This window comes from Phascolarctos cinereus, unplaced genomic scaffold (assembly GCF_003287225.1).
Source record: "Phascolarctos cinereus isolate Bilbo 61053 unplaced genomic scaffold, phaCin_HiC Scaffold_5;HRSCAF=322, whole genome shotgun sequence".
Classification (NCBI taxonomy): Eukaryota; Metazoa; Chordata; class Mammalia; order Diprotodontia; family Phascolarctidae; genus Phascolarctos; species Phascolarctos cinereus.
In genome coordinates, this window is record NW_027555958.1 from 282,833,441 (window position 1) to 282,977,619 (window position 144,179).

General features: G+C 39.5%; 1 long non-coding RNA gene and 1 pseudogene across 1 annotated transcript; both read right to left on the minus strand.

The window, feature by feature from the left end:
* Positions 1–29,398: 29,398 nt before the first annotated feature.
* LOC110219311 (uncharacterized) lies at positions 29,399–86,874 on the minus strand. The gene is made up of 5 exons (XR_002327572.2): positions 86,636–86,874; positions 86,437–86,546; positions 44,520–44,579; positions 40,368–40,539; positions 29,399–32,035 (listed from the first exon to the last, which is right to left on the minus strand). It is a non-coding gene; the product is annotated as an uncharacterized LOC110219311 (long non-coding RNA).
* A 4,315-nt stretch (positions 86,875–91,189) lies between these two features.
* LOC110219310 (large ribosomal subunit protein eL32 pseudogene) lies at positions 91,190–91,686 on the minus strand (annotated as a pseudogene).
* Between the last annotated feature and the right edge of the window lie 52,493 nt (positions 91,687–144,179).

A 144,179-nucleotide genomic window follows, 5' to 3' on the forward strand; every position in this document is an offset into this window, starting at 1 on the left:
CTTTTTCTCAGTCCTCATCATCTTGACCTCTCTGCAGCCTTTGACACTGTTGATCACTCTCTCCTCCTTAATATTCTCTTTCCTCTAGGTTTTCAAGACATAGCTCTCTCCTGGTTCTCCTGCTACCTATCTGACCACTCCTTCTCTGTCTCCTTTGCTGGATCCTCCTCCACATCACACCCTCTGACCACTGATATCCCTCAGGGTTCTGTCTTGGACTTTATTCTCTTCTCCCTTTATACTACGTCACTTGGTTTCTTCATTTGCTTCCACAGATTTAATTACCATCTTTATGCTGATGATTCTCAGATCTACTTTTTCTGCCCCAGTCTCTCTGCTGACCTCCAATCTTATATCTCCAACTAACATCTTAAAGTAGATGTCCCACAGACATTTTAAACTCATATGTCCAAAACAGATCTCATCTTTTCCCCAAAATATCCCCCTGCTCCTACCTTCCTGAATTACCTAGAGGGTGATACTATCCTTCCAGCCCCTCAGATTCACAATCTAGGAGTCATTCCAGATTCCTCACTATCTCTCGCTCTCCATTTCCAATCTGTAGACAAGACCTGTCCATTTCACCTTTGAAACATTTCTCCAAAATGTTTTCTCCTCTCCTCTGACACTACCACTACCACTCTAGTGCAAGCCCTCATCACGTCATGCCTTGATCATTACAATAGCCTGCTGGCGGGTTTACCTGCTTCAAGTCTCTACCTTCTCCAATCCATCCTCCATTCAGTCACTAAAGTGATTTTCCTAAAATGCAGGTCTGATTATGTCAGACACACTGCCTCCCACCACCACCCCGCCCCCAATAAACTCCAGTGGTTTCCCAGTGCCTCAAGGAACAAGTACAAAAAATCCTCCATTTGGCATTCAAAGCCTTTCATAACCCAGCCTTCTCCTACCTTTCCAGTGTTCTTACACCTTGTTCTCCGACACAAATTTTTTGAACTATTAACACTGGCCTCTTGGCTGGTCCACAAACAAGACACTCTATCTCTCTGCTCAGGTAATTTTCTCTGGCTGTTGTGATGGGTGAAAGATGAAATGACTGAGGAAACAAAGGTTCGATCTTACAAGTACACAGTGCCTCACATGCCTGGAATGCTCTTCCTCCTCTACTCTGACAAATGACTTCCCTGGCTTCCTTTAGTTCCCAACAAAAATCCCATCTTCTACAAGAAGTCTCCCCCAATCTCTCTTAATTGTAGTGCTTTCTCTCTGTTAATTCTTATTTATCCTGTGTATAGCTCATTTTGTATATATTCATCTGTGTGTTGTCTTTTCTGTTAGACTATAGGCTCCTTGACAGCAGGGACTCTCTTTTTTGTATCCCCATCTCTTAGCACACTTCCTGGCATGTAGTAGGTGCTTAATAAATGCTTATTGGTTGATTGAAATAAAGGACTTCCAAGCATTTCTGATGAAAAGACTAGAGCTACACAGAAGCTTTGAAGTGCAAATACAACAATCAAAAAAAATGCCAAAAAAGGTAATCATGAAAGAACAATCATAAGGACTAAAAGATAAAATGTTTAAATTCTAATAGAGAGAGAGAAGATACATGATTCCTCTCAAAATCTTATCTTTGTCTGATGTCAGAAGCAGTCTAATTAGATAGAGGACCTGGGAGTGGTTCTCTTATACTTTGATGATCTTTAAAAAAAAAAAAAGATGGAAAGGAAAGGATAGATGATTATACTTGGAGAGAAGGAGGGAAGGGGAGGAAAGATGGGGGGAAATATCTCACATAATGAGACTGTACAAGTAGAAGTCTATACAAACAAAGAGGATGTGGTGTGGAAAGCAGCTAACACTAGAAAGTCAATCAAATCTGAAATCTCCTCAAAGGAGGAGAAAGTGTATGCTGGGTATAGAAATACATTTCTCTCAACAGGTAAAGAGGAAGGAAGAGGAGAAAGGAAAGGAGGAACTAAGAGGGAAGGTAGATTAAGGGAGGAATTAATCCTAAGCAAAACAAATTCTATGTATACATGAAAATATCTATAGCAACTGTGGCCTATTACCATTAGAAAATGAGAAGGTTGTCTACCCAATGGGGAATGATGAACAAATTATGGAACAGAAATGTGATGAAATGCTATTGTGTTATAATAAATGATGAAGGGGATAGTTTTCCTGGAAAGACTTCTAGTAACTGATGCAGAGTAAAGTGAGCAGCATCAGAAGGATGATTTATACAATGACAACAATATTGTAAAAAACAAACAACTTTGAATGACTTATGAAATCTGATCAATGTAATGACCAACCATAGTCCCAGAGGATTCATGCAACCCACCTCCTGAAATGGAGGTGATGGACTAAGGGTGCATACTGAGAGGGATTTTTTTGAACATGACAAATGCAAAATTTTGTTTTACTTTTAACAGGGGTTTCTTTCTTAATTGTGGGAAACGGATGAGGTGGGAAATAAAAAAAGGTGGATTGTTATCGATAGAAAAAATAAATTCTAATTTAAAAAAGTAAATAATATTTCAACTTTTGGCTATAAAAATAGCTAAAGTCAGTAACTTTATTTCTTGAAAACTCTATTTCCTCATCTGTAAAATCGTGATCTTGTCTTAGCTCTTTAATACCCTTCCAGCATTAACATATGTAATTCTATGGTCAGATTCCATATTGCCTGAGTTCAGGCTCCACCTTTCCCCCCTTTTCACTGTTAGGAAACCGTGACCATCTGCCTGTACTATCCCTATCTAACTGGTATCACAGAACACATTGCACTACCAAAACCACAAGATCCACATTCTCATGGGAAGCTAATACAAACCAATTAGTATCATAAGATTATCAATTTTTGAGCTATCAGGGACCTGAGAATTTTTTCATTCATCTGTCTTCATTTATGGAAGAGGAATATGAACCCTGTGGAGGCCAAGAGTTTTGCCCAAGGTCACACAAGAAAGTCACACATCTGGGAGAGCCAGATGCTTAACCCAGGTCCTCTGATTCCAAATCCTGCACTCTTTTCATTGTAACAGAATCTATTGCATTTATTTTAAACTCATTTTCCATTAGCCCTTCTGTCTGACTTCTCTGAGGCCTTAGAAATGTGTAGCACCCTGTTCTGTTCCCATATACCCCACCCTTTAATTATACCAGCAGAATAAGTTGCCAGAGGGTGGCCAGCTACTACTCCCACAGTTTTAGGGGTGAATAAGAGGTTGTAGCCTTGAATAGTGTATCTTATGAGTCCCCACCACTGTGCTCCCAGAAATCAACTGAACTTCATTAGCTTTTTTTAAAAAAAGGGTTTTGCTAAGGAGAAAAGAACCTACATGTGCAAAACTACTTATAGCAGCTCTTTTCATGGTGGCAAAATATTGGAAATTAAGGGGATGCCCATCATTTGGGAAATGGCTGAACAAGTTGTGGAATATAAATGTAATGGAATATTATTGAGCAATAAGAAAGGATGAACAGGCAGATTTCAGAAAAAACCTGGAAAGACTTGTACAAACTGATGCAAAGTGAAATGAGCAGAACCAGAGTGAAATGAGCAGAACCAGGAAAACATTGTACACAGTATCAACACATCATGTGGTGATCAACTATGAATGACTCAGCTCTTCTCAACAGCACAATAATCCAAGACAAGTACAAAAGACTCATGAAGGAATATGCTATCAATATCCAGATAAAGAACTGATGGACTCAGAATGCAGATCAAAGCATATTTTTTTCACTTACTTTATTCTTTCTCATGGATGTATTTCCTTTTGATCTCTTTCTTCTTCCACAACTCTGACAAATACAGAAATATGTTTTACGTGATAGCTCATGCATAAACTATATCTAACTGCCTATCATTTTCAGAAGGGGGGATAGGAGGGGAGGGGAGATAAGGAGAAAAATTTGGAACTCAAAATCTTGTAAAAATGAATGCTCAAAATTTTTCTTTACATGTAATTGGAAGAAAATATTATTCAAATTTAAAAAACATAAATCTGGTATAAACTATTAAAAAATAATAAACTGAAACTGATCACACCACCCCCCACAAAACAGGGAGGATTTACTGAGAAGGTATATTAAGAATAGTAGTTATAAAAGCCTTTTCTCCAGCACCCAGGGATGTTCTTTCTCCTTGAACATCCAAAGTCCCTAAGGAAAGTGGACTGTAGTTTAAACTACAATGACAGTTGAGGCTCATATGTAGGAAATATATGTGGTAAAGAGGTACCTCACAAATCCATGCACTGGGAGTCTTTCCCTCCTTCTGGGGAAAAGTCATGAAGTTCCCCTTAGGTATAACTCTCTTCTGGGATCCAAAAATCTAAAGCCTTTCTAGAGTACATAGCAGGCAATTCTCTCTGTCACAGGGGATCAAAATCCCTGGAGCTACCACTGTACTCAGATTGAGTGACTTTCCACATCCACCTCTAAATATCTCATCTGTTGTCAGCAACTACCATTCCAATAGTCATTGCTACTGGTTCCAATTTCCAATTGTACTTAAATGAGTATTCAGGATATCCCAACTTACATGATCACCTGGGTACTCCTTTCTCAGAATACTCACTCACCTACTACAAGAAAAAATAAATACAAAAGAAAGTTACTATATATTCACAGACACATAACAGCAAGGTGTGAGACAGGGCACCTGCCCTCTCTCATCACACACAGTTGGGCTTATAGAAGTCCTTGCTTCACTTGAAGCCTGAAAGGGAAAAAAACCTGAGAGATCTACCAGCAGAATTTTCACCAAGTTCCACCTTAGCACCCCCTGAACCATTAGGTTTTCTAGATCCACATTAGAAGACTTATCATCAACACACAGTACCGACTTCTCAGTCATAAGCTGATGGAAGCTAGTTTACCAAATTCTACAGGTTCAAATGTAACCAGGAAGGGAACATCTGTGCTGCTCTGTACAACCCACACAAAAAAGCAAATCTGAGAGTTTGCTAAGAACTGAGGCTTAGCTACTACATTAGAATAGTGTTGATTTTCATGGATGCTGCCAATTCTCTCTTTAGAGATCACGAATGTATTAGTGACCTTCTGCCATATTCCATCTCCTTATCAAGATTAAGGACAGGAGGAGATAGACAAATATAATCAAGTAAGCCAAGACTGATAGCCTTTCATGTATATTATATCCTACCATGCTTGCAAACTGCCATGGTAGAATTGGCAAGAGAAGGAGTGGAAAGGGACATAAAAAGAGAAAGCAAACCAGCCTATTGAAAATGATACTCCTTGCTCTATCATTTCCTATAGGATTCCTCTGTCACAGTCTTTAGAATGGGCTATACTTTTCTACTTCCATCATTTACTTCCCCGAGGTGTCACTGTGTGAAAGGAAGAATCCGCCTGCCTCTTGTTTTCCCTAATCTTCCCTTGTCAAGTAACATATGCATCACTCCCTCTCCCTCTGCACTGTTTTGGCAGGTACTTCAAACATCTGTTGCCTGAAGCCAGCTGCAAATAAGCTTCCCCTCATCAAATGACAGGACCAGTAGGCGATATTCTTCCCTTCCTTCCTTTCTGTCAGCTCTCAGTTTGGGGTCCTAGGGACCGGTCACTTGGATCCTGACAAGTACTGAATAAGCCAAGGGCAGAAGCATCCATCCCAGTAAGTGCATCGCTTTGCTAGAGACACCCCCTTCCCCTTTCTTCCCTAAAATTACACCCAAGTGACCTCCTCCAAAACATTAGTAATTTGTCTTGGAGAACTGCCATACCTACAGCAAACACAGGAAGAATTAGGACACAACATATGCTGCAAAAGCAGCACAAACATGCTCAAGTCTTTACTGAACCTAAAATTATTAAGGGGGAACTGAGGGAAGGAGGAAAATAAAGGCAAGGAGAGGAAAAGTGGAGAGGAGAGAAGAGGGGAGAGGTTCTGATTAGAACAAAAACATAAGAGCTACTCTCTATCCCCAAACTCTTCTTACTCTTGGAATATGAGGAAGAGGGGAAGGAAGAAAAGGGGAGAGAGAAAAAAGAGAGAGAGAAGAAGAGAAGAAGGAGAAAAAGAAAGAGGGAAAGAAAGAAAGAAAGAAAGAAAGAAAGAAAGAAAGAAAGAAAGAGAGAGAGAGAGAGAGAGAGAGAGAGAGAGAGAGAGAGAGAGAGAAAGAAAGAAAGAAAGAAAGAAAGAAAGAAAGAAAGAAAGAAAGAAAGGAAGGAAGGAAGGAAGGAAGGAAGGAAGGAAGGAAGGAAGGAAGGAAGGAAGGAAGGAAGGAAGGAAGGAAGGAAGGAAGGGAAAGAAAGAATAAAGGAATTGTGTGGATAGGGGAATTATTTATTTATCCAAAGCTAAAAGGAAGTGGGTGCCTCAGAACAATGGTCTTAAGGTTCATCAGTGGTGGGTGGGTGTACTTTTTTCAATCAACTTCATGAAACAGAATAAGAAATGTTTTAAAATATTAAAGAATAAAAACAAACATACAAAAACAACTCTTCATCTCCAAGCTCTTACTGCCTTGGAATCTTAGGTAAGTGGGAAGAAATAAAGTATAAGATAGAGAAAGGCAAGAAAAGAAAGGAAGGAAAAAGAAAAAAGATTCTAACCCTGGGTCAATACTAGAGAGATCGCTCAGCCTCCTTCCCTCTTCCCCACCCCTTCCTTCCCCAAGAGATCTGGCTAAGGCTATAGAGGTATATACTGAAATCTGCACTCAGAGCTAGAAGTTACACGTCAAATGTCCTCCCTGTGCCTTAATTTCCTCCTTCATAAATCCATAAGAGCTCTCATCATTCCATGATAGGTAAGAATGGTTTTGGTTTTTGACCAGACGTGAATTTGTCAGTGTAGGAACCTTCCAATGAGGAAACTTCCCCTACCAGTGCAAATAACCACCTACTCTGTAACTTAACAGGCTGTCTGAGGAAATGAGGAGTTAAATCACTTGCAGAGGGTCACAAGTCAGGATGTATCAGAAGCAGAATTTGAACCCAAGTCTTTCTGATTCCCACACCAGCCCTTTAACACTTTGCTAAACTGCGTCTCATGATTGGAAATGCATAACTTCTGCATAAAACTAGGAAATGCTAGACCAAAGATTGAGTGGAAACATCCTCCACTGATTCACATTTTCAGTTATTAGGAAATAACTTAGAGTCTGAGAGAGTTGCCTGGAGATATTAAGAGGTTAATTCATTTACCCCTGGTCTCACAGCCAGTATGTGTTAGAGGCAGAACTTGAGTCCAGACCTATCTACACTGCTTATTTTAACAACCTGAGGCATTTCTAGTGGCTATTAGTATATGAGAATAAATTTTTTTATTCCTAAATATGTTCGAATTTTACAAGTCTGGCATTTTACACGCAGAGTCATGATCAACACTGCCATCTGCTACCATATCTAATGAGGACAAAAGGCTTTAAGTAAGCAATTGGTTTTGAGAAGGAAAGTGTGAAGAGAAGCACAGTGAGTGGTTTTGCTAATTCTTCCTTGCTAGGGCCTCTCATCTTTGGATTTTAGTCATATCATGGAGCTTGGCACACAGTAGGCATTTAATAGGCATTCACTGACTGTTTCCTAATAAAAACAAACACCAGAAATACCAACTAGTACTTACTTTCATATCTTTCCATAGGAAGAGGTACAAACCTGCTCTTTCTCAACTATTTCAACTGCAGGCCTACAAATGAATCCAAAAATTCCAAAATCCTTAAGGCTTTTGATTCCAGCTCCTCAAGCAGTGGCTTTCCACGTGCCAGGCTGGATTGAGGCCTTACCATTGTGGCATTTTCTTAATGTTTTTCTTCTTTGGCCTCTCTTTAGCCTTTGACAATGTCATGAGGAGAAGAGGCTATTTCTCTTTTTTTCCCTTCTCTCTAGGTTTTCACTACATGACTCTCTCCTGACTCTCATTCTACCTGTCTTATCATGCTTAAGGCCCCTTTGCTGGATCTGCATCCAAGTTGCACCCCCCACTAACCATGGGTGGGTAGAGAACCTGCAGCCCTGAGGCCACATATGGCCCTCTAGGTTCTTAAGTGCGGTCCTTTGACTGAATCCAAACTTCGCAGAAGGAAGCCCCTTAATAAAAGGATTGTTCTGTGAAACTTGGACTCAGTCAAAAGGCTACACCCAAGGACCTAGAAGGCCACATGTGACCTTGAGGCTCCGTGTTTTCCACTCCTGCTCTGGACTTTTTCACTTGGTGATCTCATCAACTCCCACGAATTCCACTATCATCTCTATGCTGAAGAGTATCAGACCTATTTACCTAACCCTAACTTATCCTCTGACCTCTAGTCTTACATCTCCAAGTACCTTTTGAAAATATCAAACTGGATATCCCATAGACAACTTACATTCAATAGGAAATGGTCCAAAACTGAACTAATTGTTTTTTACCCACAAGTACTCCCTTTTCCCTAACTTCCTATTATTCTCAAAGGTACCACAATCCTCCCAGTCGACTAGTTTCACAACGTAGGTATTATCCTCAGTTGTTCACTCTCTATTACCTTCCACTACCCCCACCACCAATATCCAATCTGTCACCGAGTCCTATGAACTCTTATCTTGACAACATTTTGTGTATGTTCTCTTCTCTGCTCTGACACTGAGATGAGCCTGTTACAGGCCCTCATCATATTACGCCAGAGTTACTGAAATAGCCAGTTGATAGCTCTCTTTGCCTAAAGTCTCTCCTCATTGTAGTCCAGGGGTGGGAAACCTGCTCTAGTCCATTCTTCACTCAGCTGACAAATTGATCTTGGGTTCCTAAAGCACAGGCCTGACCACATATCATCCCCCTATTCTACAATCTCCAGTGTTTCTCTGTCACCTCTAGTATCAAATTTAAAATCCTCTGTTTGGCTTTTAAGACCCTTCATAAGTCTGGAGCCTTCCTATCTTCCCAGTCTTCTTAAACCTCATTCCCCTCCACATCCTGGCTGTCTCTTTTCACTGACTGTCCCCCAGCCCTGAAAATCCGCCCCTTCTTCATCCCCATCTCTCGGCTCCCCTGGATTTCTTCAGGAGCCAACTAAAATCTCAACCTTCTACAAGAAACCTTTTTCAATCTTTCTTAATGTCAGTGCTTTCCCTATGTGATTATCTCCAACTAATTTTTTGTTTGTTTGTTTGTTTGCATGTAGTTGTTTGCATGTTGTCTCCTCCACTGGACTGTGAGCTCCCTGAGGGCAGGGGCTAGTTTTGCTTTTTTTGTATTCTCAGCACTTAACACAGTGTCTGGCACACAGTAAGTGCTTAATACACTGCCTGTTGACTTGACCAGTGGGAAAGGGAACACACCAGCCTAACTCATTCCAGGACCAGGTCACTCGAACAAGAAGCTCTGTCCACCAACAACTGTTCACAGCTGTGGGAAGAAGAGTTTTAGGCCCCAAGGAAGGAAGAGTACTGTTCTGTGTGGGAGGAGAGGATCAGTACACCCCAGGCGCCTCCAAGTCAGGGGAGCTCCCTAAGGGGAGGAAGTCAGTGTATTTCTACAGCAAAGGCTCAGTATCCCTGCTGGGCTCACCCCAGAGTAACTTCTCCTGGACAGTGCTTTGCTCCAAAATCTCTGACCCCAGGCACAGCTCTTTGAAAAATTGTTAGAGAAAAACTTCTCTTTTCTCTCTTTTTTTTAAAGCCAAATTAACAAGCATTTACAGACTTAATGAAACTGAATTTGGGTTTTATTCAAAGAGGGAAGAGTGTCTATTAGGTAAAGCAACAATCTTACAGTATGTTAGATTATATTCCTGGGATTTTTCTTTGGAATTTTAGGAAAATAAGAGGTAGTATGGTACTACGGAGTGCGAGCTGGGAAACTGGGGGTCTCTTTCTTCTTTTTTTAAATTTTAATTCTATTTTTTTTAAATATAAATTTGTTTTTAGTTTTCAATATCTACTTCCACAAGATTTTGAGTTCCAAATATTCACCCCATCTCACCCCTCCCCCACCTCAAGATGGCATGCATTCTGAATATCCCTTCCCCTAGTCTGTCCTCTCTTCTATCTCTCCCCCCCCTTCTCTTATCCCCTTCCCCTTCTATTTTCCTGTAGGGCAGGATAGACTTCTGTACCCCATTTCCTGTATTTCTTATTTCTGGGGGTCTCTTTCAAGCTCTATCATTCACTGAGTCATTTTCAGTTATGTCCGACTCTTCATGACCCCATTTGGGGGTTTCTTACCAAAAATATTGGAATGGTTTGCCATTTCCTTCTCCAGCTCATTTTCAGATGAGGAGACTGAGGCAAACAGGGTTAAGTGACTTACCCAGGGCCACACAGCTAGTAAACATCTGAAGCCAAATTTGAATGAAAGATGATGAGTCTTCCTGCCTCCAGGCCCAGCACTCTATCCACTGTGTCAGCTACCCACCTTTATCATTAACTAGCTGCATGATTTTAGGCAAGTCATTGACCCTCTCTGGGTCTCATTTTCCACATTTGTGAAATGAGAGAATTGAACTACATTATTTCAAAGGTCCTTTCTACCTTGGAGATTATATTATTTGTGTGAAATTCATCTTCCTTCTCAATTTCTCTCCTTAAGAATAGCATTTCCTTTTGTGGATAGATTGCTGGACTTGAAGTCAAGAACACCTAAATTCAAATTGTTTCAGACACTTAGCAGCTGTGTGGCTCTGGTGAGTCATCCTGTCAGCCTCAGTTTTCTCACCTATAAAATGGGAATAACAATAACATCTACCATACAGGATTATTGAGAGAATTAAATGAGATAATAGTTATAAAGCATTTTGTAAACCTTGAAGTGCTATATAAATGTTAGCTGCTATTATTGTTGCTCCTATTATTTACCCTGTAGCCCAGGGGGCCCAAAAAAGAGGATTTGGGAATATATAAAGAAAGTTTCATGAAATGGGGGAGGAGGATGTCCTGATACCAAAAAAAGGGTAATATCTCTCTTTCAATCTCTCTCTCTCTCTCTCTCTCTCTCTCTCTCTCTCTCTCTCTCTCTCCTCCCTCCCTCCCTCTCTCTTTCTTTCCACTCTCAGAATAACTACAGGGAAATCTCTAAAAGAGATTTGAGGTATAGAGTATCTATGTTCTCCTCAAAATGTGGACATCAGTATGGTCTTAAGAAAACATTCTCAGCATATGTTATAGATGTAAGGTACAGGATAACTGTTCATTTCACTTTCACATGAAATACTCAAGTTGCTAAAGATTCACAGACATCTGTAAAAAGTACAAAAAAATGACATATTAAATAATGCATTGCATGTCTTATAACTATGCCCCTAAAGGTAAAGGATGGTGAACAGATATTTCCCATTTACTTCAGACCTGCACTATGTGAGCAATTACAATTACCTCATTACGTGAAGGAAGGAAAGAAGGAAGGAAAGAAAGAAGGAAAGAAAATAGGAAGGAAGGAATTAATGAAGGAAAGAAATAAATTTGTGTTTAAAATGCAATGAGGCACTTGTAAACCATAAAGTGCAATAAAGATAACTTTACTGGTGACAAAGGATGAAAAGGGTATGATCAGAGGTAGTATTGGCAAAAGTTTAATAATTAGTTTTCCAGGGGAAAAAATATACTCGAGATACACTTTTAAGTTTATTATGCACTATCAACATTTTCTCCATAATTTTCATAAGTCTAGCCATTTGAGCAAACAAAAAATCAAATTTGTAGCACTTGCACATTTCTGAGGTACAAATGCTCACACTGAACATTTAACAATCAGCTCTCCCAAGCCAGTTTGAACAGCTTCCAGTACAGCCCTTTATACAATTCCTAAGTTAAGAAAAGGACAACAATTTATATAAAATGCCTGCATCCCTCCCTTCCTACTCTACTTTTACGCCACAGCTGACCACAATAACCTGGAAAGTCAAGCCCTTGGTGCAATGGGCTTCTATTAAAACCTCAGACACCAAGTCCCCATAGATTATTCCTTTTATACCTCAGGAGCAAGGATACTAAACAGCCCTTATTCTTACCCTTACCAAATCCCACTAGGGGAAGCTCCTAAAATTTTTCTAGGAAACCTCCTACCACTAAAACATGCTTTTTAAAAGCTCCAAGATCATAAGAAGCACTGAGAGAGTAGCTAAATAAAATAATAAAAAGATAAAAATAATGCATAAGCCACATAGTGCAGGTGATTTCAGGGACAGCTCAGAGTAGCTTTCCTGATGTAAAAACAAGCATGATGCCTACGTCCACATCAGATCCACAGCAAAGTACTATACCTCCAATGCCATCACCAGTGTCCATCACAGGGCTGGGTCATCTTGGTCAAAGTAGCTAAGTGGTCATAGGCTTTTCCATGCAACCTGTCCAGGGGCCTAAATTGATACCAGGACTAACCTTGTACCATCAACTACTCAGTTTTCCCTGGCCCATCAGTCAAAATCTGTCTGTTCCTGGGAGGATAATATCAAACTTTGATTTCTTTAGAATGCTCTATTAAGGGTCAACTCCATTTCTTCTATGGAGGTTAGATATTGACCTTCATCTTCATCCTAGGATTCAACATTACTACTGAATCAGTTAAAGGACCCCCTTTCCTCCAGGTAAATTCTTGTTCACTAATTATTATAAAAAGATCATTTCACTTCCCCCATATCATTAAAAAGCAAAGTCCTCACTTTAGGAAGAAGTTATCTGAAATATCTCAGGGGAAGTGAGACCTGTCAATTGAGAGGGTCTCTTCCCTTATTGCCCTGGTGTTAGGATGGTTTAACACGTTTTCCAGTAAAACCCTTTGGGTCAGAGATAATGCTATGACAACTACAATTTATTGACACTCATTCCCATGAGCATTGTCTTTTTCACCTATGTGCTGTTATCATAAGCTGCTCCTCTAATTTCAAAGCATGGTCCTAATTGTTCAATACACAAGGACAATTTCTCTTTATTTTTCTTACATCATCAAGCCACCTTTTCTAAGGTGGTTAATAAGAGTCAAAGGATACTTAATTTTACTGTATTTCTACTTTCCCTGGAAAGTTCCTTAATCAACCATCAAGCTAACTCTAAAGATAAATGGGAGCTTCTTCATTATCCCTTAACTATGCTGTTGCCACAGGACACCAGGATCCTGCATCAGGCCAATAAATGACATTAGCCTCCCTTTCTTTTGCAGCTACCTTCTCCCACTTCAACAATATACAGTCCCATGAAAATATCTTGAATGCCAAAACTCATATTGAATTGAAGCTAATGAAGGAACCTAAGACAACAGAAAGGGTTATTGTTATTGTTGTTGTTGTTTTAATCTATATTTGGAGAAAAAAGGCAAATCAAACAAGGGATAGGACCTATGTTTGGAGTAGTTAGGATAATGATAACAACAGAGAGAAGGCAGAATTACTCAATTCTTATATTGTTTCTGTTTTCTCTGGAAAAGAGAATGGCTTTTATAACTGGAAATGACACCAAAAATAACTAATGGGGAGTTAATTACCAAGATAAGTAAGAAAAGGGTAAAAGGGTACCTAGGTGCACTTAAGGAATTCAAGTCATCTGGACCAGATGAAATAAATTCTTGGGTCTTGGAGTGGAGGGAGAGAAAAAAAATCCAAAGGTTAGAGATGTGAATGCTGAGCTACTCAGGAATATTTGGGAAAATTGCTTAAGCTAAGAGAGGTACCACAAAACTGGAGAAGGGTAAATCTCTCAAAGAGCCACCTTGCATCCTTAAAGAAGCCTAGTCCCCATAAAACAGATGTTACTCCAACCCCACAATGTCCTGGAGTCCTAGATTGCCACGTGATATTTGTGTAACCATGAGTCACTTCACCATGTAACCTCCTGGGGTCTCACCTCTCACCTATACAAGATGAAGGGATTGGATTAGAAGATCACCAACGTCCCTTCCAGCTCCAAGCATATGACCTTATTCTGCTAGACCATTCAGGGCAACTCAGCAGCATGAAGAACTATCGTCATGGGGGCAAAAGTGAAGGAGAAGCCTTCCTCTTTGCCCCTTCCCCCTTACTTGGGCCATTCCAGAATCTACCCAGATGGCCAAGGAATGAGAAGACTCACCACATAGGTGGCATCCTATAGGAGTGCCTATAGATATATAGGAGGCATCCTCCCTTCTTACCTTGGCCCTTTGCCCAGGCTGCCTGACTGCTCATAGATGGAGTAGGAGTCAACAACTCCATTCTTTCTTGTGAAATGGAGAACAACCAGGCCTTATCATCTGTCCTGCTACCACCTTCTAAGGATCTCAGGCCAGATTTGAACTCAGGAAGATGAGTCTTCCTGACTCCAGACCTAGTGCTCTATCCACCATGCTACCTAGCTGCCCTTAGATTATATGTGCCAAAGGTAGGACTTGAACCCATATCTTCCTGGCTCTGAGGTCAGCTCTCTACCCACTAAGCTTCAGAACTTATACCCATTTTGAAACAAATTATAAATAATAAAGCATGCAATTTTATGTGTACTTATTTGTTTGTGTATTTCAATGTTTACTGTGCTGTCTAATTTAAAGTTTAAAATAAAAATATAAATCTTATTTTTAAATGTGGTTTCCCAAAATTGGATCCAAAGAAGAAAATCTATGATTCTAAGTACTAAGGACATGTAAAGGTGTGACATACTAAACAGTAGGATATTAGAACAGGAAAGGGCCTCCTGAGAGATCATTAAGTCCACCCTTGCTCCTTTTTTTTTTTTACAGATGAGAAAACTAAGTGCTTTTAAGTGAAGTGACTTAGCCACACTCATACAAGAAACAAAGCCAAGATTTGAACCCAGACCCTTTGATTTCAGCTCTATGGCTCTTTCTACTGTACTATGTATGGTATGAATTTGAGGGTTTGAAAATCTAAGAAAGAAAATATTGTCAACCTACAATTTAATTTGTTTCCTGAACATAAATGCTAGACAGAAATAATAGTGACTGGTCATCACACTCAAGCCCAAAGCTAAACATATTACAGGCAGCGTAATACAGTGGAAAGGTTGCTAGATTGGGAGTCAATATATCTTGATTCAATGCCCAACCTGCCACTTGCTATTTGTGCAACCTTGGGCAAGTGACTTAACCTCTTGGGGCCTCAGTTTCCTTTTCTGTAATATTAGGAATTTGATGAAATGTCTTCTATACATACATACACACATATTCACGTACATAGATATTCATATATATATGTATATCTATGTATGTATGTATATATGTGTATACATACATATATGCATTATATACATGTATATAAACTCCTTTAATAATCTGAAATAAAGCAATTTCTCCAAGACTTCCCCTGATGTCAACACTTCTGAGGTTTGAGTCAGAAAGGGAAAGCATATGCATAAATACCCTCCACCCACATCCAACTCAGCCAGGAGCCTTGCCCTAGCTGAGTCACCCACCAGTAGCTATGCTGATGGTCCAAGAGGGTATGGAGTCATGTCATTCCAAATACATACCTCATAGAGAGCCCTGCCAACTGCCCCTACCTTGTTGGTCATCAAAATCACATAATTTCAGTCTCTCCAGCGAGTCATAGAGGCAAAGTTTAGGGAAAGGTAGCCAAGTAGCCAGGGTATACTTGAATTATAGTCAATCTGTTTTATTAAATTTAAGAAATATTTATGAGACACCTACTATGTGCAAAGCACTCTCTTAAGTCCTGAGGATTATGCAAAACTGAATGAGACAGTATTTTGGCCACAGTTAGCTCTTGAAACATGGCTGCCGAAAGAATGAATCATAGGAATTCTATTCTCCAACAATTTATAGTCCATTAAGGAATACAAGTCCCATATAAGTGACTGTGTGGGAAAGAGATGCTATGATTTGGTCTGCAGTTTGGAGGCCAACTCTGTAATCTTCTACCTGCATGACACTGGATAAACCACTTACCCTCTCTGGGGCTCAGTTTCCTTCCCTGTAAAATGAAGGGTTTGGCCTCTATGTTTCCTTTTAGCTCTAATTCTATGGCCCTATCATCCAAAATATTATGACAAAAAGACCTAAAACAGTTTTAGTTCTATGGTGAGATAAATTACTTTCAGGTGAGGAGAGGACTAAAGGAAAGGGTCAAGAAAGGCTTCATGGAGGCAGTGTTATTTGAGTTGAGCATTAAAGAATGGAGAGGGAAGATTCTGAGAGGCAGAAGTACAAGGGAGTGCATGTCAGGAATAAGGAATGGCATGAGTTGTGTACAAAGGCAGGAAAGCACGGAATGTCTTTGGGATTGAAAAAAAGTTCACTTTGACTGGAACATAGACTTAGTGAAGAGGTATGGTATGAATTAAGTCTGAGAAGAGAGATTAGCCCTAGGCTGGAAGGGTCACAAATGCCAAGCTAAGGAGGATAGACTTTACTTAATTGGTGATGAGAAAATTAAAAAGTTTTCAGCCATGCATGGTGGCTGAATATATACCTGAAATCCCTGACCCTAAGGAGATTCAGACTGGTGGATTGCTTGAGTTCAGGATTTCTGAATTGCAGTAGGGCTAGAACCAATCTAGTGTCCACATAGGAAGAGTGAGCTAACTAGCTCAGGCTGGGGGGGGAGGGGGGAAGGCAGATTAAAGCTTCTGTGCTGATCAGTAGTGGGATTTTGCCTATTCTACATCTCCAGGCTAAGTAAGATAGGGAAACTCACTATCAAAAAATAAACACATAAAAAGTTTTCAGCATGGGAGTGACATGAATGAAGTTGGAAATTAGGAAGATTATTCTGGTAGCAATGTAAAGGATATATTTGGGGAGAGGAGATGGTAGTTAGGAGGTGTTTGTTAGGAGATTATTATAATATTCTAGGGAAAAGGTAAAAAGGGAATGAACATGGGTAGTAGCAGTTGAGGGTGGAAAGAAAGGGACTGGATGTTAAAGTTGTTGTAAGTAGACGGAATGAAATGAAATATTTCTGGAGAACTAAAAATATCCCTATTTGCTTTGAGCTGATAGGCAATGGGAAAAAATGTTTTGTTGAGTCAGTAGACCTGAATTCCAATTCCACTTTTTCCATTTACAAACCATGTGACCTTGGTCAAGTCACTTAAATGTTTTTGGCCTCCTGTGATCCTAAACCATACAATTTCTGATTCCTACAGTCAAAACCACACGCAAACTACCCCATATCTTCTTTCTCTCTCTCCAGGCACTAGAAGCAGCAGTCAGCTAGTAGGAAGAGGGGAAGTGACTACAGAAGAACCAAATATTATTTCTTCCCACCATTCATTCCAAAGACAGCAAAAAAAAAGGAAAGTGAAATAAAATAATAGTTAACACACAGACCTTGGAAACAGTACTTTCAGAGTTACTACAAGTCCTTGAAGGCAAGGAATATATTTTATATTTCTATTTCCCCCCCGCCCCAAGTAGGTTATGGTAGACATTCTTTAAATACTCAGAACAATTGGAATGTCAGAGAGGTAAGTATGACTTGTCTGAGGTCACATGGCTGGTTCTGTGGAAGACCTGGTAATAATAGCTACCATTTATACAGTACCTACTGTATGCCAGCTACTAGGTTAAGCACCTTACAAATACCATCTTACTGTATCGTCACAACAACCTTGAGAGGTAGACGTTGTTATTATCCCCATTATATAGATGAGGAAACCGAAACAAACAGAGGTTAAATGACTTGCTCAGGGTCACACAGCTAATGAGTGTCTGAGGCTGAATTTGAACTCGGGTCTTCCTGACTCCTCCAGGCTCAACACTCTAGCTGCCCTGATCTTCTGACACCTGGGCAAGCTCTTTCTATTACACCACATTGCCTTGTAAACACAATTAACTAAATTTAATTATAGTTTCAAATGGTCCCTCCAATGCCACAGTTCTTCCCGATTTTCCATGTTCTTGCTCTGTTACCTTAGAGTCCAATCCTCTCATTTAAATACGAGGAAACTGGGGCCCCCAGAATAAAAGTGACATGCCGAGGATTATACAGGTCACGAGTAACTAAGTGCTGGATTTTAACCCAGATCTTGCATCTCTAAATCCAGTGTTCTTTCTGCTACACTAAGCTGAAAACAAGAAAAGATTTGCAGAAATCCTAAGCATATTTACCAGCTACTAGAAGTATATAGCAAGTGTGGAGTGATTGGAGCTTTGCCAGGGTGCTGAATGTAGAGGATGCTGATAGTATTTGCAGGCCCTCGGCAACATAAAAACAATAGGCTTTAGCATGTTGCAACAATTATTAATTTAAATTAGATGCTACCAGATGGTGAGTCAGGTGATTTTTTCCCCTCTACCCCCTGCTATTGATCTAGGGGCAAGGGTGGACCAGAACCATAGACTCAATACCAGAGCCCAGAACTGATCTTGGGACTCAGATCCTTGCCCAGACCAGCAGTGAGTAGTTTCCCAGAGGGCCAGGGAGCAAGAATTCAGTGCCCAGAACCTTAAGTGTGGGATCTCTCAGAGTAGATTATGGACATAGTCTCCTGCCCAGAAAAGCGGTGTAGGGAGGCACATGATTTAATTTCTCTGAGCTTCAGTTTCCCCATTTATAAAATAATAATAATAGTAATATGTACCTTTCAGGGCTATTGTTAGGCTCAAAAGAGATAACATATGTAAAGCACTTTGCACTTAAAGTACTATTGACAAAAAAAAACCACTAACTAATAGGCCAAGAGTGCCTAGATACAACCCCAGAAAAGGAAAATAACTACAAAACACCTACAAGCAAAGCCTTGAAGAAAAACACCACTTGGACATATGATCAATTAGAACGCCTGAATAAATGATGCAAGAATTTTAAAAATGATATTGTAAATGAAATGAGAGTAAAAGAAGAATCAGAAATAATAGTTATAGAGGAGAGACTAGGAAAAAGGAATCAACAACTTAAGACAAGAGTCATAAAACCTTCCCCAAGTAACAAACTGAAGTTACTGATTTCATATCAAATACCAAAACAAAGTCAAAGGATTTTAGAAAACCAGGGGAAAAAAATCAACTACCTTCCATCAAAAACAACTGGGCTAGAAAACAGATCAAGGAATTAAAATTAAACAATTATTGGTTGCTTAAAAAAATGCCTGAAAGTCAAAACCAAAAAAAGCAGGAGAGGGAGGCTAGATATATTTTAAGAAATTGGGGGGCGGGGAGGGGATTGCCTAGATCTCTTAGAACCAGAAGGCAAAGCTAAAAAAAAAAAAAAAGAATCCACTGGTTACCTCCTGAAAGAAACCCTAAATGAAAACTCCCAGGAAAATCATAGCCAAAATCTAGATCTTTCAAGTCAAAGAAAAAATATTGCAAGCAGCCAGAAAGAAAGAGTTCAAGTACCAAGGCAACGTAGGCAGAATCATTCAAAATTTAGCAGCTTAAACTATAAAGAAGCAGAGATCATGGAATACTATATTCCAAAAGGCAAAAGATATACATTTACAACTAAAACTAATTTACCCAGCAAAACAATACTATACTACGGGGGGAAAATGGATCGTTGATGAAATTCCATGAACATCTAAGCGTTCTTGGTGAAAAGACTGGAGCTGAGTAGAAATTTTAAAACACATAAGTAAAAAGAAACATTATAAGGTAAATACCAGTGAGCAATTAAAAAAAAATTATGAAGCATTTGTCTTCTAATGGGTGGGGACATATGACACTAACCTCCTTTGAAAATTGTAAATGCTAATAGAAGTTTTAGAGGGAATCAAATATGATGGAAGTCCTGGGAATAATTTTTGTGATGTTGTGATGACCTAAAAAGAAGAAAGGAAATGGAGATGGGGGGAGGGGTGGAGACCCTAAGGAAGAAAAGAGGAGGAACAAGAGAGAAAGTAACTTATTTTCTCAGATAATCAATATGTATATGTATACACATTGTATACACAATATATATAAGTAAAGAAGGATTAGAGAAAGCAAGTATCACTTGAATCTTACTTTTTAACTGATGCTAAGTGAAATGAGTAGAACTAGGAGAACAATTTATATTATAACAATAACATTGCTAAAATGGTCTTAAAAACTCTTATCAATGCAATTATCACTTTGATTCTAGAGTTCTAATGATTTAGAATATTATCCACCTCCTGACAGACAGAGAGGTGATGGACTAAATAAGCAGAGTAAGACACACATTTTTTGACATAGTCAATGTAAATAATTGTTTTGTTTGACTATGCATATTTGTTGAAGGGATGTTCTTTTTTTTTCCCCTGGAAAGGGAAGGAGGGGAGGAGAAAGAGATAAATAAAGAGAAAGTAGATGCTTATTAATTGAAAAAAATTTTTAAAGAAATTTTAAAAACTCAACAGAGATCCAAGTGGCCATAGGGAAAGGTGGAAGGAGTTGAGGAAAGATAATATTGGGAAAGGAAGGGTCACAATGAAAATAAACTTCTTGATCCTGAAGGGGAGATTAAAAGTTTATTTTTAAAAAGTAAAGAACTGGAATCTAAGGAGGTACTCAGCAGTTGGAAAATGGCTGAACCAATTGTAGCATATTAATGTACTAGAATGTCATTGTGCCATAAAAAAGATGAAAAAGAGAATTTCAGAGAACTGACACAAGAGAGAAGTGAATATAATCAGCACAATTTATAATATGACAACAACAATATGAAGACAAACAACTGTGGAAGATTCACAAACTCCTATCAACGTAATGGCCAATCCATGTCTACAGATGATCCATGAAGACACATTACCCACCTCTGAATTTGAGGTTCAGAAAGAAATATGTATTTTTCTGCACCTGGCCATTGCACAATTTTTTTTTTGCTTGACTTGTTTTGTTTATTTATTCCCACAGTGATTTTTCCCCTTTGCTTTTAACTGGTGAAATGCTTTTTTTGGGAGGTGGTATTTTAGTTCAGAATAAAAGAAAAAAAAAACCCAAAGGCCTACTTCTTTCCCTAAATCAATGTCTTATGTACTTTAGGCTGACTGAAACTACCAGGATCCCAACTAATAGTTATTCTAGGTTGGACTAGCCCTAATTAAATTAACAAAGGGCACTAGGAAAAGGGTGAGAAGCTGAGGACTCTGGGAATAAAGAAGCAAGGATTAAGGAGAGAATTCCTGTGTGCCTCCTAATTCTTTATTCTCATTTCATAGCATCTTCTATACGATGTAGCTGCTCAATGAATTCTCAATATCATGCAAATTTTATGCAAACCCACATGTAAATTGGCACCATTATATAGTCAAAAGCTCAGTCACTTTTTTTTTGTAATAGAACTGAAGAACAGCACAATTCAGAAAAACCCCTAATGCTAACTAGCATGGGTACCTGCATTCCCAGGGGAGAACTGAGTCAGACAGGGTAAGCTGCTTGCTAGGGAATCTCACCAAGCTGGCAGAGAAGACAGAGATTAAGGGAAGGGTGAAAAACAGAGACTGAGACTCCTACCTCTCTGTTCCTGCTACTCTCCCCACTCCCATCTTCCAGTCTGTGGACAGAAATAACTTCCCTTTCTTTCATTCCTGGACAGTGACATGATATTGGTCAATTGTCCTGAGTCTTCGAATGACAAGTAAATACACTGATCCTTTGTCCATTAGATATGGCATGCACCTTGCTTACTTACAGCTTTCTATCAAAAGACAGACAGAAAGATGAAGGAGGAAAGAGAAAAACTGGCTACTTAGAATTCTCTAGTTCTACTGCACTCAAGACAGCTCCAATAACTTTTCTTAGGAAAACTTGAATTCAAATCCTAACTCTGACACTTACTAGCTGTGTTACCCTGGTTAAGTCACTTAACTGTTGTCTGACTCTGGGTTCCCATCAGTAAAATGGGGGTAATAATAGCACCTACTTCACAGGGTTATTGTGAAAGTTAACTGAGATAACACATAAAAGGCGCTTTGTTAATCTTAAAGCACTATGTTTGTTGTTGTTGTTACACCTGAAAATTGTCTTCCTCCTACCTAAGTGTACACACATGTACCCTGCATAGATATTCATGCAAATATGTATTCACATGTACAGATACAAATTCAAGAAACACACACACACACACACACACTTTTTTCCTCCACCACCCTAAGTGAAGCATGGAAGGATGTGATCATCATGGTCACTTGGAGCCCAGAAGGTCACACAGTTTCTGATTGGAGTCCTCCACTGTGTTTGTTTTGCATGCCCCAGGGGCCCCCTGACAGGATTTCAGGACAGGGAGATAAGTCAGGGGCTGACCCTTCTGGTGACCCATAGCCTCACCCGCCAACTCCTGATTGCAACCTTCTGGCTATGGTAACAGTCTTTAATACAAACCTCCTGCCTGCCCAGAAGCAGCCACTGCAAGAGATGTTATGTTGGTGGGCAGGGAGCAGTCTCTGATCAGCAAGGTTATCCCCCAACCCATATGCAGAAAACCACCATGTTGGTCAGATGAGGGGCAGGGGAGTATGGAAAGAACAGAAAGGAAGAGTGAAGAGAGACTCAGAGGACATAGCCAGCTGGCCCCTGCAAAGCAGGCTCCCGGTATGACTGATAACATCTTTGTCAGGACAATTCTCTACAAGCATCTCCTCCTCTATCGTACCCCCTCTCCCCAACCCCCAACCACCACACATACACAAATAGCATTCTCTTTCTTAGACTAGCCTTCATTCTGAGCTTTCAGATATTATAATGCAATGGTAAAGCATTTATTAAGTTTTAACTCTATGCATGTTATTCACTGCTCTCAAGGAGCTCACATTCTGATTAGGAGAGGCAGTATATAGTCAATCAACAAGCATTTATTAAGTATTTACTATATTCTAGAGACATATGGAGTCAAAAGCTCACTCACTCAGTCACTATGCCCCTGCCGATAGATAGAAGGAAAGGCAAAAGACATATTCCTTGTATTCAAGGACCACACATTATAATGAAGAAGATTGTACATACAAATTAAATGCAGCGTAAGTGGAAGCTAACTTTAAAGGAAAGACACTAGTTGGGGGAGGCTGGGAAAGGCCTCCTACTGAAGATGGGATCTGAGGCTGAGTCTTGAAGCAGACAGGGTAGCAAGGTGGTGCAATGGATAGAACGCCACCCTGGAGTCCGAAAGATTCATCTTTTAAAGTCCAAATCTGGCCTCAGACACTTACTAGCTGTGTGACCCTGGGCAAGTCACTTAACCTTGCTTGCCTCAGTTTCCTCATCTGTAACATGAAATGAAAAAGGTAAACCACTGCGGTATCTTTGCCAAGAAAACCCCAAATGGGGTCACAGAGTCAGACATGACTGAAAATGACTGAACAACAACAACCTGGAGGAAACTAGTTTATGGCAAGCCACAGGGCCGGATAATACTTAGACAGGAAAGGCAGCAGGAAAGATGGCAAGAGTCAGAGAATTTGGGGGAGTGATAGCAGGCCAGATAGTCACCACGAAGAGAGTGGATTCAAAGGTTAGGGTGGAGCGGTGTGTTGGGTTATCTCCAGCAGTCAGGGATCTGGGATTCAGCACCTCAGTGACAGTGGGTATCCTGCATCTGGTGGTGGCTGGGTGAGGGATTAATCTGTGGCTCTCCTCTCACATGGCAGGGGTTGCTGCTTTATCTTCTGGCTGCCCATTGGTAGTTTGAAATGGGAAGAGGAAAGTCCGTAATTTCTCACCATGGAGGCAGTGGAGGAGACTGGTCCTAGTCATTGGTCCTAGGGTTGACATGGTAGCAGAAAGAACATTGGACTCGTAACTCAACCTATTAGCTGTGTGATATGAGCAAGTCATCTAAGCTTTCTGGTCCTCAGATTGATCATCTGTAGCCTAGATCAAGGGTGGGGAACCTTCGACCTTAAGGCCACATGTGGTCTTCTAGATCGTCAAGTGTGGCCTTTTGACTGAATCTGAATTTTACAGAATGAATCTTCACATGTGACCTTAAGGCTGCAGATTCCCCACACCTGACCTAGATGATCACGAAGGTTCCTTCCAACTCAAAAATCTTACCATCCTAAAAAAGTATAGCTATCGAGGGAAGTATTCATTTCCAAGATACTTTCAACAGCCTTGGCAGTGGTGCTATCAAATTAAATGTGCTGACAAAAGAAAGAGAGGAAAAGGGTCATGGTGGAAGAAGGTGGGAGGAGAAAAAACATGGCTCAGAGGTATGGTCCTGTGAGTGAAGATGTACATAATATAAAAAACAATACACCGGTTCTCTATCATTTTTCAATCTATCGCTAGGGAACATTCAGTGATAGGGTTTTTGCCCAGCTTAGTGGGCTGTTGGTACATTCCAAGACATTGTAGGCTTTTTGATCTGAACAAAAAGTTCCCTGTTCTTCAATATTTGATGCAAACTCACAGAAAAGGATACAGTAAGAGCTTGCCACAAATTCTTTCAGTGACTGTCTTCATTTTGTGCCTTCAATTCCATTTAACTGAACAAGTGAACTGTGTCAGGCCCTGTGGCTTGGGACATTCCAGTCTTGAAGTTGTTTCTGAATGGAACAGATGCTCTTAAACCATGAGGAAATCTTTTGTAAGATTTTCAGGTCTAGATCTTTCTAGTGTTTCACTAGGTCAGTCAAGAGAAGATTAGGCAAAAGGCAAAGCAAATCAACTCACTAAATAACCTATCTGTATCAGGTACTTATTCAACAACACACAGAAACATACCCACATAACCATCACTAAAATACTCACCGTTTACTCACATGATACATGGCATTCACAGCCATAGATAGACATACATACACATAAATGGCATTCACGGCATCCACAAGGAAAATCAAGAATGCGTGACTCCTGAGAAGAGAAGACAATAGATAACTTTCACAGAAGAATCTACTTGTCCCATGGTACTATACAGGAGTGGCACAATCTCTCCAAAGCAGTCAGAGCAAAATTCTCAGGGTACCACAATACTGAGTAGAATTTATTAGGGTACAGGCTACATTTACTCTCATTCTACCCTTAGACCATGCCACCTAGTCCATGAGCTCTAGAAAAATACAAAAAGTTTAAGATGCTGCACAGATTAGCTAGAGTCAAATGTTTATGTTCTCTTGGTCTAATGCCGTAAAGGATAAGGATATATAACACCCACAGTACTATGGAAAGAAGAAGCATCAGCAGATACTATCCTAGAGTTGATCATTTGGTGATGTGTTTTGAATTTGTATTTACTGAACCGAAGAATATTTTGTTTTGTTTTATTTTGTTTTAGATTTCTGAGAGAGAGGAGCTAGAAAGAGGGAAGATGAGAATTTGTTTTCTATCTCAGGACCATGTGGGCAGGATGGGATTGAGGAGAGCATTGAGTCTCCAGGCATCTATTTCCCTCTTCTTTACTTTTGAGACGTTGACAGGCCATCACTATTGTCAGTGCTGCTATTGTGAGTGCTATGCTGAATGGAGCTCAAGAGACCACTGTGAAGTGGGAGCAATGGTTGGTGAGATAATGCCCTCTGAAGCAGTACTCTTTTCCTATTACTCTATGCCAGAGAAGGAAGCCACTCCCATTAAATCCTCCTTCCTCCCAGGAAGCAGAAAGAGTTAAAAACAAAAGAAAACCAAACAAAAAAACCTGATTTCTGCTCATCAGTTAGCAGCACTAGCACGGCCTGCTTCCTATCCAAATGAACTGTTCCTCTCCACACTGTTCTCTGTCCTTTCAGTGCTAACATTTTATTCCCCTTTATATAAAAGGAAATATGCTAATCGGCTAATTCTTGTTAAATGAATAATGTGTGTACACGTAGAGATTTGAGGGAAGGCTTGAATCTAGGTGGAGAGAAAAAAACATTACAATTTCAACCTAAAGTGGGGGGGGAGGCAGAACAGGGGGAGGGAAAGCTGAGAGTGTCTGAATTTGGAAGTCACAACCTCAAAGGAGATGCACTGAGATGTTGCTCCTAAACTGTGTAACTTTCCATAAACAGGAGAGTTTATAAGCGGAAAGAGATTAATACCAGAAGTATAAATTAACACCTAGACATAGTAGAGATAAGTCCTTGAGGCAAAGGCTAGCCAAGACCTGATGGGTGATGGGAAGGGAGCAGGGATAATCTGTGTTAACATGTATAATTTAAACATGGTTCCCCTTTGCCGATATCTAGACCTCTTCTTGTTAAGCCTATTGCTATGGCATCTCTACCCTGATAAAATGCTATACCAGAAGATACTTCTCTTACCTCCCCTTACATTCTCTATATGTGGAAGCCTTTCTCCATGTATTTGTTACAGGTGGCGCTAGCCATGGAAAGACATTACATGGGACTGAACTTTATTTATGGGGACTTCACAGGGAGAAGAAAAAGGAGATAACCAATGTTATCAAGGTCATTGTCAATTTTGTGGGTCAAATAAAATTTCATTTAAGATGGAATTTTAAATGGGGCATCATTATTTTTTTCCACTACAGGAGAACACACTGTGGGGTAGGAGTCAGAAGGTCTGAGTTCTAATACCAGCTCTACCATTAGCTATTTCTTCAGCATATCATCCAGCCTCTCTGTGACTCAGTTTCCTTATCCGCAAAGAGAAGGAGTTGGACTATATGCTTTCTGTTCTAACATTCTATGAGCATTCAATAATGTCTGGAAACTATTATGGCAGCTGACTTAGCCCTATCATCAGACTTCTGCTGTTAAAGTTTCTGATATAGTTTTACTCAACTGGCCAGGGTCTCCCAGATTCTTCTAACCTAAACTCAAACACAGCCTCTCTTTAAGGGAGTTTGCCTTTACACTCTAAGGTCCTGTTAGGCTCAAGGATTTCCAAAGCAAATAATATTTTTTAAAAGATGAAAGTTGGGTAAAGGAAGCCAGTCTTGATAAGAAGCCCTTTACAGAGCTTTAAGCACCCCCTTAGCATCCACTACCAACCCCATCTCCTACACACACACACATACACACACCCCACCCTCTGTCTCTAGAGGAATAAGTAGGATTGACTTTCAAAACCTTTCTGCCAGCTCAGCTCACTTCCAGAGCAGGCCAGGATATCAGCTCCCAATAGAGGAAAATTGGCTGCCTGAAACCCTGCTGCTTACACACATATTAAACACACTCCATCAAGGTGAGACAGGCTTAACATTTGACCTGACTTTCATTTTTCTTTTCTATTTGCTGGGGGTGGCAGGGGGAGAATGTTCAAACAAAGTTTTAGAAGTATTTTGCTGCATTAAAAAGAGGCCAGTGATAACCACAAGTTGCACTCACTACAGCTAACAAGTATGAAGAACAGCACCCAAATATAATAGACTCCTCACTTCATCCCTCAATCCCCCCTTTTTAGCAGTAACTCCACCTTCCGCATACAAGTAGTGCTCCAATAACCATCTGGTCAAAAACCCACACTCACGAGAATTTCCACAATGGCATACTCCATTTTCCATAAGGAAAGTTGTCAAGTCTCAATAGGATTAGGCATCTCTGTTTCCAAGGGGCCAAATTCCATTCTCAATAGTGATTGGGGGTTGGAGAACGAACTAAGGAAAATTACGAAAAGCACTTCGATACAATACTTTTAACTTTTTTGGTCCTGGGAAGCTTAATATAAATCCATCTCTCCAGAGCCCTAGATAAGAGATAGCTGAGCTACTGGAGACTGTGTGTCTAGACACCTTTCCAATTTTTCATTCTTAGAGTTTGGGGTTGTTAACCAATTCTTCATGTCCCTTGTCTATGTCTTATAAATAGAGGATAAAGTAGATGTAACTGTAAAGCAAATCATGTGAAAAAATCTTGGAGGGATTTTAATGACATGGCTAAGACAATACAAGAGAATGGTGTGATTTGTCAACCGGAAAGCCAAAGCAGTGTCAGGATGCATCAATAATCCTACTTGTGCTGCACTTATCATCATCTGTATGGACTGCCTTGCTCAGTTTTGGACCCCAGCTTTTAAGGAGAATCTTGGCAAGCTGAAATGTAGGTGACCATGATGGTGATAGGACTTGAAACATGTCATATGATAAAGAGTTTGAAGGAACCAGGGTTGTTTCATCTGAAGAAAAGGGGCTTTAGGAAGAAAGAATAACACTCTTCAGATAGTTGAGAGGTTCTCAAGAAGAGGGATTACCATTAGTTTTTATTACTCCAGAACATAAAATAAACACCTATGAGTGAAAGGTAAAGGAAGATGGGAAGGAATTTGCTAACAATTAGAACTGTCAAAAACAGCATCTGCCATCTCAGGAGGTAATGAGTTTTCCTATCTTTGAAGGGATTCAAATTAAAACGAAATGAAATTTCTCTGGGATTATTGTAGAAAATTAAGCATTAGATCTTGCTCAATCATGTGAAGTTCCGCTCTTCCTCATCCTCCCCCTGAACTCCTGCCAACCAAGTAGTAAGAGGATCCCATTGTTAATGTTGATTTCTCGTTTTGGTCAATCACGGCTATGGAGGTCAAGTTGTTAAAGACAGAGCTTATCACTGTCCCTAAACCACTACCCAGAAGCCCTCAGTATAGAAAATCAGGCATTAGATCCTATAATCTCTAAGTCTCTTTAATCTCTAGGATTCTAGGGTTCTCTGTTCCTCTTTTTCACTCTCCTGATATACCAGGACAGATGTACCCACCACTCGCTTACAATTTCCAAATAGACCAAAGGTCATTACAAAGTCCCACAATTAACCCAGTAAAACTCCCTGTTGGAGTTAGATGACATGCTTAAAGCTAGTGGTGACATGGTTACAAAGCATCACGAATGAGGCCCTCAGCCTGCATCTAGGGTAACGTTGTTGTTCAGTTGTTTCAGTCGTGTCTGACTCTTTGTGACCCTATTTGAGGTTTTCTCAGCAAAGATACTGGAGTGGTTTGCAATTTCCTTCTCCAGCTCATTTTACAGATGAAGAAACTGAGGTAAACAGGGTTACCCAGGGTCACACAGCTGGTAAGCATCTGAGGCTGGATTTGAACTCAGGTCTTCCTGACTCCAGACCCAGCACTCTATCCACCGCGTATCAACCCTACCTAGGGTCATAGGATTATAGAATTTAGAAGCAGAAAGAACCTAAGAGATCGTTTTACAGTTGAGGGAGCTAAAATCCAACTCCTACATAGTCTCCCAGCTTTACCATTACCACCAAAAAATGAGAATGAAGGAGATTAAAGCATCCTTTGGCCAGCCTCTCTTACTCTGTGTGGAAATCTGCTGGGGTGGTGCAATGTTTTTCAGAAGCCAAGAGCGATCACTTGACTACTGAATCCCCAGGATACCTTCCAGTCACTCCAGCATGACCAGGTGTCTTGCCAGTGTCTCCAGGGAGCCCGGCGTCCAGACAATTGGCCCCTGCCCTGATGGGAAAATAACTTTGTTAAACAACCATTCATTACAGTTTAAAAGATACATGTAAGACAACAGAAGTGGCAGTGTAATTAGTGAAATGATGGAAAAAAATATGTAAGGCACTCAAATGTAATTACAATCTTCTTAGATGCCCATAGGATGTTCCTATATGTCTCTTTATTTACACAGGATATAAAACAACAGTTGGTATTTATATAGGAACTTCTTGCTCCAAATGCTTTACAAACATTCCCTTCCTATTTCTTCCAACAGCCTCAGGAAACAAGTAAGAAGAGTGTTTGTCCAGACTTTATTGTTGGGAAAACTAATGGGTTGTTTAGGGTGCCTAGTTACAGAGCACAGAGAGTGGGCCCTCAGATGAGAGTCTTACAAACGCCTTCTCAGAAGTCACTTATTTGCAGCAATTCTATTTGGTCTACAAAGTTTGCATCCATCCTGCTCAGATTACTCAATCATATATCTCTCCACTTGTAACCAGCTTTACCTTTTCCTTTTGGGCCATGGAACCCAAGCATCTACCTAGAATTGATATCTACTTAAGACTGACCTCCATATTTCAGTATCTTTTAAAAAAATCCTTTATGCTTTTCCTTCTCTCATCAGAATCGTTTGCCACGATGTCTTCCCTTGTCATTAGTTCCCCTTTACAATAAACAAACAAAAAAAATCTGAGTAAAAATCAACTGCAGAAGCTGTTTTAGAGAGAACATTTGTCTTCTCTTTTCCAAGCTAAACATCCTCAATTCTTTTTAAGTAAGTACCTAGGGAAGGGACAACTGAACCATCTAGGTCCACATCCCACGGAAGAGAAACAAACAAAAAGTCACTTGACTTCCCCCTAAAAAATGAGGGACTGGAGATTTCTAGAATAACTCAGCAGATATCATCTAGCTACTCAGACTTCTCATACAGAAAAGACGAATTTAAAAAAGTATTCATTACCACTGCCTGAAGCATCATCAAGCTAAACTTTGCTACCCAAGACCCTAACTATGATCACAGAGAGACAGAATTATATGATACACTCATAAAGAGGGTTATGGAAACCGTCTCTCTGGATACAAACTGGGCAAGATCCTTTCATGTACAGAGGACAATCAAGACGCCACATCCCTGCTGCCTCGATGTAGCACCTCCGAGATACTTTCCACCAATACTCAGCTATGAAAAGTGCAAAAGAAAATTCAAAGGGACCAATAGTGGCAATATATGTACAAAAAGGTTTAAGACTGGAAATTTCTAATCACCTCTGAAATATGTGTGTGGGTTGACAGGTAGAAACCACAGACAGACTCGTTGAGGTCACTACCAGATTGTGCACAATGCCAAGCTAAAACCTCAAGGACAGACAAGACCAAATTTAAAACCTAAGAAATACAAAGACTTGAAAACCCAGCTGGAAAAGGTTGTGGGTAAACCAGGGGTATAAAGATGGATAATAGAGGCCAAGGTGAAGACTGAGGACCCCTTCCCAATTCAGGGTCTCATGGGCAGCATTTCTAACTACTTCAGATGAGTGAAACACTGGAATAACGAATGTCCAAATTGTCCCCTCTTGAGCACAAATGAACCAAGCTCACCAGTATTGGGACAGTAAAAAGAAGTCTAGTGCTTAGACTCAGAGGACCTGGGTTCAAATCCTTCTTCTATACTTACTACTCAGATAATCTTAGGCAGGTTACATAACCTCCCCAGTGCTGTTTCCTCCTGTAAATTGAAGGGGTTGGATTGGCTTCAGAGATTCCTTCCAGTTCTCCTTCCACAAGCCTAAGATCCTACATCTGCTACTTTTGTTTTCTTTTTTACCACACGTGCAGACACAATGTCGATTTCACACTTTGTACCCTGCCCTATTACCTGTGAGCAGTAAACCAGAAGTTTTCCTGCCTATTAATAGGAAAACTTATTGCTTCTTAATGAAAACAAGATCAACACACTCCACTAATCCTAAATCCATTCTGCAAAAGGACAGATTTTCTTCTGTTCCTTTTACAGAGGAAACAATTCAGGCAGTGATCGTCTCCATTGCTCCTGGTGCTTCACCCTGTTTCTCAGCAATTATCAGTTTCTATAAGGCCACTCACCTCTAACCATTCCTTCCTCCCAAGCCCAACTTCCCCATCAACCTTTTAGGTCACGACCTCTTCTGCTGTCTTGGTTGTGCGATCTAATGTACCCCAGATGGAGTCCCACATAACGTCCCTGCTAGACAGACTTACTCTACCACACGAAGTTCCTCCCTTCCTCATCTCCAACCTCCCCCGCCCCCAGCAAAGTAGCAAGTCTTTCTGCTGTTGATCTCTCTTTTTGATCAACCACTGCTACGGGGGTCAGACTGTTTAAGACAGAGCTGAGCTCTATCCCTAAGCCACTGCCCAGAAGCCCTCAGCATCTACTGTAACAAGGGGCACGTTCACAGTTGTTCTTTCTGGTTATGGTGAACCATGTGGGAATTTTTAGGCCTAATTCTGACCATGTGCTGGCTTAGGGCTGGGAGAACTTGTTTCTTTGGTATGAGATGTGGCAAGTTCTGAATCATGCACTGGTTCTTTCCTTGTCTTGTGATATGGCTGGAAGCAAGGGTGCTGTATCTTTGGAGGCCAGATGATGATGATGGTGATGATGATGATGATGATGATGATGATGGTGATGATGATGTCTATCCATGGTGCGTGAGACTTCCAATGAGAGGTGAGGAAACACTAGTCTTTTTGTATCCCAGAATCATGGTGACTATGCCCATATGGCAACTAGTTTGGGGGGAAAGAATCAATTGGGCAAAGTTGTACCTTCATCTTGCCTGCTTTTTCTTTCTTTATGTTTCCTTTCTTAAGTAGCTGACTGAGCAGCAATTTTGAGATGACCATGTCCAGGCTTAAGAATGATCTTGTAGGTTAGAGATACCAAGACATCTGCAAATGTGGAAACAAAAGTATCCATTAGAAGAGTGGTGATGATGTCCACTGTGGGGATAGAGGAGGAGATGGAGAGAAAGCTTCTGCATTAAAGAGAATGACCATCAACAACATGTCTAGCTTACCAGAAAACATATATCAGAGTGGTACAGAGCCATGGTAAACTGTAAAATGCTAAATTAGCAGTCCTACAAACTGAAACATCAGCCTTCTAGTAGGTTATAGTTATAAGTTAATTTATTGGACAATAATAACAGCTGGCATTTATGTAATGCTTTAATATAATGTAATAAAGTCCCTATAACATAATGTAATAGAATAATATAAATATAATATAGAATATATTTAATATAATAATTTAATATGATATAGTCCCTATAAAAGAGTCATTGCTAGTACAAGATATAGCCTTCCCTTGCATCTGTCATCACAACCTTCCCATTGTTTTGGTCAAGAAGGCAAATTGTAAAGATTGGCAGTTTGGTTAAGGCCAAGTAACTAAGTAGTACAACCCACATTTATATGTACCTAACTCTGCCACCATTCTTCAGTCAGCCAATAAACATTTATTAAGCACCTACTCTGTGCCAGTCCCTGAGCAAAGCACTGGGACTGGAAATATATAAAAGAAAGACAGTCCCTGCCTTCAAGGAGCTTATAATCTGTTTGGGTAAGATAGTGCACAAAAGGAAACTGAAAGGCAGGGAGTATGATGGAGAAATCTAAAGGCATGCAGATGGATAGGAAAAGAAGAGATGGATGGCCGAGCCCCATCCTTAAATGGAGGTTCTGGGAGGATCTCCTACCCTCCACATCAGAAGGAGGGTGCCTTTATTCCACCAGCAGCCACATAGACAGCCTCCTGATTCCCCCACAGTGTCTGCATTCGTAGCTAACCACTGTGCTTCATCATCTTGTACATGTTGGCAAGGAAAGAATGCAGAAAATTCCAAAGATTAGTTGGTATGCCCCAACTTGCATCTCTTGCAGAGACCCACAACCTACCCTACATTCAAGCTCCTAATGTGGGCAAAGCTTTAAATGTAAGGCCAGCATCCAGCTCCCTGAAAAAAGGCCTATTCCTTAGCCTATCAATGGACCTCATTCAGATGCCAAAATATGCAGGGTACAAATATATCTTAGTAAGGTATGCTTGTTTTCTAGGTGAGTAGAAGCCTATTCATGTAAGAAAGTCAATTCCTTCACAGTAACAAAGAAGTGGTTAAATCATCTATCCCCATCTGGAGAATTCCAGAATCCCCCTATAGTGACTGAAGAACACATTTCACAGGAAAAATCATTCAACACCAGCCAAGATTCTAAAATGTGAATTGTTTCCATCGCCCTTGCTATCTTCAAAGTGTAGCAGCAGTATGAAGACAGAATGGAATACTTAAAAACAAATTTGCCAAAACGTGTGAAGATACAGGCCTAATCTAAAAAAATACCATTACCCCAGCCCCCTATATCAAGGGCCATGTCCTCAAGAACACGTGGACTTAGCCTTTATGACATCCCAGAAGGCCGGGCCATAAGATTTTTGTCATCTTTGCTATTGGCTGATTTTATTTGGTTCACAGCAACATGATAACATACTGTAGAAAAGAAATGTAAAACAGAAAGGTTTTACATCCCCAGGTCTAGGTAACATTCCGACAGAGCTCAACCAGGAACCTCACCACTATTTAAATATGGGAGATTGGGTGTGTATGAATATCCGCTAGAGAAAACTAGCCTTCAAGTCTAGGTGGAAAGGCCCACATTAGATATTTCTCAAATTAAGCTGACTGGCATCGACTTCTAGATACATGCTTCAAAGTGTTAAAAGAACCATCCTATCAACTGAATGCCATTTAATCTAGTGTACAAGGAGGGGGCCTAGACATAGGCAAGCTCTAAGGACTGCACGGTAGAAAATGGCCTCAGCTAAAGACCTTAAACTCATCCTGAAGAAGAATAACACAGGTCCCAAGAGCCTGGAAGAAGCTGATTTCTGAGGGTCAGCTAAGGTCCTTTTCCATGGGATCATGTAGGTATAAAGAAAAGGCCATGAAAAGTTGAAAATTGCCTGATAAAACAAACCTAATGTCACAGGGACAAGCGTTTTCTTTGAACTATGCATACTGCTTCCACTTGGGAAAGGTCTACCATAGCACTCCAGATGGTATGGTAACCAATTGCAAAAAATTTCCTTTGGTATTTGGAGTTGGTTATCCAATTTGGGAGGCAGTTAGGTCACTCAGTGGATAGAGTGCTGAGCAGAGTCAGGAAGACCAGACTTCAAATACAGCCTCAGACACTCACTACCTGTGTGATCCTGGGCAAGTCATTTAACCTCTGTTTGTCTTAATCCTAGTGGAGAAGGAAATGGTAACCACTCCAGTATCTTTACCAAGAAAACCCTGTGGACAGTTTTGATGTGGACCATATGTCCACAGGGTCTCAAAGACTTGGACACAACTGAATGACTGACCAATAACAACTCAAAATCTTGGGCTGGGCAAAGAGACTTGCTTAAGTACTGACTAATCAGCCTAATCACACTTGTTGCTTATGTAATTCTACTGTAAATAATTTCCTGAGTAAGATGACACATAAACAAGTTTGATGGGATAATAGGCAAAGCTGAGAGATGGTTAATGCTGTTTCTATTCAAACAAGAAGCCAAATGTATCCCTAAAATGGCAATAGGGGGTTGACACAAATTGAGTTATGTCCGAAGAAGGAATTGTGGAAAATATTTTAGGAAAAAAGACATTTTAGAAAAACACTGAAGGTCAATACCTGACTGCATGTCCCCTGTGCCTCCTTATAAGGAAAGTATAATGAATCAGCCAACCCACTCACTGTTCTCTTTTCTCTAGCACCATATGTATTTATCCAATTCAGCAATAAGAGACTCTCTCTATACAGGGAGAGATTTTTCCATGTGTAGAAAAGCAACTGAGTGCTTGATAAATGCCTGGGTTATAATTTCTGACTTAAATACAACCAACAAAATAACTATTTCTGATAAAATGTTCAACATTCCACACCCAAGATCTCCCATCTTTTTAAGGAAAGGAAATTAATTTATTTCCTTTTTTTCTCCAGGGCCAAGATAGCAATTAATCTGAGTTCAGCAATGCTTCAGTGTTCTTTTCATTCACATTACTGTAGTCATTGTGTATATTGTCCTCTTGGTTCCACTTTTTTCTCTCTGCACAATTTTATTTGAATCTTCTCATATTTTATGAATTCCTCATATGTCATTTCTTCCAATGTAACAATACTCTATTATATTTTATACCAAAATTTATTGAGCCTTTTCCTAAATTTTGTTTCCCAGTTTTTCACATCACAAAGAGTGCTACTACCTGAATTTTGCTTCTGTGTCTTCATTTGCCAAATAAAAAAATAAAGACAAAAATTGTTCTCCTTAAAGAGGTTGTAAGAACTACATAACTCATAGTTGAAAGAGACCTTAGAAATCATCTAGTCCAACTCCTTCATTTTACAAAAGAGGAACTTAAGGCTCAAAGAAGGGAAGTAAATCTATCACATCACTGGGGTAAAAGGCTGTGGCATAATTTATTGGGATGTCTTAGATCACTATAAGGTGGGAGCATCATTCTTTTCATAATTATAAATATAATTATGTATTAATTGGTTAGATATGAAAATGACTCAGTCAAAGCTCAAGAATTTTCCTAGAGAAGTGCTGAGACTTTGGGAGACATGACCAACAAGATGATAAGAAACTAGACATCTTCACTGATCCTCATGGTCCTCTTTGAGACTTTGATTTCCTCTTTGACCATCTGATCCTCTCAAAATTCTCCAAAAAGTAACTATGCATACAAGAAATAAAGCCATTTTAGCTATCTTCATGGTCTAGAACACCAAGAACCTTAATGAGATAATAATTCACAGAACATTAATGGAAGAGAAGATAACTTTTTAATTACTACCTAGATCACTCATCACTCCTTCTCCCACTGCCCACTACATGGGCAAGGCTACACAAACTGACCTATAAGATTGCAACAGAACTCACCTTACCAGTCCTTCCTCCCAGTGGTTGTAGAAAATCAAAAGGAAAAAGTATATTCTGACTGGAATAGCAACATGGCAGCATTCTGTGCTATAATAGAACTCTATCAGAAAACTAAGGAACAGAGGGAAGCGAGAGAAGACAGAGCCCAGCATCTACCTAAGGCTAGTTCTACTCACCCAGAAGTCACTTGGAACAGAGACAAAGGCCAGTTAATTGCCCATCATGGGAGGAGGCTGAGACTGCTTGGAGGTCTAACTACAAGGTAAGCTCTATCAAAGGGGAAGGAGTCAAGAAAGGTGCAATCATGGAAAAAATAAGAGGGGAGGGAAAAGACATACATTATCAAGGGTCTCAGGAATAAGAAAACTAATTTAAAGACCTTGAATATGAGCAGATTCACCAAAAGGGAAGACATTAATAACATAAAGGAATATGGACTCCAGATCAGCAAAAAGAATCCAAGTACCTATGAATAAATATCTCAAGACCTAGGAAAATGATTCAATATCTGATGAGGCAGAGGAACCTATGGATTCCAAAGAAAGCATGAAACTATAACAGGATATTCCTTTTTAATAATATTTTTCCAATTACATGTAAAAAGAATTTTTAACATTCTTTTTTAAAAAATGTGAGTTCCAAATTCTCTCCCTCCCTCTCATCACTCACTCCTTCTTAAGATGGCAGACAATTTGATATAGGTTATACATGCATTGTCATGCAAAACATATTTCCATACTAATCATTATGAAGGATGACATGAGCCAAAAAAAGTAAAAAATAGTATGCTTTCATCTGCATTCAGACTCCATCAGTTCTTTACCCGGAAGTAGATAGCATTTCATATCATAAGTCCTTTGGAATTGTCCTAGATCATTGTATTTCTGAGAATAGCTAAGTCATTCACAGTTGATCATCATACAATATTGCTATTACTGTGTACACTATTGTACTGTACATTCATGGTTCTGCTTACTTCACTTTGCATCAGTTCATGTAAGTCTTTCCAGGTTTTGCTGAAAGCATCTTGCTCATCATTCTTATAACACAAAAGTATTCTATCACAATCATATGCCACAATTTGTTCAGCCATTCCCCAATTGATGGGCATCCCTTCAATTTCCAATTATTTGCCACCACAAAAGGAGATGCTATAAGTCTTTTTGTACATATAGGTCCTTTTCCATTTTTAAAAACATCTGTTTGATATACAGACCTTGTAATGCTAATGCTGGGTCAAATGGTATGCACAGTTTTATAGACCTTCCGGCATAGGTCCAAATTGCTCTCCAGAATGGTTGGATCAGTTCACAACTTCACCAGCAGTGTATTAGTGTCCCAATTTTTGTACATGCTCTCTAACACTTGTCATTTTCCTTTTCTGTCAGATTAGCCTATCTGATAGGTATGAGGTAGTAAAAGATATTATTGAATGGTTTAAAAGAGACTTTGTGAGACCTGAACTTAAGAATATTTAACATATGATATATCCATTTGTCATATTAGAAAAGATGGCAAAAATGGATAAAGAAAATTGTATAAAGGACTATTGGTGTGTACATACACTAACACGCTATTAGTGAAATTGTGAAGTGATATGACCATTGTAGAAAGATATTTGGAGGAGCAGTTAGGTGGCTCAGTGGATAGAGCTCCAGCCTTGAAGTCAGGAGGACCTGAGTTCAAATCTAGCCTCAGACAATTGACACTTACTAGCTGTGTGACCCTAGGTAAATCACTTAACCCCACTGCTTAGCCAAAAAAGGCAAAAAAAAAAAAAGATATTTGGAACTAGACATAAACAGTCACTGCTTTACTGTGCATACCCATTCACCACCAGAAGGTATATATGCCAAAAGGATAAATGAAAAAAGTAAAGGACCTATTTGTACAAAAATACTCATATCAGTCCTTTTGTTGTAGCAATGAACTGGAAATTAAGAGGCTATCCATTAAATTAAGAATGACCAAAGAAACGATGGTATGTGAATGTAAAGGAATATTATTGTTCCATAAGAAATTATGAAAATGATGGCTTTAGAAAAACCTGGGGAGACTATAAATTGAGGCAGAACCATGAAAACAAATTGTATAGTAACTACAGTATAATTTTAAAAAATCAACTTTGAAAGACAAAAGCTCTGATCAATATAATGACCAAGTGGAGTATCAAAGATGAAGCATGCTTTACACATCCTGACAGAGGGATGGTGGAATAAAGGTACAGAGAAAGAAAGTTTGAAAGCATGAAAGGAAGGAAGGAAGGAAGGAAGGAAGGAAGGAAGGAAGGAAGGAAGGAAGGAAGGAAGGAAGGAAGGAAGGAAGGAAGGAAGGAAGGAAGGAAGGAAGGAAGAAAAGAAAAGAAAGGGATGGGATCATGGGCACATGTAGGTTGGCATGAGCAAGAATAAAGGCAGTGGTGTGTTATTTAACAACTGGATTTCTGGGAAAAAATATATGCTTGGCATACTTTTAAGTTTAATCTGCATTATTAGTATTTTCTCTATCAGTTTCTTAAGTCTAGACAACCAATAAATCAAATCCTCATTTGTAGCATTTTCAGACATCAGAAGTGTGAATGCTCATACTGAATATGTAATAATCACCTCTCTAAAATAGTTTTGAGCTGGTTCCAGCAGACTGCTAGATAAGGATCATCTCATTATCTGTCACCTAAGAAGAGGAAAGAATGAGGGATAATGCCAAGGAAGGGGTTTTGAGATTAAGAGAAGGGGAGAAGAAAAAGTTCATGTGAATCACTTCAGTTTTCTCATTGAAGTAAGCAATGTGGTTTTCAGCTGAGAGGGTATAGGAAGAGAAGGTTTCAGAATTCAACCTTAGGCTTTTAATAGTACCCTGATCACTGGTAATGAAGTCTCTAATGACAAAGTGTTATTGTTGGAACATATCATGTTCACTAATAGAAGTATTATTGGCACATTATTTTGAGATCTTGATAGGGTTGAAAAATATCATGCAGAACTGGACAGCCTGAGAACTCCAACCTTGTTCTTCTTGTGCAATCTTTCTACAATGGCTTAATCTCTCTGGGCCACACCCAACAGAGAGAAGATTCTTCCAAGAGTCCTTGAGAAGGTTGCCTGACCCTGGAATCTGAGATGCTACAAAAGCAGAAAACGCTATAGTTATAATCTCTCCCACCCGTCATCACTAGAACTAGAAGTTCTAAACATTTGTTATGAATTGAATATTCAGGTCGGGCTCAAAACTTTCAGCACTGAAAATATATGTGTGTGTGTATGTATACATATATGTGTGTATCCATTACTTATAGATGTTATACTGCTAATTAATAGTCTTTTATGGTCATAACTCCTATCTCCACAATAGCCACTCCTTTTTTTAATATCTAGCCTGGATTTTCCTCTGCTGAGTCATACAGCTTTATGAGGACTTGCTCAGCAGGAATCTCCCTGGCCAGTGAGAAGGATATTGTGATAGTCTGGGGAAATTGAAAGTATTTTTTTTAATCCAATAAGCTATCTATGTTCCGCCCTCATTCTGTGCTGCTATCTGGAAGAAGTTATGGTTAGACATTTTCAATCTAGAAACATCCAGTTTCCTAGATAATTGGCATTGCCTAGCTCTAACATCAGAATCAGGGTAAGGAATAGTCACCAATCAGACAGACCTATAAAGGGACCCCACTCCTTCCCATTAAACACTTGGAACTTTTATGTACTAGGTAGTTTTTATATACAAGGTTGAAGTGGACCCAAGAAATCTGAGAGAGATTGGTGTAGCAATGCACCAAGTCCTAGAAGTCACTTCTTATGAGTTCCACCCTCCTTCCCTGTACTGGATCATGACTGAGGCTGTCTGGTGCCATCCCTGCTCATATCCTTTCCCTGCTCTTCCTCAACCATGTTTGAATCTATCAGTCCCAGCCCCAGTGTGGGGAAAGTGGGCAAGTCTAAGGGATGCCCTAAAAATATCACATTGCAGTGGAGCATCAATTGCCCCAGTTACCTTCTCTTAATGCTCCTGTCTTCATGCCTCTTTGGGTATTTCCAGGTAAAACAAATGGATATCCTTTAAACCAGTCAAATGTAAAAGTCTACTGCTTTCAGCATTGTGCTGCCCAGGCTAATCACAACGGAAACTACAAACAAAAAGATGAGATTGGAGGCACCAGCTTGACCTCTTGAACTTTCCTAGAATAGAGACCTTCCATTTAGAAAAAAAAAAGAGTGAAAAGTGAGGGAGAGAGATAGAAGAATACGTTAGAAAATTTTTTTTAGATGAGGTCTTTCATGATCTAGAGTAACTTACCAGTGTGACCACTTATTTTTTTCTTTTGGTGAGGCAATTGGGGTTAAGTGACTTGCCTAGAGTCACACAGCTACGAAGTATCATGTGTCTGAGGCCAGATCTGAACTCAGGTCCTCCTGATTCCAGGGCTGGTGCACTATCCACTGTGCCACCTAGCTGCCACCAACACTTCCTAAAATAATAGGAGACAGTTTAGGTGAGATCTTTTACACACACACACACACACACTTTCATTGCTTTCCTTTCTGGATTTTCTTCCCCCTCCCCTGAGGAATTATTTTGATTGTATTGGGGTAAGGGAGGGAATTTTAAATAACAAAGAAGAAACAGAAACACAGACAGAAGGGGATAGAGATAGCAAAAGAAAGAAAGAGAAAACTAGAGAGACAGATACACAGAAACGAAGGATAAGAGAGAATTACATATGTTAGCCAGGTAAGAAAAGCACAATTGTCTTTGTTTTTTGATCACACTAGTTACATAATTGAAGATTGGACAATTTGCAAAGATCCAGCTCCCACCATAAAGGCTAGCCTCATGTTCTTAGTGAATGAAAAAGACAAAAAATATTAAATGTGTTCAAACTGGGAATCAATATGGGCTTTGTCCCACATCTGTCTGGAGTGAAACGGTGACAAGGCAGGTTATCGGAGAGTGTCAAACATCTCTGAGCCCACTTTCTTCTTCCACCCTCATAGATATCTCTCCTTTTTCCCAGTCATCTCTTGGCAATCTGCCTCTCTTTGCTTCCCTCTATTTTTGACATTCCTTGTTCACTGTTCTTCTTCCACCTACCTATTTCTCCTCCTCTGTAGACTTGCTTTCCTTTCCTTGCTTTTACCCTAAGTTGCCTAATGTTCTAGGACTGGATGATCTCACTCAAAGAGGCTGAAGAGATTTTCTGGGGCCCAGACCACCAGGCAGAGTGTCCTGAGGCTTAGCCCAAGCACACTCCCATTAAAAATATGAAAGTTAAGGTTACATCACTTTCAAACTTCTAGGTCAACAGTTTCTAAACTGTATTCCTATTATCTCAAGTATTTAATAGAATGTGAATAGAACTTCCCTAAGAATATTTCAATCCTAGCAATATTTCCCCCAAAAAAAAATTAACTATGGGGGGAGGTGGGGACAAGATGGCAGAATACAGGCAGCAACTACTTGAACTCTCCTAACATTCCCCTCCAAACAACTTAAAATAACCCCTCAAATAAAATTTTGAAGCTGAAGAGCCAACAAAAGATCAGAGTGAGACATTTTTTCAGCCTGAGACAATATAGCAGGTCAGCAGAAGAGGTCTGTGACATCGGGGTGGGAGCTGGCCAGAGGCATGATAGAAACCCCGTGAGGGAGGGGAGAGCCTTGGAGGTGGCTATAAACAAAATCTCAAAGAAAAATGCTAACTAAACACAAGCCCAACAAAAATTCCTAGAAAAGTTAAAGAGAGAAGAATACTAGTAGAGGAAAACTTGGGAAAAGAGAGTGATGCAAGAAAATTATGAAAAGAGAATAACAACTTGGTGAAAAAGGTACAAAAAAATTTTGGAAGAAAATAACACCTTAAAAAACAGAATTGGAATATGGTAAAAGACGCACAAAAATTCACTGAAGAAAAGAACTCCTTAAAAAACGGAATTGGCCGCATAGTAAAAGAGGTAAAAAATCTCATTGAAGAAAATAATTCCTTTAACATTAGAATTTGGCAACTGGAAGGTAATGACTCCATGAGACATCAAAAAGCGCTAAAACAAAGTCAAAAGAATGAAAAAATAGAAGAAAATGTGAAGCATCTCATTGGAAAAACAAGTGACCTAGAAAATAGATCAAGGAGAGATAATTTTAATATTATTGCACTACATGAAAGCCGTGATTTTTCAAAAGGAGGTTGGATATCATATTTCAAGAAATTATCAAGGAAAGGGGCAGCTAGGTGGCACAGTGGATAAAGCACGGACCTGGACTCAGGAGGACCTGAGTTCAAATCCGGCCTCAGACACACAACACTTACTAGCTGTGTGACCCTGGGCAAGTCACTCAACCCCATTGCCTAGCCCCCCCAAAAAAAGGGGGGATTATTAAGGAAAACTGTGACCAATATCTTAGATCCAGATGGTAAAATAGAAATTGAAAGAATCTACCAATCACCTCCTGAAAGAAAGCCCAAATTGAAAACTTCCAGAAACATTATAGCCAAATTCCAGAACTCCAAGATCAAGGAGAACATATTGCAAGCAGCCAGAAAGAAGCAATTTAAATATCATGGAGCCACAGTCAGGATCACACGAAATTTAGCAGCTACCATATTAAAGAATCAGAGGGTTTGGAACATGATATTCCAGAGGCAAAGGAGCTAGGATTACATCCAAGAATAACCCACCCAGCAAAACTGAGTATAATTCTTCAGGGGGATAAAATAGACATTCAGTGAAATACAGGACTGGTAATGATTCTCATAGGTGAGCAATCAAAGAGGGAGTTGAGTCATGACAATTCTGCAATGTTAATCCAAAACTATATTTTAACATAGAATATCTTTGTTCAAGATTCCCATGAGCGTTACTTTGGAGAGAGTCATGACAAAGGCTTGGGGCAACTATGCTAATGTGTGCATCTCTCTCTCTCTCCCATCTACAAATGGCTTGGATATTAGACTGATGTTAGATTAATTTGTTTCTGGCAGATTTATGGCTAAAATGAAGAGCTCAGTATTAATATTTTCTTCAACACCCCATTGCCATGTGAGTTCTTTCATCTTGAGCCCCCTTTCCCTTGGACTCTGTATGTATTTGTGTGAGAGTATGTACCAGGCTTTGGCAGGAGGGAAGAATGGTTTTTGTACCAACTGTTCTTACTATGATATCTGAGTAAATACTCCTTTCTAAAAGCTAATTAACTCTGGTTACTTAATTGATATAGACTAGATAAGTGATTTGGGGGATCACACTAAATAGGCGTTCCTGAGTATTAGTATTAAGAACCCACAACCTGTTACTAAAGGGAAAAGTTGTAGTCACCATGTGGGAACCAACCTATAAAATGCAAGTGGAAATTTAAAGGTAGCCCAAACCCTGTGCTGTGTATATCAAATCTAATTAAAATAAGCACGGAAGGCAATACTGAGTATAAAACTGAAATACAGAAAGGAAACTTTCCAATCAATTCAACAAGCACTTAATAAACATCTCTTCTAATTGGAAATCGAAGGGATGCCCATCAATTGGGGAATGGCTAAACAAGCTGTGGTATATGATTGTAATGAAATATTATTGTGCTATAAGAAATGACAAACAGTGATTTCAGAAAAAACCTGGAAAGACTTACATGAACTGATGCAAAGTGAAGTGAGCAGAACCAGGAGAATGCTATACACAGCAACAGCAACATTGTTTGGTGAATGACTTAGCTATTCTCAGCAACACAATGATTCAAGACAATCCCAAAGGACTGCCAATGAAATATACTATCTGCTTCCAGAGAAAAAAAAGTGATATTGTTTGAATACAGACTGAAGCATGTTATTTTTTCACTTTTTTCTTTCATTCTTTTTCTTTTATTTGACTCTTCTTGTACAAAATGACTAATATGGCAATGTTTTACATGATTGCACATGTATAACCTTTATCTGATTGCTTACCATCTCAGGGAGGGGAGGAGGGATAGAATTTGGAACACAAAACTTAAAAAAAAAAGTTTAAAAATTATGTTAAAAATATTAAAAATTTTAAAAATTGTTTTAACAAGTAATTGGATGTGTATGTATGTGTATGTGTGCATATATGTGTGTGTATGTGTATATATGTGTATTTGTGTGTGTATTCTTTAAAAATCTCCTCTGTATCAAGTACTCTGCTGCATGCTAGGGAAACACAGACAAAAACAAGACCCTGACTGAAATGAATCCCTGACTCTTCAATGAGTTCACATTCTACTGGGAGCCTGGGGCTTAGGGTTAGGGGGCTGGGGAAAGAGGTGGGAGGGGATAGATGTACAGATATAAGTAAATACAAAATAAAAACAAAGAGATTTTGGAGTTAGCACTAAGAACCAGAGGAATGAGCAAAAGCCTCTTGTAGAAAGGGGCACTTGAGAGATGAAGAAAGCTAGAGTGAGCTTTAGGGATGAATGTATAATCATAAAAAAAGATGTGCTTACCTGGCAACCCACATCAGCTCCTTAGTCATTGTGGTGGCAAAGAGGGGCATCATGGGTTACCTATATAAATATTTGTAAGAGCCTCAGTTCCTTTATATGTTCCCTTCTCCCACCAGTTGCCTTCCTAAATCCAATGTTTGTTGACATTGGAGTAGCTCTCAATTTTCTAAAATATAGGACATGAGAGGATTGCCTTGATATGCTGTAAATGAAAGACAGCTCTCTCCCTGCCCCTTGCCTTCTTGGGAGAGCCTGAACTATTCCTCAATTTAAAACAAAACAAAACAAAACCTGGATTGGAGAGATTCTTGCTCTCAGACTGCTCTGCCAGTTAGGGACCTAAGGCCCTTATGTCTCCTAGAAGAGCTTGACTTCATGCATGATAAGTAACTTCATGGTACAATATATAAAGTTCAGAGCCAGAGGATGTGAATTCAAATCTTGGTTCTGCAACTTTCTACCTATGGCTTTGGCCAAATGACTTACTTGTTTTAAGTTTCCTCATCTGTAAAATTGGGGGGGGGGTGTTAGACTAGACAATATCTAAGGTACCTTCCAGTTCTGATGGTACAATTCCATTAAATGAAAAATGAAGCTTAAAAATAATTTGAAGGCTCAGGTCAGCATTGTCAATAAGTCCCAGGCTGATATCTCATTTCCAAACCAGTGCAAAATATGAATCCTCAAAGTAATGACTGGAACATTTTCTGGGACCTGATAAAGGCCTCTTGAGCCTCTAACTTTAAATTCTGTTATAAACAAAGAGGAACAGATGAATTTTTAAACTTCATCTTTATATCTTTTAAAAATAAAGTTCTATTGATATGTTTTGCTTTTATGTCACCTACATTTACCAATGTATTCCCTTCCTTATCCCTTCCAAAGAGTAATCCCTTCCACAACAAAAAGGGGGATGGGTCAGGGAACAATTCAGTAGAACTAACATGTCAGCCAACTTTGACATTTCACATGGTATTCCAAATTCATAACCCTCTGCACTTCAAAGTAAGGGGGAAGGCACCTTCTCATATCTCTTTTTTGGAGTCACACTTTCATAGCTCTCATTTTTAATTATTTTGCCATTCTTTCCATTTATATTGTTGTAGTCATCGTGTTTATTTCACTTTATACCGTGTCTCCCTATTTTTCTGCACATATTATTCATGGTTTCTTAAAGTGCAACTACATTCTTATAGTTATAATACAATTATATTGTTATTGTTTCTTACTATTACATTAATATACCACAATTTGCTTAGCAATTCCCAGTCAATGGATATCTGCTTTGTTTTTAGTCTTTTGTTACAATGAAAAGTGCTGCTATAAATATTTGGGTGTATAGAGGGCCTTTCTCTTTTTCTCTGACCTCCATGGGGCATATAAAGGCCTGGCAGTAGGACCTCTGGGTCATAAGGTTAAGTTACTTTTTTAGCTTTCCACATGGCTTTCCAGAAAATAGTTGGACCAGCTCAAAGTTCCATCAATAGTATATTAGCATGACTGTCTTTTCACAATCTTTCCAACATTTTTTTCCCATATTTTATCACCTTTGCCAATTTACTGGATATGAGGTAAATGAACTCAGAGTGATTTGGTTTTACATTTCTCCTATTATTAATGAGTTGGAGCAGTCTTTCACATAGTTAATAGTCTGCAATTAATAGTCTGCAATTCTTTTCAAAACTGTTTGTTTACATTTTTTGACCACTTAGCTATTGGGGAATTGCTCTTGTTCTCAAATATTTGTGTTAGTTCCCCATACATCTTGCATGTATCTTAGATAACAGGCCTTTATCAGAGATATTTAAATAAAGATTTTTTCCCAATCAATCACTTTCCTTCTTATCCTAATGGCATTAATTTTGTTCCTACATAAGCTTTTCGATTTCATATAATCAAGAATATATCTTTTTAATCTTTTGTGTTTGTTTCAATCCTTCTTTGGATAAGTATTTTCTCTGGAGCAATAGCTATGAAGGGTTTCTGATCAACAAGATGAAATTTAAGAAAAGAGAAAAAACAGAAATTACCTCAACCACTCAACTTGTCATCTGACCAGTCCTGAAAACTGACAGCACCTTTAGTTACTGTTTACACAACTATCATGGTGAAAACATTTCATTTTGGGATTCCCCAGAGCCAGTATGATCCCCACTGCACTGGATTCCTAGCCCTCAGTCTCCAGATCCTGAAATTCCCTATCCACAAAGTTTCAAGAGCACTCCAGAGTAGTTAAAGAACTAAGCCATAAGTGACCTTCTAAAGGAGGAAATTTTTTTCTAGGCACTTGCTCCTGACAAGGAAACAGCCCAAAGGGAAAAACAAAAGTAAGAGACAATGTCAAGATGAAACTGAGTATACTTTGCATTGAGCAAGCCTCAAAACTGGGGAAGGTCACACAACTCTGATCTTTCCTAGCGGATGGAAAAAGTTAAGGTGGTGGAGAGTATGTCATAGAAGGAGCAAGAAAGGGGTGAAATGACAGAAGACACTGGTCAGGAAGTGGTGGGTATGAGAATTGTTGAGGCCTCCCCTGGAAGGGATCATGGCATTAGTCTAAAAACTTTATTATTGTTAGGAGATACTGCCTATTAGTGGGTGGTTTTGAGCTGGAAATAATCATATCTAGTACTTACATATCTAGTACTTTGCAAAGGATTGCAAAGTTTTTTCCATACATTATATTATTTGATCTCATAACCTTTTGAAGGTATATTACAACTCTCATCATACCCATTTTTCAAATGAGAAAACTAAGAACAAGGCAGACAAATGATTTGTGCATGGTCACAGAGATGAGAAGTCCCAAAGGCAGTATCTAATTTACTTGGGTTGCTCCTGTGGAGATGAAGGGAATAGCCAGGAGCAGCTACGTGCTGCCTGGGTAGACTACATGGAAGCCTCCTGAGAGATACAGACCTGGAGTCTCTTCTCAGACTCATGTTATTTTGGATCCTAAGCTCCCAAAGGGTATGACTGTGACCCTTTAATTTTCTTAGATAAATATTCAAGATTATCTTACAGAAAAACAGACCATTAAATGTTTTCAATGGGGATGGTGTTGATAATTATGCCTTCTATTTCTTTTTATTGTGCCTCAGCACTCAGGGCTTTGATCTATACACAGTAATAATGATCATAACAGCTGACATCTGGAGAGAGCCTTAAGGTATGTGAAGCACTTTATATCCATGATCTTCACAGATCAGTCTTCACAAAAAGCAAATGGAAAGCCATCTCCACTTGGCGGTAGATAGATAGACAGCTTGGGAATCAGGAAAATCTGGCTTCAAATCAAGTCTTGCTCCCAACACATACTGACTGAGAGACCCTGGTTAAGTCACTTAAACTCTCAAGTTACAGATGAGTTTCTGATCTTCACTGGTAGAGGGAGTTCATTCTATGGGAGTTCCCTAGACCAGTGAAATTATATGTACACACACACACACACACACACACACACACACACACACACACACACACACACATACTCTAACAAAAAAAAAAAAGCCTGAGGTCAATTGGCATTATTAACCCTATTTTACAGATAAAGAAACTGAGGCCTGTCTAGGTGTAAATGACAACAGAGTCAGATAATTTAGTAAATAGCAGAGGCAAGATTTAAACCCGGTCTTCCTGACTCTATCCACTATACCATGTTGTATCTAGAGCAGGTATTCACTCCTAAGAACACAGGTAGGTGATTCACTAAATCCTAATTCTTAGTTTCCCCATAATCAGTTTCCCCATTTGAGTAAGGGGAGATAAGACATCATCTTCTTGCTAACCAACTCTATGGACCTAAAAAGATGAATATTCATTGTTGTTCAGTTGTTTGAGTAGTTTTCAACTCCTTGTGATCCCATTTGGGGTTTTCTTGGCAAAGATACTAGAGCGATTTGCCATTTCCTTCTCCAGCTCATTTTACAGATGAGGAAACTGAAGCAGAGTTAAGTGACTTGCCCAGGGTCACACAGCTAGTAAGCATTTGAGGCTGGATTTGAACTCAGGTCTTTCTGACATAGTGCCTAGAACATTCTAGGTACTTAATAAATGCTTATTATCTCCCGGCATCATTTGTATAGTATTTTGGGAAAAAATTTTCACAGGGACTTTTAATACTTTCAGTAACATTGAAGGGGAAAAGAAAGAAAAAACATTGCTGACCAATAGTCCCTTCATTTTTAAGAAAAGAAAACTGAAACACATTCTGTGACATGACTTATTTAAGGTCACCCAGTAAGTTATTGGAAGTTAATGGAATGGGACAAAGGCATTCATTGGGATGGTGCCGTCCAACAAGATATTCTTTTGCTTTTCTAGGGGCAGTGAGTCAAATAATCCAGGACAATATTATGTTTATTCCTGGGATCTAGAATCTCGTCAAGCTTCTAGTTATCTAAATTTGTCTGCGGGAAAGAGTTCCTAGTTAGAAATGTAAGCAGTGGGGTGGGGGAGTCAGCTCAAACAGGTTCCAAGAGAGCTTATTGACAAATTCAGTGGGAATATTTATACCTTGGAAATCAGCAATTGCTACAAATCAGGACTTGATTTATTGTTTTGTTGATTTTCTGGTCTTAAGAAAGTAATGAAGAAAATGTTAATGATACAGATTCAACTTAAAAGTCTGTTCTAGGTGTCCTGCGGCTCGGGGTGGGGAGCCTGTGGCCCTCTAGGTCCTCAAGTGTGGTCTTTTGACTGAATCCAAACTTCACAGAACGAATCCCCTTAATAAAAGGACTTGTTCCGTAAAACAAAAGGCCGCACCTGAGGACCTAGAAGGCCATATGTGGCCTTGAGGCCACAGGCTCCTCACCCCTGCCCTAGATCTGGATCTACATCCATGACAGAGCCCAAAAGTGTACTCTGAGAGCACCACTGAGGCTAGAGATGGAACTGGGCAGGTAGATGTCCTGATGCAACAACACAGACACTTTTTTTTCCTATTAAGCTTCAGCCTAGATTCTACCAGGTAAGGCAAGTAGGTGAATGATAACCTCCAAAGCTATCGTTGCCATGTGGCAGAGACATCTGCCCCCCTGGACCACATTCAGAGCCGTCCTTCTTGGTTCCAGTCTACCATGTTGGAGTCCCGGGGCCTGCTTCCTCCTAAATCTGATTTATCGTTAAGGGATGTACACTGTGAGATGATGAAGAGCTGAGCCACAGCTGCTGATGCCTTGGTGGATGCACAAAAGAAATCTACTGTCTCTTCTTTCCAGTTTCCAACCATGTAGAACTATCTTCAAGTTTCCTCCAGAGAAACAGGTGATCCTGAACATAGGCTAGGGCTGCTACTTTTGTGTTTCCTGAGTAGGTAGCTAAGCAGAAACCCACGAGGAATGGGGAATAATAATAGCAGCAAATAATAGCCAGCATTTACGTACTCTGCACCGGACACTATGCTAAGCTCTTTGTAATTGCTCTTATGGTTATTCTTGTTGATCTCTCATTCTTGAAGAGGACCATGACGTCAGGAAGGTGATGCCATGACTTGCAAGTGAGGGAGGGGTGTGCAAAGCCACCAGCTTCACTTGCTCTTCCAGAGTCATCTGGGCCCAATGGCAAGATATAGATAGATCAGGATGACTGGAGATGACCCCAGTTGCAGTGGGAGATCTTAGCCTTTTTAAGTTAAGGTCTTTCCCAGGTAGCCTTAATCTTTACAATCATTATCCTCTTTAATCTTAACAACAACACTGGGAGGTAGGTTATGTTATTGTCCTCATTTTTCAGATGAGGAAACTGAGGCAAACAGAGGTTATGTGACTTGCCCAGGGTCACACGGCTAGTAAGTGTCTGAGGCCAGATTTGAACTCATCTTTTTCTATCCACTGAACCATCTAGCTGCCCAGGAAGCAGTCTTGTGAGTTATAAAGGTCCAGGGGAGGACAGTGGTGTCAGTATCACTAGAGCAGAGGGTCAGAGGGCTGTGGCAGCAAAAGAAAGAGCTGAGCACAAAGTTCGGAGGAGGTTTGGATTTGGAGTGGAGTGACAGGGCAGAGAGAGGTGAGAGGTAAAATGCTTAACCTGCAATGCCTCAAACTGTTTTGTGTTGTGAAGCTGAATATCATCCCCTCTCCCCAGAAGATTGTACCCACAGTTACCTTAAGTTATTTAATTTCATGTGCTTATGACTTCTTGACGTTTAGCCTGTGTTGTGTGTGTAGGAATAAATTCCCTATCTCATGGCCAATTTATACTGTACATAAAGGACCATTCTTTTAGTCTTTTCTTTTCAGGAGGTATTAGATGTGTCATGGAGGCAGCTAGATGGCAGAGTGGATGGGCCTGAAGTCAAAAAGACCTGAGTTCCAATTCAGTCTCAGTCACTTACTAGCTGTGTGACCCTGGGCAAGTCACTTAACCTCTTTTTTGCCTTAATCCACTGGGGAAGGAAATGGCAAACCAGTCCTGTATCTTTGCCATGAAACTGCCATGGACAGTATTAGTGTATGATGGTCCACAGGGTCCGGAAGAGTCAGACATGACTGAACAACCGAACAATGACAAAAGATCTGTGTTAAGTAGAATCATTCCCTGGGACTTTAGGGTGAGGTCTTAACAAGTCAATGAGTCTGAGAAAAGATGGTTCCCTCTAAAGACAAGTTTCCCAGAACTGAGCCTAGTCCAAACCACATTGCCTGGAGACAGAACAAAGAAGGGTGAATGCCCAGGCCCTGTGGACTTCACTGAGTGGAGCCTCCTGTGTCATTAGAACTATACTAAGGGCATTTGGTATTATATTAGAGATGTAATATGGGTGTTTTAATACACTAGATGATGGAGCTTTATAGTGGGGGGATTGGAGGGAGGAAGAAATAGAAGGTAGAGAAAGAAAAAAGCCCTCTCACATTTGCTTTTTCCACAGCCACCGCTTCTTGAAGGACTCATTATATTCCTTTCCCTCCCCACCTTTTCTTCCATTGCTTTTAAGGCAAGTCTCCTCCTACAGATTTTGCCATTTCCAAAAAAAAGCAAGTTAAGTTGGGCTCTACTCCTATTAAATATGCACTGGCTTTCACAGCTCAGCTGTTTGTTTGTTTGTTTTCTCCTCCCAATTCCCCCTCTCCCTTGCTTATTCCACATTCTAGCTTGAAAAAGCACTACTTGTTTTTGGGCCAGAAGTCCCACTGACAGATCTCACAGGGATATGAGCCATGGTACAGCTACCTGCAGCTGTTCCCCAGCTAACCTCCCCACCCCCACAAGAAGGATTTTTTTTTAAATGTATTTAAAAGTATGGCAACCTCATTTGGTTTGATTTATAGCCACAGTCAAAAGTCTATAACTCTGTCCCACAAGTCATTGTGTCCTTATGTGCCGAGCTAAGGGAACAATCTAATTTTCTCTTTCTCACCACACACACACACACACACACACACACACACACACACACACACACACCCCAGGTCTTTTGCCTTGGGGAAGATATCTGGGTGCCCTACAAAACACCTTTCTCATGTTTTCCCAACGACAGATTTAGAGATGGAAGAGACATTAGAAGGCATTTAGACATAGCTAGATGGTGGATAGAGCTCTGGAACTGAAGTCACAAAGACCTAAATTGAAATCTGGACTACACACTACTTGTGTGACCCTGGATAAGTTATTTAACCTCTATTTGCCTCATTTTCTTCAACTGTAAAATGGGGATGATAATAACACCTACCTCACAAGGTTGCGAAGACCAAGTGAGATATTTGTAAAAGAAAATGTCAGCACAGTGCCTGGTACATACTAGAGGCTACTAGGGCAGCTAGGTGGCACAATGGATAGAGCATTGGACCTGGAGTCAGGAGGACTCAAATCTGGCCTCAGATACTTTCTAGCTGTGTGACCCTGGGCAAGCCACTTAACCCTGCTTGCCTCAGTTTCTTCATTTGCAAAATGAGTTGGAGAAGGAAATGGCAAACCACTCTAATATCTTTGCCAAGAAAACCCCAAATGGGGTCATGAAGAATCAGACATAACTGAAAAAATGACTGAACATATACTTATTCCCTTCCCCTTCCAGACAACCCTCAATCTAACCCTTTCATCTATGGGAGAGAAATTGTGCCTGAGGTCATGGTAGTAAATAGCAGATCCAGGATTTGAACCCCCTTCTTCTGACTCCAAATTCAGTTCTCTTTTACACTGCAAAACACAGTCTTCCATTTCTCACCCCCTCTTTAGCCATCATGGCATTGAACCCACCACTCTATAGGAAGCTCACAGGAGCCAAGAGAAAATACAGGATCATAGATTTACATCTAGAAGAGAACAGGTCATTGAGTCCAACTCTGTCATTTTTATAGGTGAGGGTTAACTAAGGCCCAGAGACAAAAAGTAATTTGCTCAAGATCACATGGCTAAGAAGGGACAGAGCTGAGGTTTGAACCTCGGGACTCTGCTTCTAAATCCTTCGTTTTTTCCTCTGTATCACACTCTTCTGACTCAAAAAAAAAAAAAAGTCTACCTATTCCAATGCCTCAATCACATTGCCTTAACTAAGCACCTTTTCTTTACTTGGGCCAATTGAGGGTTGAGGTCAAAATTCAGATGCTTTTGTGCGACTCCCCAGTATGCAATGCTAGTATTAGTGGGGCTCCCCCTCCCCGACCTCATTCAGTGATAGCCCTTCCTCCACATTTTCCTTCCATTCTTTCCCCTGTTTTGCCCTCACCTGTGCTTTTCAGCTATAATCTTCTTACTGGAGTGAGAATATAGTTCACTAAATGTCAATCTCAGAATCACAACGGCCTCAGCACTCAACCTGCACTTGCAGATAACATATCCCTTCTCTAGCTACAGATGCAAGTTGAACAGATTGAGCCCTGAAGATGCTCTGTCTTCTGTCTGCCTGCCCAGGCTCTTCTTATTGTATGTGTGGGGTTCTATCAGACCCAGATCCTCCGAAAGAGGGAGAGGGAGAGGACAGGCCACCCCAACTTATTTCTGTCCTGGGGCTATCAAGGCCCTTTGCTCCTGGGCAGCCACCAGTAATGCGATATTTTTGAGGAAGCTCCAAATCCCCTCCTCCCACTGGGCACTCAGCCAATCTCAGAGCTCTTCAAGGAAGAAAAATTCCATTCTCTGACCCCTGCAGGTGATCACGTTGAGACTCCTACTGTTTGAAATTTGATTTGATCTTTGATCTCTGCTTACACAGCTGCATGATTACTATTAGCCATAAAATGCTTCGGCTTCCTTTCTGCTCACCTGCCCACCACAGTTAGCCCTTGGGTCAAGGTATTCCTCAAACCATGCCAGCGCTATATTCCTCTCTCTGCCACGTCCTCAGACTAAGGATTTATTTGGCACCCCTGCCTATTTCTCCCTACCTTCCCTTCAACCCCAACTTCCATGTAACCCCCCTCAGTCCCAGGATTTAATCTCCACTTTCAAAACCAAGAATCCTTCTGAATGATCAGCCGAGGTCACCGGAAAAGTCCCACATTTTAAGACAAAGGCATCAAACTCAGACACAAGCGGCCTGCAAAACGTCCTAGAGCAGCAGGAACCAGATTAAAACGAAATTGGGAAATCCATCAATAAACATTAAGTGCCTACTAAGTGCCAGGTACTGTGCTAAGCACTGCAGGATAAAAGGAGCAAAAGACAGTCCCTGCCCTCAAGGAGTTCACAATCTAAAGAGGGAGACAAAATGCAAACAAATATAAAGCAAAGCAAGGATAATTAGGAAATAATTAACAAAGGGAAGGCACTACCATTGAGGTGTTAGAGAAGGCTTCCAGTAAAAGAGAGGACTTTGCAGGGGGACTTAAAGGAAGCCAGGGAGATCAATAGATGCAGTGGAGGAGGGAGGACATTCCAGACATAAGGGACTGTCTGAGAAAATGGCAGGAGCTGAGATGTTTAACAAGATAAATAAAAATAAAACACAACACAGATAATGTTAATTTGTGGTTTTCTAAATGAGTATGCAGCCCATGGGGATATTTGACACCACTATTTTAAGAGACCTAACCCTTGCCGGGTGCCAAGTCCCTCCCCCATTAAGACCCTAATTTTTGCTCCATATCAGTAACTTTGTCTGATCAGTCTCACTAATTCAGTCATTGCTAGTCTCCTTTCTCTCATTCTTGTACAACCACTTACATTTTAGATTGCCAACTATATGCCTTCCCTGAAACTGGACTGTGTTGTCACCAGATGAGCAATGATGCCATCATTATACATGCTATGGTTTAATAAGAAATCTAAATAAGAACTAGCCACACCTTGGCACATAGTAGGTGCTTAATAAATGTTTGTTGATTGATCGAGTTCCATTGCTACATGTAGCAATAGAATTTAGATTCAGAAGGGGTTTGACAGTTCTTTTATTACAGCTTTTTTGGATGAGGAATCTAAGGTCCATGTAAGTTAAGTAATTAGACAAAAGTCGCATCGTTCCTGTGTTTTAGCACAAAACTTTCTACTATTTTTTTAAAATTAAAAACCCCATTTTATTAAAACAGCTAAACAAAATCATAATCAGCATTACTAATGACTATATTTTTAAAAGACACATAATTAATACTATTTAAAGAAATAAAGATACATAGGTAATCTTTTGTTTGTTTTTTGTATTTGCAGCTATGATGTCTTCTATTCAAACCGTGTTCTTCTTACGAAATATATAGATTCATAGACTGGTTGTGGAGAGGGAGGAAACCTTAGAGATAATCTCATCCAACTCTTTCTTTTTAGAGTTGAGAAAATGAAGACCAGAGAAAGGAAATTATTTGCCGAAGGTCATGTAGCTAGTTAGCAACAGGACCAAGATAGATTCAAGTTGATCCGATCCTAGAATATCCCTCTTTATCTCACCTAATGATATTCACCTAGCATCAAAATGCCTTTAATATAGCAACATAACTCTGAGTCTTCTGCTCAGTTTAGCCTCAAAATCCCTTGCAACTGATTATAACTATGATAGGGATTCTTAGTTATTCTTTTCTAGCCTATATGTAATTTCTTTGATGCAGTTTCCAAAAGCTTAAAGTCATTTATTTTTCAGAGCTTCTGTTTTTCCATATGGGAGAAACACGAGCAGAGAGGGAGAGCCCAATTACATGTTAAGTCTCTGTGTAAACAGTTCATTCTGTTTAGTTTATACGGAATTTTCTAACCACAAAGTTCACATATATCCAATAATGATAACTGACATTTAGATAGGGCATCCTAAAAGTCTTAGTTAAGTCTTAAACTAATGAACTTACTTATAAGTCATTATATAAATTAATTTTCAATTATAATTTATAATATAAATTAATGAGTAATTAATTCCTTATAACAAAGAAAAACATTCAGCAAAACTAAGCAACACACTGAAAAAGTAGGACAATATTTATAGTATTCCACACCCATAATACCCCACCTCTGCAAAAAAGAGAGGGAGGGGCAGTCTCATATATCTTCTTTGAGCTCTAATAGAACAGGTTTTTGGGTTTTGTTTTGTTTTTAAGTTCTAACAGAACAATTTTATGCTTTAGTAGCTTAATATTGTACCAAGATTAAAGATTCAGAACTATTCAAGCTATTAAAACTTTAAAGGCTTTGAGGACACTCTGTACGTACATATGACTACTTCATGGGATTTGTTATTTGTACGAATTGAGGCCATAGTAAAGAAGTAGCTCTTTGAGAAGGGGAAGAGGGAAGGATACATTGGGGAAAGTAAGAGAAATTTTTAAAAATCAATATAATTTCAAAAAACAATTAGTGCTGTCTGAAAATAAGAGATTACTCGAAGTAATGAGTTCCTCACCACCAGACAAGATATTCAAACAAAGTCTAGGTTATTATTTGTAAGAGATACTGTAGCGCTAGGGTTGGCTTGGGTTAGGATGATCACTGAAGTTCATTCCAACTGTAAAATTTTAGAATTCTATGATAGAACCCTACAAGTAACTGCAACCATATGCCAACTCTTGCCTCCACTCTCACCACGATCCCACCCCCACTTCCTGGCCACACACAAGTTCTTGCTAATGTTTTCATCGCTGTTATAATTATTTTCTGTGTGATCCTCTCTATGTAGTCACTAATGAATTTATGTGTCTATGAAACTTTGTATTATAAGTATCATTATTATTAATAATGATAATTCACAATTGTCCTAAGTTGGAAAGCTCTTACATCAGTTCTGACCCTTAAGTTTTTCTAATCACAGGATATTCATACAAAATAATAATAATGAAAAGAAGAATGCTATTTGTATAGTCCTTCAAAGATTGAAAAGTGCTTTGCATACCTTATCTCATCTCATTTTAGCCTCACAACTGCCTTATGAAATATTTACTATTAATCCCATTTTACAAATGAGGAAACTGAGGCTGAGAGAGCAATAGTTCAAAGGGGTATTACACAGCACAATGTCTGGCACAAAGTAGGTGCTTAAATATTTGTTCATTTATATTCTAACCTCATTTTACAGATGAGGAAGCTAAGGCCAGGACAAGTTAAGTGATTTACCCAAAGTCACTCAAATGAGTTACAGTGAACAGTATAGTACAATAGAAAGGCTACTTTGTGATCTTGGAGAAGCTACTTTCCCTCAATGGGCCTCAGTTTTCTCATCTGTAAAATTAGATGGTACCTCTAAGACAGTGATTATACTTCTACTTCTAAGCCAAGATTTAAATCTAGGTTCTTCGACTCCAAATTCATCATGGTAGGGGTGTGTGTGTATGCCTGTGTGTTTCCACTGCACCACAGGTAGCTTGAATTGTAAAGCAAGCTTTGTGAGGTACAATGGTAGAGCAGAATGAATATTGGACTTGGAGTCAGAAGATCTAAATTCATGGATGTGCTAGTAAATGTTTAACAACCAGCCCTCCAAAAACACACAACACACTTTGAAGTTTACTCTATATTATTAACATTTTTTTCATCACCATCTTAAGTTTAGGTAATCAACAAAATAATAAATCAAGACATGATTTATAGGATTTGCTGATTTCCAGGGTATATAAATACTCACACTGAAGCATCATCTTCACAATCATCTCATAAGAGGCATAGGAGCAACTCCGGCACAACCCTGCTCAAGTCTTAGTTTTGCCACTAATTAGCTATATGACTTTGGGGACAACACAGAACTTCTTTGGGCTTTAAACACTGATATGTGTAAAATGAGATAACTGAAGCAAATAGTTGAATAAATCAACAATCATTTGCCAAGTGCCTATTATGTGCCAGGCACTGTATTAGGTTCTGAGATACAAGGCCAAATGACGGTCTCAGTTTGTGGTAAGCATAGATTGTATCAACAAATAAGAGAAAAGATGATCCATCCCAGCTCTAACATTATATAATATTACTAGTTTAGCCTGTTTATCTTATGTAGATATTAACAAAGTCTTTTGCATCTTTTTCTCTTTCTTGTGAATGGAGATAATGATAAATTTCAGTTAAATGTTAGTATAAATAAAGATGTAATTTTTTTTTCAACCAAGTTGACAGATGCCCCTAAAATTTATGCGTGGACACTTTGGGTGCATCCATAGATCCCAAGTTAAGAACACCTGCTCTAATCCAACCAAGTATTCTTTTTCTCTTCCTCAACCCTAGAGAGAATCCAGAGGATTATGCTCCAAGGACATGGTTTGATCTCATACTAGCTCTCAAGGGTGAGCTGAGCAGTAGGTCTTCTGCACATTTACTCAGGAAAAGAAACAGGAAAGAACTGTACAGCTACATCCAGCTGAATCAGCAAAAAGGTCAGAGTGAACTTCAAGAGGGCACACTTGGAGTTGACATGTGAGGGAAAAAAATCCCTAAGATTTACCAGGGTCAAAATATAGGGGTGATGAGTAGGAGACATTATCATGTGGGATAATGTGATGATCACTAGAAATATGGCTCTCATCAATCCACCTGCAGGAATAACATAGTTTCCTTCCTCAAAAGGGCTTCAGTCTTGTTACCAGAAGTATGAAAGCTGTATTCTCAACATATGGTAATGAAAGCATAGAGTGCAGCATTTTTATCAGACCCATGATTATTAATAAGAAATTATAATATGAACACAAATTAATAAATCCATAAATGGAAAAAATATAAATAATAAATATTAATTTGTTTCTTATTGCACCTGTGATTTCATCCATGTGGGGAGCTCATGCTTTAGAAACTCAGTCCACTAGTGCCACCCATAATTTGTCCATAACTTACTATCTTAGAAAGTTGCCTAAGGCACTGAGAGGCAATATCACTTGCTCAGAATTATGTAATAGTATGAGAGAAGCAGGATTTGAACCCATGTTTTTCTGCTAGCCAAGATTGGACTTCTAGCCACTCTATCACACTATCATATTATGGAAATATTTAATGTGAGTGTGCAGAAATCTCCATAGCTCTTGCACTTTCCTGTCAAAGAATTCTATGATATGGTAAAAAAAAAAAAGGTGGAAATCAGAGGACCTCACTCTAACACATACTATCCATGTGACCTGGGGTATCTTCTCTGGGCCTTAGTTTTTGCATGAATCGGTCATGGGACTGACCAATGAGGGCCCAGTCATTAGAGCACATGCAATATATTCTGCCTCCATCCACATGGTGGCTTGACGAGCCTGCTTCTGGAAATGCATGATTAGGGAATCATTTCCTCCATTCAGAGCATGTTTCTTAATGGCCTGCTGCACAATAATGAAAGGTCTTTTCCCCACCTTGTGGCCATGTGGCCATAAACACATGGCACTCCTGTTTCTCTGTCTCTGTTATGTTCATTCTTTCCTGATTGTAGGGAGGCAAGTTTTAGGGATAGAAATGACCTACTTTGAAAGGTTAGAAGAGCCTCAAGAGAGATCCATCTAACCGGAATTCATTTCAAGATGGACAAGGAGCCACAGTAGACAAGCCCAGCAGTGGACTGCCCCAGCAGTTCACAGCACTTCATGCTATGAAGAAAGAGAAAGCACCTCCTCTCTCATCTTGTATATGTCCACTCAGTTCTGTCTCATCCACCTATTTCATCATTGCATAGTGAGCCAACAGGAAAGTTAGAGGATACCTGCGCGTGCTCTGAATGAGGAAAAGAGCCCTTTCATCACAAATTTTTAAAAGCAGGTTCACCAAACCTCATGTGGGTCAATACTAGGCAGATTCTTTCATGCATATTTTAAGGACTGGGCCCTCATTGGCCAGTGCCCTATTACAACGAGGTTACCTCTAACATCCCTTCCAACTGGAAGTCTATGAGCCTCTCCATCCTTTCTCTCCAGCCACATAGAGCTTCTTTCTCTCTGTGTCTCTGTGTCTCTCCCAGCTATTTCATTTGGGGCTGGCTTATCTCCAAAAAACTAGAAGTTGGACTGTGCTAAATACCAGTGACTGAAAATCCCTCTTACCCACGTACTCTTGTGTGTTTGGGAAGACATGGTGTCTTCAGTATGAGAGAAGAAGGTTCTTAATTATCTGGACCTTCCAGTTCTCAGAGGGATAAAGCATGAGAGGAAAAGCTGAACCTTGGTCATTTCAAGAGGCTTATTACCTTACAAGGAAGTGAGGAGGGGAGGGGAGGGGAGGCCCATACCACCCAATGAATGTTTGTACAATCCCAATAACCTTAAGTCAGTTCAAGTGGAACTACTTAAATCGTACAATATAAATTTTACTGTAGTCCTCATAGATGTTGACTAAGGAAGTTAAATGCATACAACCCAAGCAATTCATGGAAAAGTATCAAGGCAGATGGCCAGTCTGCTGTGGACAGTGATCCTATACCTCCCTGCTCCCTATCCCACAATCTCCATTTTAAGAGCCATTAAAACTTCTCTGGCTTCCTCCATCTTGCCCTGCTCTCCTTTCCCCTCTTCTTTCTTTCCCTGATGGGTCAAAGAAATTGGTACTGAATCTTAATGGTCAAAGCAAACAAGTTCCTGCAGTAGCATGCCTCCATTGCAGTGGAGATCTAAGTCTGATAGAATTCCAAGTGGATGCTAGACAGGCATTATCAAGTAAAAAGAGCATTGACCATGAAGCCAGAGAACATGGCTCCAAATCACATTGATGGGGGATCTGGACCCCTGAACCTTCCCATATATTTCAGGGTTCATTTCTACAATGAAAGGACAGTTGAAAGGATTATTTGACTGGGAAGGGCCAGATGTCTCAGCAAATGCCAGGGACTGGGTTCCTGCAATGCATGGGGAAGTTCAGGTGTCCAGATCCCCCATTAGCACCCCTGGTGCTTACTACGTATGTGACCTTCAGCAAATCACTTAATCTCCCTGAGCCTCAGTTTCCTCATCTGTAAAATGAGAGAATTGGAATAGGATAGCCTTTGAGGTCCCTTCCTGCTCTATATCTACATCTATTAGCCTAAATCTCTGCTAAGCAGTCTCTTTCAAACTTAAACCAGGGGAATGGAAATAAACTCTCAGAAACACATCTGGTTTTGAGAGGATATGGGAAGCCCAGCCAGCCCCTCACCACCATCACTTGCCAGTATCCATCTTCCTGGACCCGCATCTTCTCACAATTTGGTTGAACCCGGACGCAAGAGCCAAAATACCTATTTTCACTTGGGAAACATGAACTCCTCAGAATTGCCTTCTTCAGTGCAAGGAAACTCCAATGGGTTTTGTGTAAAGACCACAGCCAGGAGTAGAAAACAGTGGGGCTCTGCATATTTGCATGTTATTTGCATATGCTTTTCAAAGGACTTTGGAGCTGCTCTCTTGTCTCAGGTAATTTTCAAGGTAAAACTTGATTGCCAGTCCCCTCACCCTGTTTATCATTGCTGGATGTTTTCCTTTGTCCGTTCCTTTTTCCCAATCCACTTTTATCACTTCAATTTCCCAGATTTCAGAAACATTAGATAGGAAGAAATGACTGATAAGGGCCACCAGAAACTTTAGCTGAGTGGCTAATAGCTCTGAGGTCCCAGCTAGGAGAATATTATTTTGGAGCACAAAGCACTAGACTGGGATGAAAATCGGTCAGGAGACCTTGGTTTCTATCCTAGTTCCACTACTGACAAAAGACTCAACGTGGGGATTTGCATCTTATTTTGCATAAATCTGCAAGTTCATGAGACTCTATCTCCAAGTATGTAAATTTAAATTAACTACCGCAGCTGCCTGGCGTGGTTTCCAAATGGAATGTTCTGAGAAATCATGGGACCTGCAAAGAACTGAATGGATCCTAAAACCAATCAGAGGAATTTTGATGTAGTGAAAAAGGTCCCAGAGCAGAAAGTTAGGATATATAGAGAGCCTAGTCATGGCTCTGCTCCTACAAGCTGTGTGAGATTGAGCAGGTTGCTTCTTTAGATCTCACTTCTTTCTTTTCTAAAGTGAGCAAATTAAGTTTCCTTCCTAATCTACCATTTTATCATTCTATAAATCCTACTATGGGACAGGAGAGCTGGGTAGGCAGCAAGGGATGGGTTTGTATTTAGCCCTGTTATTGATTACACAGGACATACTTTGGCCAATCTTGTTGGATAGTCTGAGCTGGGGACTGCTCTGCCATCCTTAACCACCCTATACCCCTCCTGGCTCCCAAGTGCCCCATTCCTACTACAACCTTTGTCAAGTCTTTCTGAAGTATAGTAATTCCCACCTAGGCTCCTGTGAACCTAGTTTAAAGGAATTATGCGTTCATAAAGACACTCATAGGTAGAAATAACAAAGCTGGAGAAGAGATTTGTACCTGTTATATGGGATGACATATTAGCAGATAAATCAAGAGGACAGTAGTTTAGAACAGATCAGCCTCCTTCTTACAATCCTCCCTCCTCCTGCCCTAACAATCACTGGGAGACAGGCATAGGAAGCTCTATGATACTCTGGTAAGTAAAGCTATGGGGATTTATTCCCCCCACAGTTAATCCAGGCAACTTCATTTGCATGTAGTTTGCATAAATGGCGAGTTGCATTCAAGCATCCCTAACTCCCAACTGCTCAGATCAAGTTAAAGAATTCACCCACCCACCCACCCACCCAACCCCACCCCCCCTGCAATTGTGCACAGCTCACTATTCAGGGCCTGGGCACACCTAAAATGGCTTTCTAAATCCTGATGAAGGAAGAAGGAGCATAATGACTGGGAACAGGAGTAGATTGGAGGAAAGGAAGTGGGCCTCCATTCTGATCCCCCCCCCCATCGTTGAATGGATTTTGGCATAGAGTTAGCTTTGAAACATTCAGGAACCATTCTCTAGAATGAGAAAGACTTCATGGGGAGACCATGGGGAGATATGGGGAGATAGGGGGTGGCGGAAGGCATCGGGAAGATAATCACTGGTCCCACCAGTTCCTGAAGTAGAAGCCAGAGCTATAACTGGGGGAAGGGAAGGAAGTAGGTGTAAGGAAATTCCCAGAAACCAATATTTTAGGGACATAGTTCCTTTCTGCTGTGATCCAGAAGTCACAACCTCTGTACTTTACACTCCTCCAGGAGTCTGAGCCTCTCTGGGGATTGGAGAGAGAGTAGGCTAATGGGTGAAGAAAAGAGGGAGAAGAAGAAGAAGAAGAAGAAGAAGAAGAAGAAGAAGAAGAAGAAGAAGAAGAAGAAGAAGAAGAAGAAGAAGAAGAAGAAGAGAGAGAGAGAGAGAGAGAGAGAGAGAGAGAGAGAGAGTTAGTTCAGGATTGTCAAAGGAGGGAGGGGAAATAGGCCTGTCTTGCTCCTAACACATTTTCACCAATGATAGGACAGGCTGATCCACAGTACTACCCCTACACCAAGTTCAGCCAATAATTAATAGCCCCAGGTCCTGGGATTATTAGTTATAAGTAGGCCTGAAACAAAGCTCAAAGGACCCTGCTTTCTATAGAAGATGCCAGAACCAGACTGAGGAGAGAAAATTCCCACCCCATTGTAGGGAAGGAGGGCCTTGGGACTTTCAAAGTCTGTTATGTATCTAGACCCTTGAAACAGGAAGGAATTGATTAAATGAGATTAGGAGAGGAAGGATTTTATCCTGGAGGTAGGCTAAATTCCCTGGGCACTCTCCTATCTACTCAGTTTATCAGTAATAATAGCTAGCATTTGTACAGTGCCTTAAAGTTCAGAAAGTGGTTTACAAATATTATTTCATTTTATTCTCTCTAGAGCCCTTGGATGTAGGTGCTATTATTATCCCCATTTTACAGATAAGAAAACTGGGACAGACAGAGGTGAGGTTACTTGCCCAGGGTCACACAGCTAGTATCTGGAAAGGGATTTGAACTCAGGCCTTCCTGATTCCAATTCTAGCACCCTATACACTCCACCACCTGGAAGCCCTCGTCAGTCCTAAGTTATCAGCACTTACTGTTTACTATGTGTCATGTTCTGTGCCAAGCTCTAGAATTCAAAGAAATTCATAAACAGTTATAGCAATTATAACTCAGATTTATAACATGACCTGGTCCTTTTCTTTCTTTGACAAATGAAAGCTTAGCCACCATAACTCGATCTGATCATAGGCCCAGGCCATTGTGGTTCTCCCTCCCAAGCTCTTTCTTTCCCCCTATGATTTTGCTTGGAAGAAGGAATCTTACCCCATCTGTCCAACAAAACTCCCCTACCTTAGCTCTGGAGTTATGCCCAGTAAGACTCATGAACCTTAGAGCAGTATAGAAGGTCTTGGGAGAAACAAGGGGGAAGGTTGGCCAAGGACTAGCCAATCCCCTAGGAAGTTAGGCAATGTCTAGGGCAGGGGTCTAGGGGCTCACTCCAAGGCTGCTCCCTTCCTCCTCCCCACCCCTGAATTCCTCAGCACAAAAGTGAAAAACACAATGTTTATCTAGGTGGTATAGAGGATAGAGTAGAGGATTTGAAGTCAGAAAGATCCTAAGTTTGAAACCTTCCTCAGATACTTACTAGTTGTGTGACTCTGGGCAAATCACTTAACCTCTGTGAAGAAACCTCAGTTTCCTCATCTATAAAATGGGGATCATAATAGCATTTTCACAATACTGTGATGATAAAAAAGTTAACATATATAAAGTGCTTTACAAACTTAAAGTGCCATAAATGCTAGTTATTATTAGCTATTATCATTTCACTGGGGCCTGAGTGAAGGATCCATTCTCCTTTGGAAGAATTCTACCCAGGCAACAAACTTCAAACAAGACTTTCCAGATTATATAGAATTCATGGCTTTGCTCCACTATTACATCATGTAATTAATTAAAAATTCCAATAAAATTGGAAGGAATTTCATGAAATTACCTAGTCTATCCCTTTCTTCTGAGAAAGAGGAGAGAAAAGAAAAATCTCCTGACTAACCTATAATGATCTGGAATTTCTCCAAGAATCCAGAGAACCCTACATCATGGTACCCCCTCTTTTGAAATAGTAGATACAGGTAGACAGGAATCATCTATAATGAACCCACAGAGCAAATGCCCAAGGCCCTGTGTAGAGTAAATATGAGCTTAAGCCATTGAAAAAGAAGTAGAGGCTTCTCCTGTCACTTCAGTCACGTGCCACATTAACCAGTAGGGAAGTTCCAATTTGAAATTAAAAGGGAGCAAGCAGGAAGCAATGAATAACAAATTACATCTAGTCTGTGGTGTCTAACAGCCTTTTGAAGGAGGACTAGCGCAGAGTTTTAGTATGGAAAAGACCAGTGAGCAGCTCACCCCTCTCAACTTTAAGATCTGCAAGATGAGCCCAGTCCTCAAAACATCATAGATTTAGGAGGAAGAGACTTATGAGGCTGTCTGGAGGCACAGCAGATAGAGTGCCAGGCCTGGAGTCAGGAAGACTCAAGTTCTGAGTTCAAATCTGACTTCAGACACTAGCTGTGTGATCCTAGGCAAGTTACTTAACCCTGTTTGCCTCAGTTTCCTCATCTGTAAAATAACCTGTAGTAGGAAGCAACAAACCACTACAGTATCTTTGCCAAGAAAACCTCAAATGGGGTCACAGAGAATTGGACATGACTAAAATGACAATAACAATAACAAAATTCTTGACCTATCCCTCCCAACAAAAGAAGTGCCTACAGCAGGATATGAACACAAGTCTTCCTAAATCCAAGGTCAGTGTCCTCATCACTATACCATAACACCTCATCATTACAAAAAGATCCAAGGACCCCATCTTCCGTCATTTTTTTCTCTAAAGGCCATAGAAGGGCATGTATTGGCAGTCAGAGTCAGTTTGGGGATTCCCAATCCTTTCTGATACCCATTCAGCCTCCTGAGTTTTCTGTCACACACGCGCGCGCACGCACACACACACACACACACACACACCACTTCATTTCCCAACTCCATACTGTCCCCCATGCCTGTAATGCTCACCCTCCTCACCTCTCCCACTTAGTTTTCCTGGATTCCTTCAGGACTCAACTCAAATCCCATCTTCTGCAGGAAGGTTTTCCTGATCTTTCCCACTCCCCCACCCTAGTGTCTTTCCTGTTAAGATTTCAGTTATGTTTCAGTCATGTCAGACTCTTCATGACCCCATTTGGGGTTTTCTTGGCAAAGATGCTGGAGCAGTTTGCTATTTCCTTCTCTAGCCCATTTTACAAATGAGGAAACTAAGGCAAACAGGATTAAGTGACTTGTCCATGGGCACACAGCTATTCAGTGTCTGAGGCCATGTTTGAACTCAGGATGATGAGACTTCCTGACTCCAGGCCTGGCCCTCTAAGATTACTTTCTGTCTACTCCGAATATGTCTTATATGTACCTAGTTATTTACCTGTTATTTCCCCCACTTGAAGGTGAGTACCTTGAGACAAGAATAGTGGCTTTGTCCTTCTTCATACCTTCAGTGTTTAGCATAGTGCCTAGCACATAGTGTTACTAAATGATTATTGACTGAGTAACTGGCTGTTAATATTCAATATTTTTTCATTTTTAATAACATTTTATTTTCCCCAATTACTTATTAAAACAATTCTTAATATGTTTATTTGTTTTTTTAAATTTTGAGTTCCAAATTTTATCCCTCCCTTTTTCCCTCCCTTTCCCCTCTCTGAGACAGCAGCAATCTGATATAAGTTATACATTTGTACATTGACAGACAGATCTGTATCTTTCTTCGAAGTTTAAAGCCTCACTTTTGCCTAATGTCAAAACTCAGTCTTGTGTGATGTGGTGAATAGGAAATGAAGATTTACTCTGAAGAACAGGGAGGGGATGGGGGGAAATGAATTTCTTTAGGTTTTAGAGACTCAAATATGACTTTCCTTTTCAAGATATGGAATAGAAAGCACTGTTCCCATAGATGATGATAAAGGAAAGTTAGGTACAGACTTTTTAACCTAATGTTAGCCATTTTAGTAACTTTATTCTGCCTCAACTCTCTCTCTCTGTCTCTCTCTCTTTCTCTCCCTGTCTCTCCCTTTTTAAAATTAGCTTGAGGCCCAAAAGGTGAAACTTTGGAAAAATTCTGACAGTACAACATCTAGTTTCCCTAGGAGGACCTTGAATTCCAGTCCTGAATTGAGTGAAATGCCTGGAGACATCTTCAGCTGCAACCCAAGACCCTTGTATCTCTGTCTATCTACCCTCATAAATACTCAGCAGTATGGAATTTGGCCAAAGCTAGGGAATAAGGGACATGGGGGAAGAGGACCATCTTGTTGCAATCTTCTCTTCCTCCTCCTCAGTCATTAATTGTATCCTGCTGGTAGCATTTCTTTGCAATCTGGGCTGAGCATGTGTCAAACACATTTCCATCTCCCCAGCACTTGCCAAGGGCATATTAACCTTCTATTTCTGAAGTCTCCTTTTCAGGCAAAAGAGAAATACAGGTTGAGAAAGGGAAGACCAGAAGGTTATAATCAATTAGAGTGCTTGGCTCAAGCTGTGGGCTACACCTCTAGGCACTAATTTTCTTCCTAGATAAAGAATTGAGTCCTAAGATAGATCCTCTGACATGATCTACTAGGGATGAAGCAATATGGTGTAGTGGCCAGGAAATTGGTCTTGGAGTCAGGAAGACACAGTTTCAAGTTCCATTTTAGAGACTTTTAGCTCTATGACCCTGCATAAGTCACTTAACTTCTTTGTGCCTCAGTTTCTTCAACTGTAAGAGAAGAGGGTTCTTGGCTCTAAGATCTCTTCCAGCTAAATGTGTAATCCTATAAGGCACAGGCCTACTGTGTGGTCTCAAAGTTAAGAGGATATGGATAATCAAGGGGCTCTTCCATACATAAACCCCGAGCTAGCCCTCCTTCAAAGGGCACCACTAGACAAAGAACTGTCTCAATCACTATTTCTGCCTTTTTTAAAAGTTCATTTTGAGAAGAAATATAGTGGAAATAGAGGCAAAACTGCCTTCAAGATTCAAATTCCACCATGCATTCTCACTAAGTAGTATGTCATATCATTGAAACTCCTAGAATAGCCTTTACTTCTCTATGAGGGACAGAAGCCCCTGTTATTCTGCCAAAGAACTTGGGGGCTTCTTTGGTGGGTTAATTAGAGACTGCTCCTGTCTGCCTGTCTTTACTTACCTCCTGTCCCAAGCTTTTAGTCTATTCCACCTCAACTCCCATATACACGCAAAGATGAGGATACAATAAAGCTCCATGAACACGGAGGCTGGTACTGCTTTAAAGAAAGAAACCGTGAGGATAGATTGCTGCATTGTGAGGGTAAAGTGGACTTTCAAGGTGATTTGGCAAAAAGAATCAGCATGCACAAAGCAGGTACCTTAGATTATTTCCACAGCCATTTCTTAATCATAATCTTAAAAAAAAAAAGCTTGCCTTATAATTTTTTTAAATGTTCCTTTTCATTATTACAAACTTGACAAATATCAACAAACATGAACTTTTCTTTATACTAAAATAAACAATAAAAAAAACAGAAAAGGGAGACTACATATGAAGCAATGTCTCCAATCTGTACAGCTTGGGGGTCTTTTTAATTGGGTGTCCCAAAAGTCTTAGTGCAGTCTTAAGCTTTTATAGCTGAACTAGGACATCCCATATATTTCAAATTTCACATAGTCATTTCAACACTCCCTACTTGTCTCTGATGCCTCCTGAGCTTCTTTCTGCTCACTGAAAAAAAGATATTTATTGAGGCTTTTTTCTTTTTCTTTCTTTCTTTCTTTCTTTCTTTCTTTTTTCTTTTTTCTTTCTTTCTTTCTTTCTTTCTTTCTTTCTTTCTTTCTTTCTTTCTTTCTTTCTTTCTTTTTCTTTCGTATCCCTATCATTACTCTCCCATTCTTCTTCCCCAATTTTACCCTCCCCTCAAACAAACAAAAAGAAAAGTCCTCACTGTAACAAATAAGAACCTTCTACAGAAACATGGAGGAAACCAGCCTCATTGTACATACTAAGGCCTTCCTCCTAAAGAGTGTTTCTCTTCTTGTAAACAGCTTGAAGGTGGGTCTAGCCTTTTACCCCTTCTTAACAGAGGAGAACCTAGGAATTCTATCTCTATCCCACCTGAATTCCACTTTTTAGTGATATACAAAGAACATCCCAAGTTGCCAGTGGTCTTATTCTGAGATGCTCCTTTCAGTAATTTGCCTGCTGGCTAAAGTCATGGCAGAATTCAAAGGCACAGCAATGTCCTTCACCCTGGAGGACACAGCATCCTCACTCACATTTATCAATACAATTTCCTAGACACATTTGCCATATTCTTTCAGCCTTCCAGTCACAGGCTCACTGATGGCCTGAGCCTCCAAGATCCTCTCAGTTCTTTGCTCCTTCAACTACGGCAGTTACAGGCAAACCAGGCACAATTAATTTATTTGATCTCTTTAATAGGTCACATTTTCCTTCAGACCCCATTGCCTGATTTCCAAGAGGCCATATTTTGCTCTGTCTTCATGGGCATGTATTAAGTTGCGCAGTTGTTTCCATCCAGTTAGTTCAGTTAACCTTAAAATCAAAGTCACAACTGGATCCTTGAGGCAGCCTGTGGGCCCTGACACCACCCTTAAATAAAATCTTTTCTCTCAGTTGGAAGTACAGAAGTCCTACTCTCCCCTAGCCCTTGCCCCTGCCCCTCCCCTCCACATTGTCCTACTACTGTTTCTGTGCAGCTCTTCTGGCCAAAACAAACAGCTCTCTGGAGCCAGATCTCCAGCGAGCAGCTGCAAAACAAAGCTGGCAACGTGTCCCGAGAAACTTCCGAGTCCTCCCAGAAGACACCGGAACTGAGACCTGACCTTTGGATTAGCCCTTGCCCACAGCCTGACCCCATTCTCAGGAGAGAGCTAGACCCCCTCCCAACTACCCATTCTCCCAGAAGCTAGTTCCCTGCTACCTTCAGCTCTTGACTCCCTCAGAGATTCACCGCCCCATCAGGAAAAAAAAAAAGAAAAAAAGAAAAGGGAGCATGCATGCCCCTGATGCACTTATGGAGCTAACATTTCAATGATGTAGCTTCATTATTTCAAATCAATATTTTCTCCATTTCAGGATTTAGTTTTAAGGGAATCTCAGACCTAGGGACATGGAGGACTCTTCCAGAGGTCAATCACACCTGTGCTCATTGTCCTGAAGTGCACTTTACAGACTGAGGAGAACGAGTCCTGAACCTTTGGATGCTTTTCCTAGAGGAGCTTGCTATGCTAGGGATTTGCACTGTCTTTCGGGGGAAAGATTATCCATTTCTACTGTAGGGTGCCCTAGAAAATGTTGGTCGTAGTAAGAGACTGTAAGGTATAGAGGGATAGATGAAGACAAGAGGGACAGCTTCAGTCTCCTAGGGGTCTCCTTTACTCTGTGTCTCTGTCTGTGTCTGTCTGTGTCTGTGTGTATGTCTGTGTGTGTGTCTCTCTCTGTATCTCTTTCTCTCGGTGTCTCTTTGTCTCTGTCTCTCTTTCTCTGTCTCTCTCTCTCTCTCTCTGTCTTTCTCTGTCTTTCTCTGTGTGTCTCTATCTCTCTGTCTCTGTCTCTCTGTCTTTCTCTTTTGAGCCGCTTTGGACTGTGACAATGCTCAGAATGAGACTGGGCTCTGGACAGCTGTTTGATAGTGGTAATTTTTTTCTTTTTTTATTATGAATTTAATAAATAGCAAAGAATATGAATAGCAAAGTAGAAAGAAGAGTAAAGAAGATTATATACAGAACAGTGAGCAATTTTTACAGTTACGGTTTTGAAACATATACTATGTTAAACATGATGATTAACAAAACTGCCCAGCTTATCATTTTCTATGTGTCCCTCTTCTCCTTTGTAGGTATTTTAAATCTTTTTTTTTGGATCACTGTTACTACTCACTCATTCCACCCACCTCCACCCTACCCCTACCAAAAGTAGAAGCCCTCTTACACACACCTCAAATAAACAAAGCAAATCAACACAAGGGCTGTATCTGAACATGTATGCCTCATTCTATACCTCTAGTGCATCACCTTTTTACCGGAAATGGAAAACATTCTTCGTCATTTGTCTTCTAAAATCATAGGATTACATATCTACACATATCAGTCATTACCCTGATGAGTGTTCTCAAGTGTTTCAAAATCATTTTCCTTTACTTTATTGTAAATTTTATAATTTTACATATTTCTATTACATTACATACTTATATAATTTTTATAAATTGTTGTACCAGTTCTTCTCATTTCACCCTGCATCAGTTCATGCAAGTTTCCCCAGATTTCTCCAAATTTGTCCTTTATGTAATGTCTCATGGAACAACAATATTGCATCATATTAAGACATCATCACTTGTTTGGCTGTTACACAATGGATGGGTACTTATTTTATTTCCAGAAAGTGCTGCTATAAATATGTTGGAACATATAAGTCCTTTTCTTCTCTCTTTGATCACATACGTGTGTGTGTGTGTGTGTGTGTGTGTGTGTGTGTGTGTGTGTGTGTGTATACCTTAGAGTGGTACTCTAGGTTGAATGTTACACATAGTTTAGTATCTTTTGGGGTATGGTTCCAAATTGCATTGGACCATACTCCAATACAATGCATCAGCATGTCTATTCTCCCATATCCCTTCCTACATCTACCATGTTCCTCCTTTATCATCTTTGCCAATCTGATGGATGTAAGTTAGAAACTCTGAGTTCTTTTAACTTTCATTCCTCTTACTATTGGTAAATTGTCCCATTTAAAAATATAGCTATTGATAGCTTGCATTACTTCTTTCAAAAACTACTTCTTTATATCTTTCGACCATTTTTATCTATTGAGGTATACCTCTATTTTTTACATATTTGTAAATAATTTTATATGTGTATACATATATGTACATATATATATATATACATATATATATATATATATAAAATGTATGAATGAAAATATTAAGTGCTTGCTGCATGTAAAGCATTGTCTAAGAATTGGGGCTACAAGGAACTCATGGTCTAAAAGGGGGAGACAGCACAGGAGGAATGCCAAGCTGCAAGGTAGATGAAAAGGCCCAGTGGTCCTTAGGGTACATTGGCAAGGCAGATGGTAAAGCCCAGTTGTCCAGATGGCAAGTAATCCAGATTAACTAGAGTATACACGGATAATGACACTGGGATACAAGCATCTTGTTAGTATCATTTTGATGGCCAATACTATATCCATTTCTGATGTTAAACTATTTGAAAGTGGCAAGGACTTTGGTGGTGAGAACATTCTTTTCCATGTCATCAGTAGCTGGGACTGCTTAGGAGAAGGGCTGCACCACTGGCAGAGGTAATTGCTGGATTCTGTCTCTAGGGGTGTTGTTCTCTCAATGATGGAAGCAGGGACAGAGTGGAGGTAGGGCCAGGGGTCTGGGAGAACTCTTGATTAGGGCTCTTGGGATTTAAGCTGTTGTTGTTTGCTGTTTGTCCTTCATTCTCAAAGAGGACCATGACATCAGGGAGGTGATGCCATGACATGCAAGTGAATCGGATTTAAGTGAGGGAGGGCTGTTTGAAGTCACCAGTCTCACTTTTTCCTCTGGAGCCCAGTGGTAAAATACAGATCAGGATGACTGGAGATGGCCCTGCATGGAGTGGGGGACCTTGGCCTTTTTAAGCTAAAGTCTTTAACAGAGGATCTAAGCAGGGATAATAGGGTTAATGGTGGTCCCACCCTGTTCATATTGCCTACCATCTCTCCTTTGGGGCACCTCACTGATTCTAGTTGACTGGTTTGCCAATTGGTGTTTGGGTTTTGAGGTGACAGTGATGGTGGGGCTTGTTTCATCTCCCTGGCTGTTATTCTCAACATCTAAGATATAGACCTTTATCAGGGAAGTTTCCTATAAAGATTTTCCCCTCCATTTAACTATTTTCCTTTTGATTTAAACTTCACTGATTTCTTTCGTGCACAAGCTTTTCAACATTTGTGTAAATGATGTATGAAGAAATTGTAGCATACCCCCTTTAGGAAATGAATTTATTATAATTATATAACATTATAATAATTATATGATATAATTATTATTGTTATTATGAAATCATTTTTCATTGGCTGGCTGAAGCATTAGCCATCAACCTAGTGGTCTCAAAAAAGCTTCAACAAGTTCTCTCTAAGGGAGTAATCCCTGAAAGTCAGCTGAAAGATTCCAAATTCCATACCTAGTTCAGCCCATGGTTCTGCACACTCCTTCCAGAACTTTGGCCATTTTCATGATGGCAACTCTACTACCTCTACAGACTTCTCCTCTGATTGATGAATTCATTTTTAAAAAACCTCCAGTTGAGGAAGCACTCACATCAACCATGTTTGTTCCAAACTTAGTTCACCCTAATATTCCTTCTGGACCTTGTTCTCATATAAGATATACTCCCATGCCCCCACCTCCATCATATTTTTCAAGTTTCTTTTATGTGTCATCTTCCCATATTAGTATGTAAGCTACCTGAAGGCAGGGTGTGTGTGTGTGTGTGTGTGTGTGTGTGTGTGTTGTTTTTTGCTTGTATTTGTATTCTCAGTGCCTAGCATCACGCCTGGCATATAGTAAGTGCCTAATAAATGCTTTCTCTATCGTCTATTCAACCTTGGAAACCAAGAAGACAGCTAGTCATAAAGGAAAAATTCATCATCGCTAAAGGACTCAGTGTTACAGGGTGAATTAGTGGAAGAGCCAGGGTGAAAACTAAAATTTCCAGATTCCTAATCCAGGACTCTTTCTATAGCTAGGTCCCAATTAGTGTGAATAATGAATCCCATGGAAAAAAAATCCCATTATTCAAATTAACACTGAATATTTCCTTTGGGCTGGAACCAATAAGCATATTTTATATAATTCTAACTTCCATAGCACAAATCTGAATACATATGACAACTCCACCAGATTCATTATTCGCATTAATGGGGGCTTAGCTATAGTACAAAGTGTGTGCATTGGTTTTGATCATCCTCTATTTAAAATAAAAGATTCAAATAACAACAATTCTATAGCCCAAGAATAATTTAAACCTCCCTCAGGGCTGTAAACCTGATAACTTTCCTGACAACTGAACTCCCTTTTCAGGAATAAATCATACTTTATCACATTTATGCTTAATGAGAGCCAAATGCAGTTTCCTCCACTTCCTTTGGCTTGGTCCCCGTGTTCTCTAGAGGCTCTTTGGAGATACTTTGCTTGAATATAAATATCCAATTCTACTTCTCCTCTGCCCAAGCACTCTCCAGCCAATTGTCAAATAAGGGATGTCCCCTTCAACTTAGGCATGTCAGCCCAGAATATAATTCAAAGCCCCCAAATTATTTTGTGACTTTCGTTCCTATGGAGTCCCCATTTCTCTTCTTCTCTTCTCTCTTTTAGTGCACTCCTTATGTGACAAGCAATGGAATCCATGCATTGCATGAGCAAATTTTGCACAAATCCTCCCTGGGTCTCAGATCTGGCACGCTTTTGAGTGGGCGAAGAGATAGAGAAACAAGGAATCATGGTTTTAGTTGGCACAGAAAGGGGATCTGGCATTGTTGGCTTTGTTTATTGGTTTGTCTTTGTTTTGCCTTCCCCATTAAAGCAATTGGTGAACACTGCTTCTCTGTGGTGGGTTTTTACTTAGGGTGGAAGGGAGGAAGTAATATGGATCTGTTTGTGAGACTTATGGTATAGAAACTCCTTTTTGGTAACTAGTCAGCAATTTATCCACTAAAGGAATTATCTGGGACACTGAACATTCAAGAGACTTACCCAGGGTCACACAACTGTTACCTATCACAAGTAGGACTTTGAAATGACATTTCTGCTGCAACAATAACAGGCTATCCACTGCATTATGCCACCTCACTATCTTCGGTTAAATAACCATTTATGTCTAGTAAGTAAAGTTCATTTATTTTAATAACCTCCAGGGCCATTCACTTTGCTTTGGGAAAGTAGTTCTTTTTGAACTTGTATTAAAAATCCTGCCCCTTTCACGTTCCTACGCCTTTCGGCCATTCCAAGCAGCCAAAAGAACTGTCTCATCAACCAGCCCCCACCATGCTCCAATATGATGGGACCTTGAAACCTTAACTTAAGAGACACATGAAGAACAAGACATTCTCCATCTCTCCTCCCTTATCTGTCCAAATGTGTTGCTTCAGAATAACATTGTGTCTTTTCAGCAATGTTTCTCTGACAAACCCCAGCTTTTCCACATATTATCACTTTCACATAACCATTTGCTTAATCTTTAAGCAAAAGTAATACTGTTTCCAAGTACCACCTCTTGACCAGTGTTTTTCCCCTGAATTGCTCTTGGGGGTGGAGGTAGAGGCACAGATAGAGAGAAGGACAGGGGAATTCCACCACCCTCACCAAAGACAGCCAGCAGCTTGGAACTTCCAGAGTTAAGTGAGTCAGCTCTGCACAGAGAATAGCATTAGATATTTCCTTGTGCTACCATGTAACTAAGCCTGATAAATATTTTATCATTGCTGACTGAAAATATTAAGATATAAAGGCAAGGATGGACTCCCCATTCCCCAGCTGCCCTCACTTTCCAGATGTGATGATTGATGTCAATCCAATTAGCTAAGCCTTGTTCCAATTGCAACAGTACATATTACCTGTCACTTCTTCCACCCTTGGACTCTTCACCTCCTCCACCTGGCACATCTTTGTAATTGCCCTTGTAACAACTCTAGACTGCCCCTTCCCTCCATAGTTCAACTGAGCAGTAAGTGTCCATGGGAGGCCATTCCTTCTTAAAATGTCCTTCAGTACTGGCTATATCTAAGCATCCAGTAATGCAGGACAGAGCTGATTGTTTCACGTTCTAACATAGCCCCATCTTCCCACTCACCCTCCATGGGATCCTGGGTGTTGTCAGTTTTGAGATTTATCCAAGGTTGCTCTACTTATGCTTAGAAGAGACTTTCTGTCAGGTAGCCAGACACCCAGCAATTCCTACTTGTCCTTTAACCAAGGTTAGAGGCAAAATGGAGGAGGAGGAGCAAGAAGAACATGGGTTTAGTTATCATTCATGCTGTGGAGCACTTGAGGCCCTGGGGACTGGAGCAAGTCCCCAGTCAAACTGATTAGCCAAGGAGGTCTGAAGTCTCCATTTAGGAACCAGAGGCAAGAAAGGGCTTAGGACACAAGGTCTTTTTTGAATGACTTTTTTTTTTCTTTTTGGACATTTAAGAAAGTTAAGCCACAGCTTTTGAAGCACTGAAAAGAACAGGAAATGCTGTGGGTGTGAGATGAGGAGGGATCACATCCCTCCCTTTCCTGGCCTGGAGTCCACACAGCCGGGCCTCTGGGGCTCAAGCCTAAAACTGATGTACAATCTGGGCTATCTCCATTCTCCATGGAGCAGTGCTCAAGCCTGAGGATGAAAACATGCCAGATTTAGCCTTTGTGTAGCGATACATGGGGCAAGACCAAAAGGCATTCAGGCTGCAGAGTCTTGACTTTTTAATTACCTCCATGAGGAGGACACAAGTACATATCCTCAAGTCAACTTTCCTACCCTAGTGCTCTTCTGTTTTGCTTTCCTGGCTTCTCACCCTATTCTCTATTCCCTCTCCTCTTCTGAATTCCCTTCTCCCAACTCTGCTCCCCCTTCTGCTTTCCACACTCTCTGTTTCCTTATGGAATGAGGAGATGCTTGACTGACCTGGACAGGTATTGATGCACCTGGTAACCGAGCAGCATGTATGGTGGGAACAGGGCCTAATCCTGTTCTGGGAGCGAAAAAAAGGGTGGAGGGAAGTTTTTTCATAGGTAAATGGGTCCTCTGGAACTATGTCAAGGCAGGGTTCACAGGAGCAGAAACCAACCGAAACTTTTTTGTATTTGCTTGTTTTTCTCAGGCTAGTCTTTGCCCAAGCTAATGTAGATCATGGTTAGATATAGAAAAAGTGTAAAGGAAGCAGAGAGAATGGTCTTCCAAGAATCAGCATTTAATGAACAGGATTCTCCAGAGAACTTTACTAGTTCAAAATCTGGATTTACCACTTATTTCTTATGTGGTCTTGGGCAAGTCACTAAATCACTGTGGGCCTCAAAATGACCTGTGAGGTCCCTCCCAGTTTAAATTCCATGAGATAAGACCAAGATGCAAAACAATATACACATATTCCTCCTTGATCAAAGGTTAGGACTTTTTTTTCCCCATAGATTTAGAACCCTGGAATCAAACAATCAAACAAAAAGCATTTTTTTAAAAAAATGCCTTCTATGTGACAAGCGTTGTTCTAGTGTTGCAAAGGAAGAAAGAATACTTTAGGTTCTTGGGCAGGGATTTTAGTTCTAAATGCCTTGAAGATTGATAATCCTCCATGATTCTAAGAGTAAGCCTCATAGACTCTTTTTTTTGGGGGGGAGCAATGGGGTTAAGTGACTTGCCCAGGATCACACAGCTAGTAAGTGTTATGTGTCTGAGGCTGGATTTGAACTCAGGTCCTCCAGTATCCAGGGCTGATGTTCTGTCCACTGTGCCGCCTAGCTGCCCCAGCCTCACAGACTTTTAAATTACACACACACACACACACACACACACACACACACACACACACAAGCACATAGAGGACAGATTTGTCATGTTGTACTCCCTATGTTTCTGTTCACCCTGAAGACAGTTCCTTAGTTAACCCTCTATTCCTTACTCTTGACCCTTGCCTAAGATCACACAGATAGTAAGTATCTGAGGACACATTCATTTCCAGTCATCCTGATCTATATCTTGCCACTGGACCCAGATGACTCAGGAGGAGAAAGTGATGCTGGTGTCTTTGCACAGCCCCACCTTACCTAAATCCAATTCACTTGCAAGTCATGACATCACCTTCCTGATATCATGGTCCTCTTTGAGAACAATTCTTGACCCTGGGAACTGGGACAGGACCAGCCATTTAGACAATCTCTTCTACCTTTGCTTTGTCTCCACAGTGAAGAATGGCCCACCAGATTGAACAAAGCAGTAGCACCTGATGAAAAATGGTCTAAGCCTCCACCCAGCCTCCACCTCCCTGTTGCCACAGAAACACTAGCCAGCCGCAGTCAGGAGATCAGGAAATATCAGTAAGGGATGGTCTGGTGGATACAGGTGCTGGCAATCAATATGGATCGATGTGACTTTCCAATGTCCCAGGGCCATGTAGGAGGGGGGAAGCAGTGGGATGATGCCAACCAGAAGAAACTGTGCACCATTGTCAGAAACTCTTATTTCTCAACAGGGAGTTTTGCTACCATGGCACATCCTAGCTAAAGTCACGTGTGCCAAAGATGTTCTTCTGACTCCCTGTTTGGGCAGCAGGATAACAGTGGAAGATCTTTACCTTAATGACATCCTATGTCATCAATGACCTGGGACTCTAATGCTTTCTTTACTTTCAAAAATGCTAAAGAGTCATGTTGCCTCACAGCAAATCCCATTTGGAATTTTTGGGGTATATGTGTATGCTTCCTTCCTAGACAAACATAGGCCTGCTTTCCTCAGACAAGTTCTCTGAAGTCACATAGGGAGCATCTCCTCCATGATTACTTTCAAATATTGTTCACAGGTTGTGTGCTCAGGAGAGATGGTTACTCTAGATGTGAGGTATTCTGTGGGTCTATACTTCCAAAATCACAGCTCCTGCCCCGCATGGGTGTACTTACATTTAATAATCATATATTTAAAAATAATAAATAAATACAATTAGTTCAAAACAAAGGTATTTATTGATATGGCAATGTAAGGACAATAGTGAGATATGTGTATGCATGTATACACATATATGTGTTTATACATATACATATGCATATATGTATACATACACGTATACTTGTGTATATGTCCAAGGTACATTCTCTCACAACTGCACACAGCCCCAGTGATAAGGATGATCATACACATTTACACTTAGCAGAGGGGCAGCTAGATGGTGCCGTGGATAGCACACTGGGCCTGGAGTCAAGAAGACATGAGTTCAAATCCATTCTCAAACACTTCCTACCTAGTTTCCCCTGGACGAATCACTTAACCTTGTTTGCCTCAGTCTCTCCTCTGTAGTAGGAGCTGGAGAAGGAAATGGCAAACCACTCCAGTACCTTTGCCAAGAAAACCCTAAACGGGGTCACAAAGAGTCAGAACAAACAACTGAACTGCACTAACTGCTCAAGAACCAAGAAAGTCATAACACTGCTCCCCCTGGGTATAGCATCTCTGTTTGGCAGGTCTCTGAACAGAACTCCCTGGGCCTACTCCTCTCCATAGCTCGACTCCGAAAAACCAGGATGGAATCTAGTCTTGACTTACATCAGTCACACTACTCACAGCTCCCTCCTGACTTCACAGGCTTACTAGATAGTATGTCCTAATTTTTAAAAGGCCACCTAAGATACAGACAATCCTGGGACATCCAATGTTTAAGTGCCCTCTGCCAATTCTACCAGTTTTGCTGGGGGAACTTTTTTACAATTTGTAAAGGGGTAACAAAGTATAGACACATTTTTGCATTTCTTTGAAGACCTTAATACTTCATTGTCTGTGATTTGATTAATTAGATTAGAGAGAAAGCAATTGGTCATGAGTGTCCTAATCAATTCCACACACCCTCATTACATATTCATAAAGGTAGCTGTTTTAAAAGATAAAGAAACTAAATGCAAAGAGTCTGAGGGGAAAGAAGAAAGGTGTGGGGTGAGATGGTGATGACTACACTTTCCTTGTGATTTATTCATCACTATTAGTTCCCCGAGTAATAGGAACCGAATGGTCAAATATTAACCTGAACTGTGCAAGAAACCAACAGGTTTTTTTTTTATCACTTTTTTTTCTCCCAGACTCTGACATCAAACATGACTAAGATCTCTTCTGCTATTTCCATTATTGCTCAAACCATACTGCCTTATAGAGCCAATTTGAAATCAAGTCACTTGGATGTTTCACATTCAAAATATCCACCCAGGTCCACATGCCTCCAATGCCAGTTTGAGGAAATGTAAAAATAAAGACAACACAGGCACAATGTTAATAGATGCAATGTTTTCCAAAATGAATCTTTTCATTCCAGAGCACTTGTGTTTGACATAAGAACCCAATACCAAAGCATAATTAACCTTTAAAATAAGTCATTCACTAATGCTTCATCATGGTATGGAAGCAATCCTAGGTACTGGAAGGTGATGCCACTGGAGTAAAATTTCTTTCTGGTCATCAACAATATATCTGTCAATATACAGATATAGACGTATATTTGTCTGGTTCTTGGACCAGACTGAGGCAAGTTGCCAAGTTCACTATAGGGTGATAATTTTTTTAAGGAAGTTGGGTACAGATGGAATATTCAGCACCTGTGATTTCTTTGGTTTATGGAATTCCCAGTGAGTAAAATGTCTTTTCCAATACAGATTGGCGCCTGTCTTGCAACTTATAGTAGTGAGCTGTCTGGGACGCTGAAAATTTAAGTGATTCACCTAGGGTCATACTCACAGAGTATACATATGAGGTAGGATTTGAGCCCAGGTCTTTCTGAATCTAGGACCAGTTCTCTGGCTAATTTCCCAAGATGCCTCTTAAGGTGAATTTTTCAGCCACTGTAGCTTTTAGTTTTAGAAAGAGTGTGACATCATAGCTCCCTGAAATATTAAACTCAAAAAGGCAAGCTGCTATACCTCTCTGGCCTCAGTTTTCTCATCTATAGCATGAGGGTTTAGATTAGATGACCTCTAAGCTGTCTGTACCAGCTCTAAAGCTATGATTCTAAGAACCTGATCTTAAAGAAAGGGTTTCCAGATAATGCATTAAAATTAGAAATTGAGAGAAGTTGAAGGAATGTTCTCCATTTTACAGTACTTAAGACACAACATTGTCTAAAAACACAGAAGTAGATCCCACAATTGTTTACAGTCGTGTCTGATTCTTTGTAATCCCATTTTTTTTCCTTGGCAAAGATACTGGAGTGGTTTGCCATTTCCTCCTCCACTTCATTTTACAGATGAGGAAACTCAGGCAAACAGGGTTAAATGACTTGTCCAGGGTCACACAGCTAGCTAATAAATGTTTGAGGCCAGATTTGAACTCAGGAAGATGAGTCTTAGATCTCTCAATTTAGATCCCATCTAATTTCTTCTAATCCAAGGATTCTAAACATTAAGAATTAATGATTCAAGAGATCAGGGACTTAGATGATTCCAGAGCTAGAAGTTAGTGCCCCTGTAATGGGGGGTGGTTGGGGAATCTGTCCAGTGAAGACCCAGTCCTTAAGGCACATGCAGATACCTTCTACTTGCTGCCAGTCCAACACCTGGAAATTTAAAAGCTCATTTTGGCTGTGATGATTCAGTGGTTCATACTGTGTGTTGAAAACAGAGTCTAGATTTGGCTTTGGACCCGGGAAAACAGATAACTCAAGTCTCACAGAGCAGGAACTGACCTTGCTTACAAAATGATAAATATTACCCTTTCTTAGGTCTTTCGTGGTTTTCTTCCCAGCATCCGGCAAGGCAAGAATTGCTATGAGCCACCAGGTGGAAGAAGGATATTGGCTGCCCTGTCTCCCACCAAGCTACCACGTGTCCCTGAGCACACAGTGCCTCAGTTTCTTTTGTCTTTCTTCTTTCCTGACTTAAGGGAAATGAGTGTTCTAAAGAAAGAGTGCTCAGGAGTCCTGTGAGTTTGGAAGCTCCATTAGACCAATCAGGAGAGTCTCTCACTGACAGCAGGAACCAGCAGCAGCAGCAACAAAGTGTAGTAAGAAGCCAGCGTGGCTGTCAACTGGTTTGACCCTACCCAGTCGTGGATTGATCTGTCCGATAAGACGCTGACTCCAGCAAAGAGCCAGCTCAGCTAAGCACAAGCATCTATTTGCACCTCAGAAATCAGCAAATGCTACCAATCAGGGCTTGATTTATTGTTCTGTTGATTGTCTAGACTTAAGAAAATGGTAGAGAAAATGTTAATATTGCAGACTAAACTTAAGTGTTTCATGCCTATATTTCCCCCCAGAGTGAATTGTTAAAGATTTACCAGATCACTGCCAAATACACCCTAGTCTAGACATGTTTTTGTAACTTCTGTCCTTACTTTTCAGTAAATAGCCCTTTCTAAAAGTTAATTGATGTCAAGTGGTTAATTAATATTAGGGAGCACATAGATGGGGGCTTGTGAGTAAAAACACTAGAAATACCAGACCCTCCGGGCTCTAGGAGAAAAATTCTGCTACTCTCTGGGAAACTAACCTGCTAATCCAGTTCAAGTGGGAAGAATGAGACCAGAGAGGGATAATAACCAAAAATATACATATATATGTGTATATATATGCATATATATATACACATATACACACATATATACATATATATACATATGCATATACACATATACATATATACATATACATACACACACACATAATCTAATTCTTTGGACAAATTCTCTTTCTCATTGTGAGGAGGTCACATCTGTAATCCCATCAGTGTGAAGAAAGTCCCAGTGTAGAAAATCCCTCAACTGATGCCGGTCAATTCATCTGTAACTTTTAGCCTTAGAGACATAATGGCACTACTAAGAGTTGAGTGACTTATCCATAGTTACCCAGCTAGTATATATCAGAGGCAAGGCTTAAACCCAGATTTTCTTGACTCTGTTCACTGTGAACACTACCAATCAGAACAAATTCATGAAGCTCATTTATGTTTACTAAGGCTTTTAGGAAAATTAGATTCCAATCCCTGGAACCAAAATGACTGACCAGAGTAACTAGTAGTAGCTAGGGCTGCAATGTGAGGTAATCACACTGAAGTGTTATATACATGTGAAATTATTATATAATGGGCTCACTTTTTTCTAAAGAAGTTATGTTAATGTCTTCTGTTTTTATTTGACAGTCTGAACATACCTTTGCCAACCTCCCTCCTCCATCTCCAATCAGCCCTCCCTTTTTACAGAGAAAAACAGTTAAGTAAAATCAACTGACAAAATGACTGTGGCTGACAAGGTATGCAACACCCCTCATCTGTAGTTTACCACCTTTCTACTAAAAGAAAGGAGATACTTCCTCATCTTTTCTCTAGGCCAAAGAAAAATCATTCTAATTAGCCTTTTCCTTCTTTTTACTCACTCAGTTTCTAAAGCCAGACAAATTGGTTCTCATTCCCCAGAAAAGGAGAAAGCCATTCCCAAAAGGAGAAAGCCATTCCCCAGAAAATGCATCTTGATTTGCAAAGAATGCTATAAAGGCAGGACATCTTTCCCCTTTACTCCAATAGAATTAATTCCACCCCACCCCCACCCTCCAAGCTGTCCTTTTGGGGAACAAGGGAGAGGCAGGGGAGTAGAGGACCAGGTTATGCCTGGGACCTGGGGAGATGGGTGGATGAGAAAGAGTTAAATAGGCAGCTGCCAGCACAGGCAGTGTAGAGTTATGCTCAAACTGTTCCCACTACCCAACCAAGTCAGCTGTCATTAGAGAACAAAGAAGCCCCCAGAGCAGCTCAAGTTATGTGTCACACTCGGGAAGCCCTGAGAGCTCCCTTATTAGGATTTCTAAATCAACCCCATCTAGGCTAGAGGAATAAAGCTGTGGAACAATAAGTGGGCCACATTCACACAATCAGCAACCCTGCCCTCCCCACCTCCCGTCTCCCGCCCGCCTCCCTTCCTCCCTCTCCTCCCCCCTCTCTTCCTTCCCCTTCCATCCTCAACAAGCATTTCATCTCAAAGACCCATCAGAAAAATCAAATCAAATCCCTGCGCTGCCTCCCCTACCTTTCCTCCTCAAACACTGCTTTCCCCCCTCACACACTCCGTTCATTGGTGAGAGATGCCCAGCTCTGGCATGAAGATACCTATGCTGAAATTACTTGGTTGGAGTAAGGTTTGGAGCCAAGGTCAGGCCCGGGTCTGGGAGAGAGTCTACTGAGCTGCTGCAGATGGGGGCAGGGCACTCACACTGCAATGGCGCAAGGGAAAAGGCTGTATGTCGGGCAAATATGGAACCTACTTGCAGCTTCCCCAGAGGCATCCTGGTATAGTAATTAGAGCTCACAATGAGGAAGATCTGGATTCAAATCCTGCCTTAGGAATCTGCTAGTTGTGGGACCCTAGACAAACCACTTAATCTTTCAGTTTGTTTCCTCGTCTTTAAAATGAGCATAATAGCATCAACCTCATAGGGTTTTTATGGGGCTCACTGGAGATGATATATGCGAATCATTTTGCAAATCTTAAAATAATATATAAATTTGTGTTATTATTATTATTATTATTATTCAAATCCCACTATAGACCAGCTGTATTATTATGGGCACAATTTAACTTCTCAGAGTCTCAGTTTCCACATCTTTAACATGGGCATAATAGCATATATTTTACAGGACCATTGTAAGGTAAAAAGATATATTCAAAGTCTTTTTTAAAGCACTATATAAATGTCAGTTATCTTCCCGTCCACTTCTATTTGCTACACTCTTAAAGATCCATCTTTCACAACTGCTAGGTGATTTGCACACTAAAATGCATCTCTCCTTATGACATGGATGATATTTCCACCCTCACTATCCATTCCTGGGTGACTCTGAAACTTAGGAGTCCTTTAAATAATATTTACAGGAAGAAAGTGTGCCCACTGGGGCTAAGACCTTCACCCTGGGAAGTTTGCTGGTCCTGTGGGCTCCGGAGGGGACTCACAGTTCAACATTTGCCCTTTGTGTACCATGATATTCTCCAAGGCAGTGTTTCCTAAAATATGTCCTAACTACATATGCCTGCTGTGAATAGGATTCCATAAGAAAAGGTCGGTGTTAATATTTTAGACTCTAAAATAATAAATAAAAAATATTATACTGTCTCAGCTTCAGTTTCCTCATATGAAAGACAAGATACTAATGGCATAGGGTTAATGAAATAATATATCTAAAGATCTTGGTAGACCTTAAAGGTCTATGTAAATGCTAGCTATCATCATCATCATCATCATCATCATTTGCCAAAAATACTTGATAACTGCAGCAATTGCGACATAGAAAATAGGTTTAATTTTCTCAATTTTGCTCCAAAATCTCCTCTGCCATATTTTATCCCTAGGGATATTCCATACCTTCAGACACTGCATATGAGCCCTGCCCATCCCCCAAACCAGCATTTATGGGTTCCTTTAATATAGTTCAAGCCCCCAAATGTTTTGAAGCAAAACTAGTTTGGGAAATGCTAACCCAGGGCAAATGCTCAGAGCCTGGCTTCATGAAGTCTCTCCAGGGGGAATGTTTTGGAGCCCAAGCTCTCCAGGGAACAGTCAGTCTTCTCTTAAGAATCTGTTCCTCCTATTATGTAGTTGGGGCCACTGGGCAGCTAGGTCAGCGCAGTGGGTTGGCTCATTGTAACACAGCGTTCATTAACCCCATCCGCTCATTAGGGAGCATGGCAGCTGCTGGAAGGGGGGTTTGACAGAGGCCTTGCCTGTCCTGCCCTGCCCTCTCCTGTTCCTCCTTTGGACAGAATTGATGTCACAAGATGATGCACCTGTTTTTGCCACCCTCAGCTCTATTTTCATTCTTCCACCGGGAGGGGGAGAGGATGAAGGGGAAACTGGACTGACCTTGGAGCCAATCACCTATAGCTCTGTGAGTGTTCAAAAGCTCTGTTGGTAAGCAGAGTGACTCAATTGATTGTGTTCAGACCTAGGAGATGCTTGTCTGAGGGAGTAGAGACATTCTAACAGGACAGTAAGCTAAATGGAAGGACTGAGATTTTCCCAAACCTTTTTGCCCAAAGTTGAGAGGAAGCTACAAGTCATCTTTAGCAGATACAGCATCTGCATAACCAGGGGTGGGGAATCTGTGGCCTCGAGGCCACATGTGGCCCTCTAGGTCCTCAAGTGTGGCCCTTGACTGAATCCGAACCACAGAACAATTCCCCTTAATCAAAGTATTTGTTCTATAAAACTTGGACTTGGTCAAAAGGCTGCACCCAAGGACCTAGAGGGCCATATGTGGCCTTGAGGCCACAGGTTCCCACCCCTGAAATAAATTTTCTTCAAAAACAGACCATTCCAGCCAAACCAGGGGGTCTTTCTAAAGTCATTTTATCTGTCCCCCTATTGCTTTCATTCAATACTTCATGACCCCGCATGGGGTTTACTTAGCAAAGATAATGGAGTGGTTTGACACTTCCTTCTCCAGCTCATTTTACAGATGAGGAAACTGAGGCAAACAGGGTTAAGTGACCTGCTCAGGGTCACACAGCTACTAAGTGTCTGAGACCAGATTTGAACTCAGGTCTTCTTAACTCCAGACCTGAGTTCTTTCCATCGCACCACCTAGCTGACCTGTCTGTCCTTCTACCTTCAGGTAGAAGGACCCCTAATCAAAGTTACTAGAAGCAATTCTATGAACTCCTTTGGTAACCTATTTTTAATAATAAGAACAACTTCTTGAATTTGTAAATAACTTTATAGTTTTCAAAGTATCTTTTATGTGCATTTCCCTATTAGACCCTCACAAAAGCCCTGTGAGCAAATAAGGACCAGTAGCACTATCTAGTCTATCCTATGTATGACTGCGAAATTAACGTGACTAATACCCAAGACTGTCAGCAGCATCCCCTCACTCAAAAGCCATCTGTGGTTCCCACCTGCCTTCCAAACAAGATCCAAATTTCTTAGACTGGAATTCAAGACTATCATCAGTCTGATCCAACCTACCTTTTCAAGTTTCTCACACCATCTCATTTGGCACACTCTGTACTCATGCTCAAATAGTCTGTTCATTCTTCTCCAAATGAGCCAATTCACTTCAATTTAATAAGCATTTGCTAAATATTAAATGTGGAAAGGAAACTGTGTTAGGTAAAGAGGATGCAACAGCAAAAATAAAAACGGGTTCTAATTTTAAGAAGCTTACGTTCTACTCCTTGCATTCTTCTCCAGGCCTCACTCCTGATGACTCTCCTCCTAGATTTTCACTATAATGCCGAGACGCAGGGGTGTGCTGGAACCAGCCCCATCCAACTGGCTGGCACTTAGGAGCAAATGCTACTGATCATGCCTTGATGTATTGTTCTGTTGCTTGTCTAGACTTAAGGAAATGAGGGACAGAATGTTAATAATCCAGATTAAGCTTAATCTAGTTTTTTCTATTTTAATATGTTATGAAAATGCTTCTTTTTATAGCTTAACTTCAGAATAAAAGAAAAAAATTTTTTTAAAAGTACCATTTGTACATTCTGCTGTTGTTGTCCCAGAGAACCAGTCATAAAACATTTCCAGGCACATCCCTACAATCTCTCCACTCTGGAAGCTCATTCCAGCCCTGCAGCTTCTCCTTTGTGTTGACTGTCTTCTCCCAGGACTTCCATTTTAAGGACAGCCAGGGCCATTCCTCTCTAAGTAGCACTGGACTTTATTCTCAGACTTTGTCTAATTTCTCCATTCACTCCTTCATCTTCCTCTACTCTACTGTCCCACTGTTTTATATGTTGTCTTCTTTCGTTAGAATGTAAGTTCCTTGAAGGGAGGAAGGAAGGAAGGAAGGAAGGAAGGAAGGAAGGAAGGAAGGAAGGAAGGAAGGAAGGAAGGGAAGAAGGAGGGAGGGAGAGAAGGAAGGAAGGAAGGAAGGAAGGAAGGAAGGAAGGAAGGAAGGAAGGAAGGAAGGAAGGAGGGAGGGAGGGAGGGAGGGAGGGAGGAAGGAAGGAAAGGAGGGAGGAAGGGAGGAAGGAAAGGAGAGAGGGAGAGAAGGAGGGAGGGAGGGAGAGAAGGAGGAAGGGAGGGAAAGAAGGAGGAAGGGAGGAAGGGAGGAAGGAAGGAAGGGAGGAATGAAGGAAGGAAAGGAAAGAGGAAGGGAGGGAGGGAGGGAAAGAGGGAGGAAGGGAGGAAGGAAAGAAGGGAGGAGGGGAGGGAAGAAGGAAGGGAGGAGGGAGGGAAGAAGGAAGGAAGGAAATAAGTATTTATGAAACTCCTACTATGTTCCAGGCATCATGCTAGGTGCTTAAGAAATATTATCTCGTTTGACCTTATAATAACCTTGGGAGGTAAGTTCTATTATTTTATAATCAATATAATAATAAATTATTAAAGATACATTATTTTAATAATATTAGGATATAGATCCCCATTTTACAGTTGAGGAAACTGAGTTAGACAGTGGCTTTCCCAGAGTCACACAGCTAGTTAATGTCTGAGGCATAATTTGAACTTAGGTCTTCCAGACTTCAGACTCAGTGCTCTGTCCATTGTGGCACCTAGCTGTCTCCTTCCTTGACAGCAAGGACTTTCTGCTTGTATTTGTATTCCCAGTAGTTAGCCCAGTGCCTGGCATATAGTAAGCATTTCATAAATGCTTGTTGACTCGTTGATTTTATTCTACTAGAGGAAAACAACATTTAAACAAATATAGAAATACAAAATATTTACAAACTGAATACAAAGTGACTTCTGGTGGCAAGGAGGTAGAGATTACTCTGCCTGGAGAGCCCTTTCTTTTTCACAGCTGTGACTGCCTAACAGAGAATTCAAAATTTGAAGGTTGGAAGGAAACCTCAGAGGTCAGCTAGATGAAAGCAATGTCCCCTATAACATACCTTCAAAGTGGTCATCTAGACTCTGCTTGAAGAGTTCCAATGAAAAGGAACCCACCATATATCAAAGCAGTTTTTTCTACTTTTTGGTACCTTATAATTACTAGGAAGTTGTTTGTGTTTTTTTTTATATTAAGCCAAAATTTTCCTCTTTACAACTTCCTCCCACTGCTCCTTGGTTCTGCCTTTTGGGGCTGTAAAGAACACACCCAATTCCTCCCCCAAATGATGATTCTTTGAAGTGGGCTATCATGTCTTCAAGTAATAAGCCTCATATGAAATGCACTCAAGACCCTTTACCATTCTGCTTACCCTCCTCTGGACATTCTCTAACTTACCATTGTCTTTATTAAACCATGGTGAATAGAATTGAACATAGTACTCCAGATGAGGTCTGACAGGGAAATCTATACAATGAGATTAGATGCAGAATTCAGCGGAAGCTTCCTTTTCCTGAAAGCTATACCTGGGAGCTATATCATAATGTGGGAAATAACATAAGAAATTTACTGTGAATTTCTGAATACAGACAACAATGCCTCAATTGAAATTAAAAGAATAAATAAACCTCCAGGAGGAAAAACATGCTTTGAATTCCAAAGTATATAGTGATAAAATTTAACAAATACAAATTTTGCATGTGGCCAAAGAAAGACCTTCAACATAAAGGAAAGGAAATTCAAATAATAGAAGATTATTCCACCACCACAAGAAATCATCAGAGGGAATGGAATGATATTTCAAAAATCAGAAGATCTTAAGATAAATTCCAAAATGACCTACATTAATATATGAAACTAATCAAACTAATCATCAGTGGATTACATATTTCCTGTATGTGTCTTTGTAAGTAGTTTCTCAGATATTTTATGCAATTTAAATTTATTTTGATTGGAATTTCTCTATCTTTAGCTGCTGGGTTTCATTCTTGATATACAGAAATTCTGGTAGTTTGTGTACTTTTATTATACATACCGCAGAAGTTACTAGTTTTGCTGAAGTTATTAGTTTTTTTAAATAATTTTTTAATTCATTCTTTAGGATTCTCTAAATAGATAATAATAGAATCCACAAAATTAAATGGTTTGGTTGCCTCTTTGTTTCCTCAATTTCTTTTTCTCTTGTTATTGCTATAGCCAACATAAATACAACATAGCTAAAATAAATATTTAATGTGTTTTCATTAATATTCATTAAGAACACTGTTCTATGGCTTTAATTCTCCTCTTTGTGTTTCCCTGGTTTATGTATAAGATCATGTTTTTATTATAACTAGAATTTGGTAGGATTCCTTCTTTTAAAATTTTCACAAACATTTCATGTAACATTATATTCTGTTCTTTGAATGGGTGGTAGAATTCACTTAAATCCATCTGGTCCTAGGGATTTTTATTTCAAGTGTTCAATTTCTTCTTCAGTTTACTTTTCTAAAATTGTATTATTTGAATTCTTTATTTCTTGTCATGTTCCTTTGGATATTTTTATTTTTATAATTATTCATCTAAGCTAACAGATTTGTTCACACATAATTGAGGAAAATAGTTTACTATAGTTTTATTTCATCTTCATTTTTTACAGGTTATTTTTCATTTTTAATGCTGACAATTTGATTTTCATCTTCAAAAAATTCAGATTAGCATCCTGTCTATTAAAAAAACGCTAATAGTTTTATTTATCAAGTAATTTTTTGGCTTTCAATATTATAAACCAATTCTTTGGTTTTCAAATTTTCTACTTTGGTGTTAAAGTTTTTTGATTTGTTGTCTTTTTGGTTTGTGGTTTTTTTTTTTAAGTCATGTTATCTGTTATTTCTCTCTGTTGATGAAAGGGGTTAGAGATGTGAATTTTTTTCCAAGCATTGTTTTGGAGACATACAACAAGTTTTAACATGTTATTCAAGTGTTGTTTTCTTGAAGAATTTTGCTGTTATTTTTATGGTTTATTCTTTGACTCATTAATTCTTTAGGATTAAATTATTTAGTCTCCAGATAATTTTAATTCTTTCCTCAAGGTCAGTTATTAAGTATAATTTTTGTTGTAGTTAAAAGTAACCCATTATTTTTGATTTTGTATGTTTGTTCATGAGGATTCTATACTCCAATACATGATCAACTTCTTAAAAATACTAGATGCAACTTTGAAGTATGTGTGTTTATTTTTATTCCTATTCAGTAGCAGCCAGAGATCTACCGTCTCTAACTTTTCAAAAATTCTTTTCAGGTTCTTAATTTCTTTATTGTTTTTATTTTTATTGAATTTGCTTAGTTTTGAAAGAGAGTGCATTAAGGTTCTGTATTGTTGAAGTGTTATTGTATATTTCTACCTATAATTCAATTAACTTTCCTTTAAGCATTCAGATGCTATACTATTTGGTGAATATACAGTAACTGTTTATACTTATTTATTAATATGGTGCACTTAAGCATGATTTAATTTCTCCATTTATTTCTTTCATTCATGTTTTTTAATGGTGCCATGTCTTAGATCATGAATGACATCCCTGCTCACTTGAGTTCATCTCAAGTATAATAGATTTTGTTCTATCCTCTTACGTTAATATTTATGTTTTAAGTGTGTTTCTTGTGAGGACCATATGGTTGGATTTTGTTTTCTAATCCATTCTTCTATCTTCTATTTTGTGATTAAGTCCATTCCTTTTATCTTCACAGTTATGAGTGTTAATTGTATATTCCTATTTTATAATCATATTTTTCTTTACTTTGCTCCTTGTGCCTCTCTTTATAAATAATAAAAAGGTATAAGAGGAGTGTACTTAACATCAGTGTTCTGTAACTTAATCTGCCTGCTTCATTGCCCCTCTCTATTTTCTCTTACCTAGATCTCAATCATATTTTTTTATTCTTGCTTTTTTTTTTTGATGGTAGTAACTGGAAGCTTTATTTAACACAAATAAAAATGTGCAAAGTATTTTACTCATTTTCTTCACTCCTCAGTCTAGCATTTGGATTGGTAATTTTGATGGCTAGCTGAGCTGCTCTCTCAACAATGACTTTCCGATTCTTGGAGTACACATTGTGAGCAATCTCAGCACAGTAAGATTTGTTGCACATCAGCAGCACTTCTAGCTCTTTGATGTTGTATACCAAGAACTTCCTGAATCCACTCAGTAACATGTGTTTGGTCTTCTTATTGCTTCCATAACCAATATTGGGCATCAAAATCTGGCCCTTGAATCGTCTTCGCACCCTGTTGTCAATGCCTCTTGGTTTACGCCAGTTTCTCTTGATCTTGACATATCTGTCGGACTGGTGCCGGATGAACTTCTTGGTCTGCTTCTTGATGATTTTAGGCTTTACGAGAGGTCTGAGGGCAGGCATGGTGCCAGCGAAGAGATAGCGGCCCTTCCATGGGAAGCGCCAACAGAGAGCTATTCTTGCTTTCTTTCCTTATAATCTTGCCTTCATAGTATACACTGCAATGTTAGGATTTGTTTTGCCTGCAAGTAATTCTTAATTGACTCTTAACCACCACCCCCAACCAAATAACATCTCTTTTATCTCTAGTCATCTATTATCCTGTTGAGTTTAATGTATTTTTATGCCAAACTCTTGGTGTATAAGCCTGTATGTGTTTTCAATCCTCCTTTGTACAGTTCATATGAGAATGAGGTTCGTGTGATTCTGATTCCTCACATTTCTTCCTTCATGTTTATATACTTTTCCTCTTGTGTACTGCAGTTATGTAAAATTGCAAGTTCTTTTCTTCCTCATTTCTTCCCTTAGTGTGTTCCATTTTCCCTCCCTTTCATTTAATTCTCTCTATAGCCCTCAATGGCATTAGGGTTCTTAAAGGATACTTGGGTTTTCCCCCATTAGAATATAAGCATATCATCACTGTATATCCCCTTCTAATTGTTCAAAAGTTTTTGAAAGTCTAGCTTTCTCTTGACTCCTCTGTTCAAAGATTTTACTCTGCTCTTGTTTTTTCATCAAGACTGTTTAAAAGTCTTCTATTTCATTAAAGGTCCATTTTTTTCTCCTGTATGCTTAGTTTTCAAGACTGTTATTCTTGTTGTAAGCCTTTTATCTTTTGCTTTTCGGAATGTTGTAGCCCTAAATCTCTTCTACTTATAGGAGTATCTGCCAAATCTTGTCTGATCTTGGTTTTGATTCCAAGATTCTCTTTCTTTTTTGACTATTTGCCATATTCTTTTTTTTTCTTTTACTCAGAAATTCTGGATTTTACCTCTGCTAGCATATACCTTTCATTTTCTTCTTTTTTTTTTGCTCTTTTGATTTTCTTAATTTGTTTTTGTTTTCTCATGAAGGTATTGGTTTCTATTTGGCTCATTCTAACTTTTAGGGAGTCCATTTCTTAGATAAAGTTTACCTCTTGATTTTCTAAGCTACCAATTATCCTTTCCATTCTTTCCTACATATTTCTCATTTAAAATTATACCTAGTATCTCCTGTTTAATTTATTTCAGATGCTCTTACAGTCCTTGTTATCAAAACATTATTCTCACTAAGGTTCTGCTTTCACTTGCTAGGGAGTCACTATCTTCTCCTCGGTTTACCTCTTTGGACTCTCAAAATCCATAGTACTTCTTTACTGAGTTTGGCATTTTCTTCTGTCTGTTCATCTCTCAAATATCTAGTTTGGGATTAGAAGTTTGTGCTTAGGTCAGACTCTGCTTCTTCCCATTCCTATAGCCTTCAATAAGATGGTCAGACACTGCTTGGTCTAGACCTGATGGATAAGATGAGACCTGATCCTTTTCACAGGAATCCCTGAGTTTTGTCTGTCCCCTGGTGACCTGACTTATATTTTGGCATCAGCCTCTTCCTTGCACAGTTCTAAAGCAAAAGTGGCTGTGTGACTTGTTGTCCCTGACAGCACCCCACCAGCTTGCTTGCTAAATATTGTTGTTTTTCTGGTAGCAGGCCTCCTGCATGACCCCGGGTGCTGTGCTGTCCAGGTACTGCCCTGGTCTTTTATCTTGCTTTGGGTCCTGCTCTGGTTCAGGTGTAGAGGAGCTGGGTATTGGTCCATAACCTATCTCTTGCTGTGGTTCAGGTGCAAGCTTTTTGAGCACTGAGCAGTATTCTAGTCTGGCCCATCTCTTACTGTGGCTCCAGGATGTTTGCCCATCAAATCTTCTGCCTACCCTGGCTTGTTTCTGCTCAAAATCTCTGCAGGCTTCTGTTGGTCTTGTGCAGTCCTGCACTGGATAGAGGAGTTTATCTTTCATTATTTATCCCTGTTCCTTCATAATAGCTTTATTAGAATATTTAGGACTTGTCTAATACCTATCACACTACAATCTACTTTATTCATTATAATTGTATGGTATTGTAGCCAATACAAAATTGCTTAATATTTCTGTTTTGTATTTATTTTTGAGAAAGTGGCTTTTTTTCCCTCTTAGCACTTGTTCAGTTTTCTATAAAAGTTAACTTGTAGCAGAGAAATATGCATATTCTAGTTACCATTGAGTTATTTCCACAGATTTATCGTATCTAATTGTTCTAAAATTCTATTTAGAGATTTAACTTCACAGGTGGGGAACCTGTGGCCTCAAGGCCACATGTGACCCTCTAGGTCCTCAAGTACCGCCCTTTAACCAAATCCAAACTTGTCAGTCAAAGGGCCACACGTGAGGACATACAGGACTATGTATGGCCTTGAAGCCCCAAGTTCCCCACCTCTGATCTAGACCCAAAAAGACATTGAGCTTCCCAACTATCATAGTTTTGTTATAATTCAATTGCCTTTACCTCAAAGTACTTAGATAATATGCTATTCAGATATACATTTTATATAATCTATCAAACTTTTAAAATAACAACTATAGACTAATATTAATAAATACAAATTTAAAAGTTTAAATAAAATACTGAAAATAGTTTGTAGCAATGTCAAGAAAATTATTCACTATGATCGAATTGAATTTATACCAAGGATACAAAATTGATCCAAAGTTAAAAAACAATATAACTAATCTAATTTTTAAAGATAACACATAATTATTTCAATATGGGCAAAACAACAACAAAAAAAGACTTTGACAAAATAAAATGTATACACACTGAAAACTCTCCAAAGCGTAGATATAAAAGGATCTTTTTTAATAAAATAAAAAGAACATATCTAATAACAAAAGCTAGTACTTTATGTAATGGGGAAACAATGGGGTAAAACTTCCCAACAAATATAAGATTAAAGGAAAGAGATCTACTTCCTGATGTTATTTGACATTATTCTCAAAAAATGCTAACAGTAACAATGATACAAGAAAAACAAAATAAAATCATAAAAAAAGACTCAGCAAAACTGCTCCTTTTGACTGATGGCATGACAGTTTATTAATAAACTCATAGAGAATCTGCAGACAAATTCATTGAACTAATTTTTAGCTTTGTACATAGATTGGGATACAAAATACCACCCCTCACCCATTTTTCTCTATAGCAATAGCAGAATCCAGTAGGAAATAGTAGGAAAAGGAGCTCCATTCAAAATAATTACGAAATACATAAAACATTTAGGAGTTAGTCTACCAAGACAAACTCAAGATCTGAATAGATATAATTACAAAATTCTCCTTAAAGAAAATGCAAAACAATTTAATTAACTGAAAAGTTGTTCATTACAGTGGCTTACGTGTGCCAATATAAAAAAAATTAAAATACTAATAAAATTAATTTAAATTTTAGTTTAATATCATTCAACCCACCAAGATGATACATAAAAGAGGTAGATAAAATGATTACAAAATTAATTTGGAAGAGCAAAAGATCTTTAATAGCAAGGGAAAGCAATGAAAAAGATGTAAGAACAAAGAGGAAATGGCACTTCCTGACCTCAAATTATATAATAAATAAGTGGTCATAAAAACTGTTTGGTACTCTTTAAAAAGTATAAATAGATCAGGGGAGCAAATTAGACAGAGAAGAAACCATTCACCTCAATAACTGAATGGAGCAAACTTGATTCATCTCAATAACCAACTGTTCAACAGACTTGAAATACAAATTACCTGAGGACAAATTCACTATTGAACAAGAATTGAGAGGAAAACTGGAATGCAGTCTGGCAGAAATTTGACTTAAACCAAACAGCTTACACCACATGCTATAAGAAATTCAAAATTGCACATGATTTAAATATTAAAAATCAGACCCTTTTTAAAAATTAGACGAGAAACATATCAGAAACTTTTCACATCTTTAGGTAAAGGTGAATTTTGAACCAATAAGGGGTAAAGTATGTCACAAAAGATGTAAGAGATAATTTCAATTATATGAAACAAAAGGCTCTACATAAGTAAATTTAATACAACTAGAAAGGTTAAAGAGATAGAAAATTGGGAAGATATCTTTGCAGTAAACATTCCTAACAAGGGTCCAAGAATAAATTGTAGATGATTCATGGAAATACAGATCAAAATCCATTCACCAAAAGATGTGCTCAAAGGATATGAGAAAAAAGTTCTCAGAAAAAGAATGGTGAATTATTAAGAGAAATGATTATTAATAACCAATGATTTGGGGAGATCCAGAGTTCCCCTTTTTTCTATAGTCCTCATTTCAAAGTTCAGTCTCTCGGACATTACTGATAATGAGATTGAATTAACTTTCTTAACAATCTTATTCAGACCCCACCCAGGTGGGGAAGTCATTGTGCTCTACTCAGATTTGGGTGGGATAAATTCTTTGACTATATTGCCCAAGGTTGGGGGTAACTTAGAAGTAAATTACATAATCAAAGTTCATTAAAATAGGCCCAGCCCCTCATTATAATATTTATATTCTCATTACTTGTTAACCCATCAGAGTTGATTGACACCCTCTGGAACACATCTTTCTAAGGGGATATAAGCTATGAGCCCACCACTATAATGGTCTTTGGCATTTGAAAGTGCCACTGACCATTTATTACAATGCTGGCATTCTTAATAAAATGACTAATTACCCACAAATTATGTCTCTCAAACTTTTAAAATGCCGTGCTATTAATAACCATGTAAATAATACCTCCAACTCACAATAAGAGAAATACAGATCAAAACAAGCTTTAGGTTTTACCTCACATCAGCAAATTGGCAAAGATGACAAATTATAGGAACAGTCAAGACTGCAAGAGCTGTGGAAAGATAGGCAAATTAATATCCTATTGGTGGAGCTAGAATGGATCCAACCACTATGGAAAACAATTTGGCATTATGCTAAGAAAATGACTAACACAGCTATCAGTACTGATGATTTCAAATTGTGGTGCTGGAGAAGACTTTTGAGAGTCCCTTGGACATGAAGGAGGTCAAATCAGTTAACATTTAAAGAAATTAATTCAGGCTATTCACTGGAGGGTCAAATACTGAAGTTGAAGCTTAAATACTTTGGCCACAGGATGAGAAGATTGCAAAAGACACTGATGTTGGGAAAGATTGAAAGCAAAAGGAAAAGGGGATGGCAGAGGATGAGATGGATAGATGGTGTCATGGAAACAATGAACATGAACTTGTACAGACTTTGGGAGATAGTGGAGAACAGAAGGGCCTGGCACATGGTTCATAGGATCATGAAGAGTTGGACATGACTGAACAAATGAACAACAACAATGGAATATTACCAAACTGTAAAAACAATGATTATAATGAATACAGAGAATCATAGGAAGATTGACACAAAGTAATGGAAGCAGAACCAAGAAAATAATATACGTGCTGACTACAACAATGTATAGCAGCCCACCAAGCACTGTTACCCCAACTATCAGTCACACTGGTTGGTAGAGCCCCAGACGCTAATGCTCCTTTCAAGTTTTTAGAGGTAACGGCAAGGGAACATAGTTACTAACACTGTGGTTTCTGAGCCACCACTGTCGTGTTCCCCACTATCAGTCAGAATCAGTTAAACTTCATTAACTCTTAGAAAAAGGACTTACTGAAAAGATGTGGCAAGAATAACAGTTACAAAAACATGACCCTTGACCCAGAGGCATATCTCCCATTGCAGACACTGGGGCCCTGGGGAAAGTAGGCTAAAATTTAAGGTGCATTAAGGCACAGGCATAAAGAACACATGTGGCAAAGGTTTACCTCACGCGTCCTAGTGCTTGCATTGTTTTTTCAGCCTTTGTGGAGTCCTTGTGAAAGTCTTTGCTAATCTCCAGGGATTGATACCTCTCTAGAGACATTAGCCAATACTTCTCTCTTTCACAAGAGTTCACAATCTTGCTTCCTCTGTCATCAGCAACTGCTGCTCTGATGGCCACTGCTACCATTTTAATCACTGATAGGACTTCTAATGGAACCTCTGGATCTTCTGAATCCACATGACCTCCTGGGTACTCCCCTGTTGTAATACTCGTTCACTTAAGATCAACAAAGAATAAACCTAGATGAAAGAAATCGCATGCGTTCATGACCATATTCAGGACAGGTGGGGATATTTTGTCCACTGTCCCTTCACAACTCAGCAGCTTAAACTAGTCCTTACCTTGCTCACCACTAAGATGAAATAGAGATTGAGAGATTGGTGAGTCACCCCTTTTAAATGTGCACACAGTTTCAGCTTAGCATCTCCTACATCATTAGTTTTTCCAGCTCTATGGCCAAATAAAAGATTTTTCATCATCACACAGAGTAATCCTATCAGTCATCCAGAGCTGGAAAGAGGCTTTCAAAGTTCCACATGTTGGATTGGAATCAATCAGGGAATATTTGGACATGCTCTGTAAAATCCACCAGCAAGTGTAAATCCAAGAATGCTCTAAGGACTAGATCCTCATTGGCCAGTACTCAGATTAAAAAGTTTTGGTAAAGTTCATGTGGTTTAGAACTTTTACTGTACCAAACTTGCAGGTGGCCATCGCAACCACAGAGTTCTGCAAATTTAATGAACAAAAACATTTTTTTAAAAAAACTTACCGAAGGAAAAAATAAACACAGAACAATTGAAATTTAATTCTATGGAATTATAATCACCACATTTGCCCCCCACAAAAAAATTTAGGTATGAGAAGACAGCTCTTTATTTCTTTCCATAGGAAGGCAACTCTGAGTGTGAAACAATATTTGTAATAGGTTGGATTTATTTTGTGGGGTTTTTTTTTAATGTATTAGTTTTGCAGAAAGGTTTCCCCCCCCCTTTTTTTTGTTATGAGGAATGACTCCCTGGGAGTAAGAAGGGAGACAGATATATTGTGAAACACATGTAATGTAAAAACCAAGATATCAACAAAATTTATTCTTACACAAAAAATCCTCAATAGCTAAAATGAAGATGGAGGAAGTAGGAGCTAAGCAATATTTTAAAAATAATAAAATGTATACATTACTCCAAATAGAAACAACCATAAATTCATAAGAGATACAGTCTTAGAAAGGAACAAGTAGTTGACCATGGACCCATACAGACAGCTAAGTGGTACAATAGATAGAACACTGGGCCAAGTCAGAAAGACTTGAATTCAAAACCAACCTCTGACACTAGTTATGTGATCCTGGACAAGATATTAAACCTCTATTTGCCTCAGTTTCCTCAACTGTAAAATGGGAATAATAATAGCACTTATTTTCCAGGGTTGTTATGAGGATAAAAAGTTAATATTTCTGGGGCAGCTAGGTGGCATAGTGGATAGAGCACCACCCCTGGATTCAGGAGGACCTGAGTTCAAAAACAGCCTTAGACACATAACACTTACTGGCTGCGTGACCCTGGGCAAGTCACTTAACCTCATTACCTAGTCAAAAAAAAAAAGTTAATATTTCTAAAGCACTCAGTGCATGGCACATAGCATATTTCCACATATAAATGCATATGTTCTTCTCTGTAGCCTATGTTTTTTTTTCATGATGCACAAATGTACAAAATATAGGTAACAAGCAAGAGGATCTTCTGTAAGAAGGCAAACACGACCTCTTTAGTATCACTGGGAATTAGTGAGATAAAAACCCAAGGCTAGAATATACTTTCAGGGGAGAGAGAAACAGAGAGACAGAGACAGAGACTTAAAATATATTTAAATATAAATATATATATTTAAAGATTGGCAAAAGGAATGGGCTAGAGTGGCATTGTCTATTAAGAAGATTTACTCATGTGAAGAAATCTGGAAGCTAGATAGGTGAAACATTTGGAAGAAGATCAATGGAGACAGAAAGAGAATCAATACTACCACTACAGTATAATGTAGACAATGGAAAATATACCACAATGCCTGATATACAGTGCTTAATAAATGCTTGTTGACTAATTACCTGGAAAAGGAAATAGAAGAGGAGTTTGGGGAAAAACTTACAAGCCTTGCATAGGAACAAAATATAGATGGAGACTACATTTATCTAGACTTCTGATGACATTCTCTCTCTCTCTCTCTCTCTCTCTCTCTCTCTCTCTCTCTCTCTCTCTCTCTCTCTCTCTTTCTCTCTCTCTCTCTCTCTCCCACTCACCTCCAAAAAGTGTAGGAGCTAATCATTCCTTGATTAGCTTTGATGATAATTTCATCTTTCAAAGAATGGAGAAAGTAACAAAAGAAACTGCTATTCTAGGCCTGATTCTCACCAACTAGGAAGAACTGATTGCTGGACTAGAAATGAAAGGACCATTAAGGAGAAGTGGCCACTCCATCTTAGAATTCATGATAGAAAAGGGGGGGAAAAAAAGCAAAAATGCCTTAGCATGAACCCTATATTTAGAGAAAATAGGTTTCAAAGTATTTAGACAAAGGATGCCTAAGATTCCATGTCCTCAAATTCAATGAGATAAGAAATGACAAAATATAAGTAAAGACAAAATAATTTACAGGGTGAACTGCACTAGCAACTGAGGAACCAAGGTACTTGAGCACAACATGATATCTTATGAGAGTAAACCACTATTGTGAGACTCAATTATATTGGAATATGTATTTCTTCACCTATCTGTCACATTTCTATAAATTTTTTGAAAGTAGGCATAACTTGAAGGCAGGATAGAAATTTTCATATCTCTAAGTGGACCAAAAGGGATGGGGAGCCCTCAATATTGAAATTCTGAAAGAGTTCATTCAAACATCATGAGAGAAACAATTCTGATGAGATGAGAAATGAGGAGTTAATATAGAGAGACTGATATAGATACAATGAAGAAAACAAAAAGCAAAAAGTGGACAAGGATGTGTTCTCACTGCCATGTGCTTGCAGCCACCATTGCCATGGGGAGTGGGAGAAGAAAGGAAAAAAAATCCCCTCTCTCCCCTTGGTAGAAGTCCAAGAAGGACAAAGTACTTAAAGTATCCCAAAAGAGACTAAGGAACTTAGCTTTTAAAAGATTAGGATAGACAATGAATGCAAAGACTGGTAGAAGATAAATAAGAATCATGGCATCATCTTCTAAGGATAATGTCAAGAGTATTAAAGTTCAGAATTTGCTGAACAAGGTTCATAGAGAAAAGTAAAGTTAGCCTTTCTGTTACATTAGGGGGAAAAAAAGAAGGGGCAAAGCCAGAATAAATCAGTCTTCAGGATGGATGGTACTATGTGAATTGACAAAGAAGAGAAGGCAAGGTCACTCAGCAATTATTTTGTTTCCATTTTATCTACCAAAGAAAATTATCTTTTAATTAGAAAGGACAGAACAAATATGCAATAGGGAATTGACACTCAGTATAATTAAGATGATAGCAAGAGAGCCTCTATTTTTTTTTTTTTTTTGGTTTTAGGCAATGGGGTTAAGTGACTTGCCCAGGGTCACACAGCTAGTAAGTGTTATGTGTCTGAGTCCGGATTTGAACTCAGGTCCTCCTGAATCCAGGGCCAGTGCTCTATCCACTGTGCCACCTAGCTACCCCTACAAGAGAGTCTCTAGCGTCCCTTGATGAGTGCAAGTCACTTGGTCCATATGAACAGCATTCTTGGGGTACTGAAAGAACTCATGAATGCTATTGGTGAGGCATTGTCAGTAACAGATGAATGTTCATGGGAATATAAAGAGTTACTGCAGTATGGGAGAAGGGCAAATGTGGTTTAAAAAGAAGAGACTGAAGACTGTAAAGTATAAGCCAGTTAGCTTGACTTCAAATTCCAATCAAAATTCTGGATTGTATTATTAAGTGAATGGTTAGAAAAAAAATCTGGAAAAGGAATCAGTGATCAAAAAAAAATCTGAGGTGGCTTCATGAAAAACAGACCATTCCGGGCTAGATTGATTTCTTTGTTGACAAGGTCATCAGATTGACCAATCAAAAAATGTTGACGTATAAATTTTGTCAAAGTATTGGACAAAGTCTCTTATTGGAAAGATGGAATGACGCAGACTAGATGATAACAAATGGATTAGGAACCGGTCAGATGGTTGCACTTGAAGAAGAGTCATTAATGGGTCCATTAATTAACCGGTCAGATGGTTGGACTTGAAGAGAAGTCATTAATGGGTCCATTAATTAACTTGGAAGATCTCTAGTGGGTTATCTTATGGGTCTATGCTTTGACCCATTCTCCTTAATATTTCTGATTGATAAAGTCATATATGTCATACTTATCAAACTTAGAGATACGAAAATTTCTATCCTGCCTTCAAGTCATGCCTACTTTCAAAAAATTTATAGAAATGGGACAGATAGGTGAAGAAATACATATTCCAATATAATTGAGTCTCACAATAGTGGTTTGCTCTCATAAGATATCATGTTATGCTCAAGTACCCTGGTTCCTCAGTTACTAGTGCGGTTCACCCTGTAAATCATTTTGTCTTTACTTGGATAAAATTTTGTCATTTCTTATCTCGTTACATGTTACCCCTTAATAGAATGTAAGCTTCTCGAATCAGGAACTGTTTGATTCTTGTCTTGTATTGCCAGCACCTAGCATGAATCTTAGCACATAGTAACACTTAATAAAGATGCAATGAATGAATGAAATATTATATCTCACTGCCCTTACTTGGGATTTCCTAAGGAAAGAGATATAGCTAGCCAAGAACCCATTCTGAGACCCCTACAGTATGTCTAAAACTGGCTGAAGTGCTTCATGTATGGTCTTCTAGCACAAAGAAAGGAATGTCATCATCAGTAACAGCTAGGTGGCACAGTGGATGGAATATTGGGTCTAGAGTCAAGAAGACCAGGGGGCAGGTAGGTGGCACAGTGGATAGAGCACCAGTGCTGGATTCAGGAGGACCTGAGTCCAAATCCGGCCTCAGACACATAACACTTACTAGCTATGTGACCCTGTACAAGTCACGTAACCCCATTGCCTAGCCAAAAAGTAAAAAAAAAATTAAAAATAGAGTCAAGAAGACCAGAGAACAAATCTGACCTCAGATATTTACTCATCTGTAAAAACTCTTCCAGGGTTATTATTGTGAAGACAAATGAGATAGTATCTGTAAAGCACTTAACGTAGTGCCTGATGCATAGTAGGTCCTCTATGAATGTTAAATAATATTATTAATTATCTGTGAAATAACAAAATGAAGAAGTAGTTTGAAGTAAATGCTCAAGTAATAAATCACGACCACCATCATCATCATTCATTAAGCTAAGGCTTCCTAAAATGTGATCTGGAAAACCGTGGGATTCCACAGGCCAAGGGAATTTTTAATAAATAAAACTGTAATGGCAGACAATCCCTCACAGCCAACCCATCCACTTTGTTCTCTCTATTGGTTCCCATATGCATTGCATAATATGTGCCTTTCGTTGATGCAAAAAAAAAACCTATTGGGCATTGTTTGAGGTTTTTCTGAAATTTATCACTTGACCAAAATTTGACTTCATTAATTAATCATTGAGTGGCTGTATAAAGTATGATGCAAAATAAGGCATGGTCAGTCACTCCCATGAAAATGTAGAAAATGCAAAGATTACATAAAGAGCAGGTAAAAGATGCTCAAATGCAAAAAACTCTCAAACGACTCAAATGATCCACTCTCCTTCCCCCAAAGAAGGAACTGCACTGGGGGTTGCTTACAGGGCAACACTTCGACTTTCCAATGTGCTCTTCTTTCCAACAGAATCCTACACTGTTTCTACAAGACTCGTAGTCCCCACCCCCACAGAAAACAACCATACTTTGGGAGCTGCTTAACAAGTTATTCCCTTCCCTTCAGACCTGCAGAGTCTGAACAACTTAATGATTTTACTCTCCAAGTAAAATATTACTTAGGAATTAGGTGCATGATCCTCTTCTTTCCCCAAGAAGCAAATTACATCTGGAAACTCCCACTTCACTCTAGAAGGTCCAATTCTCACATTCTCAAACTTGGGAATTCTTAAAGTTTGAATTACCCACAAAGCATACCCTTCAAAGATTGTTGCCCAAGAAGCTTTCCTTCTCTGGCCAAAAGGCTGGTGATCTGACTAGATCCCAGGATCATTCTGCCCAGGGAATTCAAAATCCTACTTCCTGAACATAGGATGTCAGTGATCAGGAACACTGTTCATGAAATACTTTTTCACACTATATACAAACACATTTCTACGTCTATATGATAGGAGCAGTATCTGCCACATATGCTAAGCAAGTTTTTTTTTTCCTTTGAAAGGTGTTGAAGCCATCCTCAAGACAATTGCTTCAGGAGAGTAAGACTCTGACTTTTGATATGATTTCCTAGGGGCATCAGTCCAAAAGTCCAGCACACGAAGAGGCAGGAGTTCTCTTCTCAAGACTGACCAGTAGGGGCAGCTGAGTGGCACAGTGGATAGAGTGCCAACCCTGGAGTCAGGAGAACATGAGTTCAAGTCTGACCTCAAACACTTACTACCTGTGTGACCCTGGACAAGTCCCTTAACCCCGATTGCCTCAAAAAAATTTTTTTTAAGATTGACCAGTGGATTGATAAAATACAATACTCATTTATAAAATCACTGTAACGTGTAAGAATAAATGGAACTTTCCTTCAAATGATAAGTAGTATCTAAAACCATCAGTAAGCATTATCTATAATAGGGATAAGCTAGAAGCATTACCAATGAGATTGGGGTGAAGCAAGAATGACCATTATCACCACTATTATTCAATATTATACTGGAGATGTTAGCTATAGCAATAAGAGAAGGAAAAGAAATTGAAGGAATTAGAACAATGAGTAAACAAAACTATCACTCTTTGCAGAAAATATTATGGTATACTTGGAGAATCCTGAAGAATAAAACTAGTTGAAATAATTAACTCAAGCAAAATTTAGAATATAAAACAAACCCATATAAATCATCAGCATTTCTATACATTACCAACAAAGTCCAGCAGCAAGAAATAGAAAGAGAACTTCCATATATATAAAACTGTAAAAAATATAAAATACTTGGGAGTTTACCTGCCAAGACAAACTCAAGAACTACATGAACACAACTAAAAAAACACTTTTCACACAAATAAAGTCAGATCTAAACAATTGGAAAAACATTAATTACTCAGAGGTAGGCCAAGACAATATAATAAAAATGACAATTCTACCTAACTTAATTTATTTATTCAGTGCCATACCAATCAAACTACCAAAAAATTTACAGAGCTAGAAAAAATAATAACAGAATTCTTTTGGAAAAACAAAAAATCAAAAATATCAAGGAAATCAGTTTTTAAAAATGTGAAGTAAGGTGGCTCAGCCATACTAGATCTCAAACTGTATTACAAAGCAGTAATCATCAAAACAATCTGTTACTGGCTAAGAAGTAGAGTGGTAGCTTAGTGGAATAGATTAAGTGCATCACACAGTAGTAAATAATCCGATATTTGATAAACCCAAAGATCCAAGCTTTTGGGGAAAGAACTCAATATTTTAAAAAAAAACTACTGGGAAAACTGGAAAGTACTTTGGCAGAAATTAGATATAGACCAACATTTCACACCGCATACCAAGATAAGGTCAAAATAAGCACATGATTTAGACATAAAGGGTAATACCATAATCAAGTTAGGGGAGCATGGAATAGTTTACCTGCCAGATCTATGGATAAGGAAAGAATTTATGGCCAAGCAAGATAGCAAGCATAAAATGGATAATTTTTATTACACTAAATTAAGAAAGGCTTTGCACAAACAAAACCAATGCAACTGAGATTATTAGGAAAACAGAAAACTGCAGGGAAATTTTTACAGTAAATGCTTTTGATAAAGGCTTCATTTCCCAAATATGTCGAGAACTGAGTCCAATCTATAAGAATTCAAGTCATTCTCCAATTGATATGTGGTCAAAGGATTATGAACCAGCAGTTTTCAGATGAAGAAATCAAAGCTATCTATAGTCATATAAAACAATGCTCTATATCACTATTGATTGGAGAAATGCATATTAAAACAACTCTAAGATACCATTTCACACCTATCAGATTGGTTAACATGACAGAAAAGGAAAATGACAAATGTTGGAGAGGATTGGGAAAATTGAGACATATACATTGTTGGTAGAGTTGTGATCTAGTCCAACCACTCTGGAAAGCAATTTGGAATAATGCCCCAAAAAGTATAAAACAGTGCCTACCCTTTGAACCAGCAATAGCACTACTAGGTCTGTATTCCAAAGAGATTTAAAAAAAGGAAAAGGACCTATGTACAAAAATATTGATAGTAGCTCTTTTTCTGGTAACAAAGAATTGGAAATTGAGGGAAAATTGCCCATCAATCAGAGAATAGCTAAAAAATTAAGGCATATGATTGTGATGGGATACTAAAATGCTATGAGAAATGATGAGCAAGATGCTTTCAGAAAAACCTGGAAAGACTTACATGAACACATGCAAAGTGAAGTGAGCAGAACCAGGAGAACAGTGTATACAATAACAGCAATATTTATGATGATCAACTGTAAATGACTCAGCTATTCTCAGCAAAGAGTGATCCAAAACAACTCCAAAGGACTCAGGATGAAAAATGCTATCTACCTCCAAAGAAAGAGCTGAGGAAGTCTGAATGCAGATTGAAGCATACATTTTTTTTAACTTTCTTTAATTTTCTCTTTTTTTGCCTGTATTTTCTTTCACAACTTGACTAATATGGAAATATGTTTTGTATGACTGGACATACATAACCTACATTAAATTGCTTGCCTTCTCAGTGGGGAGGGAGGGAGTGGAGGGATAGAAGGAAAGAATTTAGAACTCAAATTTTTTAAAAGAATGTTAAAGCTTTTTACATGTAATTGGAAAATATATATATATTTTAAAAAAAAAAAAGGATGGCCAACAAAGAATCAAGGGACCTACATGCAACTGAATCAACATGGAATCAAAACTGAAACAACAGCTTGCTGAGTATCCTTTTCATACTATGGCTAAGTAAACCTCTTTTGGTTAAATAATAGATAGTCTACCAGTATCTAATATTGCTCCAAATCTAAACCTCGTTCAGTCAGTCAATTAGCATTTATTATGCCCCTAGTGCATGCTAGGCGCTGTCCTAAGTACTGGGGAAACAAAGCAAGGGAAAAAACAAACCCTGCTCTCAAGGAACTCACAATCTAATGAGGGAGTACGCATGCATAACTATACACAACTATGCACAAGTAAGATAAATACAGGACAAAGTAGGGAAAGTGTCAAAGGGAAGGCACTAAGATTAAGAAGGATTAGAAAAGCCTTCTTTCAGAAAGTGCTGCTTGATCTGAGCCTTGAAGACAAGGAAACCAGGAGGCAGCGATGAGGAGAAAGAGACTGTGGTTTCGACTCTCTTTGGGCAGTAGTGGAGAGTCTAAATCACAGTCTCTCACAGTTCCTGCCTTGGGGGACAAAGAGTAAAAAATCTTTGGGAATTGGAGTGTCATTGTTTGAGGAACAGCAAAAAGGCCAGCGTCATTAGATCACCGAGTAAATGGAAAGGAGTAAGATGTAAGAAGACTGGAAAAATAAAGAGGGACCAGGTTATGAAAGGCTCTAAAAGCAAATAGAGGACATTATATTTGATCCTAGAGGTAATAGGAAATTGCTGGAGTTATTGAATGGGGGTGTGGGGGGGGAGATAACATGTTCAGACCTGTGCTTTAGGAAGATCAATTTAAAAGCTGAATGGAGGATGGATTGTAATTAGGACAGACTTGAGCTAGGAAGAGGAATTAGCTGGCTGAAAATTTCCATAATCCCGGTGTGAGGTGATAAGGGGCCCATAGTGATGGTATCAAAGGGAGAAGAGTGTATATACAAGAGATGTTGTGAAGGTAAATTCGACAGGTCTTAGCAACAGATTGGGTACTGGGGCAGAGGGTGAAAGAGAATGAGGAGCTGAGGATGACGCCTAAGGTTGTGAGCCTTGGTGACTAGGGGATTGGTGATACCCTTGCCAGTAAAAGGAGGCTAAAAAGAGGGGAAGGGGAGGAAAGCTCAGCTTGGGACATTTTGAGTTTGAGATGTCTGTGAGATATCCATTTTGAGATGTCTAAAAGGTAGTTGGAAATGTGAGACTGGAGGTCAGAAGAGAGGTTAGGGACAGACAAATACATATGAGAATCATCTGCATAGGGTTGATAATTGAATCTGTGGGAAGTAATTAGATCACCAAATGAAATAATATAGAAGAGGAAAGAAAGAGGGTCCAGGATAGAGCCCTGGAGGATATCATGGTTATTGGGTATGGCCTGGATGATGATCCAGCAGAGAAGACAGAAAAGGAGGGTTCAGCATCAAACCAGCTTGATCAGGCCCAGCCCACAACATGTGGCAGTGATCAGTAGGATTTTATCACAAGGGCCTTGTTGGAGTGGTGCTAGGGCTATGCCAAGGAAGATGAACTCTGGGTGACCTCTGTACTTCTGGCAGTGCTTCTGGGGGGGTGCTGGCCACATACAGCAAGGCATTCCCCCATTGACTGGAGGAGATTAGAGAATAAGCTCTCTCTATGCATTTAGCAACTAGAGACAGATATGAACATGTTCTGCGTCTTTAAAAACCATGCCTTGGTGATGATAAATGCTGTAAACTGCCGTTTGTTGAATTTACATAATTTTTGTATTTGCAGATAATAGTAATCTCCCAGCCCACCAACCGTGGTGGATCTGAGCCCTCCTTAAGGCCTAGAATTTGAGTATAGTCTAAGAACTGTGCTGAAGGGGAATTACTTAGAGTTGTTTTTTTTTTTTATATAGCTTTTGGGAGGCTATCGGGAACTATGCCACAAAGACTTTTTTGGGACTCTTAAGTGCAAGGTAATAGGGTAAGACTGAACTTGTCCTTGGGTCAAATTCCACTCTCATTCTCCTTGATGGTGTGGGAAGGACCTGCTTGGTCCTGAGTGAGGTGCTTAATACTAAGCATCAACTTCTGTGAGAATTATCTGTCCTTGTCTCCTGCTGTGATGCAGTCCATAACTGCCTGAATGTTGGATTGAGCAGCAGCTGTCTAGACACTGAGTTGGGAATTTGAAAGGATACTGTTTGATCTTGTCCTGAGGTCCAGAGTCTTCTCAGGATCTAAGGAGATGGGCAATTGGGCCAAATACAGAGATGATTTGCTAGGGAAGGGTAAAAGGCTGCATCAGTTTAAAAAGGCTTAAAGCAGAGACAGCCAGGGCAATAGCAGTACTTAAGCCCAGCACATGGGAGCAGTGCACAGGCCCTGGAAATAAGGGCATTGTGAAGTCCTCAGGGACAGCACCAAGGCCCCCAGCAGTGGTAGTGCCTATAGCAACACTGTCGGGGGTGGGGGGAGAGAAGGGGAGTGCCTATAGCAGCCCTGGAGTGGTGGGGGGAGAAGGCAATGCCTATTGCAGCACTGGGCAGGGTTGGGGGGGGATGCCTATGGCAGCATTGGCACAAGGCAGGTAGTAGCAGTGTCCACAGGCCCCAACATGGTGGGGCAGAATCTATAAGCTCAGACGCAGGGAGATGGCGCTGTGCTTTGACATAAGGAGTCAATACTTGGCCCCAGAACAGAATGAGAAGTTTTAAGCCTCAACACAGTGGACGGTGTTTCTGGCCATTGTGGTGGCAGAGTGGGCCAATGGAGTTTACCCCAGTGGCAGCAGCGGCAGGAGCCCCCAGCAGCTGCAGATTGGGAAAATCATTGTGGGAATATGGTGGTCTGTTAGGATCTAGGGGAGTCCAGATCATCCCCAAATACGCCAGTAATAACCTAAAAAGATATCAGAATGAGCAATCATAAAGAAACCCAAAGAGAACCAGCTATAAATCCCTAGCTAAACGATGAAATCAGGAAGACCTTGAGTTCAAATACTTACTAGCTATATGACCTTAGGCAAGTCACTTAACTACTATGTACCTTAGTTTCCTCATCTGTAAAATGGAGATAATAATAGCACCTACCTCATGGGGGATTATGCCCCAGTAGGATGATTATTGGGAAAACCTCTGCATCCTGCAATATCCCATCAGCCTTGGTATTCCACTTTATCACTACCCTCTGCCCCTCTGATTGGAGGATGGAGCCATGAACTCCAAACTCTTACTTAAGATGGGAGCTCAGTTCTGACATCTCATTTCTCACCTGGCTACACTACTCTCTGACTTCACCGACGAGGTCTTCAAATCAGATCTCCCCATTTCTTTTCAGTCTTTTGTATGTTATTAGATTAGACTGTAAACTCTTTGAGGGTAAAGACTGTCTTTCTTTTTTTCTTTTTTTTATCCCCAGGGCTTTAGCACAATGCCTGAAACATAGTAAGCACTTCATAAATATTTATTGAATTTGTTTAATTCATTTGAAAGGGTTGTTGTGAGGATCAAATGAAATAATATTTGTGACGTGCTTAGCACAGTGCCTGGCACATAGTAAGTAAACGTTTATTTTCTCCCTCCCTCTTTCAGACCAAGACTACCCAAAAAGATAGCCAGTATATTGCAGAAACCTGAACAGAGACAACAGACTAAGGTAGGTAGAAGACGTAGGGTGAAACAACTCATTCTCATACCCATGGGAAACCTCAGAGCTCCACAATAGACAAGCCTTGAGCACCACCATGTGTAAGGAGACTGGCCCAGAATTGCGTGCAGGTAGCCTGCGTCTGGCTTAACATCCAAGTAGCCCATGCCCACCCAAGTGTCCAGTCTACCCTGATCCAACCCAACACCCAGGGCCATGATGGAAAACAAAGACAAACAATTCTTGTGGAAGACAGGGCCTAGTCTTAACCACAATACTCAAAATCAGGGCCTGCCAACATTATCCAGGAATATGGAGTTTGATCCAAGCACAAGTCCCCAGCCCATAAACTGAGTTTGGAAATATGAGTAAATAGAAGATGTTAAACATAATGAAAAAAAAATCATGTATTGAAAGACAGCTAAGTGGTAAAACCAGTAGCAGAGTGGGTAGCATTGTGAGCCACAGAAGAATGGCCCACTGTCATGAGCGGTGGCTAAAGCAGGCCCAGCATAGCCTTTTCTTTACTGTATTCTGAAACTCATGGGGATCCTCCACATTTCTGACAGAGTAGTACCTAGCATTCATTGGACATAGAAGGCTTAGAGAACCACAGAGTGAACTGTTATGGGTAGTTTGCTTTTTTCTGGTACTAAGGGTTGGGGAGAAGAGGGGGAAGAAGTGAGCCTCTAGTGATGAAGTAAGGTAGTCCTTCAGCAGAGGCCTCCAAATGGGCAAAGAACTGGCACCTTTCCCAAGAGAATTACAATGAGAGAGAGATTCTGGCTGGCAATCGAGGGAACAATGATTACAAATTATAGATTCTTGGTATTGACCTCAGCACACAGGTAGGTTGCATGTGAAAGAGTAATGACCTATTTAACACAGATGACACTAAGCCATGATGAGGATTGGTGACGGTGCAGAAATGTCACATGAACTACACCACTAATGTACCCTGTATAGCTCCTACTTATTGTCACTGCCGAGGCAACAAGCATTTATTAAGTGCTGGAGAGCTGGGGGTTGGAGTGGGGAAGGTACTCATGAAAGGTCATGGTTTTGAAGTCTAGAAAGTCAGAAGCATAGCTGGAAGGGAAATGAGAGTTGGTTGGCCTGGATTCCTCTCCAAAATGGAGGCCCTAGAAGGAACCTGCCAACGAGAATAAGGGACAGCATAGCAGAGGGATGAGGAGGCCATAGGGAGTAATGGATTCCAAGGTGACTGAATTCTATGAGACTGAAGACAAGGCATGGTGTTGAAGTCCAGAAAGAGAAGCAGAGCTGGGAGGAGAATGAAGGAGAGAGCCCACTGTTAACCACACCTATCACATGGACCAAAGGGTTAAGATCTAAAACTCAGTTCTTCCAAGATGGAGGTTAGGTTGGGGGAGGGAGGCGGGGCAGAAATGGAGGACGGTGAAGACAAAGCTTGGAATTTCTTTATATTCATTCTCCTTTATATTCTGTCATTCCTTCAGGGGGCTGTTACATTTTTTAAAAATCTATTTTAGTTTTTCTCTTCCTCTACCAACATTTCTTGAATCCCAAAGATCAGGGTTGTCCAGGAATACCTAAAAACATTTAAGTGGTTATCCAGAAGACTTTTAGGACTTTGCCACGAGAAGGTGGAACATTGCAGAAGTAATATTTCCTAAGGCCTTTCCACCTAGTCTGAACTAAATTTTCCTAAGACACTATCCAGGGTATGACTGGGACTGACTACATATAATAAGCCACATATAATCTCATTAGATTGATTTAGGAACACATCAAATTGATGAGGAACTCCCCTAATCACCGCCATACCTTCCCCTCCTCCCACATACACCCTTAGAGAATCATATATGGTTCTACTTCTAAAACCGATGACAAATTGTCTTCTTCCTGGGATTTGTATTACAACAAAGACTGTTCCCCAAGTACCATCCAAGATAAATTAATAACTAACATTCCTACCATATTATCTACATGTAGATGAACGTCACCCATGACATCTGATCCTGACAACCATCCTTTGAATGATTCCATGAACTTTCCTGTTCCCCTTGGAACTTGTCTGACATCGGATGACATTGTTTTACATGCTTTTGTTTGTACTCATCCAAGGGGCACCTCCCCTACTGAGTGTGGGCATGCTCACTGGTGCCTTCCCTTTCTTTGTATTACCCAGTGCTTAGCATAGGGCCTGGAACTACACAGGAAATGCTTAACAAATGCTAGTCAGCCTGTTAGCTCAGCTCTCTGATACTGCACAAGGAATTCAAAAAGATTGGTCGCTTAGAACACAGGGGAATGGATTGTTGGTGGAGAAGCCTCCTGTCTACCGGTCTGATTGTTTATTTATGCCTTCGTCTTCTCCTCTTCATTCTAACTAATTTGGAACAAGCCATCCTTCAGAAATCACTAACGTGAAAAAGTGACTGGTAGTTAGACAGGTGCAGGCATTAGCCCCACTTTAGAGATGGAGAAAATGAGGCACTGGACACTTACTAGATTTGACAGGATCACATTCGTGGTGGCTGAGTGGGGATGAGAAAGAATCCAAGTCCCAACTTGCTTTCCTGGACTGTTTCACTTTAGACATGACTATCAAGGTGTCAGCTATTCTGTTTGCAGAGATCTCTGCTTTTGTATGAGCCAAGAAGATTGAGAAGGTATATCTCCTCACCCTTTCCTGTATCCCTGGAGACTAGGGAAATGTTTTCTAGTAGGAGAGATGCCTGTAGTAGCCAGTTAGATGCTGGGGTACACGAATCAGTATCAGGGAAGGGGAGGGGGGTTGGGGGGTTAGAAAATAAATAAATATAAAGAAAATTATTATTGTCCACTGTGCTTTCCCCATTCCCATCGGGGAAGCAGACACCCATGCGGGGGTGCAGGGTACACACACCTCTACCCACACATTAATCCGGGTGGATTTGGCCATCTTGTGACACGGCCAATCAGTCCGTGGCAGGGGACGACAGGAACGCCTCTCCTTTCACGCCACAAAAGGATTTTCATCCCTTGAGAGCACAATGAAAAAAAAAAAAGCCAATCAAGGGCGGATCAGCTGTGCGCTGCCTGCTGCAGAGCTGTCTCTCCCAGAGGGGGGGTGTGGGGGGACATATTGGTCCGTGTGGGAAACCCACAGCCTCAGCTTCTCACACATTGTTCTCCTCCTCTTCAACTGCCCCCCCGACAAAACACCACATACACTCCCCCCTTCCCCACCCCCCCAAAGCCATTAATGCCACAAAAGATACTTTCCCCATTGTGCCCTGGACAGCTGAGAGGTTAGAGTTAGCCGAGCGAGCTTTGCTGACTCTCTCAAGAGATAAAGGGGATGGAGCAATCAAAATGGAGAGTATGATGCTTATCATACAAAGGAATTAAATCTACTTAGACTCTTTTTCCCTAATCAAGGACTGTGGGGGGTTAAATATGGTTACATTTTCATTAGGTCCTAATAGCAAGAGGGCAGCTCCTGGCAGCGTGGACCAGACATTGTTACGCAAAATGCTTCCCCCCGAAGGTGGGGGTGAGGGAGAGAGCAGAGGGGGCGGTTCAGGCTCAGCCCCTGGACCTAGGACAAACAGCATAAGTAGGCGGGGGTGGGGGCGGGGAGGGGGCGAGAGGTGTATGTGGGGAAACTCCGCCATGGGAGCATTGTGGACCAGTGAATTCCATCAATGGGAGAAGTCGTGTTGCCTCTGAAGGAAACAAGTTAAAATTGTCAGGGAGGGGAAGGGCTGGATGGTTTGGTTGTGGACAAGTAAAAGGGTGAGGGACAGCAGAAGGATTTAGCCCATCTGGGCGAGGCTTTTTCTATGAGATAACTGGAGCCCCTTCAAATAACAGGGAATTCACAGACATGGAGAGAATGTCAGAACTGGAGGAGACTTTAGAGTGCATCTATTTCAAATCCCATTCTCTTTCCCTTAAAACTTACTATCTCTCCATTAATTTCTCTTTGAGTCTTGGACAAACTGAAAGGAAGGATGTTTGACAAGTCATTGCCTGTAGTCAAATCAACAAGCATTTATTAAACAATTACTAAAGCACTGTGCTAAGCACCAGGAGTATTTAGAAAGCACTCCCCTGAAAGAAAATCCAGTCCTTAGCCCCAGGAAGTTTATATTACATTGGAGGGCACAACTAAGTAATGGGGGAGGGGGGGAAGTAGGGAGGAAGGAAAGAAGGAAGGAAGGAAGGAAGGGAGGGAGGGAGGGAAGGAAGGGAGGGAAGAAGGGAGGAAGGGAGGGCAGAAGAAAGATGGGAGGAAGGGAGGGAGGGAGGAAGGAAGGAAAGGAGGGAGGAAGGGAGGGAGGAAGGAAAGAAGGAATATATGGACATATATATACACATATATGTATATATGTATGTATACATATGTGTGTGTGTGTGTGTGTGTGTGTGTGTGTATATATATATAATTGATCTGGGAAGTCAGGCTACTTCAACTAATGACAGTACTATAGTGTATCTAAGAATTGTAAAGCTCTTTATCTCACATTAACCCTATGATGTGGATGCTATTATTATCTCCATTTTACAACTGAGGAAAGTGAGGTTGAGAAGTTGAAGTAATGTGCCCCAGGGTTACTCAGCTAGTGAGTGTCAGATATAGTATTTAAATCCCCATTATCCTGACTCCTAGTCTGACACTCTTATTTACTATACCACACTATCAATGGGTTCTCAAAGATCAATAGATCACAAACTTGAGCAGATTCTACCAAACTGGAAAGACTTCCATTATGCAGCTGTGTACTGGCAAAAGTTTAACAACCAGCTGTCCCTAAAGAGGGAGGATATAAGCAGAACATACTTTTAAGTTTAATTTGCATTATTAATATTTTCTTCATCCATTTCTTAAGTCTGTATCATTAATCAAACAATAAATCAAGTTCCTGATTTGTAGCATTTGCCTGTTTTTGAAATGTAAATGTTCATACAGAAAATTTAACAATCAGCTCTTTTAAGCCAGTAGGAAGCTGGCTCCAGCACTCCCTTGAATTGACACGTCTGAGAACCACCGTAAGTTCCAAGAAGGTTGGCCAACAGCACTTCCTCAAGACCATCTTTAGAGGAAAGAGGACAGGTTGTGAACTTTGACAAAGAAGTACCTTCAGCAGTGAAAAAGTAATCTTTTTGAAGTTTCAAAAATCAGATTATTTGGTTAGGAAGTTGAGGGCTGGGAGAACAGTTTAGTGAAACTCTGAGTCTGATTCTTTTTTTCTCTGTCCACTCATTACCCTCTGTCTCTCCACCAAAAATCTTTTCATGTTTTAGTAAAATGTCTCGTGATCCTTGTCTCCTCCAGAAAGCCTTCTAAAACTAAAGTCAACCATCTTCGGACACCTCAACCATTCTGTGATTCCCTTTTAGCACATTTGTACTAATGGAGGGAGTATTGTTTTATTTACTTCAATGGATCTGTCATATCGTTAATGGGAACATCTTCATTACATAGATAGCAACCCTTCCATGCCTTCTCATCCTATGTGGGTTTTGTCCAGTGTCTAATGGCAAACCTCTCCAAAGATTCAACCCAACGTGATAGAGGTTTCCCCACTCACTCCCATCCCTGGATATCTAGGTTAGTAAATGTACCAATCGGTGTGATTGATGATGGATACTTCTACTGAAAGGGATTTTTTTTACTTCAATTTGGTTTAACAAACATTTATATAGCAAAGTATTTATACAGCAAAAGCTTGAAATACGTGCAAGGAGCATATATTTGGAACACCAAAGCAAATGCCAGAATGTATTAGGTGTTTCCAAGATGCTTATGTCCCTTCCACCTCTAAGATTCTGTAATAAAAAATGACTAAATTCCTGGTGGATAGGGACTTGTTCACTTTTATTTCTGTATCCCTAGTGTATGCGTGGTGTTAGCATATAACACATGTTTAATAAATGTTTATTGAATTAAATTGACCAGAATTTGCTTCTTCAAATTAATTTTTTTTTTTGGCAAGGACCTTCTGGCAGTCTGAGGAAATCTATGGCCCCCTTCTCAGAATGTTTGTTATCCATTACATGCTTTTAAACAGTTAATGGAAATTTCAGTTAGAGGTTAGTAAAAATGAAGATAGATAGATAGATAGATAGATAGATAGATAGATAGATAGATAGATAGATATAGATAGATATAGATAGATATGTGATACATATATGATATATGTATATATATGGAAAGAGATACAGATATATCCAAATTTTCAGAGCCCTTGAAATCCATGGACCCCTGGTTAAGACACTAATCTAAAAGAGATTTGATTTTTCTAGGCCCAAGCATTAATATTGCAAGAAATCCAAGATCTATTTAAATTCTCACCTCCTATCTCCCAGAGGGAAATGAATTTCACTAAGCACTAGGGGATAGAAATGCTTTCAACAGAAATCAAAAATAGTGTGTGTGTGTGTGTGTGTGTGTGTGTGTGTGTGTGTGTGTGTGTGTGTGTGTGTTTACTGAAAATATATTAAAGCTCTGGCTTGGCTAGGTACTCCAAGGAACATTAACCTTGCCTTCAGAAGGATTCTGTTTCTCAGTTTTTCCATCATTCCTTCATACACATAACTGAGATTTTTCTGCTCTGGCCTAATCCGACTTAAGTTTACAAATGCTTTTAGAAGCACTTTCTTTCAACCAGAGACTTCTACCCAGGATTTGTTCCCACACCCTCTCCTTCACCAGATGAGACAGCTGATTTGCTGTCCTTTATTGGATAGTCTTCCTTCCCCTTCCCCCCCAACTAAAGATGTTAGATTTAACTGGTTAAGTGCTTCAAGAAAGTTCAGGGGGTTCCTGTGCCAGAAACTTCAACCTGGCATGTTTTTTCTCTAAGGGCCAGGAAAAGGGTGGGAAGGGAACCTGTACCCAACTGGTTAATAAAACTAGAATTCAAAAAACAGCCCAGGTGCAGTGACAGCCCCTTTTGGAGGAAACTGCTTTTCTGAAGCCCAGCAGTGCTCAGAAAATTACAACCGGTTTTGGCAATTAAGAGAAGTAAAACATTAAAAAGCATGGGGGCAAAGTACATTTACATGCTAATAGCTCCCTTCTGTAGTGCTAGGAGGCTGTGTTTTACAACAAAGCAGATAACTTTCCCACTATAACAGTATTAACCCTTGGGTTCTCATCCCTTTTCCTTGCCCCCAATTCTAATGTCATGAATTTGTGCTTAAGCAACCTGGGAAGTGATGGGTTAATTCTGCATCCTTAATCCATCCACAGCAGCATAGCCCTCACTGGCTTGGGTAGGAAAAAAAAAAAAAAAAGAAGAAAAAAAAGAGGTTTTAATGTATTGAAAGCCTTTGGGGTAAGGGTGGGAGGGAGAGAAGCACCAGTGGATGAAAGAGAAGGTTCCTAAGAGAATGCTTAATGTCTTACTCAGCCTGTTAACCAATTTACCTGAAGACCGCAGGTACCTAAGTCTGAGGATGAAGGAATTTCTCTCTACTACTAGTTAAGCATCAAAGTAAACTAGAGGAGATCTAGATGTGGAAGAAGAGAAAGGCAACCACTTTTCCATCTTTCAGAAAAGGCGCTCCTGGCAGAAGATGCAAGAAGTCACTATATTGACATGATTCTCCCACTTACACAAATTGGAGGTCAGAGTATTTTGTGGGTGGAATCTAAATGACCTGCCTCTACCCCCAAACCACCATTGGACGTGCTACACCAAATACAGAAAGATCCCATTGCGTGATGTTTTGAGGGAAGACGTTCGCTTTGGAAATCAATCCTGTTCCCCCTTCCCTTCAAAAAGAATGAGATGATATGAGAAGCAGGTCATGTCTGTGGCACTCGAACTATGTTGTGGTAATGCACTGAGATTCCCCTTGTAAAAAAGCCTGAGAGGAAGCAGAGAAGAAAATTTCTGTTTATACACCTACCTCCTGCTCTTCACTGGCCACGGGAATGGAGACATCCCTTAAAGGAAGCCAGAGTTCATTGAGATCTGGCAAAATATTAATCTGGGTGTTCATGGATGGCCAATGATGCACACCTTTGGACAGATCCAAAATGCTCCGTTGCTTAATCCTGGCAATTATTATCTCCATGTAAATCCTATCTATGGGAAGTGAAGGGAGAAGAATAAGAAGTCATTAAGCTCCCACTATGTGCCGGTCACAATATTTACAAATATTATTTTATTTGACTCCCACAACAATCCTGGGAAGCAGGTGTTATTATGATCCCTATTTTACAGTTGAGGAAACTGAGGCAGATAGTGGTTAAGTGACTTGCCCAGAGTCACACAGCTAAGTCTTATTGACTCCAGGGCCAACATTCTATCCACTGGACTACTTAGATGCTATCTGGCCAGAGATGAGCTTGATCTATCCACAGCACCTTAGTCCCACATATTCCAAATCCTCCATTAATGTCTCCCTTGAGCTTTGGAAATAAATCTTTATTTACTTTCAGAGGGAGAGTGTAGAGCAAGGCTTCTTATTTTTGTTGCTGTTTGTTATTGTTACCACTTCTTTGGCAGTCTGGTAGAACCAATGGACTCATCAGAAGAACATAAATGTGTAAAATAAAATCCATAGGTTTATAAAACAGGTCATTTATCTAGAAATACAGTTATCAAAATATATTTTTAAAAAGAAGTTCATGGGCCCCAAATTAAGAACATCTAGTTGAGTGCATTTAGGCAAGAGAGGGTGGATGTTTTTGTCATCCCCAAATATGGGATCATAGGTTTAGAGCTAGAGGAGACTTTAAAAGTAATCTACTGAAACTACTTTATTTTTGCAAATAAGGAAACTGAGGTCCAGAAAGTTTAAGTGACTTATCCAAGATCAGAGCCAGAATTTAAAGCCAACTTCTCTTACTCCGGTGTTCTTTATCATACATTTCTCATGGAATCTTAAAGATCACTTCATCTAAACCTCCCATTTTATAAGTGAGGGAACTGTGGGTAGGAGGTGTTAATCAGACCCAGTTCCAGAGTGGAGTGAAGTTCTGTTCAATCCTTTTAATGGACTGATAAACTAGACAAGTGTAACTTCTGGCTACATTATAATAGGAAGAGTTGAATTTAGTAGATCTGGTTAAAATGGTCTAACACAGTGTGGAGGAGATACATTGGCAATTACATCAGATGTTTTAGCCACATCCACAAATAGAGGAAGGAAGGAAAGAAGGAAGGAAGGAAGGAAGGAAGGAAGGAAGGAAGGAAGGAAGGAAGGAAGGAAGGAAGGAAGGAAGGAAGGAAGGAAGGAAGGAAGGAAGGAAGGAAAGGAGGAATGGAAGGACAAAGGGAGGAAGAAAGGAAGCAAGGAAGAAACCTAACATTTATTAAGCACTTATTATGTGTCTGGCATTGTGCTAAGTGCTTTATGAATATTATTTCATCTGATCCTCACAACAACCCTGAAGTAAGTGCTATTATGATCCTCATTTTTACATTTAAGGAAATGGAGTCAGATAAAGGCTAAACCCATATAGCTAGTAAGTGTCTAAGACTAGATTTGAACTCAGATCTTCCTGACTCCAGGCCCAGCACTTTATCCATTGCAGCACCTAGATGCCTCCAAACAGCTAGAGAAAGCATCACCAATATCTTCATCCTTAAATAATAATACACCCACTACCTACATACCCTCCACCAATATCTTTCTCCACCACATCATTGATTGTAGCTGGAGGTGACTCTGGGTTTTCAAGTTATACCAGCTAATCACAATCTCTGCTTGTCCTGCCAAGCTGGGAAGGCTTGGATGGTGGACCATCTGAGGAACTCTTCTGCAGAAACCAACATAGCTAAATTCAGAGAGACCCTTCACCACTGGGCCAGCCACCAGGTGAGAGAAGGTTCTGCGGAACCTTCTACTTTGGCGTGAAAGTTGCAACCGGAATCAGTCAAGGATCCACACCACAGATCTTTTGAAGATGGGCATGTTTCAGATGTGCACATCCCCTTTGCATAGTGTTAAGCTATACATTCTTCCAGCCAGTGTTGATTAAGCACTGACCAAATGTATAGCACTTTGTGGGCAAACAAAAGATTTAACAGCAACATTTAGTGTCTATAGCTAGATATTGCTAATGGAGTGTGTGTGTGTGTGTGTGTGTGTGTGTGTGTGTGAGATCCTCGACAACTAGGAGCTGTTTCATTCTGTCTTTGTAATCCTTACACTTCGAATAATGCCTTGGAAGTAGAAGGTACTGAATAAACTCACTGTTGTCTGTAGAAAGCCTGGAGTTAAGGACTGTAACAATAACAGCTTATATACTCATGTATTTATGGAGGTTTACAAAGGGGTTCACATACCTTATGTCATCTGATACTCACAACAGCCCTGTGAGATAGGCAGGGTAGGGACATCCTGTTTTACAAACCAGAAAACTGAGACTTGGAAAGGTTAAGTGAATTGTCCAAGATTGTGTAACTAGTAAGTTCAGACAATTTCAACAAATATCCTCTGATTTCAAGTCTTGTGTTCTTTTGTTCCCCACACGTACACCTAAACCTTCTCCTCCTTTTTACTTCCCTATTCCTGTTAAGGGTATTACCATCCTCCCAGCCAGCAACCCAGATGTCGTCCTCCCTCTCTTTCCAATCTGTTGTCAAGGTTGATTGACTTTACTGTTATAACTTCTCCTGTATATGCCTCCTTCTTGCCTCTGATACTGGAACAGGCCCTCATCACCTCACACCTGGACTATTGAATTATTCTGTTGATTGGCCTGCCAGCCACAGACCCCTCCCCACTTCATTCTATCCTCCATTCAGCTGTCAAAGTGGTCTTCCTAAAGAACAGGTCTCTTCACTTAATAAACTCTAGTGAGTCTTTATCATCTCCAGGATCAAATATTTAAAACCCTCTGGCTGGTATTCAAAGACCTTTATAGCCTGCCTTCTGCCACCCTTCCAATCTTCTTATACTTTATAACTTAATTATGTTTTTATTATATTAATATTCTATTTTATTTAATCTTCTATTTTATCCTCATTTTACATTTTACTGATTTTACAGAAAGGTTTCCCAATTTGCTTTAATTCTAGGACCTTCTATCTCCATATTATTTCCAATTTATCGTGCTTATAGATTGTTTGTATATAGTTATTGACATGTTGTCTCCCTCATTAGACTATGAGCTACTTGAGGAGAGGGATGGTCTTTCATCTCCCTTCCTATCCACAGTACTTAGCACCATGCCTACAGGTGACTTACTAGGCACTTAATAAATGTTTATTGACCATTGACTATTAACTAGGGGCTTACGAAACAAAAAATAACTCACATATAAGGTTTATTCAGCATTTTCCTCATAACACCTCTATGAGATATGTAGTATGTTACTTCATTTTAGAGATAAAGAAACTGAGGCTCTTGTCTATCAGCCAACAAGCATTTATTAAGCACTTACTATACTTGAAGTACTATGAGATGTCAAGACGTAACTTGCCCAAGGTCATACAACTAGTGAGCATCAGAGCCATAACTCACACCCAAGTCTTCAGACTTCATGGTTCTTTCTACCATACCACACTGTTCACTTGTCAGAAACCTTTTAGGCCTCTGAGTCCTATACACGATAAAGAACCAATAAATACACTGACAAGTGAAAATTAATTTAACTATAAAAAACTGTGCATATGTGTATGTACACACACATATAACTATATATTTACATATTATAAAACCTTATAAGGTGGATATAGATATTAAGTATAATTGTAATGAGTATCCCATTTAACTCTGGAATCATGTGATTCAGGGCTAATATTTAGTATATACCTCCATCCCGTGTATTCTCTACCAATGGACCATGCAGGAATTTAGCTAGAACAAAATAGCAAGGTTGATAGCAACAAAATCTAATAATAGAATCATCCTAAGATACCCATTACTCTCATATAAAAATGGATAAACTCTCTCATAGGTAGTTCAGTAGATAGAATGGGCCTGGAATCAGGAAGTTCTGAGTTCTAATCCAGATATAGACACTTACTAATTGTGTCATCCTGGACAAGTCACTTAACCTCTGCCTGCCTCAGTTTCTTCAGCTGTAAAATGGGGATAATAAAAGTACCTATGCCACAGGGTCATTATAAGGATCAAATGAGATAATATTTATAAATGTTTGTAAAAGAAAATCATGATGAGCACAATGCCTGGAACACAGGAGATGCTTAGTAAATGACCTTTCTCTTCCCTTCCCCCATAGTCATTTGGTGGGGTAAAGAACGATTCTTCCAGAAAATTTGTAAGATGAGGTGGGGAATGGTTTTGACCTCAGTGCTATCTGTTTTGTGTCATTACTGGACAACTCCTTCTGCTGGAGTCCACATTCCTGGAATGATCTAGAGACTCTGCTGCTTCTGCCTTCCACCTTATATCTACTCCCATAAGAGCGTGAAGTGTTTGATTCCTGTTAGTTACCATTTGCAGAGGCTCCACTCTGCTCCTGTTTCCTTCCAATGCTACTGCCTTGGAGAAACATCCTTACTCTATTAGCATGAGACTGCCTGGGCCACGTGCCTTAGGCTAGTCAACACATCTTCATCTCCATCCTTAAACAGATCAAGAATCTCATTCTAACTATCAGACCAAAAAAGGCCACTTAGGCAACTGAGAAACTGTATTGATTTGCCCCTTTTTCAATGGAAAGACCTTAGTCCTGAGTTCAAGCTGTTGGAGAGATTAAATTCTATTCACCTCTTTTTTACCTCAGAATGAAGGCAACATTTCCTCTCCACTCTCTCCCCTACACATACACCTCTCAGTAAATCCTTCTGAATACTTGCTGAGAATACTTGCATCCTTTTCCCTTTATCTTTTCAATTCCTATTGTTCTTTCTACCCCACCTATCCATGCAAATCCAATAAACTTCCAGAAGTCTCTGCAAACACTCGAAGAAGATGAAGCTGTTGGCTTTTACTAGTATTTTTATATCATGGCAAGGCAAGTTGCCCAGCATCATGGAGTAGTGAAGCCAAAGCTGGGATCTGAAACAGCAAGACCAGGGGTTTCTAGATCACTCTTAAAAATACTGTGTGACCCTGAGCAAGTCACTTAACACCTATATGCCCCTAATAAACCCTCTAAGACTATGAGATGCAAAGAAGGTACCAACCTGCCCTGTAGTATGTTATAGAGTTTCTTCACTGAGAGTTCACTATATCAATGAAATCACAGATTAGAACTGTAATAGATAGATTGATTGATGGATGGATTTTTATATATATATTACTGAATGTCCCAACAATCTTAGTGCAGTTTAAAACTTTTATAGCTTAAACATATATATATGTATATGTATATGTATATGTATATGTATATGTATATGTATATGTATATGTATATGTATATGTATATGTATATGTATATGTATATGTATATGTATATGTATATGTATATGTATATATACACATGTATACATATGCATAGGCACACACTTATCTGTAGTTATATATGCATACATCTATGCACGATATGATATATTTCCAAGCACGCATACACACATCACACACAATGACATCTCCACAAGTATTTGCTGAATCGGTGGTGGAGAGTTTGGAGACAGATGGGCTGTCCATTCTATACTACAAGTCCTTATAAATGTGTGGGCACCACTCCCTCCCCCCACCACCTTCACCCCACCCCCACTACTATAGCCAACCATTGGAGATTTTCCTATTGATCTCATTACCTAATCTCTTCTATTCATGCCTCACTTTGATTACTTCAGGGCTCCTGAGTTCCTAACAGTTAAGCTCTTCCTCTTCCACCACCACCACCACCACCACCTTCTTCCCACCCCCCTAATGGTCATTCTACCTAGTGACAGATCTGGAAAATCTCCTCTGCTGGGCCTCATCTCTAAAATTCTGTTCCCAGCATTTGAGAACCTCTACAGGTGAGGCAGCCCCACTACCCAGGACTAGGAGTAACTAGATATACCACTTGGCTATGTGGTTACCGGAATATTTCCAGCTGCCGTTTTTTATCTGAACTGGCTATTTTGCATCTCAAACAACGGACAAGGAGCCATGAAGGGAATCAATAGCAGGTGCTTTCTTCCAGATTCATTTCTGGATCCTAGAGAGTTAGTTGTACCCTTTCATCAAGGGAAGTCTTGTGTAAAGCTTCCTCTAGCACTCTGCCCTGCTCCCACCCTCATCCTAGATGCTCTTTCCCAGTTTGCTTTCTCTCATCCCTCTTCTCACTATATGTAGCTGGTTTGTTTCCTCTGGGTAAGAGAGCAGGCTAGGTGGCAACAGTCAGCCCTCCCAGCCATGCGGGCCAGGCCCTCTTCTCTGGCTGACACCAAGGCCAGATCCTTCTACCATTCCATTAGAATTCACTCCCCTGACAAAGATCAGCAACTGATTTGCACTGAGAAGTTAAGTTGTAGTAACATAGCTAATAGATGCCAGACCTCAGAATTGAACCCAGCTCTCCTAACTCCAAATCTCCTAACTCTTTTTTCCATATCATCATGCATTATATTTATCTGCCTTTGAGTTGTACCCCTACCCAGCTCTGAGCCCTTTGAGTGATGCAATTGTCTTTTCAAAAGGTATATTCCCCCCTCTTCCCAACCCAGCATCTAGTTTGGTGCTCTACACATGGTAGATATTTTTTTTTAAATCAATAAGATTTTTTTGTTTTTCAGGGTATGTGTTTTGTTTTGTTCCATATTTACTGCATTAAAGCAACCAGGTGTCCAAAACTGAAAGTTACCTGGTAAATGTTTCTAGAATTCCTGGTGCAGGAAGTAAAGCTTTACTATCACCTTGCTCACCAGCTTGTAGTCTAGGCACAAAAGGTTAAATGGTTGAACATGGATGGAGAAAAGATTATGACTTAGACCCCCAGGCTGCCCGCTGTGCTAATGCCCAGACTATGGTCCAATTTGCTTCCTGACTCCAAAATCCTACTAGTTGGAATAGAAGTGCTGTTCCCTTTAAGCTTCAAAGAATAAAGAACCAGCTTCTGGATGTTTTGAACAAGAAACACATACACAGATACACTCAAAAACGAATCACTCAAAGGGCTCAGAGCTGGGTAGGGGTACAACTCAAAGGCAGATAAATATAATGCATAATGATATGGAAAAAAGAGTTAGGAGATTTGGAGTTAGGAGAGCTGGGTTCAATTCTGAGGTCTGGCATCTATTAGCTATGTTACTACAACTTAACTTCTCAGTGCAAATCAGTTGCTGATCTTTATCAGGGGAGTGAATTCTAACACTAATCCTAACCCACCCCCACTTATAGCCCCACTTTTCCAGCTTTTCTTGTTTCGTTTTGTTTTGTGTTTTGGTTAGGCAATGGGGTTAAGTGACTTGCCCTGGGTCACACAGCTAGTAAGTGTTATGTGTCTGAGGCCATATTTGAACTCAGGTCCTCCTGATTTCAGGGCCAGTGCTCTATCCACTGTGCCACCTAGCTGCCCCCCAACTTTTCTTTATGTGTCGCTTCTCCTCATTAGAATGTAAGCTTTTTAAGGGCAAGGACCATCTTGTTTGCTTGTATTTATATTCCCAGTGTTTCGCTCTGTGTCTGATACATGGTAAGCATTTTAGTAAATGTTTTATCCACCTGTCTACCTATCCATCCATCCATCCATCTATCTATACCTATAGATATATCTCTATATCTATCCATCCATTTAAATAGACAGATAAATAGAGATAGAGATGGATGAATGGATAGATAGAAATAGATATATCCATCTATATAGATATACATCCATCCGTCTCTATGTAGAGAGAGGAAGACAGACAGAGAGAGAGAGAGAGAGAGAGAGAGAGAGAGAGAAAATGCTTGCCTTTCTTTATAAACCAACAGGATTTAGATCTCTACATACCCTTCGCCTCAAATATTTTTAAATTTCCAGGATATAGCTGGTTAAAGTTAGGAATGAAATCTGAGGCTATAAAACAAAGATGAATTAACTGAGTATCTCCAATCGGCAGTTGGAGGTCCTGTGATGACCTTGGTACCTGTTCTAACTAACCTAAGGTAAACAGTCATGACAGAGAGACCAAATATATTTTACTGCAGTGATTATGGAGGGAAGGATGATGGATAGCGCGGGTCCAAGGTCAGAGCTTTTCAATCATCCAGCAAGTATTTCTCCTCTACTTAAGTTTCCCAGCCTAAAAAGGAAGAACACTATCATGTCATCAACAAGCATTTTATTATTAAGCGCCTACTATGGACCAGGCATCATGCTGAGCTCTGGTGATAGAAAAATAAGACTAGCAAAACCTAGTCCTCGTTAACAAACTAACAAGGAAGAGAACATGCAAGCAAATAACTAGGTACAAACAAGATATCTTCAGGATAAACCAGAAATCCTCAGAGGGAAGGCATTGACATTAAGGGTGATCAGGAAAGGCATCTTGTAGAAGACAGGATTTGAGCTGAGACTTGAAGGAAGCCAGCAAATGGAAATAAGAAGGGAAGTATGGGAGGTATGGGTATGGGAGAGAGCTAGTGAACATGTACAGTCAGGAGATGGATTGAGCTGTTCAAGAAACAGAAAGGAGTCAAGTGTCACTGGCTCCTAAAGTACGTGGTGGGAAGTAAGATGCAAGGTTAGAAAGGGACTTGCCAGGTTTCAAAGGGTTTTAAAAACCAAACAAGACATTTTTATATTTGATCCTGCAAGAATATTTGACAACTGAATAAAGACTGAAGTGGGGAAAATCTTGAGGCGAGGAAACTGACCAGAAATGCATAGAAAAGTCACAGATTTAGAGCTGGACAGGACCCTAGAAGTTATTGAGTTCCATCCTCTTTTTTTACAGATGAGGAAACTGAGGTACAGAGAGGTTAAGGGACTTGCCCAGGGTCACACAGTCAGTATTCAAAGAAGGATTTGAACCCAGGTCTTTCTGACTCCAAGTCCACCATACCTCATTGACTCTAAAATAAAGGACAAGAACTCTCTAACATTTCAAAAGTACTCAAGGAGAGGAAAATAATGAAATTATTTGGGGCCCTAATTCTAGCTACTCCTGAAATTCCACCATCACTTCTGACAATGCTGACAGAAGTGTGAGAGGAAGAGGGTGCCATCCTATACCAACTCAACCCACAAGGAATGCATTCTTCGAGGTTGTCTCCTTGGGTCCACTACACCCCATCCCCACCCTCAACCCTCACTCTCACATTCATCTCTTCCTCCCACTGTATATTTACAAGACTGCAAATAAAGGACTACAGCTGCTGTCCTCCTCTCCCTCTAATTTGTGTGTGTGCACCCACAAACATGCCAACATATCCGTGTGTGCATATGTCTACGTGTACACGTATATCTGCAGACAGGCACAGATTTCTAAATTCACGGCTAGGACTGGTCTACTGCAGCTGCACTACAATACGCCCATAAATAAAGTTTATGGTTAAACTGGCCTGACCCGGCTTTGCCCTTAGGTACAGAAGCAGTATCTTGTCATTAGTATGCAGAACACATCAGCCTGATGTCTGCTCATTTGTTCTCAAACCACTTGCCTCTATAAATCTCTGCAGAAGGGCAAGGGAGGGCGAAGCATGAAGCCCAGGGGAGACAGAAAGAGGGTCAGGAGAAGGAGGGGAAGGGAGAGCCAAAGAGAGAGGCTGCCCTGGGAGTTTCACTACTGTAATTGAGCAGACTGCCTGCCTCCCCATTAGTCTGTGTTACTTAGTGCAGGGAAGAGGAGGGGAAGGGAGGGGGAGAAGGTGTAAATCACTTAAGAGGAACTATTTAGCTCCTCTAGAAATGTGGTGGCATTCAGGGGTAGCGGAGAAACTCACTCTAATCTCTAAAACCAGGGTTTTTTAACTTCAGTGATGGGAGAACGGAGACCAAGGTTGTTTGTCACGTCCAGAGTTACCTGCCGCCACGCTGATGATGTTTTCTGAACACGGGAATAAATTACACTCCTTGTATGGCTGTCTCTCATTAAGACGTTGATGCCTCTGACAGAGAACCCTTTTATTGATCGCCCTACCCATCATGCCTTACAGTCCTTTACCAGCCTGTACTTAATAACTTCACCAGTCCCAAGATGCTACCTTACAGAGTCCTATCACCATCAAGCTCTTTCCTGGGGACTTTTTTCCTTTATCATCCTTGAAGGGACTCTGGTGGCCACCCCCTCTCCCAGTGTGACAATGCAACAAACTGTCTGTGCTTTGTTCAAACTATCTTGTGTGCCATAACCACCCCGATTTTCTTGGGCCCCACAACAGAATTCCTAGTTCAAGACTCTGAGGCAGAAAGGTGACACAATATGTAGAGTGCCGGGACTGGACTCAGAAAGACCTGAATTCAAATTTGGCCTCAGATATTCACTAGTTTTGTGACCCTCAGTAAAACACTTAATCTCTGTTTGCCTCAATTTCCTCAACTTTAAAATGGGGATAACAATAGCATTTGCCTGGCAGAGTTATTGTGAGGAGCAAATGACATAATATTCGTAAAGCGTTTAGTACAATGTCTTGTACACAGTAGGCACTATATAAATGCTCATTCCCTTCTCCCTCCCCTAAATCCATTAGCAAATATTTAGTAAGCACCTACTATGTACCAGGTACTGTGCTAAGGACTGAAGATACAAAGAAAGACAAAGAGCACTATCCCTGCCTTCAAAGAGCTCAAGTTCTAATGAGAGAGATGACATTTAAATTGGTGCACACATACAAGATATGTATATAGATATATATGGTAGAGGGAGGGAGGACTTGGAGAAGGGGTTGCAGCCACAAAGAGCTTCTGTGGAAGGTGGGATTTGAGCTTAGTCTTAAAGGAATCCAGGGAAGTCAAAATGTAGTGGGGAGGAGAAAAGACATTTTAAGAATGGAGGGCAATACGATACAATAGAATAAACATTTATCAAGCACCTACTGTGTGCCAGGCACTGTGCCAAGCATTGGGGATACATATAAGAAATATAAAGATAGTCTTTGCCCTCAAAGAGCTTACATACAATCTAATGAGGGACACACAATAGGAAGCCAAAAAAGGGAGGCAAGGAGGGAAGAAGGTACTTGGCTTGGAGCGAAATGGAGTGCAGTGCAGCCAGTGGGGTCTTCTCTATATGGAGGCTTTGGGAGGAATATTTTGCTCCACGCCCTAGCCCTCCAATCACAGGCTACTGAGGGTTCAGATCAAGTGTGAGTATCAAAGTGAAGGCAATCTACATGATGATGATTCCGGATGATGAGCTTTTTGTGGGGGAGGGGGACAGAGAGGGGGTAGAATGGAGGGAAGGGGAGCATGATAAAGGTGGAATGAAATCCAAAGAATAGGCTGATGGGAAATGAAGAGTTTGCTGCCTGTCAGTCAGTGCAAAGACAGTTAGAAAATGCAAAGCCAAGCATGAGGAAGAACATGAGGGGGTGAGCCAAGTGAGTAGTTGAGTTGTAAATTGTATGCAGGGGAGTAAAGTGTAAGAAGCCTGGAAAGGTTGGAAGGGGCCAGATGGTGAGGGGTTTTAAATGCCAAAAAAGGTGAGGGTGCTGAGGTGTGAGGAAAGGCTTTGGCTCTTCCTTATCCTGAGAATTAGCATTCTTATTAGGCCAGGTGCAAAGCCTTTTTTGCGCAATAGTTCCCTGTCTGATAAAGGGAATAATTCCTGACCTCTTTAAGGATTTGCTCAGCTATAGTTTATCTTAACCTGGAATTAATCAGTATTGCACTTATCTTTGAGAAGTGTTCCTTTCCTATCAATTCCCAGGTCACAAAGGGATGAAACACATAGCCTCTGAGAGGACATAAAAGCTAGATGAACACCTTGTCCGAGTGTTCATACTTTCAAAATGCTGCTAAAACATATATAAGAACACGGACCAAATATGGCATAAGCAAAGCAACTCAACTTAGTGACACTAATGGAGGTCAAAAGATCATAAATTTAGAGACAGAAGGGACCTTAGAGGTTTTCTAGTTCAACTATCTCCTTTTACAGATGAGAGAGCAGAGAGCAGAGAAATTCACTTGCCCAAGATCTCACAGGAAGGAAATGACCAAGCCAAGATTTGATTCCAGGTTGTTTGACACCAAATCTAGTTCTTTTCCCATTATATCAATTGATAAATCAATAATAAACATTTATTAAGCACCTATTCTGTGCTAGACGCTGTACTAAGCACTAAATATGCAAAAAGAGACAAAGGACAGTCCCTGCCCTCAAGGAGCTTACAATCTAAATGGGGAGACAACAAGTAAGCAAGTATTTAAAAAGCAAGCTATATAGAGGATAAATAGGAAATAATTAATGGAGAAAAGGCACTGGATTTAAGAGGCATTGGGAAAGGCTTAGTGAAGAAGATGGGATTTTAGTTTGAATGTAAAGGAAACCAGGGAGATCAGTAGTTGGAGTGGAGGAAGAAGAGCATTCCAGGCATGGAGGAGAGCCAGAGAAAATGCCTACAGACAAGATATGCAGTTTCTTGTTTGTGGAACAGGAGTCCAGTGTCACTGGACCTTAGAGTATGTGTCGGGCAAAAAGGTGTAACTAGAAAGGTAGGAAGGGGCTGGATTATAAAGGGCTTTGAAATGACATTTTGTATTTGTTCCTGCAAGCAATAGGGAGCCACTGGAGTTTCTCATGTAAGGAGATGACATGGTGAGATCTGTGCTTTAGAAAATCGCTTTGGTGAGTGAATGGAGGATGAATTGGAGTGGGGACAGACTTGAGGCAGATAGACCCACCAGCAGGTTATTGCAGTAATGAAGGCATGAGGCGATGAGGGCTTGTACCAGAATGATGGCAGTATCAGTATCAGGACATATTAGAGAGATTGTGCAAAGGTGAAATCAACAAGATTTGGCAACAGCTTGGATATAGGAAACGAGAGATAGTAAGGAATCCAGGATGACTTCTAGGTTGTGAACCTGAGGCACTAGGAGGGTGCTGTTGCCCTCTACAGTAATAAGGAAAGGGTGGAAGGTAAGGGGAAGGTTTAGGGGGAAAGATAATGAGTTCTGTTTTGGACATATAGAGTTTAAGATGTCTACTGGACATCCAGTTTGAGATACCTGAAAGGTAGTTGGAGATGAGACTGAAAGTCAGCAGAGAGATTGGGGCAGGGTAGGTAGATTTGAGAATCATCAGCATAGAGATGGTCATTAAATCCATGGGAACAGATGAGATCATCAAGTGAAGTAGCAGAGAGGGAGAAGAGAAGAGGGCCCAGGAAAGAACCCTGAGGGACACTTATGGTTAGGGGGCATGATCTGGGAGAGGAATAAGCAAAGGAGACAGAGAACGAACAGTCAAATAGGAGAAAGTCATGTCCTAAAAAGCTAGAGAGAAGAGAATATCAAAGAGGAGAGGGTAATCAACAGTGTCAAAGGCTACAGAGGTCAAGGAGAATGAGGACATGCTACTGAGGAACTGTTTCAAAATGTAATCTATGTTGGAATTCTATTCAAGTAAATATTGATTGAAATGAGGGGACAGCTAGGTCCCAAACAGAGATTTTTATTGTCATAGGATTTAACCATTAATAAAAAACACATTGATGCAGCCCAGCCTTGAAAGTACAATCACCAGCAAAAGGGAGGACCCAGACGGTGAGTGACTGGAAATACAAGGAAAAAAAAACTAAAACAACGAAGATATCAAGAGAAAGAAAACTCAACAGCATAGTATATAAAACAGATAAATTGACAAGAAGGATCCAAAAGACAGCAAGAAGAACAAGCAAAATTCCTCAAAGCTCTCTTAGCAAATATTAGAATACGAGGGAAAGTGAATGAATAGTCCCTAATGAAGGGAAGAATCCTGTGGATTCCCTAAATAACATGGAAAAAATAAGAAACTTTTGGATGCTTCAAAAATTAAAATTAATAAAAGGAGTAATTAGACTGGTTCTATCAAGAGATTTTTATTTTAAGGACACAAAAGGATAAAGATTTAAACGTAGCTTAAATAATCAGAAGGGAAGGTGAAAGAGTTGAATATGGATTAAATTCCCTGCTCTCTTAGAGGTGAATCAGAGTCTTTTAAGAGAAAGAGTTATAGAGTGGGAGGTTACATGAATGTAGACATAGAAAGTGAGGGACAGGAAAATGAGTGATTCACTCCCTATCTAGTCAATGGCTAAACAGTGAAAGGATGATGTTTTCTAAGGTCTCTCAGAAAGGAGGAGGAGGAGTATGGAAGAATGAGAGAGACGGAAAAGAGGAACTACTTAGCAGGGGGAATTATAGAGGGAGAAGGGGATCTTAACCCAGCATGGGAAGGGGTTTTGATGAAAATCATTTTCACAGGGAAGAAGGTATGCACCTATGGCGGGAGATGGTTGTGGTAGGTTTAGTCTGGGACAGGACATTTTTACTTTGAGAGATCAGATACATGAAGATCATTGCATATGGAATGGAGAGATAGATAGATAGATAGATAGATAGATAGATAGATAGATAGATAGATATGTATGTGTGCATATAAACACATATATATTCAAATGGGACTCCCCTTTCAGGTCTCCCCAAGGAAGTCTTCTTTAAGCATAGAATAAGCTTGTAGCTTTGAGAGAGAAGATGGAAGAGGCCGATCCCACTTCTGGTTGCTGAAGGAAAAGACTAGGAAGACATGAGAGAAATGGGTAGTCCTCATCATGTCTCTATTCCTGGCTTGCTACTCTAGAAAGTTCAGGGGGTCTCCCCTTGGATAAGATCCAGAACCCTTTCTCTTAGGTGAGGTAAGTTACCTTGCTCCCAGTGGGAGAGCTCCTTCATTCTGTATTGTCTGGTATATACTCTCCTATGTATACCTTGTCTGATTTCTGTTTTGCCATGATTTGGATAAATGTATTTCTTTGCTATTCTCTATGTGTGTTCATTGTAGAACTGGTATTAAGTGGTCAAAATATAAAGCTTGGGGCCCTCTGCCCCCCAAAATGATAAAGCAATCAAAGATAGCTCAAACTTGATCATCTCCCTTAGACAAACAATATTTAAAGGAGCAGATAAATATACTTCTAGCCAAGTACCCCATAGTTCTGAGGAGAGCAAAGTGTTGGCCTCCAGCCCCAACTTCCTCCTTCTGCTCCTGGCAAAAATGAGTCTCCCTTGGAAAAGGAAGAGGAGTGTGGGAAGAAGAGGCTAGAGGTGTCTATTCTGGCTCCCTTCTAGCTACAAGGGCAGCATCCTCCCTCATCATTCATGTAGGGCCAAATCTTCCACTTTCTCTGTTGCTACACACAAGTCTGGAAATCCTCATCCCAATTCCCACTCACACAGATGAGTCAAATTCCCTAGAACAAGGCTACTTGATTTTCCCCCTCAGGGCTCTGAGGCTACCCATTAAAGAGTTGAGTGTTATCTTTCTTGAATGCTATGTGGAGATTAAAACCCCTACAATACTCTGGAAGCACCAAAAGCTCACAGGTCCCTAGCCTGAGCTGTGAAAGCAGAAGAATATAAGAGGACAGATGATCAGACCAGATGTCACCCACACACACACACACACACACACACACACACACACACACACACACACACCAAGATGTATACAGAACCCAGCACTAACATAAAGTTCAAAGTCAAGAAATAAACTAGAAGACACGCTTTCTCCAATATGACCAGCTGGGAATCATCCAGTCAGCCAGCCTTGAGCTTCTTAGTGACTAGTTTAGTAATCAATATAGTACAGTAAGAAAAGTTAATATAAAACACTTCCTCAAAAAAATCTGTGACATATTCTCTCATATATAAAAACAGAGTCCATGAGAAAATATGCTCAAGCTTACAAGAACATGGGGCAATGGGGTAACACATCTCCTAGTTGCTGGAAGTCCTTTCTTCCCCTTTATGAAATGGACTCAAGAACTTCTCCTTAGTCATTGCATCATTTTTATGCTGAGCTCCTTGTGGAGTCTAATCTGTCCTTAGCTCCCAAAGGAGACCCTACTCTCAGCTGATCTGGGGGTGTCATTAGGGCCCCAAAAGCAAAATGGAAAGTCCAAAATCTTCCAGACTCTTTGAAGTTCAGAAGGTCCTCTGCTTGCCATAATGGAGGGACAGGGTAGAAACCTAGGCTAAGAGCAAAGCCGAAGTCCCTTCTCCCACTTCCATGCCCCAAGAAGTTTCTCATGAAGAGTTTTACTGGAACACCACGCTGACTCTAATCTCTGGAACAGCTCTGATTCTAAACTAGCCTGATAATTTATAGATAACCTCAGGTTGCCCTAGGGAGTGACCAAGTTCCCTTTCCAATCCAAACACAATTTCTGTGCATCGTTCCAGTTCCAAGGATTTTTCTCACTTAGTCTAAAGCCCAAGATTGACTTATTAATTGAAATTAAAGTCCATGATGATTGAAATGGATTCTTTTCACCAGGGCCTTTTATCACTAACTTTAAGTGGGGTGGCATGACTTCATTGACTTATTCAGTCAATATATGACCATAAATAAATATGAATTTATTTGGTACTAGTAGATGGGGGTATCAGGAAGTATGTCATGTAAAAGGTAGTATTTGAACTGCTTCTTGAAGGAAGAAAAAGGATTTTGTGAATGGAAGTGAGGAAAGAGTACATTTAAGACATATGAGACAGAGGCCTTGAACATGAAGGTGTTGTGTATGAAGAACAGAGAGAAGATTAGTGAAAAATGTTGAGTAAGGTCCAAAGAGGCCAAAAATACAGATTGGAGCAAGATTTTGAAGGGCTTTAAATGCTAAGCAGAAGAATTTTCCTTTTAACCTAGAGGCAATAGAGAGCTACTGGGATTTATTGAGTAGAGGAGTATTATGCTCAGATCTGAGCTAAATGAAAATCACTGTCAGGAGTATATAGTATGGAGTGGAGTGAGGAGACACACAAGCTAGGGACACATATTGAGTTTGAGATTTCTTCAGGACAACTAGTTTAAAGTGTCCAATAGGTGATTGGTGGTGTGAGTCATGAACAGAGCTGATGATTAATGCCGTGTGAGCTGATGAGGTCATCTAGATGATAGAAAGAAAAGAGTAGGGGGCCTATGACAGAAAATTCCTACAGTTAAGAGGTAAGGAGGATGATTAAACAGCAAGGAATACTGAGAAGGAACAGATAGATGGGGAGAGAGATAGAAGAGGAGAACCAGGAGAAAGAAGTATCATAAAAGCTCATCTAGGACAAAATATCCAAGAGGCAAGGATTGGCAACAGGGTCAAATATATCATATAGATTGAGAAGGATGAGAAATGAAATCAGATGATGAGATTTGGCAATTAAGAGATCTTTCATAAGTTCAGAGAGAATAGTTTCAATTGAATCATGATATTGGAATCCAGATTGCAAAGAGTTGAGAAGTAAGCAAAAGGAGAGGAAATGGAGGCGAGTATAGACAGCTTTTTTCAACTAAGTTGACTGAGAAAAGGATACTGCCGTGAAAAAAAGAAAAGGGTTTTAAAAATCAATGCTAAAGAAATAAATGGAGGAAAATCCAAGATTGGCATTATAACTTTAAATGTAAATGGATTAAACAATCTAGTTAAATGAAAAAGAGTGATAGAATGGATAAGAAAACAAAATCCAATTTATATATAATTAACACATTTAAAAAGTAACTGCACGTGTAGAATCAAAATAAAAGACTGGAATAAAATTTGGTACTTGTCAGGTAAAGTAAAAAAAAAAAGCAAAAGTTACAATCATGCTAGAAGACAAAGCAAAATAAACATTCACAGTAGCTATAGAGATAAAGAAGGAACCAAATTCTTTTTAAAGGAACCATGAACATTGAAACAACATCAGTACTAAAAATATATTAATCAAATGTCTATATTAATTAAAGAAAAGCTAACTGATCACAAACAGATACAGTAAGGGGCAGCTAGGTGGCACAGTGGATAGATTGCCAGGCCTGGAGTCAGGAAGACTGTTCTTCCTGAGTTCAAATCTGGTCTCAGACATTTATTAGCTTTGTGACCCTGAGCAAGTCACTTAACCTCATTTGCCTTAGTTTCCTCATTTGTAAAATGAGCTAGAGAAGCAAACCGTTCCAGTATCTCTGCCAAGAAAACCTCAAATGAGTCACGAAGAGTCAGAAGTGACTGAAATAACTGAACAACAATGACAGAGATAGTAACACATTATAATTGGAAGATTTAAAAATTCCTTTCTCTGTTCTTTAACAAATTTAACAGAAGATAAACAAAAGGGAAAATATAAACCTGAACCAACTGTAGGATTATTTAGACCTGAAAAATACATGGCATCTTCTGCATGAAAACATTAAAGAATATATATATATTTCTCAGCACCATGTGGCACATCTACAAAAATAAACTATATACCAAGGCAGCAAGAAATAATAAGAGAAATAAACAGAAATATGTAATAAATTGTTACAATAACAGACCTAACTAGAGTTGTCTTCAATGCAATCTTCAACAATGAGTGGATCAAAGAACAAATTATAAAAATACGGTAATTGTATGAAAGATAGCAATGGGACAACATAAAATTTCTGTGATATAGTCAATGCAGTCTTTAGAGTAAAAATTATACTTTTGAGAATGTATACTGACAGCAGAGGAGAGATGGTGGACAGGGTAAAAGGAAGTGGTATAACCTAGCTCTCCACTTTATGTTCTCCACAATGATCTAGAAAATGTGTCAGATTGAATTCCAATCAGAAAAAGAAAATAAAAAGTCACAGCAAGTCATTTTTTCCAGTCCATAGCAAATTAAGGAGACAAAGAGGTCTTCAGACACTTGGGGATGAGCTCTGACTAGGAAAATCCAGGAGCAGGGGGCTCATGCTAAAACAGGGAGCATTAGAGCAGAAAGAGATCCTTGGAGATCCTTGGAGATCCTTGGACTAACTCAAGGTACAAGAAAAGATGTCATCTGGCAGCTCATAGATCCAGGGCACAGAGGAGCAGCCATGAACATGATCCCTACCTGTGCACAAAGCAAGGAACAAGTTCCAGAAGTACACCATGGCTGTATAACTCTGATTCCAGGAGCAGATCAGGGACTATTTTAGCCTCCAACCCAGAGTGGAAGCCTGTGGTGGTATAACCAGGGTAAGAATTCCAGACCAAAGCGGAGCCTACAGTTTAGTCACTCTGAATCTGCAAGCCTCCCAGAAGGCAAAATAGTGGCTGATAGACAATGCAGCTTGGACACAAGTCCCAGAGAAATTCTTAAAATAGTTAAAGCAAGACTTTTAAAAAGAGCTAAAAATGATTTTAAGGACCAATTGAGAGCAATAGGAAAAACATAGGGAAAGAAGTAAGAGCTAAGAAAGATACGAAAAGAAAATTACATCAGAAAAAGGGGTATAAATCCTTAGCAATGGAAATAATTATTTGAAAATTAGAATTGGCCAAATGGAGATTAATGACTCCATGAGAAATCAAGAAACAATGAAACAAAACCAAAAGACTACAAGAATAGAAGAAAATGTAAAGTATCTCATAGGAAAACATATGCAGAATACATATAAAAAAAGATTAATGAACTGAAATTGCAATTTTTGTAAACCTAGAAAAACAACAAATAAAAAATGCAAAATAAGCACAAAAGAGGAAAACAATTGAACAGGAGGAAAAATAAACTACAAAACAATAATAATAATAAAATTATTTTTAAAAAAGGAAGTTGATTTTCTGAAAAAAAATGAAATTAATAAAACTTTAGCTAACATGATTAAGGGTGGTGTGGGGAATCAAATTAACAAGATTAAAAAAAACAAAATGAACAAGATGAAATAACAAAGGAGAAGAAAAATTTTAAATATTAGAACCTACAATATAATTATATGCCATCAACACTGAGAATTTAGGAGAAACAAAATATATCTACAAATATATTTATATCTCTACAAAAATATAAAATATGCAAAAAATGGAACAGTCTTTAAATGGAGCTATTAAATAATATAATTCCATAAAAGTAAACTGAATTATCTATAAAGCAGCTACCAAAGGGCAAAAGAAGGATGAAACCTGGTCCAAGTGAATTTACAGAAGAATTATTCCATACTTTTAAAGAATAATATTGGTTCTAACTACACAAAATATTCCCCAAAATTGATAAGGAAAACAATCTACAAAACTCCTTTTATGAGACAAATATAGTCTTAATATCCAAAGTAGGATAAGGGAAAAAGAAAAAAAAAAACAAAGAAAGGGAACTATAGACCAAGATCATTAATTCAAAAATTTTAAATACAATTCTGGAAAAAACAAAATGACATTAGTGATATATCCAAAAATTATTCATTATGGTCAAATTGGATTTATAATAAAGATACTTCAACACCAGGAAAACAAATACCTATATTAAAAGCCAAAATACTACAAACAATATGATTATATAAATATATGTTCTCCAAAAAAGCCTTTAGCAAAGTACAACACTAATTTTTTGTGTTAAAATGACCAAAAACAATGAGACTTTTTAAAATGATGAAAAGATACATATAAAACCAAAAGCTAGCATTTTATTCAATAGGGGAAAACTAGATGTTTTCCAAATAAATATAGAATGCAATCAGAGTTATCCCCTTTCCCTGATATTAGCTGACATAATTCTAAATAAATTTAAAAGAAATTTGAGGCATAAACAGAGGCAAAGAAGAAACAAAAATATTCCATTTGTTAATGATATGATATATCTAGAAAATTAGAGAATCAACAAAGAAACTAATTGAGAAAACTAATAGATTTAGTAAAGCAGTAGGATTAAAAAATAAACCTACAAAAATCATCAACATTCCAATTTAGCAATAACAAAATCTGTGAGGAAATAATAGAAAAGGAAACCCCATTCAAAATAATTACAAAATATTCAAGAGTTTATCTAACAAGATGTACTCAAGATGTATATAGATAAAGATTTCAAAACACACTTCAAATAAAGAATGTCTTAATCAATTGTTGGGGTATTCAATGTTTTCATGAATAGGCAGTGTTAGTATAATAAAAATTATGCCCACTAAATTAATTTAAGCATTTAATGCCATGTCAGTCAAATAACCAGGGAGGCATTTTAGAGAACTAAACAAACCAATAACAAAAATGCACTTGGGCTGGATGGGGAGGAGAACAGGAAGTTTTGAAATAATGAGGAAAAAAAAGTCAGAATGAAGGAGGAATAGCATTTCCATACTTCAAATTACAAGAACTCTCAATTTGATAAAAATCACTAGGAAAATTGGTTACCAGTTTGAAAAAAATGGGTTTGCACCAAAACCATATACAATAACAGTAACATAAAAATGTATACACAACCTGAATATTAAAAGTCACTCCATTAAAAAATGAAAATAGAATGAGGTCAGATAATTTTCATAGCCACATCTAGGGGTTTGATTCTTTTTAAATACATATTATTTCATGAAATAGTTCTACATGTAAAAAAATTAACATCTTTTTTTGTATATTTTGAGTTCCAAATTCTCTCCCTCCCTTTTAGCCCTCCCTCATCCCTTAAGAAGGCAAACAATATCATATCTATTATACATGTGAAGTCATGTGAAATATATTTCTACATTAGCCACTTGGCAAACGAAAAAGTGTGCACATACACACACACACACACACACACACACACAACCAACAAGAAAAATAAAGTTAAAAAACAATATACTTCAATCTGTACTCAGAGTTAATTAGTTCATCTGTAAAATGAGCCAGAAAAGGAAATGCAAATCACTCCAGTGTCTTTGCCAAGAAAACCCCAAATGAGGTCACAAAGAGTCAGAAATGGCCAATAACATTATTTTGCTATAAGAAATAATAAGGGGTATGGTTTCAGAAAAACCTGGGAAGACTTATATAAACTGATTCAAAGTGAAGTGAGCAGAACTGCAACATTGTACGCAGGAATAGCAACATTGTAAGGGTGATCAACTGTGAAAGACTTAGCTACTCTGATCAAGATAATGATCCAAGGCAATTTCAAAGGACCTATGATGAAAAATGCTATCCACCTCCAGAGAAACCAATAATAAAATAGACAATTATAGTATTTTATCTATGAGAACAATCATGTACAGAGTCACTTCAACCCTTGACTGCAACTGCGAATGACTCTTCCTCACTTCTGAAAATATGGTCCTATGCTATTTGGAAGTTCTTTGAGAGATTCTTCTTCATTCCATAGAACTAGAAATTGTGTATATGCCCATCAATTGGGGAATAGCTAGACTAATTGTGGTATCTGATTATGATGGACTACTACTATGCTGTAAGAAATGATAAGCAAGTTGATTTTAGGAAAACATGGAAAGACTTCCATGAAATGATGAAGAATGAAATGAGCAGAACCATATAGAGTACATATATATATATATATATATATATATATATATATATATATATATATATATATATATATATATATATATATATATATATATATATAGTCAGAGATAGTAACACAACATTGTTCAAAGAATAAATGTGAATGACTAAGCTATTATGAGTTATATGAATGTTCAAATCAACAAAAAAGGACCTATGAAGGAAGATGCTAACCAGTTCCACATATATCTCTGTGTCAAATATTGGCCTTCTTTAGTGCAGGGTTAGGAGGGAGGGAAGGAAACTACTTGGAACTCAAATGTAACAAAAAATAAATGTATTTTTTAAAAGGATAAAAAAGGAGGAGGAGTGGTACAGCAGTCTGTTTATATGAAGGAAGTTTTCTGTAAGTGAATAGAGCACAGGATCAGGACTGAGGAGACCTGAAGTCTTATTCCGAATCTACTGCTGTGTATCCTCAAAAGAGACACTTCATCTCTGTCAGCCTCAATTTCTCTATTTGTAAAATGAGGGGAAAAAATCCTCTCCCATTTTCCCTTCCTCAAAGGAATATTGTGAGGCAAAATAAGATCACTTTCTGTAACAGCAGTTTGGGATATTTTTTATTCAATACACTACATTTAAGGAATTATTTAATTCAAGAAATAAAGGTGAAGGATCTTAGGGCTGGCAAAATGAGGGGCCAGACACATTGGGAAGAAACTGTTAGCCTATTTTTCTTTCAAGACAAGAGCTGAATTTCAGAGCCTTGTAAAGACTAGCTCTCCATGTCCTGCTAAAATGAAACTGACAAGCATGGGTTCGACTTATTGAAGCTGTCTGGGAGGTGAGACATTTATTAACATAGATGGGCTGCCTCCTGAGATATCCCCGCTGATAAAAGACTCAGTTCAGTGAATTCCTTCTCTAAAGGCAGTAAGCTTTCACTTTACTCTAAAATTTCAGCTAGTCTTTCCTGCTAAAAGGACTTAGTTAAATAAAGTGGTGCCCTTGGAACTGAATAATCTATAGAGGTTTAAGAGTTCAAGGTTCAAACTTTGGCACTGACGTCATTTGGCTCTGCAACCATGGAAAAGACTTTATTATTGTGTCCCCATCTGCAAACTCAGGAAAACAATGCTGACTCAGTATCAGCAATCATCATCACCATCATTATCATCATCACCATCATCATTACTATTACTACTATTACTTTGAGACTGGGTTTCCTTATCTTACCAAGATTGGAAGTGACCTCTGACAGATTGATCATACACCTGAACAATATGGAAACTTTAATTTGCTCTGTGTCTGACCTGGGCTGATTTAGCCCTCCCAAAAAGTCTGGGAGCCCTCTACTCTTAGCAAGACTTACCATATTGGTGTTGGACTTAGTCCAGACTCCTGATCATTTTATTCCTACTGAAAGCCAGAACTCCTAAGTTCAAGCAATCCGCTAGCCACAACCTCCTCAGTAACAGGGAATTCAAGCATGAGCCACCATGCCAGCCTGATCCAGCATTTGAGTACCAGATAAGTCCCTTAGACCTCAGGAACCAGGTAATATTCAGGCCAAATATATGCAAAATTATAATTCAAAACCCTTTTGCTAGAAGCAAATCAGGAAGCAGCCTGCTTCTGACATAACCAATGTAAATTTTGTTTTGTTTTGGTTTTTTTAAGTTTTCTCATCTACCCAAATTGCCCCAGTCCCCACAGAATGTTCCAACAACTACAACTCTCAATGCTCTGAACAGGAATGGGACACATATCCTTTTCATGGCAAATAGTCTCTGAGAAATCATAGTAAGACATACTGAACCAGATTCTCATTGGCCATAGAATTCTATAGGAAGATCATCTCTCAGATATTGGGTAGGGAAAGGCTAGCCCTGTCTTAGCAACCTGCAGTGCAACTAATACTAGGATAGGAGTCAGAGAACCTAGGTTCACATCCTGTCTCTTCTCCTTAGTACTTGTATGACCTTAAGCAAGTCATTTAACTTCTGTGGTTTTCTCTCTAAAATGAAAGGGTTGAACTCTTAACTGTCTTTAATGTCTGTTCCAGCTATAAATCTGTTATCCTACTGTGTCTGGAAGATCAGAAGAGGACAGGCCAAAAGAAAGCCATGTTTCTGAAGCTAATTATCAATCCAAACCCAACCAAAGCTGGCAAGTGTGCAGCAGTACCTTATACAAGGTATCTCAAAAATCTTAGTGAACTCATATGCTATTAAAGCTTAAATTAAGACTTTGGGCACACCCTTTATATTTGGGGGCCACTGTCCTATTTCCAGCCACTGTGACTCATTCATATTACCTATAGCCCTAGACTTGAAGGAATCTTGGTCTTCAGCCTTGGAAGATTTATCTCCAAAGCCCCTCAAGTCTGAATATAGGGACTTTGCTGATTTGGGATCAAGAAGTACAATAGGAGCTTTAAAGTATGCCTTAAGCAAGGGCAGAACAGGACTCTTATACCAATCACAAATTACAGAGTCTACTTTTACAATCCCTTTACAGACTGGCCATTGATCTATTCCTTATCAACTCTATATTTCAGGAGGCAAATGTAAAGCTCTTTAAAGCTTTATTCATAGCTTATATCTATCATCAAATTCAAGAGGGTCTTTTTGGAATTCCAGTCTAAATTATACCCTCTCCTTTCCAAAATCATTCAAGACTTCAGTTGCTGTTTTTGTCATCCGTTTCATTCTTAGGTACAATTTCTGAGGTTTTCATTAAGTGAAGATTTTCAATGACCTTGGGTTCTTAACCTTTTCCCTGTTCAGATTTTAGGAGTTCCTCAATTTCAGCTCTGATTTCATCTAATCTGGGCTTAGGGATGTAGTTCTTTCTCTGCATTTCCCAGCACTGGACTGCAGTATAGTCCTGTGTGATTTGTAACTAAGGGAAACATTAACTAAAAAAAAAAGTTTGAAGTTGTTGCCTAGTGGGGAGATCTGTTTCCAATTTTATTATGGTATGGTACTGGAATATAATGAAAACATTCATGTGCACTTGTGGTTTGCCCACTTCAGTGGTCAAAGGCATTGACATGGAAGCATTTTCAACAGGTGGAGTTTTGGTATTTCTGATGACACCAAAGTATCTTTTCTTCTTGTGGTACCAAAACATGACAGAGCACCACTTAATCTGCTGTCCTACTGATCAAGCAGATCATTATAATCAGGGGCATTCTAAAGCCATCTCAAACACAACCAATTGATAAATTTTCACTGTGAGCATTTACACTTCGGACATCAGCAAATGCTAGAAATCAGAACTTGATTTGTTTTTTCTAAATATTTTTAAAAAGAGAAAATATTAATAATAAAATTAAATTTAAAAGTGCATCTTGTGTACATTTCTGGAAAGCCAGTTATTGAACACTGGCCAGCACATCTTTGTTCCAATATTTTCAAGTAGGGCCAGCCTGCAATCATTTACCAGCAATCATTATGGATCTTATCTCTCCCTGCCACTTTCAAGTTTTGCAAAGAGACAAGTTCAGAGGTTCTTCAACTTTTTGTGTCCTATACCCCTTTGGCAGTAAGTTTGGACCCCTTCTTAGAATAATGTTTTTAAATGCATAAAATAAAATACATGGAGTTACAAAAGGAAATCAATTATATTGAAATAGTTATCAAAATATTTTTTCAATCAAAAATTCATGGATCCCTGCTTAAGAACCCCAGAGCTAGAATTTCAGTCACCTCCCTCAACATAACTGTTCTGTTTTTCATTATATTAATGCTTCATAAATCTTCTGTTTCTTGTTTGATCTAACTTGGGTTTTTTTTATTGTGTTAGACTTCTTATAACAATATAGAATGGCAGTCTTCAAACTTCTTAGATCACACATCTCTATTAGTAAAAAAAGAAAAAGTCAAGCACTGCTAATGTGTGTTTATTGACTTATTG